The sequence below is a fragment of the Haliotis cracherodii genome, unplaced genomic scaffold, assembly GCF_022045235.1.
Source record: "Haliotis cracherodii isolate W230 unplaced genomic scaffold, xgHalCrac1.p SCAF_17, whole genome shotgun sequence".
Classification (NCBI taxonomy): domain Eukaryota; kingdom Metazoa; phylum Mollusca; class Gastropoda; order Lepetellida; family Haliotidae; genus Haliotis; species Haliotis cracherodii.
This window is the reverse complement of record NW_027266272.1, coordinates 25,872,692-26,010,525: the sequence shown is the minus strand read 5'-3', so window position 1 is coordinate 26,010,525 and position 137,834 is coordinate 25,872,692. Positions and strand designations below refer to the sequence as shown.

The 137,834-nt window shown below is 39.7% G+C and overlaps 4 protein-coding genes across 4 annotated transcripts; all 4 read left to right on the top strand.

Annotated features, from left to right (window-relative positions):
* Nucleotides 1-4,327: 4,327 nt before the first annotated feature.
* LOC139465014 (uncharacterized) lies at nt 4,328-62,533 on the top strand. Its single transcript, XM_071246681.1, has 6 exons — nt 4,328-4,575; nt 9,305-9,951; nt 10,109-10,192; nt 11,788-13,669; nt 13,865-15,665; nt 58,801-62,533. The coding sequence occupies exons 2-6, from the start codon at nt 9,339-9,341 to the stop codon at nt 61,237-61,239; spliced, it is 6,819 nt and encodes a 2,272-aa protein (XP_071102782.1). The 5' UTR covers nt 4,328-4,575; nt 9,305-9,338; the 3' UTR covers nt 61,240-62,533.
* LOC139465015 (homeobox protein Wariai-like) lies at nt 15,663-16,400 on the top strand. The gene has a single exon (XM_071246682.1). It carries the CDS (start codon nt 15,734-15,736, stop codon nt 16,313-16,315), a length of 582 nt encoding a protein of 193 aa, XP_071102783.1. The 5' UTR covers nt 15,663-15,733; the 3' UTR covers nt 16,316-16,400.
* On the top strand, nt 46,983-58,532 carry LOC139465081 (uncharacterized). The gene is made up of 6 exons (XM_071246777.1): nt 46,983-47,072; nt 49,334-49,434; nt 50,326-50,757; nt 55,064-55,147; nt 56,747-58,429; nt 58,522-58,532. The coding sequence occupies exons 2-6, from the start codon at nt 49,368-49,370 to the stop codon at nt 58,530-58,532; spliced, it is 2,277 nt and encodes a 758-aa protein (XP_071102878.1). The 5' UTR covers nt 46,983-47,072; nt 49,334-49,367.
* A 14,976-nt stretch (nt 62,534-77,509) lies between the features above and the next one.
* LOC139465013 (uncharacterized) lies at nt 77,510-136,132 on the top strand. The gene is made up of 9 exons (XM_071246680.1): nt 77,510-77,566; nt 79,805-79,971; nt 80,764-81,129; nt 90,166-90,249; nt 91,849-94,831; nt 105,295-107,116; nt 129,892-133,226; nt 133,491-133,822; nt 134,015-136,132. The coding sequence occupies exons 2-9, from the start codon at nt 79,839-79,841 to the stop codon at nt 134,290-134,292; spliced, it is 9,333 nt and encodes a 3,110-aa protein (XP_071102781.1). The 5' UTR covers nt 77,510-77,566; nt 79,805-79,838; the 3' UTR covers nt 134,293-136,132.
* Nucleotides 136,133-137,834: the final 1,702 nt, after the last annotated feature.

Genomic DNA, 137,834 nt, shown 5'->3' with positions numbered 1-137,834 from the left:
CAAGTCCAACCAGCTCTAGCCAGTTCTACTCCACAAATTCCATATGAAATCAGCACCGGGAATTAATTAATGGCATTAAATTTAGAGGAGAGAATGTATTGTGTGATACAAGATGTCACCGACTACATGTTAGTGTACACTTGAAACAGAATCAGGAAATAATGCGATGATTGAATAATGAAGACAACTGCATATGTGATAATACTGATAAAGTGGAAACAAGCCATTCCGGCGATAAGGAATATTAATTACTTACAGTAATCACAAAAAAATGCAAAGCGAGCTTTTCCAGAAAAATCTATTTCAGAAGCGATAAACATCCTCATTGAATTTTGTTCCCGTGCTAACAATCCGACAGAGAGCCTGGCAATGAATTTGGTCAGTAGCGCTTTAAATACTGCATCTGCACCGGTTTTGTTTTATTTCAGTCCAAGCTGGTAATGAACAATGAAGGAGGCATGCTGCATACGCTACTAAATATAGCCGATCGCTGTCACCTGACTACAGATTCCTACCCCGATTGAAACCTCTAAATCGAAATTCAAAGATAACGTTTTTGCCGCTAGAACATAATAATTATTAACAACAAAACAATATTTACATATATGACAAATTAGAATCATTACATACGTGATGTCTTATCTTAAAATGTATTTCAGGAGATGTTTATAAAGTCGAATTTGCGATATCTAGAAAAGTTAGAAGTTAATTGAACAGGCTTATGCTTTCTGCAAACAGATTTTCAGTGATCCATTCACATCACTGTAACAGCCATTTTGACTTTTACGTCCAATGGAATCGGTTTCGGCCGATAATCGAGACTCGTTATTCTCTGGCGTTGACGTTTTATATTTACTTGAAATACTGACAGCATGTACAATAATGCTACCTGATTAATTTGCACTCAGGGATTCAATAATATTTTTTTAATACAAACACCTAAAATCCACTGAGGAACACTTTTTTGTTTAATGACACGAATATATGGTACAGATCCAAACGCCGATACAGCTTTCGGAAAAGGGGGCGAAGCGTTTTGTAATTTGCCTCGTTCAATAATCTAATTTCATTTCCGAAACTGGTTGTACCCGTTACCAGTTAGTCAATGTGCAGTGTTTGCTAGAAGCTGGGCCCCGTCTCTTCATATCCCCAGTTGACGCGCATAGAGAGCCGGGAACCAATTCAGGTTTGCTAATCTATAATAACAGCCAATGGAATAAATTAGTGATATTCGCTGCGGGACGAAGCTATAAATAGCTTTGGAATTCCCGTTTACGACTTTTCGTTTAAGAACACCGAGCAATTAGTCAGTACACGAACACAAACTCACGAAATACCTTTGAAAAGCAGGAAGAGGAGAGGAATTGATATCATAGGATCATAATGAAGATGGGGCGGCAACTTATTGTTGCTGTAGGTCTGTCAAGGCGCTGAAAGTGAAAGTGAAAGCACGATTACTGAGTGACTACTAGCACAACAAGAGGTGTGAGTCAGGAAGCTGTTTCAAGTATCTGCCCTCAACCACGTTTACTTCTCAACTTGCTAAAGACTTGCAGGGTGTTCCGTAACGTCTTGCGTGGTGAGTGTTTTCAGTAGTATGTATGTAATCACACTCATGTACACAAAAAGGTGCTAAAATAATGGTCATGTGTTTATATTACTTTATATAGCAATGTATGGTCTCTCTGACTTCGTCAAAGAGATATTGAAAAAACAAGCCATGACATCAAACAAAACGTTATTATCCCCCGCCCAACAAAGTTGGCGGGGATATAAAAACGGGCTCAGTCCGTCCGTCCGTCTGTCCGTCACGTTTCGTTTCCGGAGCATAACTCAGAAACCGTTCGATATTTTGTCATCAAATTTGAAGGTCTGTCAAGTACATGCTGAACTGGTGCCTTTTGCTATTTAGAAATTTTAGAAAAAATCTTTTTTTACGTTTCCATGGCAGCTAGATGGTTATAGGTTCTGTGAGGGTAGGGTTCGTTTCCGGAGCATAACTCATAAACAGTTCAATATTTTTTCATGAAACTTTCCAGGTTTGTCAGGTACATGCTGAACTGGTGCCTTTCGCTATTAATGTTTTTAGAATTTTTTATTATTTTACGTTTCCATGGCAGCAAGATGGACTTGGGTTCCAAACTCTTCTTGTTTTTACAATTTCCATGACAAGTTCCACCTGGGTTAAAAAGGTTAGGGTTTGTTTCGATTTAATTATGTCATAAATTTTGCAACAGGGGCAGGGGATATAGCCACGTTAGTGGCAAATTCTTGTTATATTTTCTGTAATTCATTATCGTTGAGAGGGGCACGGTTGGCCCAGTCGTCTAAGGCGCGGCGATTCGCTGTGGAGAGTTGCGCCCCTTGGACACGCCAGAAACCTATGATTGTGGGTTCGAATCCCGTTTCGCCCCGATTATTTTTCTAGGTTTGTCAGCACCATACCCGTGCACGTGGGTTTCAACGAAGTGTTAAACGTCTGAGACCTGCATCACTTCGGGCTTTCCTTCCACATTAAGCTTACAAACCGTGATATAACTAGAAAACTGTTTAAAGCGACGTTAAACCAAATTCACTCACTCACTCATTACCTTTGAGGATAAGACTTGTACGCCAAAAATCTGGTGTTAAATTAGTCAAATTATACCTACACAATCAGGATTAATTCGGGAATATATGGACTTATTTCTCAATTTATATGTTTCAAGGTTACTTTTGTCTTGACGTATGATTTGTGGTCATACCGAAAATGTAAATGGTTTCAATATCGATATTCGTGTTGGAACAGAAAATATAGTGTTGTGATCCATTGCATATTATCACCATGAGAGCTCCGTTTCACACCAGTCATGAGTCTAGCTCTATGACGTACGGAGTTATACCCCTTTCTTCGTGCTGCGTAGAGACTTGTCCTCGCCACTCGAATCAGTCCCGCACCTTGACTGTGGAATATATGTATTTTATGAAAACAAAACCAGTCTAGATTTATATAAAAGCAAGTCCAACCATCTCTCGCCAGCTCTACTCCACATATTCCATATGAAATCAGCATCGGGAATTAATTAATGGCATTAAATTTAGAGGCGAGAATGTATTGTGTGATACAAAATGTCACCGACTACATGTTAGTGTACACTTGAAACAGAATCAGGAAATACCGCGATGATTGAATAATAAAGACAACTGCATGTGTGATCATACTGATAAAGTGGAAATAAGCCATTCCGGCGATAAGGAATATTAATTACTTACAGTAATCACAAAAAAATGCAAAGTGAGCTTTTCCAGAAAAATCTATTTCAGAAGCGATAAACATCCTCATTGAATTTTGTTCCCGTGCTTACAATCCGACAGAGAGCCTGGCAATGAATTTGGTCAGTAGCGCTTTAAATACTGCATGTGCACGGGTTGTGTTTTATTTCAGTCCAAGCTGGTAATGAACAATGATGGAGGCATGCTGCATACGCTACTAAATATAGCCGATCGCTGTCACCTGACTACAGATTCCTACCCTGATTGTAACCTCTAAATCGAAATTCAAAGATAACGTTTTTGCCGCAAGAACATAATAATTATTAACAACAAAACAATATTTACATATATGACAAATTAGAATCATTACATACGTGATGTCTTATCTTAAAATGTATTTTGGGAGATGTTTATAAAGTCGAATTTGCGATATCTAGAAAACTTAGAAGTTTATTGAACATGCTTATGCTTTCCGTGAAAAGATTTTCAGTGATCCTATCACATCACTGTAACCGCTATTTTGACTTTTACGTCCAATGGAATCTGTTTCGGCCGATAATCGAGACTGGTTATTCTCTGGCGTTGACGTTTTATATTTACTTGAAATACTGATAGCATGTACCATAATGCTACCTGATTAATTTGTCCTAAGGGATTCAATGATATGTTTTTAATACAAACACCTAAAATCCATTGAGGAACACTTTTTTGTTAAATGACACGAATATATGGTACAGATCCAAACGCCGATACAGCTTTCGGAAAAGGGGGCGAAGCGTTTTGTAATTTGCCTCGTTCAATAATCTAATTTCATTTTCCATACTGGTTGTACCTGGTACCAGTCAGTCAATGTGCAGTGTTTGCTAGAAGCTGGGCCCCGTCTCTTCATATCCCAAGTTGACGCGCATAGAGAGCCGGGAACCAGTTCAGGTTTGCTAATCTATAATAACAGCCAATGGAATAAATTAGTGATATTCGCTGCGGGACGAAGCTATAAATAGCTTTGGAATTCCCGTTTACGACTTTTCGTTTAAGAACACCGAGCAATTAGTCAGTACAAGAACACAAACTCACGATATACCTTTGAAAAGCAGGAAGAGGAGAGGAATTTAGATTATAGGATCATAATGAAGATGGGTCGGCAACCTATTGTTGCTGTAGGTCTGTCAAGGCGCTGAAAGTGAAAGTGAAAGTACGATTACTGAGTGACTACTAGCACCACAAGAGGTGTCAGTCAAGAAGCTGTTTCAAGTATCTGCCCTCAACCACGTTTACTTCTCAACTTGCTAAAGACTTGCAGGGTGTTCCGTAACGTCTTGCGTGGTGAGTGTGTTCAGTAGTATGTATGTAATCACACAAAAAGGTGCTAAAATAATGGTCATGTGTATATATTACTTTATATAGCAATGTATGGTCTCTCTGACTTCGTCAAAGAGATATTGAAAAAACAAGCCATGACATCAAACAAAACGTTATTATCCCCCGCCCAACAAAGTTGGCGGGGATATAAAAACGGGCTCCATCCGTCCGTCCGTTCGTCCGTCACGTTTTGTTTCCGAAGCATAACTCAGAAACCGTTCGATATTTTGTCATCAAATTTGCAGGTCTGTCAAATACATGCTGAACTGGTGCCTTTTGCTATTTAGAAATTTTAGAAATTTTATTTTTTTACGTTTCCATGGCAACTAGATGGTTATAGGTTCTGTGAGGGGAGGGTTCGTTTCCGGAGCATAACTCATAAACCGTTCAATATTCTTTCATGAAACTTTGCAGGTTTGTCAGGTACATGCTGAACTGGTGCCTTTTGCTATTAATTTGTTTTAGAAATTTTTATTTTTTTACGTTTCCATGGCAGCAAGATGAACTTGGGCTCCAAACTCTTCTTGTTTTCACTATTTCCATGACAAGTTCCACCTGGGTTAAAAAAGGTTAGGGTTTGTTAAGATTTAATTATGTCATAAATTTTGCAACAGGGGCGGGGGATATAGCCACGTTAGTGGCAAATTCCTGTTATATTTTCTGTAGTTCATTATCTTTGAGAGGGGCACGGTTGGCCCAGTCGTCTAAGGCGCGGCGATTCGCTGTGGAGAGTTGGGCCCCTTGGGCAAGCCAGAAACCTATGATTGTGGGTTCGAATCCCGTTTCGCCCCGATTATGTTTCTAGGTTTGTCAGCACCATACCCGTGCACGTGGGTTTCAACGAAGTGGTAAACGTCTGAGACCTGCATCAATTCGGGCTTTCCTTCCACATTAAGCTGACACGCCGTGATAAAACTAGAAAACTGTTTAAAGCGACGTTAAACCAAATTCACTCACTCACACATTACCTTTGAGGATAAGACTTGTACGCCAAAATTATGGTGTTAAATGAGTCAAATTATACCTACGTAATCAGGATTAATTCGGGAATATATGGACTTATTTCTCAGTTTATGTTTCAAGGTTAATTTTGTCTTGACGTTGTATGATTTGTGGTCATACCGAAAATGTAAATGGTTTCAGTATCGATATTTGTGTTGGAACAGAAAATATAGTGTTGTGATCCATAGTATATTATCACCATGAGAGCTCCGTTTCACACCAGTCATGATCTAGCTCTATGACGTACGGAGTTATGCCCCTTTCTTCGTGCTGCGTGGAAACTTGTTCTCGCCACACGAATTAGTCCCGCACCTTGACTGTGGAATATATGTATTTTATGAAAACAAAACCAGTCTAGATTTATATAAAAGCAAGTCCAACCATCTCTAGCCAGCTCTATTCCACATATTCCATATGAAATCAGCATCGGGAATTAATTAATGGCATTAATTGTAGAGGCGAGAATGTATTGTGTGATAAAAGATGTCACAGACTATATGTTAGTCTACACTTGAAACAGAATCACGAAATACCGCGATGATTGAATAATGAAGACAACTGCATGTGTGATAATACTGATAAAATGGAAACAAGCCATTCCGGCGATAAGGAATATTAATTACTTACAGTTATGACAAAAATTGCAAAGTGAGCTTTTCCAGAAAAATCTATTTTAGAAGCGACAAACATCCTCATTGAATTTTGTTCCCGTGCTTACAATCCGACAGAGAGCCTGGCAATGAACTTGGTCAGTAGCGCTTTGAGTACTGCATGTGCATGGGTTGTGTTTTATTTCAGTCCATGCTGGTAATGAACAATGATGGAGGCATGCTGCATACGCTACTAAATATAGCCGATCGCTGTCAGCTGACTACAGATTCCTACCCCGATTGAAGCCTCTAAATCGAAATTCAAAGATAACGTTTTTCCGCTAGCACATAATAATTATTAACAACAAAACAATATTTACAGATATGACAAATTAGAATCATTACATACGTGATGTTTTATCTTAAAATGTATTTTAGGAGATGTTTATAAAGTCGAATTTGCGATATCTAGAAAACTTAGAAGTTAATTGAACAGGCTTATGCTTTGCGCAAACAGATTTTGAGTGATCCATTCACATCACTGTAACCGCCATTTTGACTTTTACGTCCAATGGAATCTGTTTGGGCCGATAATCGAGACTGGTTATTCTCTGGCGTTGACGTTTTATATTTACTGGAAAGACTGACAGCATGTACCATAATGCTACCTTATTAATTTGTCCTTAGGGATTCAATAATATATTTTTTTTAATACAAACGCCTAAAATCCATTGAGGAACACTTTTTTGTTTAATGACACGACTATATGGTACAGATCCAAACGCCGATATAGCGAAGCGTATTGTGATTTGCCTCGTTCAATAATCTAATTTCATTTTCCATACTGGTTGTACCGGGTACCAGTCAATGTGCATTGTGCAGTGTTTGCTAGAAGCTGGGCCCCGTCTCTTCATATCCCAAGTTGACGCGCATAGAGAGCCGGGAACCAGTTCAGGTTTGCTAATTAATAATAACAGCCAATGGAATAAATTATTGATATTCGCTGCGGGACGAAGCTATAAATAGCTTTCGAATTCCCGTTTACGACTTTTCGTTTAAGAACACCGAGCAATTAGTCAGTACACGAACACAAACTCACGAAATACCTTTGAATGACAGGAAGAGGATGAGAATTGATAGGATAGGATCATAATGAAGATGGGGCGGCAACTTATTGTTGCTGTAGGTATGTCAAGGCGCTGAAAGTGAAAGTGAAAGTACGATTACTGAGTGACTACTAGCACAACAAGAGGTGTCAGTCAGGAAGCTGTTTCAAGTATCTGCCCTCAACCACGTTTACTTCTCAACTTGCTAAAGACTTGCAGGCTGCTCCAAAACGTCTTGCGTGGTGAGTGTGTTCAGTGGTATCAGAGACCATTTAATAATCTATTATATGGTATCTGGTGGTATGTTTGTAATAATTTGTTTATATGTTAAATGTCTCTTTTATCTTGTGGTGTAATGTATTTTTTTACCATGGGTGAGACAAAAATAAACAGTTTTTCTTCTTCTTCTTCTGTAATCACCTGGTAATGTGTAGAGTAGGGCTGCAACGAATACACTATGAGGCAAATACGATTCATATCACGAATATAGGGTAACGAATACGAATATTAATTCACAATTACAATAACAAGTCAGCAGTTTATGTATTATTTATTATATTCAGTGAAGCAATAAAATCATAATTTAGTTTACATGGTTTGTTAATTATTGATACATTATACATTTATACACTGCACTAATCCAGGTACTAGTATCTGCTCAAATGCGACAATGACCAGTGAAATCAATACTATCAAATTAAATATTATTAGAGTGTTATCATTGAAAGAAATCTATGCATATAATATGTTGTTATGGAGATTTTTAGGTACAGGGTATGTAAATATACATGATAGCATATTCATAAATATTCAATTCTAGTGGCCATGAATAACGAATTCAATTCATGAATGGTTACGGTTCGATTCACCGAATACGCGAGTGAATTGTAACAGCCCTAGTGTAGAGTGTATTTTGGAATCCGTGGGACGAAGAATAACCAGACAGAAATATACTGAGAGAAACAAATAAGGCAACACATGAAATTACAAGTGTTCCATTCCTCTTTTCCAGGTTTCTTCGCAAGTTTTGTGAGTGACTGAGTGAGTGAGTTAAAATTTTAAGTCACATCGGCAATATTTCAGCCAAATCGTCACTATCAATAGTTAATATAATACATATATTGAAACTTATATAAAACACCTGCCAACGAGGGACAGTAAAATAACTAGACCGTAAGAGTCCAGGGTGATGATTGATCTTTACATGAAAGCTGGTCTTGATTGAACACACTCTTGTGACCTTACATACAGTCTAACTTGCCACTGGAAAATTTGACTCAGTGCCCACACAACTTAGAATATTCCACTATGTTTCTATGACATACTATCACATTCCATGGTATTCAGGAAGTATCACACCAGCATCTGAATATTGTCACTTCCCCCAAACTGCTAACATTAAATAGTACTACATTTCTGACTTATCACTGTCCAATCACAATGCAGTGAGCGTGTATCGAGTCTCAACAGAACAATGGGTAACACAGTTACAATCATTGTTCAACAACAACGGCGGTACTCAGTGAAGCGCTTGACACTAATTAAATAACGGTGATTGTGCTTCCTCCGCGAAAGTAGTTGAAACTTTAAATAAGTCATCCCCTGACAAGGGAGACCCCGATCCGCGCTCCATTGCACGTCGTGAAATTATTCAACTCAAATGCGCAAGATGTAGAAATATTTCAACAGCAGATAGATAAAAGCATATCTTCCATCATGTTCATAAATTCAAATATAGGAAGAAATGGCCTTCATCAGAAGTATTTGGAGTCTATTTGTCATTGAAATATATCTTGAAAGGTATAGGTATTTTTCATTATCTCAAAGGGTATATCTTTCTCTTATGTATCACACAATATTTTGTTCAAGTCTCAGGGACACTGAAAAGGTTACCTACAACCTTGGACCTTCGTGCTTCAGATCCCAAGGCTACATACTGTCATACCAGCTTCACTTATTGTCATAACATGATTAGATTCCTCTCTATTTTCATAGATGCTTCATGGTGATGTGAAGAGCTGAACTTGTAATGGCCAGTACAGACGAGGACAGTGGACACCATCTGGCCATGGCAACATCCGGTGAGCAGTCTGGAGGTCACATGGCCACCTCCGGTGAGCAGTCTGGAGGTCACATGGCCACTTCCAGTGAGCAGTCTGGAGGTCACATGGCCACCTCCGGTGAGCAGTCTGGAAGTCACATGGACACTTCCGGTGAGCAGTCTGGAGGTCACATGGACACTTCCAGTGAGCAGTCTGGAGGTCACATGGCCACCTCCGGTGAGCAGTCTGGAGGTCACATGGACACTTCCAGTGAGCAGTCTGGAGGTCACATGGACACTTTCGGTGAACAGTCTGGAGGTCACATGGCCACTTCCAGTGAGCAGTCTGGAGGTCACATGGCCACCTCCGGTGAGCAGTCTGGAGGTCACATGGACACTTCCAGTGAGCAGTCTGGAAGTCACATGGACACTTCCGGTAAGCAGTCTGGAGGTCACATGGACACTTCCAGTGAGCAGTCTGGAGGTCACATGGCCACCTCCGGTGAGCAGTCTGGAGGTCACATGGACACTTCCGGTGAGCAATCTGGAGGTCACATGGACACTTCTGGTGAGCAGTCTGGAGGTCACATGGACACTTCCGGTGAGCAGTCTGGAGGTCACAGAGAGAGAGAGAGAGAGAGTGAGAGAGAGAGAGAGAGATGTCCCTGTCAAATGAGATTGTGGCTCCGTAAATTCCTATTCAGCGTGAAAATTTGGTTACCATGGTTACGATGATTCCTCATTATTGGTGTTGACAGGTGACCGTCCTTCAGGGGGCTCCCAGGTTGCCAACACTTTGAACATCATCACCGAACAGACCAGACAAGGAACACTTGGGACAGGTGAGCGTTCATGTCTGAAGGGTCAGTTGTCTACTTGATCTTGTGCAAGACTCTTACCATTCTCAGAGTGCAAATGGTGCCTATGTTCAATCTGAATGTTATTTCCCTGGTCCAAAATGTCATCCTTATGTATTGATGGATGATGAAGGAACGAAGAGTATACCGACTCCTAAATATTGACAATGATGTTGTGCAAGACACTTAACAATTCTCAGAGAGCAGATTGGTGCTTATTTCTCAGTCCAAATGATATTTCACGATGATGTGACCCCTAAGAACCTGTTGTCTTCACACGGAGCCGTATCATATCACAGTAAAACATCAGATTTCAAATTGATTGAATTTGTTCAGGGGGCTTGAATCTGGCAATATTGCATACATGGCCTGATTGAAGAAGGATGTTATTTATTATTCTACCATGAATTTGGAATTTACTCGATTCTGATTGGTCAATCAGAGGCTATTAAATCACAATAAACCCCCTCTGATTGAAACAGCTGGTTTCACTGCAGAAGCTAATATTCATAGAATAGTACTATTTCAGTCATTGTCGGTAGGCATATTTAAATAATTATATCTACAATTACAGGTTACAAAATGCACAGATTCAGTTACTAAAATATTCAAAGGATGTGTGGCATACATTTCATGGAGAAAACACGATAGAAATCTACAAAGGGAATGTATTTACGTTTTGGAGACAACAGAGATCTTGGAATTGTGGTGCTTTTCTTTATACCACTGTGACGTCATATATTTTGCGTCACAATGAGCGGTATGACGTCATAATGGTGACATGCGATGTAGAGCGAAAGCCTTGCAAAGCTTGCTTTGTTTTCTTAAGGGATGCCCACCTCATGTTAGCTTACCAAGTTGCCGTGCTTATATGCTTTCAATGCCTGTCATATGTTCGAGTGAAGTATTATGGTGTTAACAAACTGCTTGAGTATATACAGCACCATATTTTGTTCGGTGATTCCGTAATTCAGATTGATAACCCACTCAAAACACTCAACCCATGCCGCTTCACTGAGTATATATTTGCTAACACCAAAGAGTTCGCGTTTTATTTAGTCATGGTAGAATGGAGATAAACACTGTGTTTTCAATGTAGAGCTAGGTTACCTGTAGATTTAACCACGCTAAATTTAACATTTGAAACCTCACGCTGCGCGTTCGGTTCCAAATTCAATTTAGCGCGGATAAATCTACAGGTAACCTAGCTCTACATTGAAAACACAGTATGTTTATCTCCTAAATAAAGTTGTTGTTGTGTACACTAAATCAGGAACAAGTTCGTATGAAAAGATCGTTATCTCTATGCTTGCAATTCAGTGTGTATCAACAACTGATGCCACAATGCCAAGCACTCGTCACTGATCAAAGATGGTGATGTTCAGTGTTCAGTTTAAAGTACTGTGGAGACATAAAAGATTTTTCACTGATAGTTAAAAAATTTCATCATGAGAAAATTCAGATGATCCTTTCTCCTCCTACACAAAAAGATGTTCCACACAGTATGAAAGAGGTATCTATTTTGGTTTCTTATGTTTCATTCCAAGTGTTCATAGCAAAGAGTTTTCATTCCTCCACAGGTACCCTTGATTTGCGTACAGACGAAGCGAAGAAGATTTTTCTTGCAACTGAACCCTTCAAAGACGTGAAACGAAAATTGAAGGAATTTGGACATGTGACCATCTGTGGGGCTTCAGGAGAGGGCAAGACAACGATGGCTCTGGTGTTAGGTTCACAGTACAGAGACAAAGGCTACGAGGTCGTGTTTGTGGACAACATTGAGAAGTTTGACTTAGACCACTGTCTTACTAAACACCCCAGAGTATTCCTCATAGTAGATGACATGTTTGGTACTGTTGGATTATCTGCGAATACATCACAGGTGAAATCCTTTCTAAACAACCTTCTCCTCCATTTAGAACAAAAGCGGAGTGCGGAAAAGCTGCATTCAGAAATGCATGAAAGCTATGATGCTGTTGGTAAATCCAAAAAGAAAGTGCAGAGTCAACCAGAATTTCAAACAAAAGATATTCGTGTGATCTTCACATCAAAGTCATGCAACTTCCATGATGGACTTGCAAAACTGCAGTACGAGGGTTTCAAACTGTTCAAAGGTCAAACTTTAATGGATTTAACCACACAAGATAAATACTGGCTTTCTGACAAAGAGAAAAAGACAATATTTGAACAACATAGGAATGCTCTTGGTGACTGCTCCATGCAACATATACCTGATTACAGTGAGCTGGAAATCTGTTCAAATATCTTTGGATTCCCTCTTATTTGTAAACTTTGTTTTGAATTTTCATCTTTCTACAAAAATGCAAAATCTTTTTTCAAGGAACCTCTGTTTAATCTCAGGCTAGAACTAAAGCATTTGCTTGAAGAGAGAAATGACCGATCAGCCATTCTGGTTCTGATGCTACTGTGTGAAGACAAATTGGACCTGACCAAGTTAGACAGTGAAGGTGAGGATAAGGAAATGGACAGCCTGGTCAAAACTGTTTTACAGCTGATGTCTGACGCTACACGTTCAGGCATGTACAAAACAGTTAAAGGTTTGAGAGGTACATTCTTCACAAGAGGAGACACTGTTGGATTTGCTCATTCTTCAATCTATGATGCTTGTGCGTGTGCCTTGTACAATATCAGTCCGATCTTTGTTTTGAAGCACTGCAGTGATGACTTTCTGTTTGAAAGGGTACAAGGTGACAAGGTTGATGAAACCAAAGTTGATGATCATCTCCATTTGATATATGTCTCAGAGAATTATGATGACCTACTTACCACAAAGTTTGCACAGTCTATCAAACAAGGACAGTTTTCTAAATCAGTGACACATCCAATTCTCAAACAAGACGCCACAGTTTTCAAGCTGCTCAACAAACTTCAGTGTGATCGGACAAAACAGCTTCATCAGCATAATCAAACTGTTTCTGAGGAAGAACCTTGGTTTCACAAGAAAGAGAAAGGACAATGTTTTCTGTACTGGGCAGTTCTTGGACATAATGCACGTCTAGTTACAGATATAGAACACACAACTGGAGAAGAGTTCACTCAAGGAGAAATCAGTGAGGCCATGGAAGGATGTGTACAAAGCAATAACGTGACAGCATTGAAATGGCTGTTCAGCAGGAGTGAGAAACATGACCTTCAGTTGACACTGAACAGACTTTTGTTGGTAGCTGCTGAAAGTGGCAGCTCTGACATACTAGTGTATCTGCTACAGGAAGGCGCTGATATTAACACAAGAGACAAGGGAATGCAAAACATCTTCCATCTTGTCAGTAAATCAGGAATGGAAAACACCATGAAAGTCCTGTTAACCAGGAAACCTGGCAATAATGTTATAAACTCTGTTGATGTGAATGGCAGGACCCCTGTCATGGTTGCAGCACACACGGGATCAGAGGGATGTTTTAAGTTACTGCAGACAACATCAAACTTGAATGTAAAAGACAAATATAGGTACGGAATTATTCATCTTGCCTGCATTGGTGGTACCAAGGCTATAGTACAACATGTTCTGTCTCCTTCTAACATCAACAGTAGAGGGATACAACGATACACACCAGTAATGGTGGCAGCTGTCAGTGGACATGAAAGTGTGTTTGACCTCCTTGTGTCCAACAAAGCTGACCTCACACTGGTGGATACAGATGGTAATAGTTTACTTCATCTTGCCTGTCAGGGTGGAGACACTACTATAGTGCAACATGTTCTGTCTCCTTCTAACATCAACAGTAGAGGGATATATGGATATACACCAGTAATGGTGGCAGCTGTCAGTGGACATGAAAGTGTGTTTGACCTCCTTGTGTCCAACAAAGCTGACCTCACACTGGTGGATACAGATGGTAATAGTTTACTTCATTTTGCCTGTCGTGGTGGAGACACTACTATAGTGCAACATGTTCTGTCTCCTTCTAACATCAACAGTAGAGGGATATATGGATACACACCAGTAATGCTGGTAGCTGTCAATGGACATCAAAGTGTGTTTGACCTCCTTGTGTCCAACCAAGCTGACCTCAAACTGGTGGATGCAAATGGTAATAGTTTACTTCATCTTGCCTGTCTTGGTGGAAACACAGCTATAGTACAACATGTTCTGTTTCCTTCTAACATCAACAGTAGAGGGGAGTATGGATGGACACCAGTAATGGTGGCAGCTGTCAATGGACATCAAAGTGTGTTTGACCTCCTTGTGTCCAACCAAGCTGACCACACACTGGTGGATACAGATGGTAATAGTTTACTTCATCTTGCCTGTCGTGGTGGAAACACTGCTATAGTACAACATGTCCTGTCTCCTTCTAACATCAATAGTAGAGGGATACATGGATACACACCAGTAATGGTGGCAGCTTTCAGTGGACATCAAAGTGTGTTTGACCTCCTTGTGTCCAACCAAGCTGACCTCACACTGGTGGATGCAGATGGTAATAGTTTACTTCATCTTGCCTGTCAGGGTGGAAACACAGCTATAGTACAACATGTTCTGTCTCCTTCTAACATCAACAGTAGAGGGCTACGAGGAAGCACACCAGTAATGGTGGCAGCTGTCAGTGGACATCAAAGTGTGTTTGAGCTCCTTATGTCCAACAAAGCTGACCTCACACTGGTGGATACATCTGGTGACAGTTTACTTCATCTTGCCTGTCGTGGTGGAAACACTGCTATAGTACAACATGTTCTGTCTCCTTGTAACATCAACAGTAGAGGGATACAACGATACACACCAGTAATGGTGGCAGCTGTCAGTGGACATCAAAGTGTGTTTGACCTCCTTGTGTCCAACCAAGCTGACCTCACACTGGTGTCTACATCTGGTGATAGTTTACTTCATCTTGCCTGTCGTGGTGGAAACACTGCTATAGTACAACATGTTCTGTCGCCTTCTAACATCAACAGTAGAGGGATAAATGGATGCACACCAGTAATTGTGGCAGCTGTCAGTGGACATCAAAGTGTGTTTGACCTCCTTGTGTCCAACCAAGCTGACCTCACACTGGTGTCTACATCTGGTGATAGTTTACTTCATCTTGCCTGTCGCGGTGGAAACACTGCTATAGTACAACATGTTCTGTCGCCTTCTAACATCAACAGTAGAGGGATAAATGGATGCACACCAGTAATGGTGGCAGCTGTCAGTGGACATCAAAGTGTGTTTGACCTCCTTGTGTCCAACCAAGCTGACCTCACACTGGTGGATGCAGATGGTGATAGTTTACTTCATCTTGCCTGTCGTGGTGGAAACACAGCTATAGTACAACATGTTCTGTCTCCTTCTAACATCAACAGTAGAGGGCTACGAGGAAGCACACCAGTAATGGTGGCAGCTGTCAGTGGACATCAAAGTGTGTTTGAGCTCCTTATGTCCAACAAAGCTGACCTCACACTGGTGGATACATCTGGTCATAGTTTACTTCATTTTGCCTGTCGTGGTGGAAACACTGCTATAGTACACATGTTCTGTCGCCTTCTAACATCAACAGTAGAGGGATAAATGGATACACACCAGTAATGGTGGCAGCTATCGGTGGACATCAAAGTGTGTTTGACCTCCTTCTGTCCAACCAAGCTGACCTCACACTGGTGAATGCAGATGGTAATAGTTTACTTCATCATGCCTGTCGTGGTGGAAACACTGCTATAGTACAACATGTTCTGTCTCCTTCTAACATCAACAGTAGAGGGATACACGGTTACACACCAGTAATAATGGCAGCTGTCAATGGACATAAAAGTGTGTTTGACCTCCTTCTGTCCAACCAAGCTGACCTCACACTGGTGAATGCAGATGGTAATAGTTTACTTCACCATGCCTGTCGTGGTGGAAACACTGCTATAGTACAACATGTTCTGTCTCCTTCTAACATCAACAGTAGAGGGATACATGGATTCACACCAGCAATGGTGGCAGCTTTCAGTGGACATCAAAGTGTGTTTGAGCTCCTTATGTCCAACCAAGCTGACCTCACACTGGTGGATACATCTGGTCATAGTTTACTTCATTTTGCCTGTCTTGGTGGAAACACTGCTATAATACTACATGTCCTGTCATGGATACACACCAGTTATGAAGGCTGGATTTCATGGACATAAAGATGTGTTCGACCTCCTTGTGCAGCACAAAGCTGACCTCACACTTCTAACAGACAGTAATGAGGACATTGAATGTGTAGCTCAGATGGGTGGACATCCAACACTTACCAGTTATCTTCAAACTGTGAACCATCCACACTGATTAAACTGTCTCCTATCAAACAAATCCACAGGACTGTTCTTTCCCATGGTATACGTGCACCTGCAAGTGCAGATACACCTGTATGGAAAAGGAAAGATGCACAGCCTTTTGAAGAAAGAAATGCTTGCACAGGATTCAGGAAACAAAGTGCATTTGTAAGACAATTACTGAATTGTTATCCATATATAAGACAATAACAATTCACTGAATGATTTGGTTATATGTAATCATGACTGGTATGCCGCAAGAAGTGGGGGGCGCACCCTTGATGAGCAAGATTTTCTGCAGATCAGTTGTTGTATTTGAAGTAGAAACCCAAATATATGGTCTCTTGAAAGATACAAGACTCCACTGCCAGAATATTACATGGTGAGTCACTCAGTTAATAGCCATTATCCGGTGCACGAAATCCCCCATGGTAGTACCTGTCGCTAATTACAGGACACAGGGCATGCTATCTATCTCACAAGCTCTTACATATTCAGTGGGACTGGCCGCCATGTTGTTGATATCGACAGCCCAACATTGTCTTCTGGCTGGTTTCCATGACTGAGTAGCGAAGCAAATCAAACTGGCTAATGAAAATCAAGGCTGGGTAATTTGTGATCACGAGATTGGTGTTTTGGGTACAGAGTTGGTGAAAAACTGCAAGTGACAACAGATCACGTTGTCAATATGGTGAAGCAGAATAGTTTCCGGAAAGTGACATCTCGTGAGTGACTAAAAAAACCACACATCATCATTTTGTATGGTGGGTTTGTAAAACTAGGCAGAATTGAAGTGACCTAATTGATATGACTTTAATGAGATTACCATTATTGATACCGGTATGTTGGCTGTAGGAGCAAAGTTTGTTACATTTCCTATTTAAATTAGGCTCGTCAGTGTGCTGCTTAATATATTTGCTTGGTTTTGAGGTTGACAGATGTTACAGACTTCAAAGCTTTATACCCCTAGGATGTTTTTACATATGATTAGATGACATGAGAGGTTCAAAAAGCCTGTGTACACCATAACTTAAGTATTTATCAATGGAATTTCATGAATCTTAGTATATGTGATCTCTAGCGTTTGGTGACCTCCATATAAGGCCAAGGTCACTGGAGGTCAAATAATAGTGAGTGAGTATGGTTTTACTGTCCTGGGCTGTGGGGGTCACACTTGATTTACCAGATCTGGGAAGGTCATGTGACGTCGTCCAAATAAAGAGGACACGTAAACGAAAACCCTGCACTTTCGTGGACCTTGTGTTCATGTTTAACATTTCATTTTGTCTGTCTTTATCATGTTTATTTAAGGAATTGTACTTTCATTAAAAATGTGTGTTCACAATGTATCTTGAACATTTATATGTAAATATAACTTGACAAGACTTTATAAGCATATCTTGATCGTTCGTGGTTCAGATTGAAGGTCAAGGTTAATAAACCAGATGTGCTTGTTATGTAAGGCAGCTAGAGGCATAGGACTTTCAAGATTTCAAGGTTGTACTGCATTGCATGTGTTTTCCCATAGTAAAGCTACGTTATAAAACAGAAGTGCTTATACCTTGGCTATTACGGTAGAGAGATGCATGGGACTTTCTGTTTCAAAGTTGTACTGTACTGTGCATGTGTGCAGTCAGTGCCTTAACTGATGTCACTATCAAAGTGGCAGGTTATTATGATTTAAAGATCTATAAAGGTATATTTATAAAGGTCTAACAATATCTGTACATCTTGTAACCTTAATGTTGTAGAAAATAAGTATCATTTTATGCTTGTGTGTAAACTTCTTCAATTAAGAAACAAGTATATTCCAAAGAAGTTTACATCTTATCCAAATATCAATTTGTTTTGCCAACACATGTCAACCTCAAATATTACTTTATTACAAAATATTGCATTGTACATACATCATGCATTGTTAGTCAGAGGAAACACGCATACCAGTGCCTTAACTGATGTCACTATCAAAGTGATTTACCATATATGTTTTTGTTGGGAATTCTCTGGGGCTTCATGAAGAGGTTTGCATGTAACGCTAACAGCTTTCTCGTTCAGCATGTATAATCTGCAATATATTCACTTGTAAAATTAGGATGTTTATAATGGTTTAATTTATGCAATTAATATGAACAAGTTTCCTTTCAAGTTGTGTTATGTTTACTTTTTTCAATGCTGGAATATGTGTGTCATGACATGTAAACTATTTCTTGTATGTAAGAGTATTGTATTAATGCTTTTGTTTTCAAAATGCTTTTAGCATCCTGACATTCAATTATATTTAACTCATGTTCACTTCTCAACATCAATAGCATACATCAACATGACCAAATCTAAACTGGGTCAAATCTCTCGGAATCTGTGGTCCAATGACAAGTTATTGAAGCAGGTTGAATCAGAATATGTTGTCCGTGCATCACTGTCAATGTGTGTACATCGTTTAACTGCTTGCATACAGAGGTTGTCATAATAAATACTACTTGGCCATGAATCAGCACTGGTGCTAAGCTAGTTGTCTTTTTATATATTTCTTTCTAAAAACTGCAGGGCAAAAGAAAGCATACACTTTAAAAATGGATTTGACCAATTACAAATGTTATCAAAATGTCCCTTGGCTGAAGACAGTCACCATACCTGCAAACATGAGGTCCAAAACACAACTATAATACCCATATCAAATTATACATCACCATCGAATAACAATTGTTTGTTTCGTATTTGGTCCCCCATCAAACATGGGTTAATACATTCTTTCGCCCAGCAGAATATTAAGAATGTTAAGATGACGTAAAAAATATGTAGCATAAGAATTGTATGATGTATGAAAAAGCTTTTGTTTCTTTTAGTTTCGGTGGAGATGTCAAAAATATAAAATAATACAACTGATGGGATGCCCAAAGTATTATCCTTGAACTTGTGTGTGCAACAATTCACACCTGTGGGTACGAGGAATTTCTATCAACCAAGTCACTGGGCTGACCATCCAACCTATTTAGTCGCTTCTTACAAAAAGAAAACTGGGTACCAATTCTCATCCAGGCTCTCCTGATAGCATCTTCCAAATACATTATTTAACACCTTTATTAGGGGTGGGGTTTCACACATTGTACCCACAAAGGCAGTAACACCTAGCTTACTACATGGTGTATGTTGGGATATAAATTAACTTTACTCCTTTTCTATCAATAAATGTCAGAATGACATGAAACACACAGAGACTTATAAATGTTTAAATACGTCTTTATTTCATGTACAAATAAATAAATATATGCATTGTGGACAGGCAGCATTGGTTTCGTTGAACAGGAAGAAGTGATTGTGTGAGCATCGTCAGTGAGTCAGTCAGACAAGGCATGTTCCAACAATGCGTGCATGAAATAAAATTAAAGATTGGCTACAACCAAATTCTAGATCCATATGAACCAAAATGATCTGATTCTCTTCATGCCTACATAAGTCTTTCAATAAATATTTCCTTTGATGCCTGAAAATCTACCATTACAATTGTTGCAAATGACACTCTAAACAAACATCGCAAGAGAATTATACTATCGCTGATGTAGAATATTTTGCTGGACCTTTTTTATATGCTTTGCAAGAAATGCAAAATTCAAGGCCATTTGCATTGTTAATGTTAATGCCTTAAAAATTAGGCATCCAAATTCAAGGCCTTTTCAAGCTTATAATTATGCACCTTCAATAATTAATCAATGCAAATAAACTGGAAAAGATCATTTTGAATTTAATAGCAAATGATGAATTAAACACAATACAGAAGTCACAATAAATTAATAGATTTTCATCCAGTTTTTCAAATGTACGCTGAGAGGCATTTTTTTGTCTATATATTTCTTTAAACAAACTGTTGGAATATCTGTTGTCATCTGTGATTCACTTCTACAATGGAATACATTTTCAATTCTAAACATCAACAATACATCATTGAATTTTAGGAATTCAAGGTATGGTTGGATTGATCTGAAGACTGTATCATAATGTGCTGTAACCCCCCCCCCCCCCCCCCCCCCCCCTTTAAGTAACATTTTACATGTCCTGTCCCACCTTTCACTGTCATTTTTCAATCCCAACCCCATTAATCTGACCCCCCTCCCCATTAATCTGACCCCCACCCCCTAATAAATGACAAGTCCCTAAACAAGCGTCTCACATACACAGATATAAATGTAGTTCAAATTTACAAATGACCTTTATTTGAAGGTAATAAATATAAGATACTAGTCTTGAATGCTGAACAATATATTAAATCGGTTCTGATCACAATCAGTATACCATAGCCAGCAACATGGTAGCTGTAAGGACTGATAGCTGCTGGTTTAGGACAACCACAGCAACACTTGTGATAATCTCTGCAACCTTCCCCGAAAAGCAAAACAGGAAGATTTGACAAGAACAGTCACTGTAGTAATATTCCAGCTATATGACGGCGGTCTGTAAATAAACGAGTCTGGACCAGACAATCCAGTGATTGACATCATGAGCATCGATCCACGCATTTGGGACCGATGGCATGCATCAACCACGTCAGCGAGCCTGACCACCCGATCCTGTTAGTCGCCTTTTACGACAAGCAGTCGCCTTTTACGGTAAGCATGGTTGCTGAAGACCTATTCTACCCCAGATCTTCACGTGTAGAACTTTACAGCAGTACCAATGATAACTTAAAAGATATGTATTAAGTTAACAAACAATGTAACAGATGATTTGGTTGATTGGTTGGATTGTTGTTTAACACCGCACTCAGCAATATTCCAGCTATGTGACAGTGGTCTGTAAATAATCGAGTCCGGACCAGACAATCCAGTGACTGATATAATGAGCATCGATCCACGCTATTGGATTTATCAGACGAGTGTGTTCCATATAATCCTAAGGAAGATATCCTAACAACAGAATGGTATTTCAATTAACTTTTCTCCCCCAGTGTGTGTGTGTGTGTGTGTGTGTGTGTGTGTGTGTGTATAAAAACAAGAGCAAACATTTTGTTGCAATGTCATATTAGACATATTTCAGTTCAGTCACTGAAGTCACTTTAGAATTTCAGTTCATGGTTTCCCAGCTTAAATATGAGTGAGTGAGTGCATGAGTGAATTGGGTTTCAGCTGCTTTTCATGATATTCCAGCAATATCACAGCTGGGGACACCAGAAATGGGATTCACTTATAGCACCCATGTGGGGAATTGAAACAGAGCCTTTGGGGAGCCAAGTGAACACTCTAACCACTCAGTTACCCTGACAACCCCAAGGTTCTACACACTAGCACTACCTACACAGAAGATTCCTCCAACACTGCTGTAAGTAACATGAAACAAATATTTGCCTGCAAAGACAAAATTGTTCATCTGATTATTTAGTCCTCACATTTATTATTTTAAAGTTCACACAAAAACATTTACCATTGGTATGTCGAAATAATATGGTCTTGTATGTGTTTATTTAGTATAAAGTTACTTGGTATGGTCGGTATGACTGGTTAACATAAATGCTTATTCCGTTAAAAGTAAAGTGTGTTTAATATATTACAGTAATATGGACATGCATCTACTTCTGTCAGGGAAGGAGTGTGCAGTGGCCAGATACTATATAAAACGCATTTGATGAAATACTATTTAAGAGTTATTACATATTTGTAGCATTTCATTTTTCTAATCAAATGTAGAGCAATCAGGGAAAATCAAAATTAATTTAAACTATTTCTATCTTATATTATGATTGATGCTCTTCGCAAAAAAAAAAATGTTGCATAACGTAAAGACATTATATTGATCACTGTTATAAAAATATAGACATCCATATTCATTGAACCTGGGAAAAAAACAAATTTACATGTGAGTAACATCATGATGTGACAAATCGTAGTCCCTTTTTCACCATTCTCTCAACAAGTTCAATAATTTCTGTACATTCAAATACTCTAATATTCTCAGCTATCCAGTGTATTATATCTAGTCTATTGTGATTAATGCTGCTACCTTAGCCTTGTTTGGAACCCATTTTGAACACAAACATATCTGTTCAGTGGAATTAGTCGTCAAATCACCGAGAGAAGTTCAGTACTACGTAAGAGAAATGGAGGTGGTGACGTCGCTTCCGAAACAAAGCCGTGGTGGGAAATGGGTGCAGGGGACATACCATAATAGATCAAATACACTGGATAAATGAGGATGATACTTTATAGACATCATGTGTTTCTAGACTTGTGGTGTTATTGAGTATTCAAAGCCCAGAAATTTCATTAGGAACTGACGCGCAGCAATTGCAGCAGACACTCCCATTCATTTTAGAACTGGGGGCACGGGTGGCCGCGATTCGCTGTGCAGAGTTGTGTCCCTTGGGCATGCCAGAAACCTAGGATTGTGGGTTCGAATTATGTTTCTAGGTTTGTCAGCACCATACCCGTGCTCATGGGTTTCACCGAAGTGGTAAACGTCTAAGGCCTGCATCACATCGGGCTTTCCTCCCACATTAAGCTGACACGCCGTGATATAACTGTAATAATGTTAAATGCGGCGTTAAACCCAACTCACTCACTCATTTTAGAACTCTCACTTCAACTCTGAGATACCTTGTTTCCTTTATCAGGAACACAATAAAATGATACACCTGTTTGTGATATATACAGACCTGAGCTTAACATAAAGTACATAGCTGGCCAGAGAAACATGCTTTTAAAACATCAATTTAGGAGGGCATTCAGCATCACTCTTTTCTTACTTTATACATGTTTATGAAAAGAACAAATTAGAGTGGACTGAAAAAGCAATTTCCTTTCCACTAAAAATCTCTAATTATTTGCTGGGCCTCTATGGGGTTAATTTGCCTTGATTTTGTAAAAGGAGAAACACTTTAATATTATGTTTTAAACTTTCTCTCTGCTTCCAGTCGCCTTTTCAATGCTATATATTCGTGAGTTCACCGAGTTTTCAAAAACTGTAAAAAGAATATTCAAGTTTACCCAGATTTCTTAAGTTATCTCAAAACTGAAGTTGTCCTTGTATTTGCATGTTTAACTTATTTGCTTTAGTCGAGGATATAATAACACAAGATACAAATCACCCAGGCAAAATACGACTATAATTTCAACAGTTCATCATAATGGAAACCTAAGGATGACAGTAGGGCTGGGACGGGTAACTCGGATACTCGGGTCGGGTGGGTACTGAGTGAGTAGGACCCGGGTACCTATAGGACTACCCGGACCCGTGGTTAGTCACGTGATATATTGTTTAAAGACAGAAGTAATCTAGAACTGTTTCTTTAAACTACGAGTCATTAATGTTCGCAGTTCTTTCTGACTACTACGCCCATTCCTTCTGACTTATTTATGTTTGAATAAAAACATAACTTCAGTCGACTTCAGTGTATACACCAAATCGTTTTATACGTGTATCTAAACACATTATGCCAGGGCTACAGTCAAACTTTTCTGAATCAGACAGTTTGAGACCTCTTGAGTCCTAGTAAGACCTACAGCGGGTACCCAGGTATACGGGAGTGGGTACCCGGGTAGTAAAGCCCTAGATGACAGACACAATAAAAGTATGCAAACGATTTTGCTGCACAACCATAAATTGATTATTATCACAGATAATGTTTTCACAACAACTATCACTATGAATGTAAAACAAAATGAGTAAAATTATGTACAAACATCACTTAAAATAACAAATGACAACAAAACACATACATTAATATTTCTGAGGGGCATATTTTTTCTGTATCAGCTAATCAGTAAAGAACGTATTCATGTCAACAGATCAATGTATAAATTGTGTAAATGGAAAATAAATAGTTTCATCTTTTGTTTAACGGTACTTGTGTAAGCTGGAATATACTCAAAGGCAAAAATCAAGCAAATATATAAAAGGAGGATATGGATTATCAGTACCTGATTGATATCAGTACACATCCTGTTGTCAAGACAACAGTCATGTGATGACATTTAAATGAGTGAGTGAGTGAGTTAATATTTAAAGTCACATCGGCACTATTTCAGCCATATCGTGACTTGAACAAGGTAAACATTTATATTATATATATAAACCTGTCGCCGAAGGACAGTACAACAATTAGCAATATATCACAGATTATAATTTTAAAAACTAATTTTAGAGCAATAAAACGATCAAATTAAATCAGACGACACAGTATAAAAACGGGCTGTAGATCGCCAGCAACCAAAGTTAGGCCACCATACTAGGGACCATGGGGACTTACGGTACTTCTGCTACCTACATGGTCCCCAGCAGGATTTACACCATCCCTCGGGCTACTGGCGATGATCAGAAAGATTAGCCAAACAGTTAAAATCAACAAAAATGCTACGATTAAAATCACAGCAAAATGAAAAGATACTTTGAATGATACCGGACTTACGTACCTTCCCAGGGGGACAATTGTTTTACGATACTTCAACCCCCTTTGAAGATACAGCCACTAACAATCCAAATCATGAATTCAATTCACCAAATTAAAATCACTTTCTATAAACTAAACATATTATAATCAAAATTTATCTATTAATTCTATTTCTTTTAAAAAACCGATGAGTAAATGAGCACTGATACTAAAAAGATCCTTGATGGACGAAACTTTGAAATACTTATCCCTTGTAATGGAAAAATCAATACCGTCAAGCAGGACATGCTTGACTGTGATTCTCTCATCACAAGGGATACAAAATGGAGGATCCTCACCTTTTAATAGATATTCGTGTGTATATCTTGAATGGCCAATACGACATCGTCGTAAAATGACCTCTTCAAATCTGGACTGACACCCCAAGTAGGTGTAACCGAGAGTTGGCTTAATTTGATGTAATTTATTGATACCTACTTGGGTGTCCCACTTCATTTGTATAAGATCTCTGATGTAACATCTGATCACAGGTTTATAATCACTGTATGGAATTAGAAGTGGTGTCACAGATTTGTTGAGGGCTGCTTTGGCAGCAGCATCAGCCATTGTGTTGCCTTTTATGCCCACATGACTGGGCAACCAACAAAAGACGATGTCGTATTGGCCAGTTGAAAGATCATTATAAAGTTCTAAAATGTTTAAAATGATTGGATGACTAGAAGAGACTTTTTTTAGTGCCTGAAGACAAGATAAAGAATCAGAAAAGATTATAAATCGTTTATATACAGATTGTTTTTGAATGTATCCCAAGGCTGTAAGGATAGCATTGGCCTCAGCAGTGAATATAGAGCTATTATCTGGTATTCTGGACGATAAATGTTTTGATCCAATGACGGTGGCAGATGCTACTTGGCCACCATCCTTGGATCCATCAGTAAAGATTGAACGGTGAGTGTCGTATTGATTTCTTAACTGTAAATATGCTTGTTGATATACAAGTGGATTGGTCTCAGATTTTATAAAACGTGTGAGGGAAATGTCTACTTCTGGCCTCACCAACTGCCAGGGAGGAGAAGAAAAAAGGCGGTATGGAGAGATGAGCTCTAAATCTATATGGGCAGCAATAACATTTGATTTAATCCGAATTCCAAGTGGGGGAACCAGCTTTGGTTTCCTCAGAAACAGTTCTTCATATTGAGGATGAAAAACGGAGGCATATGCAGGATTAGAAGGGTTAGAGTGTAATTTTGTGATATATTGAAGGGATAATTTAATACGGCGAAGTTTCAAAGAGGGTTCATCAGCCTCGACATAGAGACTGTCAACAGGAGAAGTTCTAAAAGCACCAAGGCACAGTCTAAGTCCCTGATGGTGGATTGAATCTAACTTTTTTAAATTACTCTTGCAAGCTCCAGCATACACAATGGAGCCATAGTCTAATTTAGAGCGGATTAATGATCTATAAAGGTGAAGGAGGGTTGTCTGATCCCCTCCCCACTTAGAATTCGATACGACTTTCAACAAGTCGAGGGCCTTAAGGCATTTAGTCTTTAAATATGTAATATGTGGCAAAAACGTTAAATGGTGGTCGAAAATCAATCCCAGAAATTTGGCCTCTTTTACAACCTTAATTGGAGTACCATCTAAAGAGAGCTCTGGGTCTTTATGAGTTTTATATTTCCGACAGAAATGTATACAATTTGTCTTTGTCTGTGAGAACTTAAATCCATTCTCAAGACACCATTTATGAATTTTATTAAGACACAACTGTAACTGTCTTTCAATTGTACGCATATTTTTACCACGACATGAAATATTAAAATCATCCACAAACAATGACCCATCGATTGAGTCATTTAATACTTTAGATAAACTATTTATTTTGATGCTAAACAAGGTAACAGACAAAATACTGCCTTGTGGAACCCCCTGATCCTGATTATAATGATCAGACAGGGTTGATCCAACACGAACTTGAAATTGTCTGTCCGTTAAAAACTGTGATACAAATTGAGGCAAGCGGCCTCTCAAACCAAAGTCATGTAAATCTTTTAAAATACCATGCTTCCAAGTGGTATCATAAGCTTTTTCAAGATCGAAAAAGATAGATACAGCATGTTGTTTGTTTATAAAAGCATTTTTGATAAATGATTCTAAACGAACCAAATGATCAATTGTACTTCGGTTTTTACGAAAACCGCACTGGATATCACTGATTAAATTGTTGGTTTCTAAAAACCAAACTAAGCGATTATTCACCATGCGCTCCATGGTTTTACAAACACAGCTAGTTACTGAAATAGGTCGGTAATTGGATGGATCTGTATGATCCCTGCCAGGCTTTGGTATGGGTACAACCATGGCATTTCTCCACGAAGGAGGAAAATGTCCTGTCGTCCAAATATCATCGAAAATATTCAAGAGTGTTGTGAGACAAGATTCAGGCAAGTGTTTTAGAAGCTGATAATGGATATCATCAGCACCAGTTGCAGTATCATGAGCTTGTGCTAAAGCAGTGTGTAGCTCATGTAGTGAAAATACTTCGTTATAATCTTCGCCATTGTCAGAAATAAAATTGATTTTTTTCCTTTCTTGCTGTTGTTGAAACTTCTGAAACTTTGGATTATAATTTGACGAAGAAGAATGTTTGGCTAAAGTTTCGCCCAGTTTGTTTGCAATATCTGACTTGTCTGTCAATAAATTATTGTCATCTTTGAGATGATGAATACTTGATTTGGAACCTTTGCCTTTGATTTTTTGGATCATGTTCCACACCTTTGACATAGGCGTGCGAGAATTTATATTGGAAACATAATCCTTCCAGGTGTGTCGTTTATTGAGTTTAAAAGTTCGGCGAGCCTTGGCATAATTAATTTTTACATTATTCAAATTATGGACAGTAGGATGGCGTCGAAAATATTTCTCAGCCTTCTTCCTACGCTTCCTAGCTTGCTTGCATTCATAAGTAAACCATGGTTTACGAATATGTGGATTCACAGAGGACTTAGGAATAGTTTCATCAGCAATACATTTCAGTTGATCGGAAAACAACTGAATCGGGTCAGGAACATCCATAAAAAGGTCGTGTCGCAATTTGTCAGTACATATGTTCTGAAATAACGGCCAATTTGCCTTAGAAAAATTCCATCTTGTTATAGGTGGATCATCAGTGGGGTTTATAGCAGTAAGTACTGTCGGAAAATGATCACTTCCACAAAGGTCATCATGGACTGACCATTCGAATTCATTATATAAGTTAGAATCTATGATTGACAGATCTAATGCAGTGTACGTACCTGTTGCAGGATGTAAATATGTGTTCGAGCCGTCGTTGAGGATGCATAGATTATTGTTAGAAATAAAATCTTCAAGGATTTTCCCTTTATTATTTGTATTGGAACTTCCCCATAGAGGGTTATGCCCATTAAGATCACCCATGATGATACAGGGCTTAGGTAGTTGGTCAAATAAATCCTGAAGGTCAGACTGCTGCAAATTTGAGGATGGAGAAATATATAGGGAACAAAGTGTGAAAGTTATTTGTAGAGTAAGACGGACAGCAACAGCCTGAAGTTAACAATGGAGATGAACAGGACTATGGATGATGCCCTGCCTCACCAAAATGGAAGCACCGCCAGTGGCTTTATCACCTGGAGGTGAAAAAGAATGATAGGAATTGTACTGACGCAATTCAAATTTATCAGTATGCTTAAGATAGGTCTCTTGTAAACTAAAAGCTGATGGTTTGTAGTCTTGTGCTAATAACTGGACTTCATTAAAATTATTCCTAAGTCCTCTGCAATTCCACTGAATTACGTTAGGAGATTGAGTCATGGTGGCTCAATCGGTGAACGCTCACGTACACGTGAGGAGGAAGGACTCCTACTACTGCTCTGTGACGATGGGGTGACATCCATGTCCAGAGCATCAAAAGAGTTATGGATAACTATCTCTGAAGAAGAGGAGTTCCTGTTTGTCTGTTTTTTATTTAGTTTCTTTCTTTCTTTTCTCGTCAAGGTAACAACACCTGATTCAATCACTACAGGCTCTACTGTGGCCTCTGGCTTTTCAGTTGTAGGCACAACATTATCAGAGTTAGCAATCAAGAGTTCAGATTGACTCACAGTTTGAGTCGAGGATGTGTTTGAAGTGATCACAGAAGTAATGCTGATAGGAGAATCTGATGTGACCCATGTCATTTCTGTTTGAATAGAAATAGATACTGTTGGAGGAGTTGGAGGGGTAGAGATAGCAGCAGCAGAGTAGGTTCTGGTAAGTGGAGTGGACGAGGCCTGACTTTCAATAACCTTCTTTGCCTCGAAAAATGAGATATTTTGTTCATGTTTTAGCCTGATGATTTTTGATTGTTTTTGCCACACTGGACATAATTTCGAGGAAGCCAGATGTTTGCCATTACAGTTTGTACATTTAATGTCAGCTGTACATCCAGTGCTGTCATGGCCGTCACCACAGCGCTGGTAGACGACAGAGTGATTACAGGATTTAGACCCATGTCCAAACTTTTGGCACTTGAAACATCGGAGTGGATTGGGGACATACACCTCCACTCCGATGTTTAGATAACCAGCTTTAACAGATTTAGGAAGGGTCGACAGTGCAAAAGTAAGCATATACGTATTTGACGGGATGATGTCACCGTCTCTGGATTTCATTGTGAAACGCTTCACTGCACTTACTCCCTGACTAGTCAATTCATCTGTAATTTCTTGCTCCGACATGTCGGACAGTCAACGAGCTCTGTCACGAACAATGCCTCGGCAAGAATTTAAGGTTTTGTGTACGGATACAGCAACCTCAATATTTGCAAATGTAGATAAAGATAGCAAATTGATAGATTGCTGTCTCCGTGAACATTCAACGAGAAGAGAGCCACTACGAAGACGTGTCACATTTTTGACCTCTCCGCAAATTCCTGAAACTGCTTTTGAAATGGCGAAAGGATTAAGTTTGAGTGGTTGTTTATCAGCTGCCTCGATCACAATAAATCGGGCCCAGGAATCCAATTCACGAGATAATTTTTCAGTTTGATCAGATTCATCTAGATCCACATGTCTACGTTTTGATCGGTTTGAACCAGGGTATTGGTGAGACATGATGAAATAAAGTAATTCAGCACCCCTGCTCCCCACCCACCACGGAGTGCCACAAAGAACGGTGTTATGGTGCACCGGATATCCAAGATGCAAACACCAGGGATACAGAGATGTTATACTCCAGCAAATATGACGCAAATAGCAATATTTGTATACCAAATTAAATGCCAGGCTGGTTCGGCCCATGACAAGAAATTGGATACATACTGAATTTGGAGGTCAACATTACCAGATTGGCCCATGAGCCACCGCCTTCTGGCATAAGACTCTAGGCAAATTGGAACATAAATAGATTGAAAATTCAAGCATGGTATACACGTCCAAGTCTATAGCGAAATAATACATTTTGAAAAATCACGTGAGTGCATACACAATTTTATGCACAGGGCTTGGCGTGACCAGCCGATTGATAGAATCGGGCCCATTCTACCACCCGTCTAGGTGAAGTTAGGGTCAAAGTGGTGTGTTGGGCAAAGGAACACCGGTTCCTGGCTCCAGTGCCCTCAACCACCAGACTCCCTTCCTCCACCGACACAGGGACGCAACCCACGGCAAACAGGTTGCCCATTTCAGTCGCCTCATACGACCAGCAATGGGAGGCTGTGGAAATATTCTGCCCCGGTTCCACACGGGGGGAAGAGCTATTAGCGTTACCCAGCACTCACCACGGGGAGGTTGCTCTTCACGAGTGCCAACATTTAAATGAGTATTGGCATTAAATAGAAAGTCAAATCTCAAATTGTATCTCTTATTTGGAATTAAAGCAAAAAGCCTAAAGGTGCATCTTCAACAAAATTAAACATAAGTTTACTTTAAATTTTCACCGAAAGGAGTATTAGATCACAAAATGATGAACAATCAACATTAATTTGGCCTTTAAGTATATTCTCTACAAGATCCTCAGCAGGAGTGATATATAATCAGCATTAGAGACTAAAGGCTTCATCCAAATCGAAAACTTGAGGAATTTTTAACTGCAGAAACAACACCACTGCCAATCTTGGAATACAGCTCAGCTTGAAGAGCTCTCTGAGCGATTGTATCATTGTCATACTTGTGCCGAACCTCATCTCTCAGCTTCTGCGTTGCCTCAGCTACTGCTCTTGTCTGAAAATGACAGTTATCACTATTATTTTGTATTTTAGATCAATGACAATTATGGAGTTTCCTTTGAACACATGCAAGATCATGCATAACTTGCTTAGATCATGCATACACATGCTTAGATCATGTATAGGCTACACATACTTAGATCATGAATAGGCTACACATGCTTAGATCATGTATAGGCTATACATGCTTAGATCATGCATAAGATGTTTAGCCCATACATACTCATACTTAGATCGTGAATGGGCTACACATACTTAGATAATGAATAGGATACACATGCTTAGATCATGTATACACATGCTTAGATTATGTATAGGCTACACATGCTTAGATCATGTATAGGCTACACATACTTAGATCATGAATAGACTACACATGCTTAGATCATGTATAGGCTACACATGCATAGATCATGCATAAGATGCTTAGCCCCTACATACTCATCCTTAGATCATGAATAGGCTACACATGCTTAGTTCATGAATAGGCTACACATGCTTAGATCATGTATAAGATGCTTAGCCCCTACATACTCATCCTTAGATCATGAATAGGCTACACATACTTAGATCATGAATAGGATACACATGCTTAGATCATGTATAGGCTACACATGCTTAGATCATGTATAGATCATGTATACACATGCTTAGATCATGTATAGGCTACACATGCTTAGATCATGTATAGGCTACACATGCTTAGATTACGTACAGGATACACATGCTTAGATCATGTATAGGCTACACATGCTTAGATCATGTATAGGCTATACATGCTTAAATCATGAATAGGATACACATGCTTAGATCATGTATAGGATACACATGCTTAGATCACGTACAGGATACACATGCTTAGATCATGACTAGGATACACATGCTTAGATCATGAATAGGATACACATGTTTAGATCATGAATAGGATACACATGCTTAGATCATATATAGGCTATACATGCTTAGATCATGTATAGGCTATACATTCTTAGATCATGAATAGGATACACATGCTTAGATCATGAATAGGATACACATGCTGAGATCATGTATAGGCTACACATGCTTAGATCACGTACAGGATATACATGCTTAGATCATGTATAGGATACACATGCTTAGATCATGTATAGGCTGTACATGCTTAGACCATGTATAGTACACATGATTCGTTTATGTATAGGTTAAAGATGCTTAGATCATGTATAGGCTACACATGCTTAGATCATGTATAGGCTACACATGCTTAGATCTTGTATAGGCTACACATGCTTAGATCATGTATAGGCTACACATGCTTAGATCATGTATAGGCTACACATGCTTAGATCATGTATAAGCTATACTTGCTTAGATCATGTATAGGCTACACATGCTTAGATCACGTACAGGATACACATGCTTAGATCATGTATAGGATACACATGCTTAGATCATGTATAGGCTATACATGCTTAGACCATGTATAGTACACATGATTAGATTATGTATAGGTTATAGATGCTTAGATCATTTATAGGCTACACATGCTTAGATCATGTATAGGCTACACATGCTTAGATCATGTATAGGCTACACATGCTTAGATCATGTACAGGCTACATGTATGTATAGTACACATGATTAGATTATGTATAGGCTATAGATGCTTAGATCATGTATAGATCATATATACACAAGCTTAGATCATGTATAGGACATAGTAGATGTAGGAGGAACATCTATGTCAAATTAATGAATGTAGGAGAAAAGCCTAAAGTGACGCAGGTTACAGATTAGCCCCAACAGGAAAAAAATGTCAAACCACCTGCAACACACTAGTGAATGAATGGATGTTGTTTTATGTCCAGTCAGCAATATTCCAGCTATATCAAGACAACCTGCTGTTTGCTTGTTGTTTTACGCTGCAGCCAGCAACATCACAGGAAAGTGATGGTAGCCTGTAATATGTGAGTCTGGACCAGACAAACAAGTGGTTGACATCATGAGCACTGACCCACAGTTTGAAGACATGCTATCAAGTCACCAAATGTGAGATCTTATCCACGTAGTTGTCTCTTTATGACCAGCCTAGGGTGCTGGGAACTTTGGAGATGTTTGTTTGTTTGTTTATTAGTTGTTTAACGCTACATAAAAAATCTGTGGGGACATGGTCTCAGTTAAGAGTAGGCCCCATCTATCCAGTTTGACATTAATTATAAAATACAAATGAATCAGGTCAAGGGCCATAATTGTTTTCTTTGTTGTTTCACTATCAGCTATACGACTGCTGCCTGTAAAGAATCAAGTCAAACCAGACAAACCAGTGATTGATATTATGAGCAACGATCCATGCCATCAGTGTACGTTGACACGTCATGAACACAATCCCCACGAAGTAAGCTTTTACGCATTGGGCACAGGCACCTGTTTTAACCCATCAAGCCAGCAAGCCTTCTATACAGACATTGGGACGTAGATCTACCTGCAAGATGGTGGCATCCTTCTCTTCCTGTAACATCTGGGACTTCTTGTCCTTCAGTTGGATCTCCGACCTCAGACCTTGCTCCCACTACTGGAGCTCCTTATGCACCCTGCAACACACATCTTGTCTCTGAACCACACATACTGGTTATATGACAGTGAATCAAAACATAACTCACATCTTCACTTCTTTAACATGTGATGCAAACATGGAAGTGACAGTGTCTGGGCATATTTTGACTTAGTTGATGCCATCAACCTACCTGCATGCTCTTCCTCAGTTTTTCTCTCTCTTGCTTCTCAACTAGTTGCTGTTCCTGCAAAAAACACGTTTCATCTCATATCAATACATGTCTTATTGATATGGGGCACTGTTTATCTCACTGACACCACGTGTAGGGACATATAGTAGGCTCTATCGGTCAGGGATACGTGATAACGAGTATAGCGTATATCCACCATTGTAGATAGGGGAGCAGGTCAATGTCACCTTCTGCAATGATGTTTAAGCCCACAACCCAGAGACGTCTTTGTGAAGCGAATCCAACATAAAGTTGGAGATGCGCAGAGCCTTCGAAAATGTCAAGTTAGACACTATATTCAACACGTTTTAATACCAACGATTGACATGCCGTTCATTTTCGGAGTAAAATATGACAGAGTTGTTACTTGTTGACTTGAATTTATAAATCCCTTGGAAAGTTTATTTTGTCGAATACAAAATCCGCAGACCTGTGACCTTAAAATAATTAATATTTATCCGACATCCAACTGCTTCCTTTGACTACCATGCATCTTCACGAGGAAAGGGAGTTAACTGACCATAAAAGTCCAGTTTTCTAGAAACCTGACGTTTAAAGTAAGTTACCTCCCTTGCGTCGGAAAGATGACGACTAAGTGGTTCAATGGTGAGCTGTCTTGAATGTGCTTGTACAGTTATTTGGTAACTATTTATAAGCATAATGCCCTCCCTGTAGCTTGTGATAGAGTAGTTTATGAATACAATTAAGAGTGTATATTTAGAACTACCACTGTTAAATTCATCCAATGTAGATTCATCATAGGCTGACAGAACACAGATCAGCCTACTCAGGAATGCCTACGCGAGATCCTTTATCGCGATTTCTTGAACAGTGTACAGGACTGTACAACGTTTGCTAGGGGATAAGCAGATGTGTTATTCGATCTACATATACACTTGACTCATACTACTCAAAAGAAGTTAAAGAATACCCATTTTTTCATATGACTAGTCAATCTGTCACAGCCTTCAAATTGTTGGTGTTCTTAACATTTTTTGAGTATCATATGATGAGAATTAGTTTTGGGTATCATGGAAATATAAAAATATGCCTATACATAATCCTGCTTTCCCTTTGGGGTGACGTAAGATGTAATTTTATTCCACTCTCTTTGTAATAAGTACTAGTATTTCAAGTGGACTGCGGCTGCTCGCGTGGGATGGAAACAAAGGCTTTCCTTTCACACGGATGTAAAATTCCACCTACCTATGTTGTTGTGTATATATAGTGTTCAGTGGGGTCAGTTAATTTTTCCAATGATACAGAAATGCGACAAATGAAACTATCGAGACAATTGTACATTTCATTCCATAACCATTATGGTTATTACAAATCATATTTTTACATACATATTTGTAAATTTACACAACAAATTAAATAATATCAGAGCGGTGTTCGAGATTGTTTTTGCCAACGTGTCATGGCGTTTGCAGCCGGGAACCACGACCGTCGGGACAAGAAACTGAAAGACAGGTTGGTCTTCAAAAACCCAAGCGATTTATATTCTAAAAGGCACAGTTTCACCAAAGTGGTACACACCTTTTGTTTGTTTGTTTGCTTGTTTGTTTGTTGTTTAACACCGCACTCTGCAATATTCCAGCTATATAACGGCGGTCTGTAAATAATCGAGTCTGGACCAGACAATCCAGTGATTGACATCATGAGCATCGATCCACGCATTTGGGACCGATGACATGCATCAGCCAAGTCGGGTACATATCTATGGCCTGCGTCACTTTGGGCTCCCACATGAAGCAGACAAGCTGTGATATAACTTTAATAGTGAGCTTTTATATTCTCCCATGTTTCGGGTTAGAATTGGTCAGAAAGAGGCAATTAACGGGACCGGGTGGTCAATCTCGCTGACTTGGTTGATGAATGTCTTCGTACCTCAGTTGCGTGGGTCGATGCTCATTATGTCAATCACTGGTTATACTCAATTATTAACAGACCACCGTCATATACATGATATAGCTGGAATATTGCTGAGTGCGTCGTTAAACAACACATGCAAACAAAACGTTGGACGGTTCACTCATACATTGTGGTTAAACTCGGTTTCTAAATCTACTCCACTGACAGATTACGTCTTAAACATCCTTTAATTTAAGAATGACATTATGTGATCAAGAGATTATTAGCCCAGTGAGTTTGTCAATACATACACGGAATAAACAAAACATGCATTCCAAACAATGAAGTGGAAGATACCGAAAACCACTTGGCTAATAATCTCTATATGCAAAGTGTCAGATTTTGTTCAGCGTTCAACAACAAACGAACGTGGGTGAGGGGTTAAGTCGGGAGTAATGTCGGGGTAAAGTCGGAAGTAAAGTCGGGGAGTGAAAGTCGGGAGTAAAGTCGGAAGTAAAGTCGGGGTAAAATCGGAAGTAAAGTCGGGGTAAAGTCAGGAGTAATGTCGTGAGTAAAGTCGGAAGTAAAGTCGGGGTAAAGTTGGAAGTAAAGTCGGGGGTTAAGTCGGAAGTAAAGTCGGGGGTTAAGTCGGAAGTAAAGTCGGGGGTTAAGTCGAAAGTAAAGTCGGGGGTAAAGTCGGGAGTAAAGTCGTGGGTAAAGTCCGGAGTAACGTCGGAGGGTAACGTCGGGAGTAAAGCCGGGTGGAAAGTCAGGTGTAAAGTCGGGATTGCTTGCCTTCTTCATCTGTGAAAAATCGTCGTCCAGCGGAATCTCTCGAATCCCGGAAATAGCAAAAGACTTCATGAATGGTAATACAAGGGGACTCGAGGAAAGATAGGTACAGTCCATGTGCAAACACGTGACACCCATGAATTCCATTACACCTGGTTGAAATTATAATTATAAATATTGCAGATGTGTATTATGAATACCCTGTATCTCCTCCGACCAGAGACCGCCTCCGTGGTCTAGTGGTAGAGGGCGGAAGGTCCGGGGTTCGATTCCCGGCCGCGCCATACCAAAAGACGTTAAAAGGGGGTACTTGTTATTACCCTGTCTGGCGCTCAGGTTTAAGGGGCTAAAACAAGGACTGGTCGGCTCGGAGTCAGTATAGTCAATCAATCAATCTTTATTGTATGAAAGGCCATTGGCCCATATACACATACAGGTAAACAATAACATTTACAGCTGTACAGCGCATTATATAATTATTGGCTAACTAATATGATGCTTGACATGTAATAAAGGTATTGTCATAACAGTGGTAATAACCACAGTGGCAGCAGTAGTAGTATAAAATACAAAAGGAATACAAAAGGAACGGAATGGAAATATGAAGTTTTACGTCGCAAAGGCTTTCAGCCATAGCACGACGTTCAATACAAAAGGATCTATCAGTAATATACTCATCATGTCAAGACAATTTGACAATGGAAATGTATATGCATTTCTAGTAGAAACAAACAGACAAAAATGAAATGTAGATACTCCTTATCTAGATGCGAAAGTTTCAAAACAACTAATTATTTCTGGACATATCGGATTTACTAAGTAATTTACTACGCACTCGTAGACTTTGATAGATGTATTGTAATATCTTCCTTAATGTATTGTAATATCTTATGTCTTATCTATGTCAGAGTGTGTGTATTCGTGTTAAACTGCGGCATGGTATCTCAGTGTGCTAGCACTATAAAATATCACCTCACCTCACCTCACCTCACCTCACCTCATTTCACATCACATCACATCACATCACATCACATCACCTCCTCCGGCCAGATGACCTAAAGGGTCAAGTCAAGTTCACATTAAAATAATTTATACACATGAACATAAAGTAAGCAGCGCCTGATTCAAAATCAAATTCCGAAAAATAATGACAGAACCTGATCTGGACCCGTTGAGATTACGCTGGCCTCCTATTGAGAGCTAGAGTGAACTGACACAGGCACTGCACTAGTAATGGCAGAAGATTTCAATGTTGAAACTCAGACGTCTGACCAGCAGCATGGGGAGATGCCTAGCGACTGGAATCAGTGAGAGGTGGACACTCCACATACTGATTGCAGAGACAGTGGTGATTCCTTGGTTGACAATAGTCGTTTCTCACTGCATAATGTGACAGTCCTGACCAGCAGCATGGGGAGATGCCTAGCGACTGGAATCAGTGAGAGGTGGACACTCCACATACTGATTGCAGAGACAGTGGTGATTCCTTTGTTGACAATAGTCGTTTCTCACTGCATAATGTGACAGTCCTGACCAGCAGCATGGGGAGATGCCTAGCGACTGGAATCAGTGAGAGGTGGACACTCCACATACTGATTGCAGAGACAGTGGTGATTCCTTGGTTGACAATAGTCGTTTCTCACTGCATAATGTGACAGTCCGATTTGTGGTGCTGATTTTATACAGCGTTGTTGAAATGGACGTTATCAGACTTCTTTGAATTAGGCTTTAAGCGGTACCGGTTCTTCGTGTCAGCTTCATTATTGGGATGGTAGTGCCACTGGTTCTGTTTGTCAGTTAACTATTCTTTTGTGGTGTTTACAACAATAAATCACACCAGTTATTTTTTAATGTTGCATATATCCGGAAATGTAGGTTGTGCTAAAATAATGGTCATGTGTATATATTACTCAATATAGCAATGTCTGGTCTCTCTGACTTCGTCAAAGAGATATTGAAAAAACAAGCCATGACATCAAACAAAACGTTATTATCCCCCACCCAACAAAGTTGGCGGGGGATATAGAAACGGGCTCCGTCCGTCCGTCCATCCGTCCGCCCGTCCGTCACGTTTCGTTTCCGGAGCATAACTCAGAAACCGTTCAGTATTTTTTCATCAAACTTTGCAGGTCTGTCAACTGGTGCCTTTTGCTATTTAGAAATTTTAGACATTTTTATTTTTTACGTTTCCATGGCATTTAGGTTCTGTGAGGGTAGGGTTCGTTTCTGGAGCATAACTCATTAACCGTTCAAAAAAGGCTCATCAAACTTTGCAGGTATGTCAGGTACATGCTGAACTGGAGCCTTTTGCTATTTAGAATTTTTTAATTTTTAACGTTTCCATGGCAGCAATATGGACTCAGGTCATAAATTCTGCAACAGGGGTGGGGCATATAGTCGCATGGGTGGCAAACTCTTGTTATATTTTCTGTAGTTCATTATCTTTGAGGGGGGCACGGATGGCCCACTCGTCAAAGACGCAGTGTTGCGTCCCTTGGGCACGCCAGAAACCTATGATTGTGGGTTCGAATCCCGTTTATATACCTGGAATACTGTTAAAAGCGGCGTTAAACCCAACTCACTCACTCACTCACTCATTACCTTTGAGGATAAGACTTGAATGCCAAAGTTCTGGCGTTAAATAAGTCAAATTATACCTACGTAATCAGGATTAATTCGGGAATATATGGACTTATTTCTCAGTTTATATGTTTAAAGGTTAATTTTGTCTTGACGTTGTATGATTTGTGGTCATACCGAAAATGTAAATGGTTTCAGTATCGATATTTGTGTTGGAACAGAAAATATAGTGTTGTGATCCATTGCATATTCTCACCATGAGAGCTCCGTTTCACACCCGTCATGATCTAGCTCTATGACGTACGGAGTTATGCCCCTTTCTTCGTGCTGCGTGGAAACTTGCTCTCGCCACTCGAATTAGTCCCGCACCTTGAATGTGGAATATATGTATTTTATTAAAACAAAACCAGTCTAGATTTATATAAAAGCAAGTCCAACCATCTCTAGCCAGCTCTATTCCACATATTCCATATGAAATCAGCATCGGGAATTAATTAATGGCATTAATTGTAGAGGCGAGAATGTATTCTGTGATAAAAGATGTCACAGACTATATGTTAGTCTACACTTGAAACAGAATCACGAAATACAGCGATGATTGAATAATGAAGACAACTGCATGTGTGATAATACTGATAAATGGAAAGAAGCCATTCCGGCGATAAGGAATATTAATTACTTACAGTTATGACAAAAAATGCAAAGTGAGCTTTTCCAGAAAAATCTATTTTAGAAGCAATAAACATCCTCATTGAATTTTGTTCCCGTGCTTACAATCCGACTGAGTGCTTGGCAATGAACTTGGTCAGTAGCGCTTTGAGTACTGCATGTGCACGGGGTGTGTTTTATTTCAGTCCATGCTGGTAATGAACAATGATGGAGGCATGCTGCATACGCTACTAAATATAGCCGATCGCTGTCACCTGACTACAGATTCCTACCCCGATTGAAACCTCTAAATCGAAATTCAAAGATAATGTTCTTGCCGCAAGAACATAATAATTATTAACAACAAAACAATATTTACATATATGACAAATTAGAATCATTACATAAGTGATGTCTTATCTTAAAATGTATTTTGGGAGATGTTTATAAAGTCGAATTTGCGCTATCTAGAAAACTTAGAAGTTAATTGAACAGGCTTATGCCTTGCGCAAACAGATTTTCAGTGATCCATTCACATCACTGTAACCGCCATTTTGACTTTTACGTCCAGTGGAATCTGTTTCGGCCGATAATCGAGACTGGTTATTCTCTGGCGTTGACGTTTTATATTTACTTGAAATACTGACAGCATGTACCATAATGCTACCTTATTAATTTGTCCTCAGGGATTCAATAATATGTTTTTAATACAAACACCTAAAATCCATTGAGGAACACTTTTTTGTTAAATGACACGACTATATGGTACAGATCCAAACGCCGATACAGCTTTCGGAAAAGGGGGCGAAGCTTTTTGTAATTTGCCTTGTTCAATAATCTAATTTCATTTTCCATACTGGTGGTACCCGGTACCAGACAGTCAATGTGCAGTGTTTGCTAGAAGTTGGGCCCCGTCTCTTCATATCCCAAGTTGACGCGCATAGAGAGCCGGGAACCAGTTCATGTTTGCTAATCTATAATAACAGCCAATGGAATAAATTATTGATATTTGCTGCGGGACGAAGCTATAAATAGCTTTGGAATTCCCGTTTTCGACTTTTCGTTTAAGAACACCGAGCAATTAGTCAGTACACGAACACAAACTCACGAAATATCTTTGAATAGCAGGAAGAGGAGGCGAATTGATATGATAGGATCATAATGAAGATGGGTCGGCAACTTATTGTTGCTGTAGGTCTGTCAAGGCACTAAAAGTGAAAGTGAAAGTGCGATTACTAAATGACTACTAGCACCACAAGAGGTGTCAGTCAGGAAGCTGTTTCAAGTATCTGCCCTCAGCCACGTTTACTTCTCAACTTGCTAAAGACTTGCAGGGTGTTCCATAACGTCTTGCGTGGTGAGTGCGTTCAGTAGTCTGTATGTAATCACACACATGTACACAAAAAGGTGCTAAATAATGGTCATGTGTATATATCATTTAATATATAGCAATGTATGGTCTCTCTGACTTCGTCAAAGAGATACTGAAAAAACAAGCCATGACATCAAACAAAACCTTATTATCCCCCGCCCAACAAAGTTGGAGGGGATATAGAAACGGGCTCCGTCCGTCCGTCCGTCTGTCCGTCACGTTTCGTTTCCGGAGCATACATCAGAAACCGTTCGATATTTTGTCATCAAATTTGAAGGTCTGTCAAGTACATGCTGAACTGGTGCCTTTTGCTATTTAGAAATTTTAGAAATTTTATTTTTTTACGTTTCCATGGCAACTAGATGGTTATAGGTTCTGTGAGGGGAGGGTTCGTTTCCGGAGCATAACTCATAAACCGTTCAATATTTTTTCATCAAACTTTGCAGGTTTGTCAGGTACATGCTGAAATGGTGCCTTTTGCTATACATTTTTTTTAGAAATTTTTATTTTTTTACGTTTCCATGGCAGCAAACTTCCAAACTCTTCTTGTTTTTACCATTTCCATGACAAGTTCCACCTGGGTTAAAAAAGGTTAGGGTTTGTTAAGATTTAATTATGTCATAAATTTTGCAACAGGGGCGGGGGATATAGCCACGTTAATGGCAAATTCTTGTTATATTTTCTGTAGTTCATTATATTTGAGAGGGGCATGGTTGGCCAAGTCGTCTAAGGCGCGGCGATTCGCTGTAGAGAGTTAGGCCCCGTGGGCAAGCCAGAAACCTATGATTGAGGGTTCGAATCCCGTTTCGCCCCGATTATGTTTCTAGGTTTGTCAGCACCATAGCCGTGCACGTGGGTTTCAACGAAGTGTTAAACGTCTGAGACCTGCATCACTTCAGGCTTTCCTTCCACATTAAGCTGACACGCGTGATATAACTAGAAAACTGTTTAAAGCGACGTTAAACCAAATTCACTCACTCACTCATTACCTTTGAGGTTAAGACTTGTACGCCAAAATTATCGTGTTAAATGAGTCAAATTATACCTACACAATCAGGTGAATTCGTGAATATATGGACTTATTTCTCAATTTATATGTTTCAAGGTTAATTTTGTTTTGACGTTGTAAGATTTGTGGTCATACCGAAAATGTAAATGGTTTCAGTATCGATATTTGTGTTGGAACAGAAAATATAGCGTTGTGATGCATAGCATTTTCTCACCATGAGAACTCCGTTTCACACCAGTCAAGATCTAGCTCTATGACGTGCAGAGTTATGCCCCTTTCTTCGTGCTGCGTGGAGACTTGTCCTCGCCACTCGAATTAGTCCCGCACCTTGAATGTGGAATATATGTATTTTATGAAAACAAAACCTGTCTAGATTTATATAAAAGCAAGTCCAACCATCTCTCGTCAGCTCTATTCCACATATTCCATATGAAATCAGCATCAGGAATTAATTAATGGCATTAATTGTAGAGGCGAGAATGTATTATGTAATAAAAGATATCACCGACTATATGTTAGTCTACACTTGAAACAGTATCAGGAAATACAGCGATGATTGAATAATGAAGACAACTGCATGTGTGCTAATACTTATAAAGTGAAAACAAGCCAGTCCGGCGATAAGGAATATTAATTACTTACAGTAATGACAGAATTGCAAAGTGAGCTTTTCCAGAAAAATCTATTTTAGGAGCGATAAACATCCTCATTGAATTTCGTTCCCGTGCTTACAATCCGACTGAGAGTCTGGCAATGAACTTGTCAGTAGCGCTTAAAATACTGCATCTGCACTGGTTTTGTTTTATTTCAGTCCATACTGGTAATGAACAATGATGGAGGTATGCTGCATACGCTACTAAATATAGCCAATCGCTGTCACCTGACTACAGATTCCTACCCTGATTGAAGCCTCTAAATCGAAATTCAAAGATAACGTTTTTCCGCTAGCACATAATAATTATTAACAACAAAACAATATTTACAAATATGACAAATTGAAATCATAACATACGTGATGTTTTATCTTAAAATGTGTTTTAGGAGATGTTTATAAAGTCGAATTTGCGATATCTAGAAAACTTAGAAGTTAATTGAACAGGCTTATGCTTTCCGTGAAGAGATTTTCAGTGATCCATTCACATCACTGTAACCGCTATTTTGACTTTTACGTCCAATGGAATCTGTTTCGGCCGATAATCGAGACTGGTTATTCTCTGGCGTTGACGTTTTACATTTACTTGAAATACTGATAGCATGTACCATAATACTACCTTATTAATTTGTCCTTAGGGATTCAATAATATGTTTTTAATACAAACACCTAAAATCCATTGAGGAACACTTTTTTGTTTAATGACACGACTATATGGTACAGATCCAAACGCCGATACAGCTTTCGGGAAAAGGGGCGAAGCGTTTTGTAATTTGCCTTGTTCAATAATCTAATTTCATTTTCCATACTGGTCGTACCCGGTACCAGTCAGTCAATGTGCAGAGTTTGCTAGAAGCTGGGCCCCGTCTCTTCATATCCCAAGTTGACGCGCATAGAGAGCCGGGAACCAGTTCAAGTTTGCTAATCTATGATAACAACCAATGGAATAAATTATTGATATTCGCTGCGGGACGAAGCTATAAATAGCTTTGGAATTCCCGTTTACGACTTTTCGTTTAAGAACACCGAGCAATTAGTCAGTACACGAACACAAACTCACGAAATACCTTTGAAAAGCAGGACGAGGAGAGGAATTTAGTTTATAGGATCATAATGAAGATGGGTCGGCAACCTATTGTTGCTGTAGGCCTGTCAAGGCGCTGAAAGTGAAAGTGAAAGTACGATTACTGAGTGACTACTAGCACCACAAGAGGTGTCAGTCAGGAAGCTGTTTCAAGTATCTGCCCTCAGCCACGTTTACTTCTCAACTTGCTAAAGACTTGCAGGCTGTTCCGTAACGTCTTGCGTGGTGAGTGTGTTCAGTAGTATGTATGTAATCACACACATGTACACAAAAAGGTGCTAAAATAATGGTCATGTGTATATATTACTTTATATAGCAATGTATGGTCTCTCTGACTTCGTCAAAGAGATATTGAAAAAACAAGCCATGACATCAAACAAAACGTTATTATCCCCCGCCCAACAAAGTTGGCGGGGATATAAAAACGGGCTCCGTCCGTCCGTCCGTCTGTCCGTCACGTTTCGTTTCCGGAGCATAACTCAGAAACCGTTCGATATTTTGTCATCAAATTTGAAGGTCTGTCAAGTACATGCTGAACTGGTGCCTTTTGCTATTTAGAAATTTTAGAAAAAAATTTTTTTTACGTTTCCATGGCAGCTAGATGGTTATAGGTTCTGTGAGGGTAGGGTTCGTTTCCGGAGCATAACTCATAAACCGTTCAATATTTTTTCATGAAACTTTGCAGGTTTGTCAGGTACATGCTGAACTGGTGCCTTTTGCTATTAATGTTTTTTAGATTTTTTTATTTTTTTACGTTTCCATGGCAGCTAGATGGTTATAGGTTCTGTGAGGGTAGGGTTCGTTTCCGGAGCATAACTCATAAACCGTTCAATATTTTGTCATGAAACTTTGCAGGTTTGTCAGGTACATGCTGAACTGGTGCCTTTTGCAATTAATGTTTTTTAGAATTTTTTATTTTTTTTACGTTTCCATGGCAGCTAGATGGTTATAAGTTCTGTGAGGGTAGGGTTCGTTTCCGGAGCATAACTCATAAACCGTTCAATATTCTTTCATGAAACTTTGCAGGTTTGTCAGGTACATGCTGAACTGGTGCCTTTTGCAATTAATGTTTTTTAGAATTTTTTATTTTTTTTACGTTTCCATGGCAGCTAGATGGTTATAAGTTCTGTGAGGGTAGGGTTCGTTTCCGGAGCATAACTCATAAACCGTTCAATATTCTTTCATGAAACTTTGCAGGTTTGTCAGGTACATGCTGAACTGGTGCCTTTTGCAATTAATGTTTTTAGATTTTTTTTATTTTTTTACGTTTCCATGGCAGCAAGATGGACTTGGGTTCCAAACTCTTCTTGTTTTTACAATTTCCATGACAAGTTCCACCTGGGTTAAAAAAGGTTAGGGTTTGTTTAGATTTAATTATGTCATAAATGTTGCAACAGGGGCGGGGGATATAGCCACGTTAGTGGCAAATTCTTGTTATATTTTCTGTAATTCATTATCTTTGAGAGGGGCACGGTTGGCCCAGTCGTCTAAGGCGCGGCGATTCGCTGTGGAGAGTTGCGCCCCTTGGACACGCCAGAAACCTATGATTGTGGGTTCGAATCCCGGTTCGCCCCGATTATGTTTCTAGGTTTGTCAGCACCATACCCGTGTTCGTGGGTTTCAACGAAGTGGTAAACGTCTGAGACATGCATCACTTCAGGCTTTCCTTCCACATTAAGCTGACAAACCGTGATATAACTAGAAAACTGTTTAAAGCGACGTTAAACCAAATTCACTCACTCACTCTTTACCTTTGAGGATAAGACTTGTACGCCAAAATTCTGGTGTTAAATGAGTAAAATTATACCTACACAATCAGGATTAATTCGGGAATATATGGACTTATTTCTCAATTTATATGTTTCAAGGTTACTTTTGTTTTGACGTTGTATGATTTGTGGTCATACCGAAAATGTAAATGGTTTCAATATCGATATTCGTGTTGGAACAGAAAATATAGTGTTGTGATCCATAGTATATTATCACCATGAGAGCTCCGTTTCATACCAGTCATGAGTCTAGCTCTATGACGTACGGAGTTATGCCCCTTTCTTCGTGCTGCGTGGAGACTTGTCCTCGACACTCGAATCAGTCCCGCACCTTGACTGTGGAATATATGCATTTTATGAAAACAAAACCAGTCTAGATTTATATAAAAGCAAGTCCAACCATCTCTAGCCAGCTCTATTCCACATATTCCATATGAAATCAGCATCAGGAATTAATTAATGGTATTAATTGTAGACGCGAGAATGTATTATGTAATAAAAGATGTCACAGACTATATGTTAGTCTACACTTGAAACAGAATCACGAAATACCGCGATGATTGAATAATGAAGACAACTGCATGTGTGCTAATAGTGATAAAGTGGAAACAAGCCATTCCGGCGATAAGGAATATTAATTACTTACAGTAGTCACAAAAAATGCAAAGTGAGCTTTTCTAGAAAAATCTATTTTAGAAGCGATAAACATCCTCATTGAATTTTGACTTTTACGTCCAATAGAATCTGTTTCGGCCGATAATCGAGACTGGTTATTCTCTGGCGTTGACGTTTTATATTTACTAGAAATACTGATAGCATGTACCATAATGCTACCTGATTAATTTGCACTCAGGGATTCAATAATATTTTTTTAATACAAACACCTAAAATCCATTGAGGAACACTTTTTTGTTTAATGACACGACTATATGGTACAGATCCAAACGCCGATATATCGAAGCGTTTTGTGATTTGCCTTGTTCAATAATCTAATTTCATTTTCCATACTGGTTGTACCGGGTTCCAGTCAATGTGCAGTGTTTCTAGAAGCTGGGCCCCGTCTCTTCATATCCCAAGTTGTAGCGCATAGAGAGCCGGGAACCAGTTCAGGTTTGCTAATCTATAATAACAACCAGTGGAATAAATTATTGATATTCGCTGCGGGACGAAGCTATAAATAGCTTTGGAATTCCCGTTTACGACTTTTCGTTTAAGAACACCGAGCAATTAGTCAGTACACGAACACAAACTCACGAAATACCTTTGAATGACAGGAAGAGGATGAGAATTGATATGATAGGATCATAATGAAGATGGGGCGGCAACTTATTGTTGCTGTAGGTCTGTCAAGGCGCTGAAAGTGAAAGTGAAAGTACGATTACTGAGTGACTACTAGCACCACAAGAGGTGTCAGTCAAGAAGCTGTTTCAAGTATCTATCCTCAGCCACGTTTACTTCTCAACTTGCTAAAGACTTGCAGGGTGTTCCGTAACGTCTTGCGTGGTGAGTGTGTTCAGTGGTATCAGAGACCATATAATAGATCTATTATATGGTATCTGGTGGTATGTTTGTAATAATTTGTTTATATGTTAAATGTCTCTTTTATCTTGTGGTGTAATGTATTTTTTGACCATGGGTGAGACAAAAATAAACAGTTTTTCTTCTTCTTCTTCTGTAATCACCTGGTAATGTGTAGAGTAGGGCTGCAACGAATACACTATGAGGCAAATACGATTCATATCACGAATATAGGGTAACGAATACGAATATTAATTCACAATTACAATAACAAGTCAGCAGTTTATGTATTATTTATTATATTCAGTGAAGCAATAAAATCATAATTTATTTGACATGGTTTGTTAATTATTGATACATTATACATTTATACACTGCACTAATCCAGGTACTAGTATTTGCTCAAATGCGACAATGACCAGTGAAAACAATACTATCAAATTAACTAGTATTAGAGTGTTGTCATTGAAAGAAATCTATGCATATAATATGTTGTTATGGAGATTTTTAGGTACAGGGTATATAAATATACATGATAGCATATTCATAAATATTCAATTCTAGTGGCCATGAATAACGAATTCAATTCATGAATGGTTATGGTTCGATTCACCGAATACGCGAGTGAATTGTAACAGCCCTAGTGAAGAGTGTATTTTGGAATCCGTGGGACGAAGAATAACCAGACAGAAATATACTGAGAGAAACAAATAAGGGAACACATGAAATTACAAGTGTTCCATTCCTCTTTTCCAGGTTTCTTCGCAAGTTTTGTGAGTGACTGAGTGAGTGAGTTAAAATTTTAAGTCACATCGGCAATATTTCAGCCAAATCGTCACTATCAATAGTTAATATAATACATATATTGAAACTTATATAAAACACCTGCCAACGAGGGACAGTAAAATAACTAGACCGTAAGACTTATCACAGAAATAAATTTAGAACTAGTATGTAATCATAAAATCAATAGCACTATACATAACATTACATTATAAAAACAGGCTATAGATCGCCAGCAACTGAAGGTAGACCACCATACCGCAGGTTTTGTGTTGCACTGTGGGTGAAAATCAGGGAATGAATAAAGGAACATTGTGTGATGTGTCCATTCCCAACTGTAAACAATATGTTAACCCAGAAAACTGTACTTCAAAGAATTTAGTGTGAAACCACCAAACAAACAACAAGTGGTATACAACAAATGTATTACAAAAATAACTAGGTTAACCAATCAATACAAATTACTGCCTAGCAATTACGATACAATGCCAGTACACAATAGAGTGGTAGTACAATATTCAGTGGCGGTATATATGATGGCAGTGGTCAGTATAAAAAAATACAGTTGTGATAGAAAAGGTCTGTGATAATTATATATTTACCCACCAACGACAGTGATCAAGTTTCTGAGATGGCCTCGACATGGAGTCCAGGGTGATGATTGATCTTTACATGAAAGCTGGTCTTGACTGAACACACTCTTGTGACCTTACATACAGTCTAACTTGCCACTGGAAAATTTGACTCAGTGCCCACACAACTGAGAATATTCCACTATGTTTCTATGACATACTATCACATTCCATGGTATTCAGGAAGTATCACACTAGCATCTGAATATTGTCACTTCCCCCAAACTGCTAACATTAAATAGTACTACATTTCAGACTTATCACTGTCCAATCACAATGCAATGAGCGTGTATCGAGTCTCAACAGAACAATGTGTAACACAGTTACAATCATTGTTCAACAACAAAGGAGGTACTCAGTGAAGCGCTTGACACTAATTAAATAACCATGATTGTGCTTCCTCCGCGAAAGTAGTTGAAACTTTACATAAGTCATCCCCTGACAAGGGAGCCCCCAATCCGCGCTCCATTGCACGTCGTGAAATTATGAAACTCAAATGCGCAAGATGTAGAAATATTTCAACAGCAGGAAGATAAAAGCATATCTTCCATCATGTTCATAAATTCAAATATAGGAAGAAATGGCCTTCATCAGAAGTATTTGGAGTCTATTTGTCATTGAAAAATATCTTGAAAGGTATAGGTATTTTTCATTATCTCAAAGGGTATATCTTTCTCTTATGTATCATACAATATTTTGTTCAAGTCTCAGGGACACTGATAAGGTTACCTACCATCTTGGGCCCTCGTGCTTCAGATCCCAAGGCTACATACTGTCATACCAGCTTGACTTATTGTCATAACATGATTAGATTCCTCTCTATTTTCATAGATGCTTCATGGTGATGTGAAGAGCTGAACTTGTAATGGCCAGTACAGACGAGGACAGTGGCCACCACCTGGTCATGGCAACTTCCGGTGAGCAGTCTGGAGGTCACATGGTCACTTCCGGTGAGCAGTCTGAAGGTCACATGGCCACTTCCGGTGAGCAGTCTGGAGGTCACATGGCAACTTCCGGTGAGCAGTCTGAAGGTCACATGGCAACTTCTGGTGAGCAGTGTGGAGGTCACATGGCCACTTCCGGTGAGCAGTCTGAAGGTCACAAGGCAACTTCTGGTGAGCCGTCTGGAATTCACATGGCAACTTCCGGTGAGCAGTCTGGAGGTCACATGGCCACTTCCGGTGAGCAGTCTGGAGGTCACATGGCCACTTCCGGTGAGCAGTATGAAGGTCACATGGCCACTTCCGGTGAGCAGTCTGGAGGTTACATAGTCACTTCCGGTGAGCAGTCTGAAGGTCACATGGCCACTTCCGGTGAGCAGTCTGAAGGTCGCATGGTCACTTCCAGTGAGCAGTCTGAAGGTCACATGGTCACTTCCGGTGAGCAGTCTGGAGGTCACATGGCCACTTCCGGTGAGCAGTCTGAAGGTCACATGGCAACTTCTGGTGAGCAGTGTGGAGGTCACATGGCCACTTCCGGTGAGCAGTCTGAAGGTCACAAGGCAACTTCTGGTGAGCCGTCTGGAATTCACATGGCAACTTCCGGTGAGCAGTCTGGAGGTCACATGGCCACTTCCGGTGAGCAGTCTGAAGGTCACATGGCCACTTCCGGTGAGCAGTCTGAAGGTCACATGGCCACTTCCGGTGAGCAGTCTGGAGGTCACATGGTCACTTCCAGTGAGCAGTCTGAAGGTCACATGGCCACTTCCGGTGAGCAGTCTGGAGGTCACATGGTCACTTCCGGTGAGCAGTCTGGAGGTCACATGGTCACTTCCGGTGAGCAGTCTGAAGGTCACATGGTCACTTCCGGTGAGCAGTCTGGAGGTCACATGGTCACTTCCGGTGAGCAGTCTGGAGGTCACATGGTCACTTCCGGTGAACAGTCTGGAGGTCACATGGCCACTTCCGGTGAGCAGTCTGGAAGTCACATTGCCACTTCCGGTGAGCAGTCTGGAGGTCACATGGCCACTTCCGGTGAGCAGTCTGGAGGTCACATGGCCACTTCCGGTGAGCAGTCTGGAAGTCACATTGCCACTTCCGGTGAGCAGTCTGGAGGTCACATGGCCACTTCCGGTGAGCAGTCTGGAGGTCACATGGCCACTTCCGGTGAGCAGTCTGGAGGTCACATGGACACTTCCGGTGAGCAGTCTGGAGGTCACATGGCCATTCCTGATGTTGACTCTGAAAGTTCAGATGTAGAAAACTTTACAGCAGCGGAGGACGTTGTGGTATCGAACCAGCCAGTCCCCGGATTTGGTAGGTACAGGTGGTTGTCCTTGTTGTCCTTGTTGTCCCCCCATATATGAGAGAGAGAGTGAGTGAGTGAGTGAGTTAATATTTAAAGTCACATCGGCAGTATTTCAGCCATATCGTGACTTGAACAAGTTATGCATTTATATTATAGATTTATATAAAAAACTGTCAACGAAGGACAGTATAACAACCAGCAATATGTCACAGATCAGAAGTGTAAAACTAGTTTTAGAGCAATAAAATGATTTTTTTTACAACAGACGACACATTATAAAAACAGGCTATTAATCACCAACAACTAAAGTGAGGCCACCATACTAGGGACCAAGGGGACTTACAGTACCTTAGCTACCTACAAGGTTCCCTAACAGGATTTACACCATTCCTTTAGTTATTGGCGAATGTGGACGAGATTAGCCGAAAAGTAAAATATACAAATATTCTACGTTTAAAAACAGTGATAGATAAATTACTTTGAATGAAGTGGTCTAACATATCCTCTCAGGGGGACAATAATTTTACACTACTTTAACCCCCTTCGAGGATAAAGCCACTGACAATCTCAGTTAATTATTCGTACTATCAATAGTAAAAGATATTTATTTATTTACAATACATAGTCATCAAAATTTATCTATCAATTCAATTTCCTGTAAAAAAGCAAGTATAAAATGTGGACTTATCTGATTAAAAAGATCTCTAAAGGATGAGACTTTGAAATACTTATCCCTTGTGATGGAAAAATCAATACAGTCAAGCAGGACATGCTTGACCGTGATTCTTTCATCACAAGGGATACAGAACGGAGGATCTTCACCTTTTAAAAGATATTCATGTGTATATCTCATGTGGCCAATACGACATCGCCGTAAAATGACCTCTTCAAATCTGGACTGACAACCCAAGTAGGTGTAGCCAATAGTTGGTTTTATTTCATGCAATTTATTTACACCTGCTTGGGTGTCCCACTTCTTTTGCATAAGGTCCCTGATTTAACATCTAATAACAGGCTTATAATCAGTGTATGGAAGAAGAAGTGGTGTCACAGATTTGTTGAGTGCTGCTTTTGCAGCAGCATCAGCCATTGTATTACCAACAATTCCAACATGGCTTGGCAACCAACAAAAGACGATGTCGTATTGGGCAGTGGCGAGAACATTATTCAATTCTAAAATATCAAGAATGAGTGGATGATCTGAAGAACAATTATGGATGGCCTGAAGGCATGACAAGGAATCAGAAAAGATGATGAACTGTTGAGATGATTGATTTTGAATGTATTCCAATGCTATAAGAATAGCATTGGCTTCAGCTGTAAAAATAGAGCCAGTACCAGGAATTCTCAAAGACACTCTTTTAGATCCAATGACAGTGGCACTTGAAACTTTGCCACCATCCTTTGAACCATCAGTAAAAATAGATCGATGAGAATCATATTTGGACCTTAATTGCGCATATTCTTGTTGATATATCAATGGGTTAGTGTCAGATTTCTTTAGGGTAGTTAGTGTTAGGTCTACCTCTTGTTTAACTAGTTGCCAAGGAGGTGTAGACAGTAGCCGGGAAGGTGAGATAATAGAAAGATCAATATTAGCTGCTGTAATATGTGGCTGAATTCTGATCCCTAGAGGAGGAACAAGTTTTGGTTTAGATTAAAATAATTTGGCATACATGGGATTAAACACACATTCATATGCTGGATTCGAAGGGTTTGAGTACAATTTAGTCACATATTGTAACGAAAGTTTGATTCGACGTTGTTTTAGAGATGGCTCATCGGCCTCTACATATAAGCTATCGACTGGTGATGTTCGAAAGGCTCCAAGACAAAGTCTCAGGCCTTGATGATGTACTGAATCTAATATTTTTAAGTTGCTTTTACAGGCCCCCCCATAAATAATAGAACCATAATCGAGTTTGGAACGGATGAGAGAGGGATATAAATGAAGGAGAGTAGTCTGATCCCCTCCCCATTTTGAATGAGAAACGACTTTCAACAAGTCAATTGCCTTCAGACATTTAGTCTTCAGATATTTTATATGTGGTAAAAATGTGAGATGATTATCAAATATAATACCCAAGAACTTGGCTTCCTTGACAACTTTAATAGGAAAACCAGCCAAAAATAGTTCAGGGTCTTTATGCGGTTTATATTTGCGGCAAAAATGGATACAGTTTGTTTTGACTTTGGAGAACTTAAACCCATTCTCTAGACACCATTTCTGTATTTTATTGAGGCATAATTGTAGCTGTCGCTCAATAGTGTGCATATTTGTACCACGACAAGATATATTAAAATCATCTACGAAAAGTGATCCATCCACTGCATCACTTAAAACCTTGGAAAGACTATTGATTTTAATACTAAATAGAGTAACTGACAAAATACTTCCTTGTGGGACACCCTGCTCCTGATTATAATGGTCAGACAGGGTTGAGTGAGTGAGTGAGTTAAGTTTTAAGTCACATCGGCAATATTTCAGCCATATCGTGACTATCAAAGGTAAAATATTAGAAATACTTGGAAAACGTATAAAAACCTACCAACGATGGGCAGTAAAATAACTAGATTTATCACAGAGAAATATTTAAAACTAGTATGGAATCATAAAATGGATAGTACGATACATAACAATACATTATAAAAACAGGCTATGATCTCCAACAACTGAAGGTAGATCACCATACTGGGGACCATGGGGACTTACAGTACTTTTGCTACCTGCATGGACCCCAGCTGGATTTACATCATCCCTTCAGGTGTTGGCGACGATTAGGGAATTTAGCTGAATTTAAAAGAACATATATGCTACGATTAAAACTATGATAGTAATAACAGACTTCGAATGATATGGACTTACTATGCCCTCTCAGGGGGACAATAATTTTACAGTACTTTAACCCCCGTCAAGGGCACAGCCAATAACAATCTCAGTTCACAATTAGATACTATCAAATTAAGAAACAATTACGTACATCAAAATTTATTTATCAGTTCAATTTCTTTTAAAAATGCAATAATTAAATGAGGACTAATATTGGTAAAAAGATCCTTAAGCGATGATGATTTGAAATATTTATCCCTTGTGATGGAAAAATCAACACAGTCAAGCAGGACATGCTTGACCGTGATTCTCTCATCACAAGGGATGCAGAAAGGAGGATCCTCACCATTAAGTAAATATTCATGAGTATATCTTGAATGGCCAATGCGACATCGTCTTAATATAACCTCATCAAATCTGGACTGACAACCCAAGTAGGTATAACCGGTATTTGCTTTGATTGCATGTAATTTATTTATACCCACTTGGGTGTCCCACTTCTTCTGCATCAGATCTCTGATATAACATCTAATGACAGGTTTATAATCACTGTAAGGTAGAAGAAGTGGTGTCACAGATTTGTTGAGTGCTACCTTAGCAGCAGTATCAGCCAAAGTGTTACCAATGATCCCAACATGGCTGGGCAACCAACAAAAGACGATGTCGTATTGGCCAGTTGCAAGATTATTATGTAATTCAATAATTTCAAGTAAAATTGGATGCTGACACGACATATTTTTTATTGCTTGAAGACAGGAAAGTGAGTCTGAAAAAATGATAAATGCCTTATGTTTGGACTGGCTATTTATATAGTTTAGAGCAGTTAATATGGCATGTGATTCTGCTGTAAAAATTGAGGAGTCATCTGGTAATCTGGTTGATAAAGTTCTGGATCCAATGATGGTTGCGCTGGCAACAGCACCTCCATCCTTGGATCCATCTGTAAATATTGATTTGTAAGTGTTGTATTCACTTCTTAACTGATTATATTCTTGTTGATATTGAAGTTGGTTCGTGTCAGATTTCTTTAGTTTAGATAATGTAACATCCACCTCAGACAGGGTTGAACCCACTCGGACTTGAAATTGCCTGCCGTCTAAAAACTGTGATATAAAATGTGGTAAGCGGCCTCTCAGACCAAACTTGTGTAAATCTTTTAAAATGCCATGCTTCCAGGTAGTGTCGTAAGCTTTCTCAAGATCGAAAAATACTGACACTGCATGTTGTTTGTGGACAAAAACATTTTTGACAAACGATTCCAATCGTACTAAATGATCAATAGTACTACGATTTTTGCGGAAACCACATTGAATATTTGTTAGTAGCTGAGAGAGAGAGAGAGAGAGAGAGAGAGAGAGAGAGGGGTGGGGGGTGGGGGGGAGGATTTCCCTGACAAATGAGGTTGTGGCCCCGTAAGTTCGTATTCAGCATTGAAATTTGGTTACCATGGTTACCGATGATTCCTCATATATTGGTGTTGACAGGTGACCATCCTTCAGGGGGCTCCCAGGTTGCCAACACTTTGAACATCATCACCGAACAGACCAGACAAGGAACGCTTGGGAGAGGTGAGCTTTCATGGCTGAAGGGTCAGTTGTCTACTTGATCTTGTGCAAGACTCTTACCATTCTCAGAGTGCAAATGGTGCTTATGTTCAATCGGAATGTTATTTCCCTGGCCCAACATGTCATCCTTATGTATATATGGGTGATGAAGGAACGAAGAGTATACAGACTCCTAAATATTGACAATGATGTTGTGCAAGACACTTAACAATTCTCAGAGAGCAGATTGGTGCTTATTTCTCAGTCCAAATGATATTTCCCGATGATGTGACCCCTTAGAACGTGTTGTCTTCACACAGAGCCGTATTGTATCAGAGTCAAACATCAGATTTCAATTTGATTGAATTTGTGCAGGGGGCTTGAATCTGGCAATATTGCAAACATGGCCATTATTAACAAGTCTGAATGAAGAAGGATGTTATTTATTATTCTACCATGAATTTGGAATTTACTCGATTAGGATTGGTCAATCAGAGGCTATTAAATCACAATAAACTCCCTCTGATTGAAACAGCTGGTTTCACTGCGAAAGCTAATATTCATAGAATAGTACTATTTTCGGTCATTGTCGGTAGGCATATTTAAATAATTATATCTACAATTACAGGTTACAAAATGCACAGATTCAGTTACTAAAATATTCAAAGGATGTGTGGCAATACATTTCATGCAGAAAACACGATAGAAATCTACAAAGGGAATGTATTTACGTTTTGGAGACAATAGAGAGCTTGGAATTGTGGCGCTTTTCTTTATACCACTGTGACGTCATATCTTTTGCTTCAAAATGAGCGGTATGTCATAATGGTGACATGCGATGTAGAGCGAAAGCCTTGCAAAGCTTGCTTTGTTTTCTTAAGGGATGATCACCAAGTTGCTGTGCTTATATGCTTTCAATGCCTGTCATATGTTCGAGTGAAGTATTATGGTGTAAACAAAGTGCTTGAGTATATACAGCGCCATATTTTGTTCCGTGATTCAAGTAATTCAGATTGATAACCCACTCAAAACACTGAACTCAACCCATGCCGCTTCACTCAGTATATTTGCTAACACCAAAGAGTTCGCGTTTTATTTAGTCATGGTAGAATGGAGATAAACATACTGTGTTTTCTATGTAGAGCTAGGTTACCTGTAGATTTAACCGTGCTAAATTTAACATTTGAAACCTCACGCTGCACGTTCGGTTCCAAATTCAATTTAGCGCGCTTAAATCTACAGGTAACCTAGCTCTACATTAAAAACACAGTATGTTTATCTCCTAAATAAAGTTGTTGTTGTGTACACTAAATCAGGAACAAGTTCTTATGAAAAGAACGTTTTCTCTATGCTTGCAATTCAGTGTGTATCAACAACTGATGCCACAATGCCAAGCACTCGTCACTGATCAAAGATGGTGATGTTCAGTGTTCATTTTAAAGTACTGTGGAGACATAAAAGATTTTTCAGTGAAAGTTGAAATATTTCATCATGAGAAAATTCAGATGATCCTTTCTCCTCCTACACAAAAAGATGTTCCACACAGTATGAAAGAGGTATCTATTTTGGTTTCTTATGTTTCATTCCAAGTGTTCATAGTAAATAGTTTTCATTCCTCCACAGGTACCCTTGATTTGCGTACAGACGAAGCGAAGAAGATTTTTCTTCCAACTGAACCCTTCAAAGACGTGAAACGAAAATTGAAGGAATTTGGACATGTGACCATCTGCGGAGCTTCAGGAGAAGGCAAGACAACGATGGCTCTGGTGTTAGGGTCACAGTACAGAGACAAAGGCTACGAGGTCGTGTTTGTGGACAATATTGAGAAGTTTGACTTAGACCACTGTCTTAATAGGCACCCCAGAGTATTTCTCATAGTAGATGACATGTTTGGTACTGTTGGATTATCTGCGAATACATCACAGGTGAAATCCTTTCTAAACAACCTTCTCCTCCATTTAGAACAAAAGCGGAGTGCGGAAAAGCTGCATTCAGAAATGCATGAAAGCAGTGATGCTGTTGGTAAATCCAGAAAGAAAGTGCAGAGTCAAACAGAATTTCAAACAAAAGATAGTGATGCTGTTGGTAAATCCAGAAAGAAAGTGCAGAGTCAACCAGAATTTCAAACAAAAGATAGTGATGCTGTTCGTAAATCCAGAAAGAAAGTACAGAGTCAACCAGAATGTCAAACAAACTATATTCGTGTGATCTTCACATCAAAGTCATACAACTTCCATGATGGACTTGCAAAACTGCAGTACGAGGGTTTCAAACTGTTCAAAGCTCAAACTGTAATGGATTTAACCACACAAGATAAATACTGGCTTTCTGACAAAGAGAAAAAGACAATATTTGAACAACATAGGAATGCTCTCGGTGACTGCTCCATGCAACATATACCTGATTACAGTGAGCTGGAAATCTGTTCAAATATCTTTGGATTCCCTCTTATTTGTAAACTTTGTTTTGAATTTTCATCTTTCTACAAAAATGCAAAATCTTTTTTCAAAGAACCTCTGTTTTATCTCAGGCTAGAACTAAAGCATTTGCTTGAAGACAGAAATGACCGATCAGCCATTCTGGTTCTGATGCTACTGTGTGAAGACAAATTGGACCTGACCAAGTTAGACAGTGAAGGTGAGGATAAGGAAATCGACAGCCTGGTCAAAACTGTTTTACGGCTGATGTCTGACGCTACACGTTCAGGCATGTACAAAGCAGCTAAAGGTTTGAGAGGTACATTCTTCACAAGAGGAGACACTGTTGGCTTTGCTCATTCTTCAATCTATGATGCTAGTGCCTGTGCCTTGTATAATATCAGTCCAATCTTTGTTTTGAAGCAATGCAGTGATGACTTTCTGTTTGAAAGGGTACAGAGTGAAAAGGTTGAGGAAACCAAAGTTGATGATCATCTCCATTTGATATATGTCTCAGAGAATTATGATGACCTACTTACCACAAGGTTTGCACAGTCTATCAAACAAGGACAGTTTTCTAAATCAGTAACACATCCAATTCTCAAACAAGACGCCACAGTTTTCAAGCTGCTCAACAAACTTCAGTGTGATCGGACAAAACAGCTTCACCAGCATAATCAAACTTATGCTAAGGAAGAACCTTGGTTTCACAAGAAAGAGAAGGGACAATGTTTTCTGTACTGGGCAGTTCTTGGACATAATGCACGTCTAGTTACAGATATAGAACACACAACTGGAGAAGAGTTCACTCAAGGAGAGATCAGTGAGGCCATGGAAGGATGTGCACAAAGCAACAACGTGACAGCATTGAAATGGCTGTTCAGCAGGAGTGAGAAACATGACCATCAGTTGACACTGAACAGACTTTTGTTGGTAGCTGCTGTAAATGGCAACTCTGACATACTAGTGTATCTGCTTCAGGAAGGCGCTGATATTAACACAAGAGACAAGGGACTGCAAACCATCTTCCATCTTGTCTGTAAATCAGGAATGGAAAAAACCCTGAAAGTCCTGTTAACCAGGAAACCTGGGAATAATGTCATAAACTCTGTTGATGTGAATGGCAGAACCCCTGTCATGGTTGCAGCACACACAGGATCAGAGGGATGTTTTGAGTTACTGCAGACAATATCAAACTTGAATGTGAAAGACAAATATAGAAACGGAATTATTCATTTTGCCTGCATTGGTGGTAACAAGGCTATAGTGCAACATGTCCTGTCTCCTTCTAACATCAACAGTAGAGGGATGCAGGGATCCACACCAGTAATGGCGGCAGCTCACAGTGGACATCAAAGTGTGTTTGATCTCCTTGTGTCCAACCAAGCTGACCTCACACTGGTGGATACAGATGGTAATAGTTTACTTCATCATGCCTGTGAGGGTGGGAACACTGCTATAGTACAACATGTCCTGTCTCCTTCTAACATAAACAGTAGAGGGAGGCATGGATGCACACCATTAATGGCAGCAGCTGTCAGTGGACATCAAAGTGTGTTTGAGCTCCTTATGTCCAACCAAGCTGACCTCACACTGGTGGATACAGATGGTAATAGTTTACTTCATCTTGCCTGTCAGGGTGGGAACACAGCTATAGTACAACATGTCCTGTCACCTTCTAACATCAACAGTAGAGGGATATATGGATACACACCAGTAATGGTGGCAGCTGTCAGTGGACATGAAAGTGTGTTTGACCTCCTTGTGTCCAACAAAGCTGACCTCACACTGGTGGATACAGATGGTAATAGTTTACTTCATTTTGCCTGTCGTGGTGGAGACACTACTATAGTGCAACATGTTCTGTCTCCTTCTAACATCAACAGTAGAGGGATATATGGATACACACCAGTAATGGTGGCAGCTGTCAATGGACATCAAAGTGTGTTTGACCTCCTTGTGTCCAACCAAGCTGACCTCAAACTGGTGGATGCAAATGGTAATAGTTTACTTCATCTTGCCTGTCTTGGTGGAAACACAGCTATAGTACAACATGTTCTGTTTCCTTCTAACATCAACAGTAGAGGGGAGAATGGATGGACACCAGTAATGGTGGCAGCTGTCATTGGACATCCAAGTGTGTTTGACCTCCTTGTGTCCAACCAAGCTGACCTCACACTGGTGGATACAGATGGTAAAAGTTTACTTCATCTTGCCTGTCATGGTGGAAACACTGCTATAGTACAACATGTTCTGTCGCCTTCTAACATCAACAGTAGAGGGATACAACGATACACACCAGTAATGGTGGCAGCTGTCAGTGGACATCAAAGTGTGTTTGACCTCCTTGTGTCCAACCAAGCTGACCTCACACTGGTGGATGTAGATGGTGATAGTTTACTTCATCTTGCCTGTCATGGTGGAAACACTGCTATAGTACAACATGTCCTGTCTCCTTCTAACATCAACAGTAGAGGGATACATGGATACACACCAGTAATGGTGGCAGCTGTCCATGGACATGAAAGTGTGTTTGACCTCCTTGTGTCCAACCAAGCTGACCTCACACTGGTGGATACAGATGGTGATAGTTTACTTCATCATGCCTGTCGTGGTGGAAATACTGCTATAGTACAACATGTCCTGAGTCCTTCTAACATCAATAGTAGAGGCTCACATGGATACACACCAGTAATGGTGGCAGCTATCGGTGGACATCAAAGTGTGTTTGATCTCCTTGTGTCCAACAAGGCTGACCTCACACTGGTGGATGTAGATGGTGATAGTTTACTTCATCTTGCCTGTCATGGTGGAAACACTGCTATAGTACAACATGTTCTGTTTCCTTCTAACATCAACAGTAGAGGGATAAATGGATGCACACCAGTAATGGTGGCAGCTGTCCATGGACATCAAAGTGTGTTTGACCTCATTGTGTCCAACCAAGCTGACCTCACACTGGTGTCTACATCTGGTGATAGTTTACTTCATCATGCCTGTCGTGGTGGAAATACTGCTATAGTACAACATGTCCTGAGTCCTTCTAACATCAATAGTAGAGGCTCACATGGATACACACCAGTAATGGTGGCAGCTATCGGTGGACATCAAAGTGTGTTTGACCTCCTTCTGTCCAACCAAGCTGACCTAACACTGGTGAATGCAAATGGTAATAGTTTACTTCATCATGCCTGTCATGGTGGAAACACAGCTATAGTACAACATGTCCTGTCTCCTTCTAACATCAACAGTAGAGGGATACACGGTTACACACCAGTAATAATGGCAGCTGTCAATGGACATAAAAGTGTGTTTGAGCTCCTTGTGTCCAACCAAGCTGACCTCACACTGGTGGATGCAGATGGTTATAGTTTACTTCATCATGCCTGTCATGGTGGAAACACAGCTATAGTACAACATGTCCTGTCTCCTTCTAACATCAACAGTAGAGGGATACATGGATTCACACCAGCAATGGTGGCAGCTTTCAGTGGACATCAAAGTGTGTTTGATCTCCTTGTGTCCAACAAGGCTGACCTCACACTGGTGGATGCAAATGGTAAAAGTTTACTTCATCTTGCCTGTCAGGGTGGGAACACTGCTATAGTACATGCCCTGTCTCCTAACATCAACAGCAGAGGGAGGCAAGGATGCACACCTGTGATGAAGGCTGTATTCCATGGACATAAAGATGTGTAAGACATTAATAAAGACATTGAATGTGTAGCTCAGATGGGTGGACATCCAACACTAACCAGTTATCTTCAAACTGTGAACCATCCACACTGATTAAACTTAGTCCTATCAAACAAATCCACAGGACTGTTCTTTCCCATGCTATACGTGCACCTTCAAGTGCGGATACACCGGTACGGAAAAGGAAAGATGCACAGCCTTTTGAAGAAAGAAATGCTTGCACAGGATTCAGGAAACAAAGTGCATTTGTAAGACAATTACTCAATTGTTATCCTTATTTAAGACAATATCAATTCACTGAATGATTTGGTTATATGTAATCATGACTAGTATGACGCAAGAAGTGGGGGACGCACACTTGATGAGCAGGATTTTCTGCAGATCAGTTGTTGTGAAAAATTTGTACAAACCCTAAAATATGGTCTCTTGAAAGATACGGACTCCACTTCCAGAATATTAAATGGTGAGTCACTCAGTTAATGGCCATAATCCGGTGCACGAAATCTCCCATGGTAGTACCTGTTGCTAATTACAGGACACAGGACATGCTATCTATCTCACAAGCTCTTACATAATCATAATCGACAGCCCAATATTGTCTTATAACTCGCATTCTGGTTGGTTTCCATGACTGAGTAGCAAAGCAAATCAAACTGGCTAATGAAAATCAAGGGCGGGTAATTTGTGATCACGAGTTTGGTGTTTTGGGGACAGAGGTTGTAAAGAAACTGCAAGTGACAACAGATCACGTTGACAATATGGTGAAGCAGAATAGTTTGTTTCCGGAAAGTGACATATCGCAGGTGAATCAAAAACCCACGCATCATCATTTTGTATGGTGGGTTTGTAAAGCTAGACAGAATTGAAGTGACCTGATAGATATGACTTTAATGAGATTACCATTATTAATATGTTGTCTGTAGGAGCAAAGTTTGTAACATTTCCTATTTAAATTATGCCCGTTAGGGGTGCTGCTTAATATAGTTTCTTGGTTTTGAGGTTTAAGTCGCAATTAGCTTTCTTGACCTTTTGACTGTTGACAGGTGTTGCAGACTTCATAGCTTTATCCACCTGGGAATTTGTTTTACATATGATTAGATGACATGAGAGGTTCAAAAAGCTTGTGTACACCATAACTTGAGTATTAATTAATGGAATTTCATGAATCTTAGTATATGGGATCTCTAAGGTAGGGGTCTCGATCACATTAACTTTTGGTGACCTCCATATAAGGTCAAGGTCACCAGAGGTCAAATAATGAAACATGGTTCAAATGTCTTGAATTTTTGTCATGAAAAATCAAAATCAAGGGTTATATAATCAGTTGAGAAGGATTTTAGAACTCAAAACAATAAACTCTCATCATACGCTGCAGCTATGATGCCACTGACGTTGTAGTCAACAATGTTGGTTCATCAAAATGACACCATGAAAAGGCCGTCTGGCTCAAAGGTCTGTCTCACATAGGCGGTTCCTCGCCATTTGGACTTAATTCCTAATCAAGCCTCGTAAAGTGGATGCTGGAGGTCGCCATTGTGAACCTTTGCCAAAGCTGACATACCCGGATGTTGTGGTCATGGGCTGTGGGGGTCACACTTGATTTACAAGATCGAGGAAAGTCACGTGTCATCGTCCAGATAAAGAGTGCACGTAAACGAAAACTCTGCACTTTCGTGGACCTTGTGTTCATGTTTAACATGCAGATCACACACATACATGCTCACATGGTTTGCACGTGGATGAGTTTTGGAGAATTTGCATGTTTGTAGTCTCTATTTTGCCATAAGGCAGCTGTAACAATAGTGTTATGTTTGGACCACCTGTATATTCATGATTCATGTATCACAATGTGTAAAAGTCTGACATTGTAGCAGTTGCTGGTTGAAGTCATTAGCACATTTCATTTTGTCTGTGTCTTTATTAAAAGGAATTGTACTTTCATTAATAATGTGTGTACACAATATTTATCTTGAGCATTTATATGTAAATAGAACTTGACAAGACTTTATAAGCATATCTTGATCGTTCATGATTGAGATTGAATGTCAAGGTTAATAAACCAGATGTGCTTGTTATGTAAGGCAGATAGAGGCCATGGACTTTCAAGGTTTCAAGGTTGTACTGCATTGCATGTGTTTTCCCATAGTGAAGTTATGTTATAAAACAGGAGTGCTTATACCTTGGCTATTACGGTAGAGAGTTGCATGGGACTTTCTGTTTCAAAGTTGTACTGTACTGGGCATGTGTGCAGTCAGTGCCTTAACTGATGTGACTATCAAAGTGGCAGGTTATTATGATTTAAAGATCTATAAAGGTATATTTATAAAGGTCTAACAATATCTGTACATCTTGTAACCTTAATGTTGTAGAAAATAAGTATCATTTTATGCTTGTGTGTAAACTTCTTCAATTAAGAAACAAGTATATTCCAAAGAAGTTTACATCTTATCCAAATATCAATTTGTTTTGCCAACTCATGTCAACCTCAAATATTACTTTATTACAAAATATTGCATTGTACATACATCATGCATTGTTAGTCAGAGGAAACACGCATACCAGTGCCTGAACTGATGTCACTATCAAAGTGATTCACCATATATGTTTTTGTTTGGAATTCTCTGGGGCTTCATGAATAGGTTTGCATGTAACGCTAACAGTTTTCTCGTTCAGCATGCATAATCTGCAATATATTCACTTGTAAAATTAGGATGTTTATAATGGTTTAATTTATGCAACTAATATGAACAAGTTTTTTTTCAAGTTGTGTTATGTTTACTTTTTTCAATGCTGGAATATGTGTGTCATGACATGTAAACTATTTCTTGTTTGTAAGAGTATTGTATTAATGCTTTTTTTTCAAAATGCTTTTAGCATCCTGACATTCAATTATATTTAACTCATGTTCACTTCTCAACATCAATAGCATACATCAACGTGACCAAGAATAACCTGGGTCCAATCTCTCGGAATCTGTGGTCTAATGACAAGTTATTGAAGCAGGTTGAATCAGAATATGTTGTCCGTGCATCACTGTCAATGTGTGTACATCGTTTAACTGCTTGCATACAGAGATTATCATAATAAATACTACTTGGCCATGAATCAGCACTGGTGCTAAGCTAGTTGTCTTTTTATATATTTCTTTCTAAAAACTGCAGGGCAAAAGAAAGCATACACTTTAAAAATGGATTTGACCAATTACAAATGTTATCAAAATGTCCCTTGGCTGAAGACAGTCACCATACCTGCAAACATGAGGTCCAAAACACAACTATAATACCCATATCAAATTATACATCACCATCGAATAACAATTGTTTGTTTCGTATTTGGTCCCCCATCAAACATGGGTTAATACATTCTTTCGCCCAGCAGAATATTAAGAATGTTAAGATGACGTAAAAAATATGTAGCATAAGAATTGTATGATGTATGAAAAAGCTTTTGTTTCTTTTAGTTTCGGTGGAGATGTCAAAAATATAAAATAATACAACTGATGGGATGCCCAAAGTATTATCCTTGAACTTGTGTGTGCAACAATTCACACCTGTGGGTACGAGGAATTTCTATCAACCAAGTCACTGGGCTGACCATCCAACCTATTTAGTCGCTTCTTACAAAAAGAAAACTGGGTACCAATTCTCATCCAGGCTCTCCTGATAGCATCTTCCAAATACATTATTTAACACCTTTATTAGGGGTGGGGTTTCACACATTGTACCCACAAAGGCAGTAACACCTAGCTTACTACATGGTGTATGTTGGGATATAAATTAACTTTACTCCTTTTCTATCAATAAATGTCAGAATGACATGAAACACACAGAGACTTATAAATGTTTAAATACGTCTTTATTTCATGTACAAATAAATAAATATATGCATTGTGGACAGGCAGCATTGGTTTCGTTGAACAGGAAGAAGTGATTGTGTGAGCATCGTCAGTGAGTCAGTCAGACAAGGCATGTTCCAACAATGCGTGCATGAAATAAAATTAAAGATTGGCTACAACCAAATTCTAGATCCATATGAACCAAAATGATCTGATTCTCTTCATGCCTACATAAGTCTTTCAATAAATATTTCCTTTGATGCCTGAAAATCTACCATTACAATTGTTGCAAATGACACTCTAAACAAACATCGCAAGAGAATTATACTATCGCTGATGTAGAATATTTTGCTGGACCTTTTTTATATGCTTTGCAAGAAATGCAAAATTCAAGGCCATTTGCATTGTTAATGTTAATGCCTTAAAAATTAGGCATCCAAATTCAAGGCCTTTTCAAGCTTATAATTATGCACCTTCAATAATTAATCAATGCAAATAAACTGGAAAAGATCATTTTGAATTTAATAGCAACTGATGAATTAAACACAATACAGAAGTCACAATAAATTAATAGATTTTCATCCAGTTTTTCAAATGTACGCTGAGAGGCATTTTTTTTGTCTATATATTTCTTTAAACAAACTGTTGGAATATCTGTTGTCATCTGTGATTCACTTCTACAATGGAATACATTTTCAATTCTAAACATCAACAATACATCATTGAATTTTAGGAATTCAAGGTATGGTTGGATTGATCTGAAGACTGTATCATAATGTGCTGTAACCCCCCCCCCCCCCCCCTTTAAGTAACATTTTACATGTCCTGTCCCACCTTTCACTGTCATTTTTCAATCCCAACCCCATTAATCTGACCCCCCTCCCCATTAATCTGACCCCCACCCCCTAATAAATGACAAGTCCCTAAACAAGCGTCTCACATACACAGATATAAATGTAGTTCAAATTTACAAATGACCTTTATTTGAAGGTAATAAATATAAGATACTAGTCTTGAATGCTGAACAATATATTAAATCGGTTCTGATCACAATCAGTATACCATAGCCAGCAACATGGTAGCTGTAAGGACTGATAGCTGCTAGTTTAGGACAACCACAGCAACACTTGTGATAATCTCTGCAACCTTCCCCGAAAAGCAAAACAGGAAGATTTGACAAGAACAGTCACTGTAGTAATATTCCAGCTATATGACGGCGGTCTGTAAATAAACGAGTCTGGACCAGACAATCCAGTGATTGACATCATGAGCATCGATCCACGCATTTGGGACCGATGGCATGCATCAACCACGTCAGCGAGCCTGACCACCCGATCCTGTTAGTCGCCTTTTACGACAAGCAGTCGCCTTTTACGGTAAGCATGGTTGCTGAAGACCTATTCTACCCCAGATCTTCACGTGTAGAACTTTACAGCAGTAACAATGATAACTTAAAAGATATGTATTAAGTTAACAAACAATGTAACAGATGATTTGGTTGATTGGTTGGATTGTTGTTTAACACCGCACTCAGCAATATTCCAGCTATGTGACAGTGGTCTGTAAATAATCGAGTCCGGACCAGACAATCCAGTGACTGATATAATGAGCATCGATCCACGCTATTGGATTTATCAGACGAGTGTGTTCCATATAATCCTAAGGAAGATATCCTAACAACAGAATGGTATTTCAATTAACTTTTCTCCCCCAGTGTGTGTGTGTGTGTGTGTGTGTGTGTGTGTGTGTGTGTGTGTGTGTGTATAAACAAGAGCAAAAATTTTGTTGCAATGTCATATTAGACATATTTCAGTTCAGTCACTGAAGTCACTTTAGAATTTCAGTTCATGGTTTCCCAGCTTAAATATGAGTGAGTGAGTGCATGAGTGAATTGGGTTTCAGCTGCTTTTCATGATATTCCAGCAATATCACAGCTGGGGACACCAGAAATGGGATTCACTTATAGCACCCATGTGGGGAATTGAAACAGAGCCTTTGGGGAGCCAAGTGAACACTCTAACCACTCAGTTACCCTGACAACCCCAAGGTTCTACACACTAGCACTACCTACACAGAAGATTCCTCCAACACTGCTGTAAGTAACATGAAACAAATATTTGCCTGCAAAGACAAAATTGTTCATCTGATTATTTAGTCCTCACATTTATTATTTTAAAGTTCACACAAAAACATTTACCATTGGTATGTCGAAATAATATGGTCTTGTATGTGTTTATTTAGTATAAAGTTACTTGGTATGGTCGGTATGACTGGTTAACATAAATGCTTATTCCGTTAAAAGTAAAGTGTGTTTAATATATTACAGTAATATGGACATGCATCTACTTCTGTCAGGGAAGGAGTGTGCAGTGGCCAGATACTATATAAAACGCATTTGATGAAATACTATTTAAGAGTTATTACATATTTGTAGCATTTCATTTTTCTAATCAAATGTAGAGCAATCAGGGAAAATCAAAATTAATTTAAACTATTTCTATCTTATATTATGATTGATGCTCTTCGCAAAAAAAAAAATGTTGCATAACGTAAAGACATTATATTGATCACTGTTATAAAAATATAGACATCCATATTCATTGAACCTGGGAAAAAAACAAATTTACATGTGAGTAACATCATGATGTGACAAATCGTAGTCCCTTTTTCACCATTCTCTCAACAAGTTCAATAATTTCTGTACATTCAAATACTCTAATATTCTCAACTATCCAGTGTATTATATCTAGTCTATTGTGATTAATGCTGCTACCTTAGCCTTGTTTGGAACCCATTTTGAACACAAACATATCTGTTCAGTGGAATTAGTCGTCAAATCACCGAGAGAAGTTCAGTACTACGTAAGAGAAATGGAGGTGGTGACGTCGCTTCCGAAACAAAGCCGTGGTGGGAAATGGGTGCAGGGGACATACCATAATAGATCAAATACACTGGATAAATGAGGATGATACTTTATAGACATCATGTGTTTCTAGACTTGTGGTGTTATTGAGTATTCAAAGCCCAGAAATTTCATTTGGAACTGACGCGCAGCAATTGCAGCAGACACTCCCATTCATTTTAGAACTGGGGGCACGGGTGGCCGCGATTCGCTGTGCAGAGTTGTGTCCCTTGGGCATGCCAGAAACCTAGGATTGTGGGTTCGAATTATGTTTCTAGGTTTGTCAGCACCATACCCGTGCTCATGGGTTTCACCGAAGTGGTAAACGTCTAAGGCCTGCATCACATCGGGCTTTCCTCCCACATTAAGCTGACACGCCGTGATATAACTGTAATAATGTTAAATGCGGCGTTAAACCCAACTCACTCACTCATTTTAGAACTCTCACTTCAACTCTGGGATACCTTGTTTCCTTTATCAGGAACACAATAAAATGATACACCTGTTTGTGATATGTACAGACCTGAGCTTAACATAAAGTACATAGCTGGCCAGAGAAACATGCTTTTAAAACATCAATTTAGGAGGGCATTCAGCATCACTCTTTTCTTACTTTATACATGTTTATGAGAAGAACAAATTAGAGTGGACTGAAAAAGCAATTTCCTTTCCACTAAAAATCTCTAATTATTTGCTGGGCCTCTATGGGGTTAATTTGCCTTGATTTTGTAAAAGGAGAAACACTTTAAAATTATGTTTTAAACTTTCTCTCTGCTTCCAGTCGCCTTTTCAATGCTATATATTCGTGAGTTCACCGAGTTTTCAAAAACTGTAAAAAGAATATTCAAGTTTACCCAGATTTCTTAAGTTATCTCAAAACTGAATTTGTCCTTGTATTTGCATGTTTAACTTATTTGCGTTCATTGAGGACATTAGCAACACAAGATACAAATCACCCAGGCAAAATACAACTATTATTTCAACAGTTCATCACAATGGAAACCTAAGGATGACAGTAGGGCTGGGACGGGTAACTCGGATACTCGGGTCGGGTGGGTACTGAGTGAGTAGGACCCGGGTACCGATAGGACTACCCGGACCCGTGGTTAGTCACGTGATATATTGTTTAAAGACAGAAGTAATCTAGAACTGTTTCTTTAAACTACGAGTCACTAATGTTCGCAGTTCTTTCTGACTACTACGCCCATTCCTTCTGACATTTTTATGTTTGAATAAAAACATAACTTCAGTCAACTTCAGTGTATACACCAAATCGTTTTATACGTGTATCTAAACACATTATGCCAGGGCTACAGTCAAACTTTTCTGAATCAGACAGTTTGAGACCTCTTGAGACCTAGTAAGACCTACAGCGGGTACCCAGGTATACGGGGATGGGTACCCGGGTAGTAAAGCCCTATATGACAGACACATTAAAGTATACAAACGATTTTGCTGCACAACCATAAATTGATTTTTATCACAGATAATGTTTTCACAACAACTATCACTATGAATGTAAAACAAAATGAGTATAGATCATGAATAGGCTACACATGCTTAGATCATGTATAGGCTATACATGCTTAGATCATGCATAAGATGCTTAGCCCATACATACTCATACTTAGATCATGAATAGGCTACACATACTTAGATCATGAATAGGATACACATGCTTAGATCATGTATACACATGCTTAGATTATGTATAGGCTACACATGCTTAGATTATGTATAGGCTACACATACTTAGATCATGAATAGGCTACACATGCTTAGATCATGTATAGGCTACACATGCATAGATCATGCATAAGATGCTTAGCCGCTACATACTCATCCTAAGATCATAAATAGGCTACACATGCTTAGATCATGAATAAGCTACACATCCTTAGATCATGAATAGGCTACACATACTTAGATCATGAATAGGCTACACATGCTTAGTTCAGGAATAGGCTACACATGCTTAGATCATGAATAGGCTACACATACTTAGATCATGAATAGGATACACATGCTTAGTTCATGAATAGGCTACACATGCTTAGATCATGTATAGGCTATACATGCTTAGATCATGTATAGGCTACACATGCATAGATCACGTACAGGCTACACATGCTTAGATCACGTACAGGCTATACACGCTTAGATCATGTGTAGGCTACACATGCTTAGATCATGTATAGGCTACACATGCTTAGATCACGTACAGGCTATACATGCTAAGATCATGTATAGGCTACACATGCTTAGATCATGTATAGGCTACACATGCTTAGCTCATGTATAGGCTATACATGCTTAAATCATGAATAGGCTACACATGCTTAGATTATGTATAGATCATGTATATACATGCTTAGATCATGTATAGGACACACATGCTTAGATCATGTATAGGCTACACATGCTTAGATCACGAACAGGATACACATGCTTAGATCATGTATAGGATACACATGCTTAGATCATGAATAGGATACACATGTTTAGATCATGAATAGGATACACATGTTTAGATCATGAACAGGATACACTTGCTTAGATCATGTATAGGCTATACATGCTTAGATCATGTATAGCCTATACATGCTTAGATCATGAATAGGATACACATGCTTAGATCATGAATAGGATACACATGCTTAGATCATGTATAGGCTATACATGCTTAGATTATATATAGGATACACATGCTTAGATCATGTATAGGATACACATGCTTAGATCATGAATAGGATACACATGCTTAGATCATGTATAGGCTATACATGCTTAGATCATGTATAGGCTATACATGCTTAGATTATAAATAGGATACACATGCTTAGATCATGAATAGGATACACATGCTTAGATCATGTATAGGCTATACATGCTTCGACCATGTATAGGCCACACATGCTCAGATCACGTACAGGATACACATGCTTAGATCATGTATAGGATACACATGCTTAGATCATGTATAGGCTATACATGCTTAGATCATGTATAGGATACACATGCTTAGATCATGTATAGGCTATACATGCTTAGATCACGTACAGGCTATACACGCTTAGATCATGTATAGGCTACACATGCTTAGATCATGTATAGGCTACACATGCTAAGATCATGTATAGGCTACACATGCTTAGATCATGTATAGGCTACACATGCTTAGATCATGTATAGGCTACACATGCTTAGATCATGAATAGGCTACACATTCTTAGATCATGTATAGATCATGTATATACATGCTTAGATCATGTATAGGACACACATGCTTAGATCATGTATAGGCTACACATGCTTAGATCACGTACAGGATACACATGCTTAGATCATGTATAGGATACACATGCTTAGATCATGAATAGGATACACATGTTTAGATCATGAATAGGATACACATGTTTAGATCATGAACAGGATACACATGCTTAGATCATGTATAGGCTATACATGCTTAGATAATGTATAGGCTATACATGCTTAGATCATGAATAGGATGCACATGCTTAGATCATGAATAGGATACACATGCTTAGATCATGTATAGGCTATACATGCTTAGATTATGTATAGGATACACATGCTTAGATCATGTATAGGATACACATGCTTAGATCATGAATAGGATACACATGCTTAGATCATGTATAGGCTATACATGCTTAGATCATGTATAGGCTATACATGCTTAGATTATAAATAGGATACACATGCTTAGATCATGAATAGGATACACATGCTTAGATCATGTATAGGCTATACATGCTTCGATCATGTATAGGCCACACATGCTCAGATCACGTACAGGATACACATGCTTAGATCATGTATAGGATACACATGCTTAGATCATGTATAGGCTATACATGCTTAGATCATGTATAGGCTACACATGCTTAGACCATGTATAGTACACATGATTAGATTATGGATAGGCTATAGATGTTTAGATCATGTATAGGCTGCACATGCTTAGATCATGTATAGGCTACACATGCTTAGATCATGTATAGGCTACACATGCTTAGATCATGTATAGGCTACACATGCTTAGATCATGTACAGGCTACACATGCTTAGACCATGTATGGTACACATGATTAGATTATGTATAGGCCATAGATGCTTAGATCATGTATAGATCATATATACACACGCTTAGGTCATGTATAGGACTTAGTAGATGTAGGAGGATCATCTATGTCAAATTAATGAATGTAGGAGAAAAGCCTAAAGCGACGCAGGTCAGAGATATGCTCCAACAGGAAAAAAATGTCAAACCACCTGCAACACACTAGTGAATGAATGGACGTTGTTTTATGTCCAGTCAGCAATATTCCAGCTATATCAAGACACCATGTTGTTTGCTTGTTGTTTTAAGCTGCAGCCAGCAACATCACAGGAAAGTGATGGTAGCCTGTAATATGTGAGTCTGGACCAGACAAACTAGTGGTTGACATCATGAGCACTGACCCACAGTTTCAAGACATGCTATCAAGTCACCAAATGTGAGATCTGATCCACGTAGCTGTCTCTTTATGACCAGCCTGGGGTGCTGGGAACTTTGGAGATGTTTGTTTGTTTGTTTATTAGTTGTTTAACGCTACATCAAAAATATGTGGGGTACATGGTCTCAGTTAAGAGTAGGCCCCATCTATCCAGTTTGACATTAATTATAAAATACAAATGAATCATGTCAAGGGTCATAATTGTTTTCTTTGTTGTTTTACTATCAGCTATACGACCGCTGCCTGTAAAGAATCAAGTCAAACCAGACAAACCAGTGATTGATATTATGAGCAACGATCCATGCCTTTAGTGCACGTTGACACGCCATGAACAAAATCACTGCATCCGACCACCCGATCCACTAATTTGTCTCTTACGACCGGCATTTGTTGGCAAGGACCAATTCTAACCCGGAATCCCCATGGGGTAAGCTTTTACGCATTGGGCACAGGCACCTGTTTTAACCCATCAAGCCAGCAAGCCTTCTATACAGACATTGGGACGTAGATCTACCTGCAAGATGTTGGCATCCTTCTCTTCCTGTAACATCTGGGACTTCTTGTCCTTCAGTTGGATCTCCGACCTCAGACCTTGCTCCCACTTCTGGAGCTCCTTATGCACCCTGCCACACGCATCTTGTCTCTAAACCACACATACTGGTTATATGACAGTGGATCAAAACATGACACAGATAATATACAGGGTAACATCTTTGACTAAAACATATGCCATCCATAACAGTGACAGAAAGGAGATATGATTTTTAATGAAGGCCTCAGACAACTAGAACAACGTTGCATTCATATTACATTATGGTCAGGGCCAGTGAAGATCCGGGGTAGAATAGGTCTTCAGCAACCCATGCTTGCCGTAAAAGGCGACTATGCTTGTCGCAAGAGGCGACTAACGGGATAACGAGTATAGCGTATATCCACCATTGTAGATAGGGGAGCAGGTCAATGTCACCTTCTGCAATGATGTTAAGCCCACAACCCAGAGACGTCTTTGTGAAGCGAATCCAACATAAAGTTGGAGATGCGCAGAGCCTTCGAAAATGTCAAGTTAGACACTATATTCAACACGTTTTAATACCAACGATTGACATGCCGTTCATTTTCGGAGTAAAATATGACAGAGTTGTTACTTGTTGACTTGAATTTATAAATTCCTTGAAAAGTTTATTTTGTCGAATACAAAATACGCAGACCTGTGACCTTAAAATAATTAATATTTATCCGACATCCAACTGCTCCCTTTGACTACCATGCATCTTCACGAGGAAAGGGAGTTAACTGACCATAAAAGTCCAGTTTTCTAGAAACCTGACGTTTATAGTAAGTTACCTCCCTTGAGTCGGAAAGATGACGACCAAGTGGTTCAATGGTGTCTTGAATGTGCTTGTACAGTTATTTGGTAACTATTTATAAGCATAATGCCCTGCCTGTAGCTTGTGATAGAGTAGTTTATGAATACAATTAAGAGTGTATATTTAGAACTACCACTGTTAAATTCATCCAATGTAGATTCATCATAGGCTGACAGAACACAGATCAGCCTACTCAGGAATGCCTACGCGAGATCCTTTATGAAACGTGAATTCTTGACTATAGTGTACAGGACTGTACAACGTTTGTTAGGGGATAAGCAGATGTGTTATTCGATCTACATATACACTTGACTCATACTACTCAAAAGAAGTTAAAGAATACCCATTTTTTCATATGACTAGTCAATCTGTCACAGCCTTCAAGTTGTTGGTGTTCTTAACTTGTTTTGAGTATTATATGAGGAGAATTAGTTTTGGGTATCATGGAATATGCCTATACATAATCCTGCTTTCCCTTTGGGATGACGTAAGATGTAATTTTATTCCACTCTCTTGGTAATAAGTACTAGTATTTCAAGTGGCCTGCGGCTGCTCGCGTGGGATGGAAACAAAGGCTTTCCTTTCACACGGATGTAAAATTCCACCTACCTATGTTGTTGTGTATATACAGTGTTCAGTGGGGTCAGTTATATTTTCGAATGATACAGAAATGCGACAAATGAAACTGTCGAGACAATTGTACATTTCATTCCATAACTATTATGGTTATTACAAATCATATTTTTACATACATACATATTTGGAAATTTAGACAATAAATTAAATAATATCAGAGCAGTGTTCGAGTTTGTTTTCGCCAACGTGTCATGGCGTATGCAGCCGGGAACAACGACCGTCGGGACAAGAGACTGAAAGACAGGTGGGCCTCAGTAACCCAAGTTGTTTATATTCTAAAAGGCACAGTTTCACCAAAGTGGTACACATGTTTTGTTTGTTTGTTTGTTTGTTTGCTTGTTTGTTTGTTGCAATGTTTGTTTGTTTGTACCGCACTCTGCAATATTCCAGCTATATAACAGCGGTCTGTAAATAATCGAGTCTGGACCAGACAATCCAGTGATTGACATTATGAGCATCGATCCACGCATTCGGGAGTAACGTCGGGAGTAACGTCGGAAGGTAACGTCGGGTGTAAATTCGGGAGTAATGTCGGGAGTGGGTTTCAAATAACTTTAATAGTGAGCTTTTATATTCTCCCATGTTTCGGTTAGAATTGGTCAGAAAGAGGCAATTAACGGGACCGGGTGGTCAATCTCGCTGACTTGGTTGATGAATGTCTTCGTACCTCAGTTGCGTGGGTCGATGCTCATTATGTCAATCACTGGTCTGGTCCATACTCAATCATTTACAGACCACCGTCATATACATGATATAGCTGGAGTATTGCTGAGTGCGTCGTAAAACAACAAACAAACAAAACGTTGGACGGTTCACTCATACATTGTAGTTAAACTCGGTTTCTAAATCTACTCCACTTAACATCCTTTAATTTAAGAATGACATTATGTGATACAGAGATTATTAGCCCAGTGAGTTTCCACATTGTCAATATATACACAGAATAAACAAAACATGCATTCCTAACAATGAAGTTGAAGATAACGAAAACCACTTGGCTAATAATCTCTATATGCAAAGTGTCAGATTTTGTTCAGCGTTCAACAACAAACGAACGTGGATGAGGGGTAAAGTCGGGAGTAAAGTCGGGTGAGTAACGTCGAGAGTAACGTCGGGAGTAAAGTCGAGATTGCTGCCCTTCCTCATCTGCAAAAGGTCGTCGTCCAGCGGAATCTTTCGAATCCTAGAAATAGCAAAAGACTTCATGAAAGGTAATACAAGGGGACTCGGGGAAAGACAGGTACAGTCCATGTCCAAACACGTGACACCCATGAATTCCAATACACCTGGTTGAAATTATAATTATAAATATTGCAGATGTGTCTTATGAATACCCTGTATCGCCTCCGACCAGAGACCGACTCCGTGGTCTAGTTGTAGAGGGCGGAAGGTCCGAGGTTCGATTCCCCGGCCGCCTCATACCAAAAGACGTTAAAAGATGGTACTTCTTGTTACCCTGTCTGGCGCTCGGCATTAAGGGACTAAAACAAGGACTGATCGGCCCCGAGTCAGTATAGTGTGTCTGAGTGGGATATTCATGTTAAACTGCGGCATGGTATCTCAGTGTGCTAGCACTATAAAATCGGCATCTCTCCGGACTAGTACATGCAGCCACACACACCCGCGCGCATGCACGTTGCTATTTCAGTGCAAAATCTTGGAGGCGACGTTGAATCCCATCTCACCTCACCTCACCTCACCTCACCTCACCTCACCACACCTTACCTTACTTCACCTCACCTCACTTCACCTCACCTCACCCCACCTCACCCCACCTCACCTCACCTCACCTCCTCCAGCCAGCTGACCTAAAGGGTCAAGTCAAGTTCACATTAAATTATTAACAACAAAACAATATTCACAGATATGAAAAATTAGAATCATAACATACGTGATGTTTTATCTTAAAATGTATTTTATGAGATGGTTATAAAGTCGAATTTGCGATATCTAGATAACTAAGAAGTTTATTGAACAGGTTTATGCTTTCCCCGAACAGATTTTCAGTGATCCATTCACATCACTGTAACCGCCATTTTGACTTTTACGTCCAATGGAATCTGTTTGGGCCGATAATCGAGACTGGTTATTCTCTGGCGTTGACGTTTTATATTTACTTGAAATACTGATGGCATGTACCATAATGCTACCTTATTAATTTGTCCTTAGGGATTCAATAATATTTTTTTAATACAAACACCTAAAATCCACCGAGGAACACTTTTTTGTTTAATGACACGAATATATGGTACAGATCCAAACGCCGATATAGCGAAGCGTTTTGTGATTTGCTTCGTTCAATAATCGCTGTCACCTGACTACAGATTCCTACCCCAATTGAAGCTTCTAAATCGAAATTCAATGATAACGGTTTTCAGCTAGAACATAATTATTATTAACAACAAAACAATATTTACAGATTAGGGCTTCAACGAGTACTCGAGTACTCGGGGCCGGGTCGGTTTTACTGGGACTCGAGTCCGTTATCAAGGACTCGAGTACTCGATAAGGGGAGATCACTCTGTTTCAATGTTTAATTGTTCATCAATATATTGATTAAAGCTTCAAAAAATATTGTTTGAATAATGTATTCTTTGTAGAAAGTAGATGTACATGAGAACAATTGAGAATGTCACATAAAAATAGACGTAATTATTGTTTTTCCTTCCCGACTTTAAGAAATTAAATGTATCAAGGCGATTATTGCTTCTTTGCTCCGACATCAAATGCCAAGTGTATTCCCTTACACAGATTAATAACTGATTAGCTGATATATATGTGTTATTTCAGTGCTTACAAATCAAGCGACAGGTCGACAGTTTGGTACAGTTTGAAAACGTGACCAACTCATGAATGAATGAACTTAGAGTACTACATTTCAATATTTATCGGCCTTAGTCTTGCAGCCCAGCAGCTGTGTATACATGTATATCGTGATGCACATTATCGATTTTCTTCCTGCGAATTATTGTTCGTGCTTGTTGGCAGGTGTCAAGTATCTGCCCTCAGCCACGTTTACTTCTCAACTTGCTAAAGACTTGCAGGCTGTTCTGAAACGTCTTGCGTGGTGAGTGTGTTAAGTAGTATGTATGTAATAATTTGTTTATATGTTAAATGTCTCTCATAACGCTGAATGGGTGGCCATGTTTTATTTTGTGGTGTTATGTATTTTGTGACCATGGGTGAGACAAAAATAAACAATTTTTCTTCTTCTTCTTCTGTAATCACCTGGTAATGTGTAGAGTAGGGCTGCAACGAATACACTATGAGGCAAATACGATTCATATCACGAATATAGGGTAACGAATACGAATATTAATTCACAATAACAATAACAAGTCAGCAGTTTATGTATTATTTATTTTATTCTGTGAACCAATAAAATCATAATTTATTTTACATGGTTTGTTAATTATTGATAAATTATACATTTATGCAAGGCACTTATCCATGTACTAGTATCTGTTCAAAAGCGACAATGACCAGTGAAAACAATACTATCAAATTAAATATTATTAGAGTGTTGTCATTGAAAGAAATCTATGCATATAATATGTTGTTATGGAGATTTTTAGGTACAGGGTATGTTAATATACATGATAGCATATTCATAAATATTCAATTCTAGTGGCCATGAATAACGAATTCAATTCATGAATGGTTACGGTTCGATTCACCGAATACGCGAGTGAATCGTAACAGCCTTAGTGTAGAGTGTATTTTTGGAATCCGTGGGACGAAGAATAACCAGACAGAAATATACTGAGAGAAACAAATAAGGCAACACATGAAAGTACAAGTGTTCCGTTCCTCTTTGCCAGGTTTCTTCGCAAGTTTTGTGAGTGAGTGAGTGAGTTAAAATGTTAAGTCACATCGGCAATATTTCAGCCATATCGTGACTATCAATAGTTAAATATAATACATATATTGAAACTTATATAAAACACCTGCCAACGAGGGACAGTAAAATAACTAGACTTATCACAGAAATAAATTTAAAACTAGTATGTAATCTTAAAATCAATAGCACTATACATAACATTACATTATAAAAACAGGCTATAGATCGCCAGCAACTGAAGGCAGACCACCATACCGCAGGTTTTGTGTTGCACTGTGGGTGAAAATCAGGGAATGAATAAAGGAACATTGTGTGATGTGTCCATTCCCAACTGTAAACAATATTTTAACCCAGAAAACTGTACTTCAAAGAATTTAGTGTGAAACCACCAAACAAACAACAAGTGGTATACAACAAATGTATTACAAAAATAACTAGGTTAACCAATCAATACAAATTACTGCCTAGCAATTACGATACAATGCCAGTACACAGTAGAGTGGTAGTACAATATTCGGTGGCAGTATATATGATGGCAGTGGTCAGTATCAAATACAAAAATACAGTTGTGATAGAAAAGGTCTGTGATAATTACATATTTACCCACCAACGACAGTGATCAAGTTTCTGAGATGGCCTCGACATGGAGTCCAGGGTGATGATTGATCTTTACATGAAAGCTGGTCTTGATTGAACACACTCTTGTGACCTTACATACAGTCTAACTTGCCACTGGAAAATTTTACTCAGTGCCCACACAACTTAGAATATTCCACTATGTTTCTATGACATACTATCACATTCCATGGTATTCAGGAAGTATCACACTAGCATCTGAATATTGTCACTTCCCCCAAACTGCTAACATTAAATAGTACTACATTTCAGACTTATCACTGTCCAATCACAATGCAATGAGCGTGTATCGAGTCTCAACAGAACAATGTGTAACACAGTTACAATCATTGTTCAACAACAAAGGAGGTACTCAGTGAAGCGCTTGACACTAATTAAATAACCATGATTGTGCTTCCTCCGCGAAAGTAGTTGAAACTTTACATAAGTCATCCCCTGACAAGGGAGCCCCCAATCCGCGCTCCATTGCACGTCGTGAAATTATGAAACTCAAATGCGCAAGATGTAGAAATATTTCAACAGCAGGAAGATAAAAGCATATCTTCCATCATGTTCATAAATTCAAATATAGGAAGAAATGTCCTTCATCAGAAGTATCTGGAGTCTATTTGTCATTGAAAAATATCTTGAAAGGTATAGGTATTTTTCATTATCTCAAAGGGTATATCTTTCTCTTATGTATCATACAATATTTTGTTCAAGTCTCAGGGACACTGATAAGGTTACCTACAACCTTGGGCCCTCGTGCTTCAGATCCCAAGGCTACATACTGTCATACCAGCTTGACTTATTGTCATAACATGATTAGATTCCTCTCTATTTTCATAGATGCTTCATGGTGATGTGAAGAGCTGAACTTGTAATGGCCAGTACAGACGAGGACAGTGGCCACCACCTGGTCATGGCAACTTCCGGTGAGCAGTCTGGAGGTCACATGGTCACTTCCGGTGAGCAGTCTGAAGGTCACATGGCCACTTCCGGTGAGCAGTCTGGAGGTCACATGGCAACTTCCGGTGAGCAGTCTGAAGGTCACATAGCAACTTCTGGTGAGCAGTGTGGAGGTCACATGGCCACTTCCGGTGAGCAGTCTGAAGGTCACAAGGCAACTTCTGGTGAGCCGTCTGGAATTCACATGGCAACTTCCGGTGAGCAGTCTGGAGGTCACATGGCCACTTCCGGTGAGCAGTCTGGAGGTCACATGGCCACTTCCGGTGAGCAGTATGAAGGTCACATGGCCACTTCCGGTGAGCAGTCTGGAGGTTACATAGTCACTTCCGGTGAGCAGTCTGGAGGTCACATGGCCACTTCCGGTGAGCAGTCTGAAGGTCGCATGGTCACTTCCAGTGAGCAGTCTGAAGGTCACATGGTCACTTCCGGTGAGCAGTCTGGAGGTCACATGGCAACTTCCGGTGAGCAGTCTGAAGGTCACATGGCAACTTCTGGTGAGCAGTGTGGAGGTCACATGGCCACTTCCGGTGAGCAGTCTGAAGGTCACAAGGCAACTTCTGGTGAGCCGTCTGGAATTCACATGGCAACTTCCGGTGAGCAGTCTGGAGGTCACATGGCCACTTCCGGTGAGCAGTCTGAAGGTCACATGGCCACTTCCGGTGAGCAGTCTGAAGGTCACATGGCCACTTCCGGTGAGCAGTCTGGAGGTCACATGGTCACTTCCGGTGAGCAGTCTGAAGGTCACATGGCCACTTCCGGTGAGCAGTCTGGGGGTCACATGGTCACTTCCGGTGAGCAGTCTGAAGGTCACATGGTCACTTCCGGTGAGCAGTCTGGAGGTCACATGGTCACTTCCGGTGAGCAGTCTGGAGGTCACATGGTCACTTCCGGTGAGCAGTCTGGAGGTCACATGGTCACTTCCGGTGAGCAGTCTGGAGGTCACATGGCCACTTCCGGTGAGCAGTCTGGAAGTCACATTGCCACTTCCGGTGAACCGTCTGGAGGTCACATGGCCACTTCCGGTGAGCAGTCTGGAGGTCACATGGACACTTCCGGTGAGCAGTCTGGAGGTCACATGGACACTTCCGGTGAGCAGTCTGGAGGTCACATGGCCATTCCTGATGTTGACTCTGAAAGTTCAGATGTAGAAAACTTTACAGCAGCGGAGGACGTTGTGGTATTGAACCAGCCAGTCCCCGGATTTGGTAGGTACAGGTGGTTGTCCTTGTTGTCCTTGTTGTCCCCCCATATATGAGAGAGAGAGTGAGTGAGTGAGTGAGTTAATATTTAAAGTCACATCGGCAGTATTTCAGCCATATCGTGACTTGAACAAGTTATGCATTTATATTATAGATTTATGTAAAAAACTGTCAACGAAGGACAGTATAACAACCAGCAATATATCACAGATCAGAAGTGTAAAACTAGTTTTAGAGCAATAAAATGATTTTTTTTACAACAGACGACACATTATAAAAACAGGCTATGAATCACCAACAACTAAAGTGAGGCCACCATACTAGGGACCAAGGGGACTTACAGTACCTTAGCTACCTACAAGGTTCCCTAACAGGATTTACACCATTCCTTTAGTTATTGGCGAATGTGGACGAGATTAGCCGAAAAGTAAAATATACAAATATTCTACGTTTAAAAACAGTGATAGATAAATTACTTTGAATGAAGTGGTCTAACATATCCTCTCAGGGGGACAATAATTTTACACTACTTTAACCCCCTTCGAGGATAAAGCCACTGACAATCTCAGTTAATTATTCGTACTATCAATAGTAAAAGATATTTATTTATTTACAATACATAGTCATCAAAATTTATCTATCAATTCAATTTCCTGTAAAAAAGCAAGTATAAAATGTGGACTTATCTGATTAAAAAGATCTCTAAAGGATGAGACTTTGAGTGAGTGAGTGAGTGAGTTAACATTTAACGTCACATCGGCAGTATTTCAGCCATATCGTGACGAGAAGTACATTAATAATACATAAATGTATACAATATAAAAAGCTGTCAACGATGGACAGTAAAATTACTAGAATATCACAGATTAATATTTAAAACTAGCATACAACTATAAAAGATATATATAACGGTACAATATAAAAAAGGGCTATAGATCGCCAGCAGCTGAAGGTAGATCACCATGCTAGGGTCCATGGGGACTTACAGTACTTTTGCTACCTGCATGGACCCCAGCCGGATTTACATCATCCCTTCCGCTGTTGGCGATTAATGACAAATTTAGCCAGAATAAATGAACATATATACTACGTCTAAAAACGAGCAGAAATAAACATACTTTGAAAGACGTGGTCTTACATACCCTCACAGGGGGACAATAATTTTACACTACTTTAACCCCCTTCGAGGATATAGCCACTAACAATCTCAGTTACTGAATAATTCTACCAATTATAAAAGTTATTTATTTAATTACAAACTATTACAATCAAAATTTATGCAGTAATTCGATTTCCTTTAAAAAACCAATAATTAAATGACTACTTACCTGATAAAAAAGATCCTTGATACATGATACCTTGAAATATTTATCCCTTGTGATGGAAAAATCAATGCAGTCAAGCAGGACATGCTTGACCGTGATTCTTTCATCACAAGGGACACAGAATGGAGGATCCTCACCTTTTAAAATATATTCATGAGTATAACGTGAATGGCCAATACGACATCGTCTTAAAATGACCTCTTCAAATCTGGACTGACAGCCCAAGTAGGTATAACCGATATTCGCTTTTATTGCATGTAATTTATTTATACCCACTTGGGTGTCCCACTTCTTCTGCATTAGATCTCTGATGTAAGATCTAATGACAGGTTTATAATCACTGTATGGTAAAAGAAGTGGTGTCACAGATTTGTTGAGTGCTGCTTTTGCGGCAGCATCAGCCAGTGTGTTACCAACAATCCCAACATGGCTTGGTAACCAACAAAAAACGATGTCATATTGGCCAGTCGCAAGATCATTAAATAACTCAAGAATTTCAATTAAAAATGGATGTTTACATGACATATTTTTAATAGCCTGAAGGCATGAAAGTGAATCTGAAAAAATAATGAAGTCTTTAGATTTTGATTTCTTCTTGATATAGTGTAGTGCTGTTAAAATTGCGTGCGCTTCTGCTGTGAATATTGAACTATTATCGGGTAAACGTGAAGATACTGTTCTGGATCCAATGATGGTGGCACTAGCAACTGCGCCACCATCCTTGGATCCATCTGTAAATATAGATTTATATGTGTCATAAGTGTTTCTTAATTGATTGTATTCTTGTTTGTAAATAAGTGGATTTGTATCAGATTTCTTAAGTTTAGTTAATGTGAGGTCTACAGTTGGTCTTACCATCTGCCAAGGAGGCGATGAAAATAGTTTTGTGGGAGCTATATCCTGAAAGTTAATGTTCGCAGCAGAAATGACTGATTTAATTCTTATTCCTAGGGGTGGAACAAGAGATGTTTTCTTATTGTAAATATCTTCGTACAGAGGATTAAATACGCAATTAAAGGCTGGATTTGACTGATTGGAATATAATTTAGTGATGTACTGTAAAGATAGTTTCAGACGGCGTTGTTTAAGAGAAGGCTCATCCGCCTCAACAGACAGACTTGGAATAGGAGAAGTGCGAAAGGCTCCAAGGCAAAGCCTCAGGCCTTGGTGATGGATAGTATCAAGTTTTTTTAAATTACTTTTACAGGCTCCACCATAGACGATGGAGCCATAATCAAGTTTGGAACGGATCAGTGACCTGTATAAGTGTAGGAGGGTTGTCTGATCCCCTCCCCACTTGGAATTAGATACAACTTTTAATAAATCAAGCGCCTTCAGGCATTTAGCTTTAAGTGATTGAATGTGTGGTAAGAAAGTTAAATGGCTATCAAAGATGAGTCCCAAGAATTTGGCCTCCTTTACAACTTTGATAGGGGTGCCATTCAAAAATAATTCAGGGTCTTTATGCGGCTTATATTTTCTGCAGAAGTGTATACATTTAGTTTTAGACATAGAAAATTTGAACCCGTTTTCGAGAGACCATTTATGAATTTTATTGAGACAGATTTGTAACTGCCTCTCTATGGTATGCATATTTTTACCACAACAAGATGCATTAAAATCATCCACGAACAGTGATCCATCCACTGAATTACTTAAAACCTTGGACAGACTATTAATTTTAATACTAAACAAGGTGACAGACAAGATACTGCCTTGTGGGACACCCTGATCCTGATTATAATGGTCAGACAGGGTTGTACCCACTCGGACTTGAAATTGTCTGTCTGTTAAAAACTGAGATATAAAATGAGGTAAACGACCTCTCAAGCCAAAATCATGTAAATCCTTCAAAATGCCATGCTTCCAGGTAGTATCGTATGCTTTCTCAAGATCAAAGAAAATTGATACTACATGTTGTTTATTAACAATAGCATTTTTAACATAGGATTCTAACCGTACTAAATGATCAATAGTACTTCTATTTTTCCGGAAACCACACTGAATATTTGTGAGAAGGTTATTGGATTCCAGATACCAAACTAATCTATTATTCACGATTCGTTCCATGGTTTTGCAAACACAACTGGTTAACGATATAGGGCGATAATTTGATGGATCTGTATGATCCCGGCCAGGTTTTGGTATGGGGACTACAATGGCATTATGCCACGAAGGAGGAAAATTCCCTGAAGTCCATATTTGGTCAAAAATGTCTAAAAGTGTCTCAAGACATGATTTAGGCAAATGCTTTAATAACTGATAGTGGATATTATCATCACCTGCTGCAGTATCATGAGCTTGCTCAAGAGCGGTATGTAGCTCATGCAATGAAAACACTTCATTGTAATCTTCACCATTGTTTGAGTCAAAATTAACATTTTTCTTTTCCTGATGTTTCTGATATCTCTGAAATTCAGGAACATAATTTGAAGATGAAGAATTTTTGGCAAGAGTTTCGCCAAGTTTATTTGCAATATCAATTTGATCAGTTATACAGCAATCACCGTCTTTAAGATGGTGTACAGACGATTTGTAACCTTTGCCTTTTATTCTTGTAACCATGTTCCATACCTTGGACATGGGTGTCCGTGAATTGATTTTAGAGACATAGTTCCTCCAAGATTGACGCTTATTTTGCTTATAAGCACGTCGTGCTTTGGCACTAGTAATTTTGACATTATTCAAATTATGAACAGTAGGGTGTTTGCGGAAAAACCTTTCCGCTTTCTTCCTACATTTTCTTGCTTGTTTGCAGTCGTTAGTAAACCATGGTTTACGAATATGAGGATTTGCAGAGGACTTAGGAATTGTTTGGTCAGCAATATCATTAAGTTGAGCCGAAAACAATTGAATGGGATCGTGTACATTTCTGAAATTTTCAGGCTTTAATTGTTCAGTACATAATAATTCATACAAAGACCAATTTGCCTTTGTAAAATTCCACCGCGATGAAGGGGGGTCATCATTCGGTTTCACAGCTTTTAGAACAGTAGGGAAATGATCACTTCCACAAAGGTCGTCATGTACGGACCATTCAAATTCATTGTAAATATCTGAATCTGTAAGGGATAGATCAAGTGCAGAATAACTTCCCGTGGCAGGATGTAAATAAGTGCTTGAATCGTCATTAAATATACATAAATTATTATCTGATGCAAAATCTTCAATGATTTTCCCCTTATTGTTGGTATTTGGACTTCCCCATAGAGGGTTATGCCCGTTTAAATCCCCCATGATGATGCAGGGCTTCGGGAGCTGATCATATAGCTTCTGAATATCAGACTGTTGAAGAGCAGACGAAGGTGAAATGTACAAAGAGCACAAAGTAAGTGTTAGGTGCAAAGTTAGTCGGACTGCACAGGCTTGAAGATTAGTATGAAGTGAAACAGGGCTGTGGATCACTCCCTGCCTCACCAAAATCGTAGATCCTCCCGTAGCTTTATTTCCCGGTGGAGAAAATGAATGATATGACGTGTACTGACGCAAATCAAAGTTGTCGGTCTGCTTAAGATATGTCTCTTGGAGACATAGTGCAGATGGTCTAAAATCTTGTACCAACAATTGTACCTCATTAAAATTCTTCCTGAGTCCTCTGCAATTCCACTGAATCAAATTTAGGGAGCCACTCATGGAGGCTCAACTGGGGATCTAGAACGTAAGGAATGGCCACTACCACTTACTGGGTGTGATGGAGTGACGTCCATATCAAGCGGTTCAAACGAATTGTGAACCGTTACAGGGGTTTCTAATAAAGGAGGCACCTCCACATGCTGGAGTGCCCTGATTTTTTTCCTCAACTGTTTCTTTTTCTTATTTGTCATGGGGATTGTCTCAATTTCATGTTCAGATGTTGGGTCAGATGGTGGTTCAGATGGATCTGGTGTTGCATTCTCTGTCTGAGAGGCTGATGTACTCGTCTGTCTATTTTGCGTCTCATCAAGTGTGACCTGTGGATCTGTCACCCAAGATATGTCAGTTTGACATGAAATAGAAGATGTTGTAACCTTGGGAGCATTTGGAACAGGAGCATGAGAAGAAGAAACTGCAGCAGAATATGAATAAGAATGAGGTGAAGATGGAAGAGGGACTAATTTCTTCGCTTCAAAAAAAGAGATATTGTTGGTGTACTTAATTTTGAGGATTTGCGACTGATGTTCAAATTTTGGGCAGGATTTTGATGATGCTAAATGTGGACCATCACAATTGGCACACTTGATTTCATTTGAGCACTCAGGGCTCTCATGAGCACCACTGCAACGAATGCAGACAGTTTTGTGAGTGCAGGTCTTGGCACCATGGCCAAATAGTTGACATTTAAAACATCGGAGTGGGTTGGGTATATATACCTCCACACCGATGTTACAATAGCCTGCTTTAATTGATTTGGGGAGATTAGAGAGTCTGAAAGTAAACAGGTAAGTGTTTGTTTTGATAATATTATTGTCTTGTTTTCTAGTGAAACGTTTCACAGAGGTAACGCCTTGATTTGTCAATGCTGCTGTAATTTCTTCTTCCGTCATGTCAGACAGACACTTTGCACGATCTCTAACAATTCCTCGACAGGAGTTCAGAGACTTGTGCACTGAAACAACAACCTGGGTGTTAACAAACTGCTGGAGACCCAGCAGATTGACAGATTGCTGTCTCCGTGCACATTCCACAAGAAGCGAACCATTTCGGAGACGAGTTACGTTTTTTACTTCTCCACAGGCACTCTGAATGCCCTTGGAGACAGCAAAAGGATTTAGTTTAAGAGGGTTTCCATCAGAAGACGAGATAACTATGAACCTAGGCCAAGAATTAGCAACATCTGGAGAGACATCTTCATCAGACGACAAAGAGTCCACATGGCGACGTTTATTCGTTTTCAAAGAACCAGGAGTTGGGTTGTGAGACATGGTGTGGTAATAGTATTCGGCACCCCTGATCCCCACCCGCCATCGAGTGTCAAAAAGGACGACGCTGCAGTGGAAGCCAGACTACAACACCAGGGCTACAGGGGTGGTATACTCCAGCAAATACAACACGAATAGCTACATTTGTCTACCAAAAAGAAATGTCCAGCTGGTTCGGCCCGTGACAGAACAATGGAGACATATAGAATTCGGAGGTTGACATCACCAGATTGGCCCATGAGCCACCGCCTTCTGGCATAGGACTCTAGGCAATAATTATATTGGCATAAGTTGGAATATCATATTACATCATAAAAATTGTTAAAGATGATATAGATCTAAAGTGGCACTTTTCCATGCACAGGGCATGGCGTGACCAGCCGATTGATAGAATCGGGCCAATTCTACCACCCGTCTAGGTGAAGTAAGGGTCGAAGTGGTGTGTTGGGCAAAAGGAACACCGGTTCCTGGCTCCACTGCCCTCAACCACCAGAATCCCATCCTCCACCGACACAGGGGCGCAACCCACGGCAAACAGGTTGCCCAATTCGGTCGCCTCATACGACCAGCAATGGGGTGCTGTGGACAAATTCTGCCCCGAGTCCACACGGGGGAAGAGCTATTAGCGCTACCCAGCACTCACCACGAGGAGGTTGCTCTTCACGAGTGCCGATGAGACTTTGAAATACTTATCCCTTGTGATGGAAAAATCAATACAGTCAAGCAGGACATGCTTGACCGTGATTCTTTCATCACAAGGGATACAGAACGGAGGATCTTCACCTTTTAAAAGATATTCATGTGTATATCTCATGTGGCCAATACGACATCGCCGTAAAATGACCTCTTCAAATCTGGACTGACAACCCAAGTAGGTGTAGCCAATAGTTGGTTTTATTTCATGCAATTTATTTACACCTGCTTGGGTGTCCCACTTCTTTTGCATAAGGTCCCTGATGTAACATCTAATAACAGGCTTATAATCAGTGTATGGAAGAAGAAGTGGTGTCACAGATTTGTTGAGTGCTGCTTTTGCAGCAGCATCAGCCATTGTATTACCAACAATTCCAACATGGCTTGGCAACCAACAAAAGACGATGTCGTATTGGGCAGTGGCGAGAATATTATTCAATTCTAAAATATCAAGAATGAGTGGATGATCTGAAGAACAATTATGGATGGCCTGAAGGCATGACAAGGAATCAGAAAAGATGATGAACTGTTGAGATGATTGATTTTGAATGTATTCCAATGCTATAAGAATAGCATTGGCTTCAGCTGTAAAAATAGAGCCAGTACCAGGAATTCTCAAAGACACTCTTTTAGATCCAATGACAGTGGCACTTGAAACTTTGCCACCATCCTTTGAACCATCAGTAAAAATAGATCGATGAGAATCATATTTGGACCTTAATTGCGCATATTCTTGTTGATATATCAATGGGTTAGTGTCAGATTTCTTTAGGGTAGTTAGTGTTAGGTCTACCTCTTGTTTAACTAGTTGCCAAGGAGGTGTAGACAGTAGCCGGGAAGGTGAGATAATAGAAAGATCAATATTAGCTGCTGTAATATGTGGCTGAATTCTGATCCCTAGAGGAGGAACAAGTTTTGGTTTAGATTGAAATAACTTGGCATACATGGGATTAAACACACATTCATATGCTGGATTCGAAGGGTTTGAGTACAATTTAGTCACATATTGTAACGAAAGTTTGATTCGACGTTGTTTTAGAGATGGCTCATCGGCCTCTACATATAAGCTATTGACTGGTGATGTTCGAAAGGCTCCAAGACAAAGTCTCAGGCCTTGATGATGTACTGAATCTAATATTTTTAAGTTGCTTTTACAGGCATAATAGAACCATAATCGAGTTTGGAACGGATGAGAGAGGGATATAAATGAAGGAGAGTAGTCTGATCCCCTCCCCATTTTGAATGAGAAACGACTTTCAACAAGTCAATTGCCTTCAGACATTTAGTCTTCAGATATTTTATATGTGGTAAAAATGTGAGATGATTATCAAATATAATACCCAAGAACTTGGCTTCCTTGACAACTTTAATAGGAAAACCAGCCAAAAATAGTTCAGGGTCTTTATGCGGTTTATATTTGCGGCAAAAATGGATACAGTTTGTTTTGACTTTGGAGAACTTAAACCCATTCTCTAGACACCATTTCTGTATTTTATTGAGGCATAATTGTAGCTGTCGCTCAATAGTGTGCATATTTGTACCACGACAAGATATATTAAAATCATCTACGAAAAGTGATCCATCCACTGCATCACTTAAAACCTTGGAAAGACTATTGATTTTAATACTAAATAGAGTAACTGACAAAATACTTCCTTGTGGGACACCCTGCTCCTGATTATAATGGTCAGACAGGGTTGAACCCACTCGGACTTGAAATTGCCTGCCGTCTAAAAACTGTGATATAAAATGTGGTAAGCGGCCTCTCAGACCAAACTTGTGTAAATCTTTTAAAATGCCATGCTTCCAGGTAGTGTCGTAAGCTTTCTCAAGATCGAAAAATACTGACACTGCATGTTGTTTGTGGACAAAAACATTTTTGACAAACGATTCCAATCGTACTAAATGATCAATAGTACTACGATTTTTGCGGAAACCACATTGAATATTTGTTAGTAGCTGAGAGAGAGAGAGAGAGAGAGAGAGAGAGAGAGAGAGAGAGAGGGGTTGGGGGTGGGGGGGAGGATTTCCCTGACAAATGAGGTTGTGGCCCCGTAAGTTCGTATTCAGCATTGAAATTTGGTTACCATGGTTACCGATGATTCCTCATATATTGGTGTTGACAGGTGACCATCCTTCAGGGGGCTCCCAGGTTGCCAACACTTTGAACATCATCACCGAACAGACCAGACAAGGAACGCTTGGGAGAGGTGAGCTTTCATGGCTGAAGGGTCAGTTGTCTACTTGATCTTGTGCAAGACTCTTACCATTCTCAGAGTGCAAATGGTGCTTATGTTCAATCGGAATGTTATTTCCCTGGCCCAACATGTCATCCTTATGTATATATGGGTGATGAAGGAACGAAGAGTATACAGACTCCTAAATATTGACAATGATGTTGTGCAAGACACTTAACAATTCTCAGAGAGCAGATTGGTGCTTATTTCTCAGTCCAAATGATATTTCCCGATGATGTGACCCCTTAGAACGTGTTGTCTTCACACAGAGCCGTATTGTATCAGAGTCAAACATCAGATTTCAATTTGATTGAATTTGTGCAGGGGGCTTGAATCTGGCAATATTGCAAACATGGCCATTATTAACAAGTCTGAATGAAGAAGGATGTTATTTATTATTCTACCATGAATTTGGAATTTACTCGATTAGGATTGGTCAATCAGAGGCTATTAAATCACAATAAACTCCCTCTGATTGAAACAGCTGGTTTCACTGCAAAAGCTAATATTCATAGAATAGTACTATTTTCGGTCATTGTCGGTAGGCATATTTAAATAATTATATCTACAATTACAGGTTACAAAATGCACAGATTCAGTTACTAAAATATTCAAAGGATGTGTGGCAATACATTTCATGCAGAAAACACGATAGAAATCTACAAAGGGAATGTATTTACGTTTTGGAGACAATAGAGAGCTCGGAATTGTGGCGCTTTTCTTTATACCACTGTGACGTCATATCTTTTGCTTCACAATGAGCGGTATGTCATAATGGTGACATGCGATGTAGAGCGAAAGCCTTGCAAAGCTTGCTTTGTTTTCTTAAGGGATGCCCACCAAGTTGCTGTGCTTATATGCTTTCAATGCCTGTCATATGTTCGAGTGAAGTATTATGGTGTAAACAAAGTGCTTGAGTATATACAGCGCCATATTTTGTTCCGCGATTCAAGTAATTCAGATTGATAACCCACTCAAAACACTGAACTCAACCCATGCCGCTTCACTCAGTATATTTGCTAACACCAAAGAGTTCGCGTTTTATTTAGTCATGGTAGAATGGAGATAAACATACTGTGTTTTCTATGTAGAGCTAGGTTACCTGTAGATTTAACCGTGCTAAATTTAACATTTGAAACCTCACGCTGCACGTTCGGTTCCAAATTCAATTTAGCGCGCTTAAATCTACAGGTAACCTAGCTCTACATTAAAAACACAGTATGTTTATCTCCTAAATAAAGTTGTTGTTGTGTACACTAAATCAGGAACAAGTTCTTATGAAAAGAACGTTTTCTCTATGCTTGCAATTCAGTGTGTATCAACAACTGATGCCACAATGCCAAGCACTCGTCACTGATCAAAGATGGTGATGTTCAGTGTTCATTTTAAAGTACTGTGGGGACATAAAAGATTTTTCAGTGAAAGTTGAAATATTTCATCATGAGAAAATTCAGATGATCCTTTCTCCTCCTACACAAAAAGATGTTCCACACAGTATGAAAGAGGTATCTATTTTGGTTTCTTATGTTTCATTCCAAGTGTTCATAGTAAATAGTTTTCATTCCTCCACAGGTACCCTTGATTTGCGTACAGACGAAGCGAAGAAGATTTTTCTTCCAACTGAACCCTTCAAAGATGTGAAACGAAAATTGAAGGAATTTGGACATGTGACCATCTGCGGAGCTTCAGGAGAAGGCAAGACAACGATGGCTCTGGTGTTAGGGTCACAGTACAGAGACAAAGGCTACGAGGTCGTGTTTGTGGACAATATTGAGAAGTTTGACTTAGACCACTGTCTTACTAGACACCCCAGAGTATTTCTCATAGTAGATGACATGTTTGGTACTGTTGGATTATCTGCGAATACATCACAGGTGAAATCCTTTCTAAACAACCTTCTCCTCCATTTAGGACAAAAGCGAAGTGCGGAAAAGCTGCATTCAGAAATGCATGAAAGCAGTGATGCTGTTGGTAAATCCAGAAAGAAAGTGCAGAGTCAAACAGAATTTCAAACAAAAGATAGTGATGCTGTTGGTAAATCCAGAAAGAAAGTGCAGAGTCAACCAGAATTTCAAACAAAAGATAGTGATGCTGTTCGTAAATCCAGAAAGAAAGTACAGAGTCAACCAGAATGTCAAACAAACTATATTCGTGTGATCTTCACATCAAAGTCATACAACTTCCATGATGGACTTGCAAAACTGCAGTACGAGGGTTTCAAACTGTTCAAAGCTCAAACTGTAATGGATTTAACCACACAAGATAAATACTGGCTTTCTGACAAAGAGAAAAAGACAATATTTGAACAACATAGGAATGCTCTTGGTGACTGCTCCATGCAACATATACCTGATTACAGTGAGCTGGAAATCTGTTCAAATATCTTTGGATTCCCTCTTATTTGTAAACTTTGTTTTGAATTTTCATCTTTCTACAAAAATGCAAAATCTTTTTTCAAAGAACCTCTGTTTTATCTCAGGCTAGAACTAAAGCATTTGCTTGAAGACAGAAATGACCGATCAGCCATTCTGGTTCTGATGCTACTGTGTGAAGACAAATTGGACCTGACCAAGTTAGACAGTGAAGGTGAGGATAAGGAAATGGACAGCCTGGTCAAAACTGTTTTACGGCTGATGTCTGACGCTACACGTTCAGGCATGTACAAAGCAGCTAAAGGTTTGAGAGGTACATTCTTCACAAGAGGAGACACTGTTGGCTTTGCTCATCCTTCAATCTATGATGCTAGTGCCTGTGCCTTGTATAATATCAGTCCAATCTTTGTTTTGAAGCACTGCAGTGATGACTTTCTGTTTGAAAGGGTACAGAGTGAAAAGGTTGAGGAAACCAAAGTTGATGATCATCTCCATTTGATATATGTCTCAGAGAATTATGATGACCTACTTACCACAAGGTTTGCACAGTCTATCAAACAAGGACAGTTTTCTAAATCAGTAACACATCCAATTCTCAAACAAGACGCCACAGTTTTCAAGCTGCTCAACAAACTTCAGTGTGATCGGACAAAACAGCTTCACCAGCATAATCAAACTTATGCTAAGGAAGAACCTTGGTTTCACAAGAAAGAGAAGGGACAATGTTTTCTGTACTGGGCAGTTCTTGGACATAATGCACGTCTAGTTACAGATATAGAACACACAACTGGAGAAGAGTTCACTCAAGGAGAGATCAGTGAGGCCATGGAAGGATGTGCACAAAGCAACAACGTGACAGCATTGAAATGGCTGTTCAGCAGGAGTGAGAAACATGACCATCAGTTGACACTGAACAGACTTTTGTTGGTAGCTGCTGTAAATGGCAACTCTGACATACTAGTGTATCTGCTTCAGGAAGGCGCTGATATTAACACAAGAGACAAGGGACTGCAAACCATATTCCATCTTGTCTGTAAATCAGGAATGGAAAAAACCCTGAAAGTCCTGTTAACCAGGAAACCTGGGAATAATGTCATAAACTCTGTTGATGTGAATGGCAGGACCCCTGTCATGGTTGCAGCACACACAGGATCAGAGGGATGTTTTGAGTTACTGCAGACAATATCAAACTTGAATGTGAAAGACAAATATAGCAACGGAATTATTCATTTTGCCAGTTTTGGTGGTAACAAGGCTATAGTGCAACATGTCCTGTCTCCTTCTAACATCAACAGTAGAGGGATGCATGGATATACACCAGTAATGGCGGCAGCTTTCAATGGACATCATACTGTGTTTGATCTCCTTGTGTCCAACCAAGCTGACCTCACACTGGTGGATACAGATGGTAATAGTTTACTTCATCATGCCTGTGAGGGTGGGAACACTGCTATAGTACAACATGTCCTGTCTCCTTCTAACATCAACAGTAGAGGGATGCAGGGATCCACACCAGTAATGGTGGCAGCTCACAGTGGACATCAAAGTGTGTTTGATCTCCTTGTGTCCAACCAAGCTGACCTCACACTGGTGGATGCAGATGGTGATAGTTTACTTCATCATGCCTGTCGTGGTGGAAACACTGCTATAGTACAACATGTCCTGTCTCCTTCTAACATCAACAGTAGAGGGATGCAGGGATCCACACCAGTAATGGTGGCAGCTCACAGTGGACATCAAAGTGTGTTTGATCTCCTTGTGTCCAACCAAGCTGACCTCACACTGGTGGATGCAGATGGTGATAGTTTACTTCATCTTGCCTGTGAGGGTGGGAACACTGCTATAGTACAACATGTCCTGTCTCCATCTAACATCAACAGTAGAGGGATGCAGGGATCCACACCAGTAATGGTGGCAGCTCACAGTGGACATCAAAGTGTGTTTGATCTCCTTGTGTCCAACCAAGCTGACCTCACACTGGTGGATGCAGATGGTGATAGTTTACTTCATATTGCCTGTGAGGGTGGGAACACTGCTATAGTACAACATGTCCTGTCTCCTTCTAACATCAACAGTAGAGGGATGCAGGGATACACACCAGTAATGGTGGCAGCTGTCAGTGGACATCAAATTGTGTTTGATCTCCTTGTGTCCAACCAAGCTGACCTCACACTGGTGAGTGAGTGAGTGAGTGAGTTAACTTTTAAGTCACATCGGCAATATTTCAGCCATATCGTGACTATCAATGGTTAAATATAATACATATATAGAAACGTATATAAAAACCTGCCAACGAGGGACAGTAAAATAACTAGACTTATCACAGAGATAACATTAAAACTAGTATGTGATAATAAAATCAACAGCACTATACATAACAATACATTATAAAAACGGGCTATAGATCGCCAACAACTGAAGGTAGATCACCATGCTAGGGTCCATGGGGACTTACAGTACTTTTGCTACCTGCATGGACCCCAGCCGGATTTACATCATCCCTTCAGGTGTTGGCAATGATTGACAAATTTAGCCAAATTAAAGGAACACATATTCTACGATTAAAACTGCAGTTGGAAAAACATACTTTGAATGATATGGACTTACGATACCCTCTCAGGGGGACAATAATTTTACACTACTTTAACCCCCTTTGAGGATACAGCCACGATCAATCACAGAGATTTATTTATTCCACTGATGCTAAAATTCATTTATTATATACAAAGCTAATTAACAAAATTTACTGAACAACTCTATTTCTTTTAAAAAGCCAATAATTAAATGAGAACTAACAGTGTTAAAAAGATCCTTCATAGAATTAACCTTGAAATAGTTATCCCTTGTGATGGAAAAATCAACACAGTCAAGCAGGACATGCTTGACCGTGATTCTTTCATCACAAGGGACACAAAACGGAGGATCCTCACCTTTCAATAGATATTCATTGGTGTAACGCGAATGGCCGATACGACATCGTCGTAAAATGACCTCTTCAAATCTGGACTGACAACCCAAGTAGGTGTAACCGATATTTGGTTTAATGTCATGTAATTTATTGATACCTACCTGGGTGTCCCACTTCTTTTGCATCAGATCTCGTATATATGATCCAATCACAGGCCTGTAATCAGTGTATGGAACAAGAAGTGGTGTCACAGATTTGTTGAGTGCTGCTTTAGCAGCAGCATCGGCCATTGTGTTACCTTTAATGCCAGCATGGCTTGGTAACCAGGAAAAAACGATGTCGTATTGGCCAGTAGCAAGTTCATTATATAATTCAAGTATTTCGATTAAAAGTGGATGTTTTGTAGATTGATTTGTAATTGCCTGAAGACAGGAAAGAGAGTCGGAGAATATAATAAACTGTTTATGCTTTGATTCTTTACGAATGTATTTTAGTGCTGTTAAGATGGCGTTTGATTCGGCTGTAAAAATGGAACAGTTATCTGGTATTCTAGACGATACTGTCCTGGATCCAATGATGGTGGCGCTGGAAACTGCGTCAGCATCCTTTGATCCATCGGTAAATATAGATTTATAAGTATCATATTTGTGTCTTAACTGAGTATATTCTTGTTGAAAAATTAGTTCATTTGTTTCAGATTTTTTCAATTTAGTTAAGGTTAGATCCACCTCTGGTTTCACTAACTGCCATGGGGGGGAAGTCAAAAGTTGGGTAGGGGCTATATTTTCAAGATTTATTTTAGCAGCCGAAATAGAAGATTGTATTCTTAAGCCAAGCGGAGGAGTGAGTGATGAACTTTTTGTATACAGGTCTTCGTAAAGAGGGTTAAAAACACAGTCATAGGCTGGATTGGATTTCAAAGAACGTAATTTAGTAATATACTGCAAAGATAATTTAACACGACGTTGTTTTAGTGAAGGCTCATCAGCCTCCACATACAGACTATGAATGGGAGATGTTCTAAAGGCTCCAAGGCAAAGCCTCAGGCCCTGATGATGAATTGAATCCAGCTTTTTCAAATTGCTTTTACATGCTCCACCGTAGACGATGGAGCCGTAATCAAGTTTAGAGCGGATGAGGGCTCTGTACAGTTGGAGGAGGGTTTTCTGATCCCCTCCCCATTTTGCGTTTGAAATTACTTTTATGATATCAAGAGCCTTCAGGCATTTAGTTTTTAAATAATTTATGTGTGGCAGAAAGGTCAAGTGATGATCAAAAATAATACCAAGAAACTTGGCCTCTTTGACAACTTTGATAGGAACACCATCCAAAACTAATTCTGGGTCCGTATGCGGCTTATACTTTCTACAAAAATGAATACATTTGGTCTTGGCTTTAGAAAATTTAAAGCCATTTTCAATACACCATTTATGGATTTTGTTTAAACACAATTGCAGTTGCCTTTCAATGGTATGCATATTTTTACCACGACAAGAAACATTAAAATCATCCACAAATAATGATCCATCAAGTGAATCGTTTAAAACCTTCGACAAACTGTTTATCTTTATGCTGAACAATGTTACAGACAAGATACTGCCTTGTGGGACACCCTGATCCTGATTGTAATGGTCAGACAGGGTTGAACTTCCATGAGAGGTAAATCATCCTACGCTGAGGCTATGAAAATATCAAAAAAATCAATTGATTGTCAAACTGACTTGACTTGGGTAACAACAGTCTCACCAGTGAGTGTTAGTGATCTCACCTCTTCATCTTCAACAAGTGCATCTTCCTCAGAGCAAGCGTCTACATCCACAGAAACACAAACTACTTCTTCTCCACTTGAGAAAAAGAAAAATGTGAATGTGGATTACTCTAAGAAACAAAATAAATCTGATCGTATACCGAAGGGACAAAGAGATCCTGTGTCCATATTCAACAGGTTTGGTATTCTAGATGACATGGACGTGTCACCCCATCAGAGCACCCGCTCCAGGAGCCATTCTCCTAAGAAGAAAGGTCGGGAGCGCTCACCAATAACACACCCTAAATGACAAATACGCTAATACAATGGAATTGTCGAGGTATTAGAGCTAATTTTGAAGAGATTAAACTTTTAGCTAAAGATTATAACCCCGTGGCATTTAGTCTTCAGGAAACGTTTTTAAGAGATGATCAACAATTTAATTTCCGCCAATATGCTACCTACAATTCATTTGCAAGGATTACCAATGGTAAGGCCTCTGGGGGCGCCAGTATACTGGTGAAACAGGGTACACTACATAGCCCTATTGCGATAAATACTAACTTACAAGCCGTTGCAGTACGTATAACTTTACATATTGCAATTACACTGTGCTCTTTATATATACCTCCATCATACGCTCTCCAAATCAGGGATCTGGATAATCTGATTGACCAGCTTCCCAAGCCGTTCCTTCTTGTGGGAGACTTGAACGGTCACAATCCCTTATGGGGTTCATCTATATGTAATGCCAAGGGAAAAGTACTTGAAGACATTCTTGATAAGCATAGTCTATGTCTGCTTAATGATGGAAGTAACACCTACCTCCACCCAGGTTCAGGTACATACTCAGCTTTGGATTTGTCCATTTCTGACCCATCACTGTATAATGAGTTTTCATGGTCAGTTCATGGTGATTTGTGCGGTAGTGATCACTTTCCTACCGTGCTTAAAGCTATGTGTCCCTTTGTGGATAGTTCCATTTCCAAATGGATATTTTCCAAGGCTGATTGGCTGTCCTTTAGTTCTTTGTGCGATACTGAATTGAAAGTTGATCATTACCTAGATGATAGTGATCCAATTAAACTGTTTTCTGAAACATTACTCAACATTGCCACTGAAACAATCTCTAAAACCTCGACAGTTCCACGTGTTAGTACACCATGGTACAATGATGATTGCAAAAAAGCTCGAAAGACTAGAAAGAAGGCTGAAAGAGTTTTTAATAAACATCCGACTCAAGATAATTTAAAACACTTAAGGATTACAAGAGCTAAAGCTCGTAGAACCATCAAGCAAAACAGACGAAGCAGCTGGAGACATTTTGTTTCCAAACTGACTTCACGTACTCCACTCAATAAAGTATGGAATATGGTTCGTAGGATTAAAGGTAAAGGTTCTTCTAGCAGTGTTCAACACTTAACAGCTGATAATGAAACATTAACTTCCAAACAGGACATCGCTAATAAGCTGGCGGAAACAATCAGTAAGAATTCATCGTCTGCCAATTATGATCCTAACTTTCAAAGATATCAAAATCAGCAGGAAAAAAAGATTCTTAATTTTAAATCCGATAATTCTGAAGATTATAATGAATCTTTTTCCTTAAGTGAACTGCAAGAGGCTCTACATAAAGCTCATGATACAGCATGTGGGCCAGATGATATCCATTATCAATTATTGAAACATCTACCTGTGTCTTCTCAGTTGACCCTCTTGTACATTTTCAATAATATTTGGGAATCGGGTAATTTTCCGTCTTCTTGGCATGAGGCTACTATCATTCCTGTGCCAAAACCAGGGAAGGATCACTCGAATCCTTCTAATTACCGTCCAATAGCTTTAACAAGTTGCATCTGTAAAACTATGGAACGAATGATCAACAAGCGTCTTGTCTGGTATTTGGAATCTAATAACCTGTTAACTGATATTCAGTCCGGTTTCAGGCACCAGAGGAGCACCATTGATCATTTAGTTAGATTAGAGTCATTTATACGCAATGGTTTTATTAATAAACAACATGTAGTATCAATCTTTTTTGATTTGGAGAAGGCATACGATACAACATGGAAATATGGCATCTTAAAAGATCTGCATATTATGGGTCTTCGAGGTCGTATGCCTGATTTTATTGCACGTTTTTTAGAAGATAGACAATTTAAAGTTCGAGTGGGATCCACATTATCTGAGATATATGATCAAGAAATGGGGGTCCCTCAGGGCAGTATTTTATCAGTGACACTTTTTAGCATAAAAATTAATAGCCTTGCAAAGGTTTTAAATGAAAATATTGATGGTTCGTTATTTGTTGATGATTTCAATGTATCTTGCCGTGGTAGAAATATGAATACCATTGAAAGGCAATTACAACTTTGCCTAAATAGAATACAAAAATGGTCTCTAGAAAATGGTTTTAAGTTCTCTAAAACTAAAACCTGTTGTATTCATTTTTGCAATAAAAGGAAATTACATAAAGATCCAGAATTGACTTTGAATAATATTCCTATAAAAGTGGTCAAAGAAACCAAGTTTTTGGGTCTTACCTTTGATCATAAGTTATCTTTTATACCTCATATAAAAAATCTGAAGGCTAAATGTTTGAAAGCACTTGATATCCTTAAGGTGGTATCAAATGCAAAATGGGGCGGAGACCAACAAACTCTGTTACATCTCTATAGAACATTGATTCGATCTAAACTAGATTATGGTTGTTTCATATATGGCTCAGCCCGACAATCATACATTAAAGAACTTAACACTATTCACCATCAAGGTCTTAGATTGTGTCTGGGTGCATTTCGAACTTCCCCTGTTGAAAGTTTATATGTTGAAGCTAATGAACCTTGTCTCGATATCAGAAGAATCAAACTGGCTCTCCAATACGTTACTAAACTTCATTCTAATCCATCCAATCCAGCTTTAAACATCGTTTTTAATCCTCCTTATCAGACTTTGTATGATAAGAAACCAAGCTCAATTCCTCCACTTGGTATCCGTATTCAACAGCATATTATAGATGCAGATCTAAACATGTCTTCTATTGCAACGTATAAACTACCCGAAGTGCCACCGTGGCAGTCCATACAGCCTACAGTCAATTTTGAGTTAACAAACATGAAAAAGGCTGATACGAACTCGTTGTCATACCAACAAGCCTTCCTAGAACTTAGACATCAATATACAGGGTATACAAGCATATACACTGACGGATCCAAAAATGGTGATCAGGTGTCAGCTGCAGCTGTTTCAAATGATGGCACTCTATCGTTACGATTAACCAATGGAAGTTCAATTTTTACGGCAGAGGCTAAGGCTATACTATTAGCCTTGCAGCTTATTCAACGTTCAAAAGAGTCCAGCTTTATCATTTTTTCTGATAGTTTATCCTGTTTACAAGCAATCAACAACCGTAAAACTGACCATCCCTTTTTAGTTGAAATATTGCAATGTCACTTAAATTTGTCCGTGGCAAATAATGACATCGTATTTTGTTGGCTCCCCAGTCATGTTGGCATCAGTGGAAATACAAAAGCAGATTCTGCAGCTAAAGCTGCTCTTGAGAAATCGTTCTCGACGGGTATTTTCCCGTACACAGACCTCAAACCTGTTATATGCCAATATGTTGGAAGTATGTGGCAACAAAAATGGAATAAACAAACATTGAATAAGCTTCATGCCATCCAGCCCTTGATTGGAAATCATGGCCCTACTGGATTAAGTCGTCAAGATGAAGTTGTTATCAGACGATGTCGCATTGGACACAGTCATTTGACTCATTCTTTTTTATTAAAGGGAGAGGACCCTCCTCAATGTATTCCTTGTAATAGTCCTTTGACTATCAGGCACCTTTTGTTGGAATGTGTGGATTTTGCACTTATTCGGCAACGATTTTATACTGTTCAAACTGTTTCTGAACTTTTCAATACCATTTCTAACCACTTAGTTTTAGCATATTTGAAAGAAATTAAACTGTATGACAAGATGTAGATTTTAGATTTGACTGTCAGTTTTTAACTGTTTACTGTGATAAAGGACTGAAGTTTTAGTGATCTTCGTCATCATTTTTAAATAATGTTGTCTGAAGGTAATTTTGTTTTTCTAGCCGCGAATAGCTGGAATATTGCTGATGCGGCTTAAAGCACCACTTACTCACTCACTCACTCACTCAGACAGGGTTGAACCCACACGAACTTGAAATTGTCTATTTTTTAAAAACTGAGATATAAATAGAGGCAAACGGCCCCTTAAACCAAAATCATGTAGATCTTTTAAAATACCATACTTCCATGTGGTATCATATGCTTTTTCGAGATCGAAAAATATTGATACAGCATGTTGTTTATTTATTATGGAATTTTTAATAAAAGATTCTAAACGTACTAAATGATCGACGGTACTACGATTTTTGCGGAAACCACATTGAATGTCAGAAATGAGATTGTTGGTTTCCAAGTACCAAACTAAACGATTATTTATCATACGTTCCATAGTCTTACAAACGCAGCTAGTAAGGGATATTGGCCGATAATTAGAGGGATCGGTATGATCTCGACCAGGCTTGGGTATAGGAATGACAGTAGCATTTCGCCATGATGATGGAAAGTTACCAGAAGTCCAAATATTGTCAAAAATATTGAGCATTGTTTCTAAACACGATTCAGGTAAATGTTTAAGGAGCTGATAATGAATATTATCAGGCCCCGAAGCACTATCATGAGCTTGCCCAAGGGCGGTTTGGAGCTCATGAATGGAAAATACTTCATTATAATCCTCACCATTATCTGAGTGAAAATTAAGTTTCTTTTTTTCTTGTTGTTCCTTATATTTCTGAAAGTTAGGTACATAATTGGAAGATGAGGAATGTTGAGCTAATGTTTCACCTAACTTATTAGCAATATCAGATTTATCTGTGAGAAAAGTGTCACCCTCCTTGAGATGGCAAACAGTGGATTTGGACCCTTTTCCTTTAATTTTCTGAACCATATTCCAAACCTTTGAAATAGGCGTTCGTGAATTAATTTTAGAAACATATGTTTGCCACGACTGTCGTTTATTTTGTTTAAATGTGCGACGAGCCTTGGCGTTCGAAATTTTAAATTGATTTAAGTTATGGACAGTGGGATGACGACGAAAATATTTTTCTGCCTTCCTCCTCGCCTTTCTAGCTTGTTTGCAGTCCATGGTAAACCATGGTTTACGGATATGAGGAACCGTAGAGGACTTCGGGATACATTCATCAGCAATTATATTTAATTCCTCAGAAAACACTTCAATAGGATCATTATCATTTAGAAAGAATTCAGGCTTTAATCTTTCAGTGCATAATGATTGAAATAAAGTCCAATTGGCCTTTGTTAAGTTCCATCTTGATGATGGTGGGGCATCAGTCGGACTGACAGTTGAAATTACAGTGGGAAAGTGGTCACTTCCACAAAGGTCATTGTGGACTGACCATTCAAATTCATTAAATAGATTTGCATCCACGACAGACAAATCTAGAGAGGAGTATGAACCTGTTGCAGGATGTACATATGTATTAGAGCCATCATTAAAAACACATAAATCATTATTTAAAAGGAAATCCTCCAGTATCTTACCTTTTGTATTGGTGTTATTACTGCCCCAAAGTGGATTATGGCCATTGAAATCTCCCATTATAATGCAGGGTTGGGGAAGTTGGTCATAAAGGGCTTGGAGATCTGACTGACGTAGAGAATATGATGGCGGAATATAGAGTGAACACAAAGTAAAAACAATATGTAGCGTAACACGCACTGCAACTGCCTGAAGAGGGGTATTAAGCGGTACAGGGCTATGAATGGTGCTTTGACGCACAAAAATAGAAGATCCCCCAGTAGCCTTCTCACCAGGAGGAGAGAAACAATGGTAGGAATCATAATGTCTGAAATCAAATTTGTCTGTGGATTTTAGGTAAGTTTCCTGCAAACATAGTGCTGATGGATTGAAATCTTGAGTTAAAAGTTGTAAATCATTAAAATTGTTTCGGAGACCTCTACAGTTCCATTGTATAATGTGTGAAGACATTACCTTTTCGGAAGTTTAATTGGGGATCTACCCCGGCCTTTCTTTGAAGGCGACAAACTATGTGTCCTATGGTGGCTGTTGTCAGACACATCCATATCCTCAAGGGATCCAAACTTGTTATATATTAGGATCTGGTTGTCTGATCCTTTTGAGGGTCTACCACTCTGATACTTTTTTGATGACTCTGTTCTGGGTTTGGGTTTGTTCTTTATGACTTGCTTGACAGTTGTTTCAGACTGATGTTTTTGTGCTGTCTGAGATTGATCCTGAGAAATTGTTTGTGAGCTGGTCGTTTCTAAAACAGATGTTGAATCAACAGAAAGGGAAATTTGTTCAGGTGATTTCTTGTTAATCCATGTATAGTCAGTTTGACAACCCACAGATATGCAAGGAAGAGGTTGTGGAACATGTTGTGGAACATGTTGTGGAGCAGGTTTGGAATTTGGTCGGGAAACAGCTACAGAGTAAGAACTGCGAGAAGACTGTTCTTCATCTCAAACAATCTTCCTCGCATCTTGAAAAGAGATGTTCCGTTCATGTTTGAGTTTAACAATTTTAGACTCACGCTGCCATGTGGGACATTCCTTAGAAGAAGAAACATGTTGTCCACCACAACTCACACATGAGGGATCTTTAGAACACTGAGAACTGTCTGCACAATCGCCGCCACATCTGTAACAAGCACTCTGCTTATCACAAGTTCTTGATCCATGACCATAATGCTGACATTTGTAGCATCTCAGCGGATTAGGTATGTACATATCCACTTTGATGCTACAATATCCTGCTTTGATGGAATCTGGAATTTTGGGAAGACCAAAAGTAAACATGTAAGTATTGGTCTTAATTATCTCACCATTTCTTTTGGAGGAAAAGCGTTTGATAGAAAGCACATTTTGGTTTCTCAGTTCTTCCAAAATGTCATCCTCAGACATATCAGCCAGGAAACGGCCTCTATCTCGCACAATGCCCTTACAGCTGTTAAGGGACCTGTGTGGAGAAACAACAACTGGAACATTTGCAAGTGTTTTTATAGAGAGAAGACTAACGGCTTGTTTGTGTCGCCTACATTTGATTAACAAACATCCACTGCGCAATCTTTTGGCATCTTCAACATCTCCAGCTATGCCTTGAATAGCCTTTTCAACAGCAAATGGATTCAGCTTCAGTGGAGTGTCATCCAAAGAAGAAATGACTAAGAATCTAGGCCAGTTTTCAAAAGTAATTGCAGGCGTCCGCGGACTATCCTCCTCTGTATCAAGCGAATCATGTGATTCATGTGAACGTTTTTTGAGTGGGGGTTCCATGGTGGTAGTAATGTTGATTCATCCTCTTTGGTCCCCACCCACCACGGAGTGTCAACAAGGACAATGTCATATGTCTGTGGGTCTCCGACAGACGACACCAGGGATACCAAGAGGATATACTCAAGCAGAAACATCATAAAAATGTTCCACCAGATTGGCCCATGAGCCACCGCCTTCTGGCACTGGCATCTAGGCAAATTTTGAATTTATCAAGTAGTGTAATAATCAATATACATGTATTTTCAAACATTCCTGTCATAAACTCAAACAATTCAATTATACATATAAATTTTCAAGCCGGAATAGTGAGAAAAGTGAGCAAAAAGTAAGGTGCTCAGGGCTTGGCATGACCAGCCGATTGATAAGACCGGGCCCATCTTACCACCCGTCTAGGCGAAGTAAGGGTCGAAGTGGTGTATTGGGCAAAGGAACGCTGTTCCTGGAACCAGTGCCCTCAACCACCAGAATCCCGTCCTCCGCCGACACAGGGACGCAACCCACGGCAAACGGGCTGCCCACTTTGGTCGCCTCTTACGACCAGCAATGGGGTGCTGTGGAATTATTCTACCCCGGTTCCACACGGGGGAAGAGCTATTAGCGCTACCCAGCACTCACCACGAGGAGGTTGCTCTTCACGAGTGCCCTCACACTGGTGGATGCAGATGGTGATAGTTTACTTCATATTGCCTGTGAGGGTGGGAACACTGCTATAGTACAACATGTCCTGTCTCCTTCTAACATCAACAGTAGAGGGATGCAGGGATCCACACCAGTAATGGTGGCAGCTCACAGTGGACATCAAAGTGTGTTTGATCTCCTTGTGTCCAACCAAGCTGACCTTACACTGGTGGATACAGATGGTAACAGTTTACTTCATCGTGCCTGTCAGGGTGGAAACACAGCTATAGTACAACATGTCCTGTCTCCATCTAACATCAACAGTAGAGGCAGACATGGATACACACCAGTAATGGTGGCAGCTGCCAATGGACATCAAAGTGTGTTTGACCTCCTTGTGTCCAACCAAGCTGACCTTACACTGGTGAATGAAGATGGTGATAGTTTACTTCATCTTGCCTGTCAGGGTGGGAACACTGCTATAGTACAACATGTCCTGTCTCCTTCTAACATCAACATTACAGGCAGACATGGATACACACCAGTAATGATGGCAGCTGTCAGTGGACATCAAAGTGTGTTTGACCTCCTTGTGTCCAACCAAGCTGACCTCACACTGGTGGATACAGATGGTAATAGTTTACTTCATCTTGCCTGTCGTGGTGGAAACACAGCTATTGTACAACATGTTCTGTCTCCTTCTAACATCAACATTACAGGCAGACATGGATACACACCAGTAATGATGGCAGCTGTCAGTGGACATCAAAGTGTGTTTGACCTCCTTGTGTCCAACCAAGCTGACCTCACACTGGTGTCTACATCTGGTGATAGTTTACTTCATCTTGCCTGTGAGGGTGGAAACACTGCTATAGTACAACATGTCCTGTCTCCTTCTAACATCAACATTACAGGCAGACATGGATACACACCAGTAATGATGGCAGCTGTCAGTGGACATCAAAGTGTGTTTGACCTCCTTGTGTCCAACCAAGCTGACCTCACACTGGTAGATACAGATGGTAATAGTTTACTTCATCTTGCCTGTCGTGGTGGAAACACTGCTATAGTACAACATGTCCTGTCTCCATCTAACATCAACAGTAGAGGGAGGCATGGATACACACCAGTAATGGTGGCAGCTTTCAATGGACATCAAAGTGTGTTTGATCTCCTTGTGTCCAACCAAGCTGACCTCACACTGGTGGATACAGATGGTGATAGTTTACTTCATCTTGCCTGTCAGGGTGGGAACACTGCTATAGTACAACATGTCCTGTCTCCTTCTAACATCAACAGTAGAGGAAGGCATGGATACACACCAGTAATGGTGGCAGCTGTCAATGGACATCAAAGTGTGTTTGACCTCCTTGTGTCCAACCAAGCTGACCTCACACTGGTGGACACATATGGTAAGAGTTTACTTCATCTTGCCTGTGAGGGTGGAAACACTGCTATAGTACAACATGTCCTGTCTCCAGCTAACATCAACAGTAGAGGGATGCATGGATGCACACCAGTAATGGTGGCAGCATTGAGTGGACATCAAAGTGTGTTTGACCTCCTTGTGTCCAACCAAGCTGACCTCACACTGACGGATACACATGTTAATAGTTTACTTCATTTTGCCTGTCGTGGTGGAAACACAGCTATAGTACAACATGTCCTGTCTCCTTCTAACATCAACAGTAGAGGGATGCATGGATGCACACCAGTAATGGTGGCAGCTGTCAGAGGACATCAAAGAGTGTTTGAGCTCCTAATGTCCAACAAAGCTGACCTCACACTGGTGGATACATCTGGTCATAGTTTACTTCATCTTGCCTGTCAGGGTGGGAACACTGCTATAATACTACATGTCCTGTCATGGATATACACCAGCCAAGTATCTTCAAACAGTTAAGCATCCTCACTGATTAAACCCTCTCCTATCAAACAAATCAACAGCAGAGGGAGTGAAGGATACACACCTGTGATGAAAGCTGTATTCCATGGACATCAAGATGTGGTTGACCTCCTTGTGCAGCACAAAGCTGACCTCACACTTCCAACAGACAGTAATGAGGACATTGAATGTGTAGCTCAGATGGGTGGACATCCAGCACTAACCAGTTATCTTCAAACTGTGGTTATATGTGGTTATATGTAATCATGACTGGTATGCCGCAAGAAGTGGGGGGGGCACACCCTTGATGAGCAAGATTTTCTGCAGATCAGTTGTGAAAAATTTGAAGTAGAAACCCAAAAATATGGTCTCTTGAAAGATACAAGACTCCACTGCCAGAATATTACATGGTGAGTCACTCAGTTAATAGCCATAATCCGGTGCACGAAATCTCCCATGGTAGTACCTGTTGCTAATTACAGGACACAGGACATGCAGTCTATCTCACAAGCTCTTACATAATCATTGGGACTGGCCGCCATGTTGTTGATATCGACAGCCCAACATTGTCTTGTAACTCGCATTCTGGCTGGTTTCCATGACTGAGTAGCGAAGCAAATCAAACTGGCTAATGAAAATCAATGCCGGGTAATTTGTGATCACGAGTTTGGTGTTTCGGGTACAGAGTTGGTAAAAATCTGCAAGTGACAACAGATCACGTTGACAATATGGTCAAGCAGAATAGTTTCCGGAAAGTGACATCTCGTGAGTGACTAACAAAACCACGCATCATCATTTTGTATGGTGGTAAATCTGGACAGAATTGAAGTGACCTGATAGATATGACTTTAATGAGATTACCATTATTGATATGTTGGCTGTAGGAGCAAAGTTTGTTATATTTCCTATTTAAATTAGGCCCTTCAGGGTGCTGCTCAATATATTTCCTTGGTTTTGAGGTTGACAGATGTTACCTATACCCCTAGGATGTTTTTACATATGATTAGATGACATGAGAGGTTCAAAAAGCCTGTGTACACCATAACTTGAGTATTTATAATTGAATTTCATGAATCTTAGTATATGTGATCTCTTACGTTTGGTGACCTCCATATAAGGTCAAGGTCACTGGAGGTCAAATAACAGTGAGTGAGTGAGTGAGTGAGTGAGTATGGTTTTACTGTCCTGGGCTGTGGGGGTCACACTTGATTTACCAGATCTGGGAAGGTCATGTGACGTCGTCCAAATAAAGAGGACATGTAAAGGAAAACCCTTCACTTTCGTGGACCTTGTGATCATGTTTAACATGCAGATCACACACATACATGGTCACATGGTTTGCACGTGGATGAGTTTTGGAGAATTTGCATGTTTGTAGTCTGTATTTTGCCATAAGGCAGCTGTAACAATAGTGTTATGTTTGGACCACCTGTATATTCATGATTCCTGTATCACAATGTGTAAAAGTCTGACATTGTAGCAGTTGCTGGTTGAAGTCATTTCATTTTGTCTGTCTTTATCATGTTTATTTAAGGAATTGTACTTTCATTAAAAATGTGTGTTCACAATGTATCTTGAACATTTATATGTAAATAGAAATTGACAAGACTTTATAAACATATCTTGATCGTTCGTGGTTCAGATTGAAGGTCAAGGTTAATAAACCAGATGTGCTTGTTATGTAAGGCAGCTAGAGGCATAGGACTTTCAAGATTTCAAGGTTGTACTGCATTGCATGTGTTTTCCCATAGTGAAGTTATGTTATAAAAGAGAAGTGCTTATACCTTGGCTATTACGGTAGAGATCGAGTTGCATGGGACTTTGTGTTTCTAAGTTGTACTGTACTGTGCATGTGTGCAGTCAGTGCCTTAACTGATGTCACTATCAAAGTGGCAGGTTATTATGATTTAAAGATCTATAAAGGTATATTTATAAAGGTCTAACAATATCTGTACATCTTGTAACCTTAATGTTGTAGAAAATAAGTATCATTTTATGCTTGTGTGTAAACTTCTTCAATTAAGAAACAAGTATATTCCAAAGAAGTTTACATCTTATCCAAATATCAATTTGTTTTGCCAACTCATGTCAACCTCAAATATTACTTTTTTACAAAATATTGCATTGTACATACATCATGCATTGTTAGTCAGAGGAAACACGCATACCACTGCCTTAACTGATGTCACTATCAAAGTGATTCACCATATATGTTTTTGTTGGGAATTCTCTGGGGCTTCATGAAGAGGTTTGCATGTAACGCTAACAGCTTTCTCGTTCAGCATGTATTATCTGCAATATATTCACTTGTAAAATTAGGATGTTTATAATGGTTCACTTCTCAACATCATTAGCATACATCAACATGACCAAGAATAAACTAAGTCAAATCTCTCGGAATCTGTGGTCCAATAACAAGTTATTGAAGCAGGTTGAATCAGAATATGTTGTCCGTGCATCACTGGCAATGTGTGTACATCGTTTAACTTCTTGCATACAGAGATTGTCATAATAAATACTACTTGGCCATGAATCAGCACTGGTGCTAAGCTAGTTGTCTGTTTGTATATTTCTTCCTTAAAACTGCAGGGCAAAAGAAAGCATACACTTAAAAAAATGGATTTGACCTATTACAAACGTTAACAAAATGTCCCTTGGCTGAAAACAGTCACCATATCTGCAAACATGAGGTCCAAAACACAACCATGATACCCATATAAAATACATCATCATCGACTAACCATTTATTGTTTGTTTCATTCTTAGTCCCCATCAAACACGGGTGCATACATTCTTTTGCCCGGCAGTTTATTAAGAATATTAAGATGACTTATGAAATATGTAGCATGATAAGAATCGTTCTTGTATCCATTACTTGAATCATGCTATTCTGTTATTTGAGCGATGACTGCAATTAATATGAACAATTTTGAAAATGAATAATAATTTAATCACATTGGCTATATGGCTTTAATAATTATCAACATTTTATATGCCTGCACAAGTCTACATATCAATTTTCTGCTTCCTATTAGGCGTGCCAGAACATGGGTTCGAATCCTGGGTCGCCCTCATTGTGTTTCTAGGTTTGCCAGCACCATATTCATGTTCATAGACTTCACCAAAGTGGTAAATGTCCAAGACCTGCATCACTTCAGGCGTTTCTTCCACATCAAGCTGGCACGTTGGTGTAACCGAAATACTATTCAAAGCGATGTTTACCTACAATCTGGATATTGTTAAGGCATGCATCATGTCTTTCGTCGCTAAACCACACTTAACATGGGATGACATTTCACTCTTAACATTATACAGGGCCATGACGTCACGCAACAAGGTTTCAATTGAGTGACATCAAAGTTTAACGTGAATGTTGCTGTGCAACTCTCATTCAGTTAATCCCAAGCATCTCCTTGTATTCCATGTTGTGGTGCGATTTCTGATACAGACTTCAGAACATATTTTCTTTAATTTCCTACTAAAGTGAAATGCAGTCAAAATGTAGATGTCCCAATAACGAAAGAAAAACATGGATAACTTAATACTTTCATTGGGTCTTGAATTTCGCTTATTATCTTGTATTTTTTTCGTAAATCACAAAGGACCTAACACTTGCATGTCGGTTCAATCCAGCCATTAGAAATTGAATCATTAAATTACCGTGAACAATGTTTAATGTTAAATGTTCAAAACTGTCAAAACCGTCATGCTGTTGATAATAAATGCATCCACGAATTAACTGAGTGAGTGAGTGAGTTTGATTTTTATGCCGCTTATAGCAATATCCCGGCGGGGGACACCAGAAATGGGCTTCACACATTGTACCCATGTCGGGAATCGAACCCGGTACTTCGGCGTGACGAGCGAATGCTGTCACCACTAGGCTACCCGACCGCCCCACGAATTAACTGAACATGAATATAGGGTTTTTTTGGGGTATGCCCATAGTATGCATATACTACAAAAGGTAACTTCGCCCAATCTGTTTCACAAACCCATCAAGGGGCAAATTCTCCACACGTGATGGCGATTGGATACTAAGCATCGTGTACTACTGGAAGAGACATTTGTTATGTGATTATCCTCAATGGTCCATGTACTGCCTGTAACAAGTGCATGTAAGCACATAATGCAACCTGAGGCTGCAGTCAGTATCGACTGCAAAGTTTACTATTCACACGAGGCCATGAAAAAAAGTCGGCCCGTCTCGTTATATCTCTGATAACTTTTATCAGTAGACATTCCATTTACATGTCACTAGCATGTCAGAATACACGTGATTAGACCTCTCCACCACCAGTTGCTGACTACAGTATCTGTTCGCGATGAGTATTTTGTTTATCGTGTTTATTAGATAGACTGTCCAGTGATTAAGTTTTTGTTTCTATGTGTTTTATTCCATCTCATGGATGTGTATCTTTGCAAACATATAATGCTATTTATAATAGGATGGTTCGAAGGAGTAAATGAATACCAAAAACTCGGTCCTTTGAATTGCTGCTAAACAAGATCCTAATAATGGATAAAATCGGTTATGATGGATTAAAGTTGGTTATATTGATGTGAATGATGTATATAAATCTAAAACAATCAGGACTCCAAGCCAATCACATCTCGTATTGTGGTACCTGTCTCTGCAAGCCATGAAGATGACGCAATGCAAATACGGCTACGAACGCTGTACCTCTATATTAACCCAAAACCATATTGAAGTCGATTCTTATAAATAAATATATCAACATTATAAAAGAACATGACCGCATTAGGCTGGGCTCCGCCACCCTGCATGATAGCCGAACTTAAAATTAAGCCACAGATATTTGGTTATTTGGATAAAATGGCGGATGTGGAGGTACTGGTGGACTGCAGAAAATGAGCTCAGCTCATGCTAAGCGAACCCAATAGCAACCGCTGCAGTGCAACAACCGTTGCCAAGCAACCCATGTTGCTTACAAATGGAGAGACCGTTGCCCTGCAACTACCACTGCCAAACAACCCATGTGCAAAGCTTGAAGAGCTAGTATTTGAGAACAACAGGGTGACTGGGTGCTACAAACGGCAGATGAATGCATGAATATCAAATACGTGTTGTGTGACTGAAGGCTGGAGCGCAAATGCCGATGCCACGCCACAAGATGACATAGTGACGGTTACAAGTCTGACATTTCGTTCTGAGCACTAAATGCTAATAATAACTTCACAAACTGCTTTTTTAACCATCAACACACAAAATACTGGACAACTGTATGAAATTGCTGAGTGCGGCATAAAACAACACACAAACTAAAGTCGAAAGTCGTTATGTATGCAAATATGATCTTACATTGTACCTACAGTGAAATGGACTGGTAGCCACGGCAACGATATAACTTGTGTCACCGTGTACTGTGTTGGACTTTGTACACGGTGTGTAAACCCTGGCAAATATCCAGATGTTATCTCACAACTTAAAAATGTCCTCGTTTATAAAGAGGCCCATTATGGTGACGGCAAGTAATTGACAACAGAAACGTGATCAAATCTTTAAGTATTTGGTAATCAGGGACTCGCTTCACACACAAAACAAGATTTACGAAACAATGAAGTACACACAAGTATGTCTCATTCCGTACAGTCAGTTAAGGTTTATTAAGATTCACAACAACCCTGATCAGGCCCCTTTGCTTGTCACGAGGGGGGAAATATATTACATCAGGTGATCAGTCTGTACCTTGATCTCATAGCCCAAGCACACAGGTCAGCGAGAAGAACGTAAGACCTTTCTTGCATTTTTGAAGGTTAAATATTTTGTTAAAGTTCATGTTTATGCGAATTAGATCTTTCTATGTATAGAAAATATTCTATTTGACGAAATCCTGCATGAAGTTTAAAGTAGCTGCTCTAGCTGTTTCAAATTATACGACGTGTGGTGAGTATACTTTGGTGAAGACGGTGTACTTGTGTTAGTTTTGGCAAAACATATGCGATGCATGTAAAGAAGGTATTGAGGGTATTGAGTTTCTTGTACAGTGGATGTTCTGGGAAAGTTTCATGTAAAGTTGGTGTTGAGGGACAGTTTCCTATAATTTGGGTGTTGAGGGACGGTTTCATGTAAATAGGGTGTTGAGGGACGGTTTCCAGTAAATTGGGTATTGAGGGATAGTTTCAAGTAAATTGGGTGTCGAGGGATAGTTTCCTTAAAGTGGATGATGATTGACAGTTTCATGTCAAGTGGGGATTGATGGATAATTCCCCGTAAAGTAGGTGTCGAGGAAGAGTTTCCTGTAAATTTGGTGTTCTGGGACGGTTTCTTGTAAAATGGTCGTTGAAGAACAGTTTCCTATAATTTCGATGTTGAGGGATAGTTTCCTTTATTTTGGATGCTGAGGGACGGTTTCCCATAAATTTGGTGTTCAGGGACAGTTTCCAGTAAATTGGTCCCCATGTTCCCTAGTATGGTGATCTCCCTTTAGTTACTGACGATCCCTAGCCCATTTTTATATTGTGTTGTTGATACTTATGGCTTTTATATATTCTCAACTAGTTTTAAATTGAATCTGTGATATCCTAGTTATGTACTGTCCTTCGTTGACAGCTTTTTATTTAGTCTAAATCTTTGTTTTATTAATGTACTTCTCGTCACGATATGGCTGAAATACTGCCGATGTGACGTTAAATCTTAACTCACTCACTCCAGTAAATTGGGTGTTGGGGGATTGTTTCCTGTTAAGTGGATGTTGATTGTGAAGTTAGTGGTGAGGGGCAGTTTCCTGTAAAATGGGAATTTAGGGTTAGTTTCCTGTTAAGTGGATGTTGATTGCCAGTTTCATGTAAAGTGGGGATTGAGAGTGAGCTCCATGTAAAGTTAGTGTTCAAGGGAGAGTTTCCTGTAAAGTCTGAATTTAGGGGATAGTTTCTTGTAATGTGGATGTTGATTGACAGTTTCATGTAAAGTTAGTTTTAGAAGGTCTTAGAAGTTTACCACTTCGGCAAAACCCGCGAACACGGGTATTGTGCTGACAAACCTAGAAACATAATTGGGGCGAACCGGGATTCGAACCCACAATCATAGGTTTCTGGCGTACCCAAGGGACGCAACTCTGCACAGCGAATCGCTACAAACACCAAACCAGTCCACTTCCTGTGCGCAGTTTCCGGAGTAACGTTCTCCCCAACGTCTGTAGACCCGTGCTCTTCCATCCCCTCGACGGACGTGAAATCTTGATTCATCGCTGGATCAGACATCTCCCCATCGCAGTTGAGGCCATACCCTGTGTTGATGACATCAATGCAGTCGTCGTTGACGATGTTGTCGACTCAATATGACGCGTCGAACAGGCCGTCTTACTCGTAGACCTGCTGCTTGTAAACGGTTTCGTACGGTCTGGTCGGAGATTCTACAAAGTCTTTGGGATGCGGCTGTCGTCCTTTCACGGAGGTGGCTCAGTCGAATGTAACGATCTTGGGCAGTAGTGGTTACTCTTGGTCGTCCTGACCTTGGCCGATCACGTGTTGACCCATACTGTTGAAACTGATCCCATAGCCGTGTGATGGCGCTGGGCGCTACATTGAAAACCCTGGCTACAGCTGATTGGGATGTCCCCTGCCTGTAAACAGCCTATCGCGTTGTTTCTTTACACTTAGGTAAATCTTGGCATGTTGTTGAACTTTCACTGTTTTATTTTGTGTGTATTCGTGCTTGGGAATTCCCAGGGGTTGCCCCAGGAATGTGGATGTAGTCCGTCTGTGTGTACGTCATTTCATGAATTTGGTCTCGTGAAAAACGTATGAACATCAAATTGTGTCATCCATACACTTATGAACGTCAATTTCGGGGTCATGTGACCGACCTCTCGTCCAACAGAAGAGCCGTATGTTGTGTAAACTTCAAACAAAAATTACATATTTATATATGCAAGTTTCAGGGACACTGAAATGATGACCGACATCCTTGACATAAAGCAGGTGAGCTACAGAGCCCATGGCTCACTGCTGTCAAAACCCGTGAAGATCCGGGGTAGAATAGGTCTTCAGCAACCCATACTTCATCTTCCCGAGGCAAGCGAGTTAACTGACTATAACAGTCCAGTTTGCACCCTTGCCGAACTAGGCTGGTATTATGGAGTTACATTTTGGCTGGACTAACGAGTCGATGCAAAGTCCAATCAAAATCTCGCAATGAAATAGAAATCCGGTTCGTAAACTGTCGTCAGATTACGGTCGATTGCAGGATTTGCAAAGCATGTGCAACGGCAACTCTGTGTCAACAGATATTTTCCAAACCTTTTCATGTTTTTAATCAAGGTGCTCGCGTGATGTGATGCACTTCGCGATGTAAGACCCGTTTTAACACAATATATATATAGATCTTGATCAACGATCAGATCGTTTTGACTGGGAGCCGCCATTTTGTTTGAAACGAGTGCAAGTGATGAAATCGGATCACAGGAACTTGTTATTGGTCAGTAAATAAAAATACTAGTATATACCCCCTATATGTAAGTAGAGAAAATGAGCATCACTCGCCATCTTGCCGGTTTGTTTACATTCGATATCCAAGGCTTTTTTTATACATTGTACGCTTATTGACAAGCGCATTTCTGGCCGTAGATTGATCGATAACACATTTCTACACGTGTACAAGTCATCTACATTCGATTGATGTCCCTTACTTACCGAAATATCGACAGTTTATTTCGCAAGGTGGGAAAATGTTACGAACCCCGAGCGCAAGCAGATTTCAAACGCGGGCGGAATCGAGCGAGCCACCTGATTGGCTGACCTACTTATGCCAAGTCAGCGTGAAAACAACGCATTTGCAACCCACGTGGGTTCAAAATGATAGATTTGACTGAAGAACAAGTGTTTGCATGGAATTTGATCAAAGATGAACACAACACTCTGATCATTGGCCAGGCCGGCACAGGAAAAACGGTTCTTAGCAAGGAAATTACGGAGAGTGAATGAGTAAGGCTTTTAGTAATATTCCAGCAATATCACGGCGGGGGACCCAAGAAATGGGCTTTCACACATTGTACCCATGTCGGGAATCGAACCCGGGTCTTCGGCGTGACGAGCGAACGCTTTAACCACTAGGCTACCCGACCGCCCCTACGGAGAGATTGAGGAGAAATGGAAACCTGGTGTCTGTTACTGCTAGAACTGTTATGGCTTCTAAACAGCTTAAGGGAAGAACTCTTCATGATGGGCTGGGCTGAGTGATGGAAGACACAGAAATCCTGACTTATATAAGATTGAGGAGAAGAAACCCTTCAAATGAAAACTATAACTGAAAACGGAAGTTCAACCCTTTTAATAAACCCACAAGATATTTACAACAAGCATGAAATACTCACATCCCCCGCCAATATGACATGTCGGGTGTGTGCAATGCATTAGCTCCTATGAACTATGGGCCTTTTTGTAAATGGCCTAATTGCAGCACTAAAAAAAGTCATTACTGGTGTTGTTTTTCCATCTGCAGTTTATGATAAAATATGTTACTGAATTTGTAAGGAGTAAGGATGAGACATATGGACGAACAACTTCTTTATTACAATTAGGAGCGATGGTTTCAGTGTAGGCTCGAACACCATTATCAAGCAATTGAAGTACAGAGTGTGGTTGACAAGAATATATTTTGTTTATACAATTGAGGTTTAAGTTCAGTTACACTGTTGTATTTGTAATGAGTTGTGTTTCTGTATGAAGTTAGTCAGTGAATGCAACAACTGTGTCCATGACACCTTTGGAGGAACATTCACTCAAGCAATGCAGAACTTAACAACAAGAAAGGAAATGTTTTCAATACTGTGAGATAACATTATGTGCCAAGTTTGATAAAGAAATATGGTACGGTTTTCAAGATCTGCTCAGGAAACGAGGACTACCGCCATTTTCAGTCTAAATCAAAGTTGTTGCCATGGAAACTCGAAAAATAACTTTTTTTAAAATCCCAAACTATCAAAGGCACCAGTTCACCACTAGATCTATCTACGTGCCAAGTATGGTTAAGATATATGGTACGATTTTCAAGATCTGCTCTGGAAACGAAATGTGACTGACGGACGGACGGCACCCATTCCTATATCCCCCTTCCACTTCGTGGCCTGGGATAATAAACCATATCAGCCCCTGCTCCCACGTTCAAGCAGTCACGTGTTACATTCAACTCGCCAAGGAGACATACGAATTCCGCGAAGTAGGTTACGTTCGTTTGATTCCGCGAAGCAGGTGCGTTCGAAAGATGTCTCGGTAACCTGTCCAAGAACACCTTCTGAACATACCCCCCCCCCCTCCTTGGCAGTTTACTGGCAACTATATATCTGTTTACTGGAAAAAGAATACAACTAACTGACTAACTGAATAACTGAAATACATGGCAATGTAAGTATGACCATGGACAATATGCATACTTACCAACACACACTGAAATACATGGCAATGTAAGTATGACCATGGACAATATGCATACTTACCAACATACACTGAAATACATGGCAATGTAAGTATGATCATGGACAATATGCATACTTACCAACACACACTGAAATACATGGCAATGTGAGTATGAGCATGGACAATTTACATACTTACCAACAAAACACTGAAATACATGGCAATTTAAGTATGATCATGGACAAAATACATACTTGCCACCAAAACACTGAAATACATGGCAATGTATGTATGATCATGGACAATTTACATACTTACCAACAAACAAAAGCATAATCCAATAATAGGAATCCATTTCTCATTTCTGTCCAAAATGCAGATTGAGTGCAACTGTCACATCAGTTATATTGTACTGTCACTTTCAGTTCATTGGACTGTCACTTTTTCTTTGTTCACAAATAGTCCATTGTCCACAAAGTATCCAAATTGTCCAGAGACTGTCCACAGGTTGTCCAAAATGTAAGTCAGTCGTTCATCTGATTGTCCACAAATGTCCAAACAATTTCATGAAATGTCCTTGGGAAGGATAGAGATCAAGCGCGAATCAACATCATGCTGTCGCTATGCCGTCCATTTAAGTGGGCATATCTTCGTCACTGGCCGGGTTAAAGTTGAATTGGCGTCTCTGACATCCACCACTCTCACATGTCCTTCCGGTCCTGGGTACACACGCTCTACGATTCCGAGCGGCCATTGTCCTCTTGGTGTTTCTGGCGACACATACTCAACGACGTCGTCGACACGCACATCCTTTGAGGGTCTGTTCCACTTCCTCCTAGTGTTTAGAGCTGGCAACCATTCTCTCATCCATCGACGCCAGAAATGTTTCATCAGCTCTTGTAGCCTTCTCCTGCGCTTTCGAGGATGATAGTCTGTTGTGTCCACTGACTGTGACGAATACTGCTCCAAAATGGTTTGGCGTGAGTGGATTGGCGTTAGTGGATTATCGTCCTGTGGATGACAAGTCTGGTAAGTAAGTGGTCTGGAATTGATCAATGCCTCAGCTCCAGTAAATGACGTTTGAAGTTCTTCATCCGTGACGTCATTCTAGCTCAGAATAGCGAATATTGCTTTCTTTGCAGGCTTTATCAGTATCTCAAATACTCCGCCAAAGTCAGTCCATACTGTCGTCAGTCCATACTGTCATCAAAGTAAGTGGACTTCATGACAGTTTCAGCAGCTTCAGGCAATTCTGCTTCATGTTTCTTTGCATTCTCTTGGCTAACAAATTTGGGCCAGAAATGGAGAGGATGTATTTCCAAAGACCAGTGAGGCGCAGATGGAGGATTAAAATGCCACTTGATTCCTCGGTTTGCTGTAGATCTTTGAATGGCATCTTTATCCAACTTGCCAAGTAGATCCTTGAGCTCCCTCACTGCGCCGACAAAGTTGGTACCAGTCAGAAGGAATCTTAGTTCGAAGTCCTCTTCTGTTGGTCATCCTGAAGAATGCATCTTTGTCCAGACTGTAAGCCATTTCCAAATGTACAGCTCTGGTGCCCAAACAAGTGAAAAAGCACAGAAAACACTTGAGTCTGACCTTTCCTCGGCCTTGAATTGTGGAGAACGTAGTCCACTGCAGTCATACTGAATGCTTGGGACGCAGCTTGGGAGTCGGATCTTCGGTGGATCGTCATCCCAGTCATGTCCAGTCAACCACGGGTTCATTCCCGACATGGGTACAATGTGTGAAGCCCATTTCTGGTGTCCCCCGCCGTGATATTGCTGTAATATTGCTAAAAGCGGCGTAAAATCAAACTCACTGACTCACTCCTCTGCTATGCAAAGGGCTCTCTTGTCACACGGTTAGATAATCTGAGCAGGATTCTTAACTTCCTCAACATCCCAAAAGGATTTCACCAAGTCTGACAATTCTGAATTTGGGCTGTGTGTGTAGTATGTCAGAGCACAATATGATGGCTGTCCATCATCGTGACCTACATTGCCAATACAAGTCCACCCAAGATGAGTCCTGCCACAAACATCTTGGTATAATTGATGCAACTGTAAATAATCTATACCAATCAGAAGATCGACCACTGGATGTCTGGCAATAGTTGGAAACCTGATGCCTCGCAGATGATTCAACTTATTTCTGTGTTTCTGCCAGTATCACTTTCAAATCACCTGTAACCCTGTTTATGGTGAGAGCAGACATCTGGATATTTACTTTCCCATCCAAACTCTCAATACCGAATTCTACAGGCTTTGTTACAAATGTGTCCGTTTTCCCATTTAGTACACTGACAGATACATGTTGTGGTGTTCCTTGCAAGCTGTTGTGGTGTTCATTGATGTATGACCTGCTGCTTGCATCATCAAGTAATGCATTTACACACATACTTCTCTTGCCATATCTAAGAACAACTGGGACTGTTCTGAGGGCTGTTAATGAAGTTTCAGGGACTGGTACTGTAGTATGTGCCCTCTCTTTTGTTACTGATTGAGAACAGGGCTCTGATGAAGCATTTCCTCAAGCCTCAGGGACCAAATCTTAGACGTTTTGCTTTTAAGTTGTGGCCTATTTACCGTGGTGTCATGCAGCAATCCGTTGTGGATCCTTTTACAACAACCGTTAATCCCACATTGCTTTATGAACTTGCACTGTGAGCCCAAGTGAAATTGACCTAAACAAAGTTCAATCTTTCATCACCAGTCAGGCCCTTAAACACTTTGCATGGCCACAGTGCATGTTGGTTTCCACAACAAACGCATCCATTGGTTGTATTACTTACAAGAGATACTGATTTACTTTGCCCAGACTTTTTGCCCAAAAGACCATGGACGGATTACGAGGCCTCTTGAAGAACCCATTCCCTGAGTCTCGACAGACTCCAGCATATCCCTTTCATTAATCCACCTGTTAAACTGTGCAATCAGGGGTTCTGTCATTTTTTTAAGCAATGTTGCATACAACAAACCATTGCCAAGCTCTTCGATACTGTCAGCTTCCTTTACGTTAGATACAGCAATGTCGAGAACGTCAGCTGCAAAGCTACCCAGCGCCTTTTGCCACCATACTTTCGTTCCAGACGTTTTAAAGCAATGTCATATGAAACAGCACGATGACCTAGCTAACCCCTGAATGACCTTTATTGCTGCACCTGATATATATTGCCTGAACTGTACTCTGCAGTTGACGGAGCCTGGTCTACACAAGTGAGAAAGGCAGCTTTCCAGCTTTCATACTGTACCATATCACCTGACAATACTGGTATCGAAACACGCAAAGTTGTTTTAACATATCTGTGCCAATAGCATGAAAATGGGAAATGGAAGGGTTCGACAAGTCTGCCATTTGAACAGGATGTATATTTACAGGTCTACCGTTTGGTGAATGGGCTTCATGTCTATCCACATTTATGGTCTGAAATGGACCCTCAGTTTCAACAAGTTTAACCTCAGTTGGCTTTCTACTAGTTTGTTCAGGACCCTGCTTAAACACCCGAGAGAGTCTAGATAATGTAGAAACATCTGTCCTGCTGTCAAGATATTCCTGTGCATACGCAACGACTTCACTAGATTCATCCTCAATCAGGCACATCTCCTGATCAGTGTGGACTACATTGGCAGCTTGTTTGGACTTTGAATAGGCTAGAGTTAGGTCTGTCATGATACCTATGGTTTTTGCCTGAACTGAGTCAACTTGTGAAATACCATCCCTACCCTACCTACGTGAGGGTTCATCTTTACCATCCATCAAACCATACAACTTTTTCTTTACTTTTGTAAATGTGGACTTAACATTTGTTTTTTGCCGTTTAAGAAGCAAAATCTTTTAAGTCCAATCCACGGGGGCACGGGTGACCCAGTCGTCTAAGGCCCCGAGATTCACTTGGGCACGCCAGAAACCATGATTCTGGGTTCGAATCCCGGTTCGCCCCGATTATGTTTCTGGGTTTGTCAGCACCATACCCGTGCTCGTGGGTTTCACCGAAGTGGTAAACGTCTGGGACCTGTATCACTTCAGGCTTTCCTCCCACATTAAACTGACACGCCACGATATAACTGGAATACTGTTAAAAGCATCGTTAAAACCCAACTCACACACTCACACTATTCCAATCCACCTGTTGGATTGACATCAGGTTCAACGGACTTTACACCACTGCTTTCAGTGGGTTTCTTGACTGGCTCAGCCATTCTTGTTGAGCACGCTTAGTCAAGTACTTAGAAACGGTGTAACATTTACATTTCTATACAAATGCACACAAACACAATTACGAGAAACTAAAAACTAGCAAAACACAACCTCATAGTCATTTCGGCGTTAGGAGTCTATCTTGCATTTTTATGACATGATGCAACTATGGGTGAGCAACCACGCTCTGCTACCATAAAATGAGCAGAAGAAACCCCTCAAATGAAAACTATAATCTACTGGAAACGGAAATTCAACCCTTTTAATAATCCCACAAGATATTTACACTAAACACATTATGTACAAATTGAACTTCCCTGGTATGAAAGTATGCACTTGGAAGTATAACCCTAGTAGGGCTCTGAAAACACGCAAGCAATGAGTAGGAGCATCTCGCGATACGTCCTACTCCTATCATCCATAAATTTCATCTCACCCGTTTAAGCAGTCACGTGTTACGTTCAGCCGCCAAAGAGACATACGAATTCCGCGAAGTAGGTTACGTTCGGTCGATTCCGCGAAGCTGGTGCGTTCGAAAGATGTCCCGGTAACCTGTCCAAGAACACCTTCTGAACAAAGATACTTTTTAGTGATGAAAAGAAGAATGTCAACAGGAGGATTAAGGAGACTGATGTGATGTTCACTGATGAGATAAGCATGTTCAGTTGAAATATATTTGAACAAGTAAATATGACATGTATTATATGTATTAACTCCAAACTTAACCATCTTCACAGTTCCATCACAAATCATAATATTAATAGAGTTTAAAACTAGACATGTAATCCTCAACATACCATAACAAAGGTATTTTTAACATGTTAAAATGTAGGAATTATTCTCATGAATATGGCAAGTCACAATATTAATATACTTATTATAGTAGCTAAGACAATGGTTTTTTCAAGTGTGTCATTGATTTACACAGTTTTTACTTCTACTCAATGTGCTTTTAGATGGAAGGAGACGGCTTCCTCTGTTCACCATGTGTGTAAATGGACAGCGACAAATTCAATATTTGTGTCTTTTCAGATCTCACATTGTGTTTTTGTCCAATCACCAGGTAATCGGTGCCTGGTTGTGATGATATTTGGAAAAGCATTTTTAATATATTTTCCGAAAACACTTTTGATCTGTCACAAAATTTCTGGAAAATCTCTTCAACTGGTATAGTACTTTTGCTATCTTCAACATACTTTTCATGTAACCTGTAAGAATGTATCGATAGTCACGATATGGCTGAAATATTGCCGATGTGACTTAAAACTTAACTCACTCACTCACTCACTGTAAGAATGTATCAAGAACTTTACATAACTGAAAATTATTGTAACATCGCAATATAGCTGCCATTGGTAAAAATTCAGAATTTCATATTGTTATTATAATGGCACATCATGAGATTTGGGCGTGTTTGTATTAGTCATATGATCATGCATGGGCGGATACAGAGAAAAAAATCTTTATTTCTGTATAAATTACCACAAAAGACAATAAATAGATCTTAATTGTGCACCCCCCTTTTCAAAAGAGCTGTATCCGCCCATGTCATGTAATATTGTAATTTACTTATTCTCAAATAGCTTTATTACTTTTGCATTAAGGATAAATATTGACTTGAAATGTTCACTTAATTCATTTTTAATCAGCATGACCAGTATTCATAATGTGATCAGGCAAAGGCAATATGCATGAAAATGTGCCTATTATAATAATATAGTGATGTATTGTTTAAAATTCACCAGCTAATAACAGATTAGCTTAAGATGACAAGTATATGATAAAATGAAAAACATGTTCATAATAAATATTTACCATTTGAAACAATTATCTGATGTCATTATTTAGATGCTGCTGGCACTCCAGATAACTGTCTTCAAATTTAGCGCTAATTTCTTTAATAAGAGCGCACACTCCGGCGCAGTGGGTGGTAACATTTTCCTAGCTCGCCAAGTAAACTGTCGATATTTCGCTAAGTAAGGGACATTAAACGAATGTAGATGACTTTTACATGTGTAGAAATGTGTTATCGATCAATCTACGGCCAGAACTGCGCTTGTCAATAAGCGCATAATGAAAACATCGCCTTGGATATCGAATGTAAACAAACCGGCAAGATGGCGAGTGATGCTCCTTTTCTCTACTTACATATGGGGGGTATATATATTTATTTACTGACCAATAACGAGTTTCTGTGTGGAAACTGGACAAGTCAGTTAACTCTCTTGCCTCGCGAAGATGCCCATGCTTGCCGTCAAAGGTGACTATGCTTGTCGTAAGAGGCGACTAACGAGATCGGGTGGTCAGGCTCCCTGACTTGATTGATAAATGTCATCAATCCAAATTGCTCACGATGTCAGTCACTGGATTGTCTGGTCTAGACTCGATTATTCAGCTGTTATTTACAGACCGCCGTCATATAGCTGGAATATTGCTGAGTGCGGAGTTAAACAAAAAACATACAAACAAACTGCTGTCAGATCATAGTCAGTTGGCCACCAGCGGAAATGAGGCTTAGTTTAGATTTTCGTTCCCACATTTTCCTGTATACCGTAAACCTTTTCTATTGCATAGAGGAGGTATCTGTACACAATTTGCATTGGGTAGTAAGCTTGCAAGTGTGTGCAGGAATTTTCAGGGGGTCAAAATTCCATAAATTGAAGGAAAAATGCATAATTTGACAAAATTGGCTGTTACATTTTTATTAAGTCATTCAACTATCCAAATTATGTATTTGATTACAGGTTATGTGTTCGGTTATCTGAATTTGGCAAACATTTTGTTTCATTTAACTGTAATTCTAATTCTCAGTGGAAACATTGGTAAAAATCATGTTTTTTTTACTTCATTTTCAAATGTTGTGCTGAGATATTGTATACAATGTTACCCCACCCTCCAAAAAACCAATTTTGACGAAAATTGCTTATTGAGATATGGTGGTAGATGATGTTGCTGCAGTGGATGGGTGGGCAACAATGCTTAAAAACACCAAAATAGTAAACTGATGAAGAAAAATGATGATTCAAGTTTTTCTGTGATTATTTATGGTGGCCATCTTGAAGTTCAAGATGGCCGCCATTTTGACCTGTTTTCAAAATCAAGATCTAATATAGTTCTTCAACATGGTCATGTAATATATCATATGAAAGCTTTTTACATAGTTTTTTCAATGATATTATTATTCACTGACTTCTGTGGTAATCTTATCCCCCAATAATAGAACAAATGATATATCGAAAGCTAATTTCTCTAGCAACACCAACCAACCACCAAAGTCGTATTTTAATCTAATGGACATCGTTTCACTCAAAATTGTAGATATACTGCACTTTTGTCTGAGCATTTCACTAGTTTATCGTTTGAGTGAAAAAAAAACATGATTAACTTACACTGACTATACTTGTTGGACTGTGTGTGTAGAATCAAACCATGATTCATGATTAACATGTTTTGATCACCAACAATATTGTTATTGACAGGGTAAGTTTTAGAATCAAAAGAATGCAAAAGACCAATACAGCCAAAACTTCAGAATAATATACTCTTTAGCACGGTAATTATGTTAAATGAAGTTATTCAGTGTGGAAAGAAAACATCTGATCAATTCAAATGTTGGTTACCATGGTTACCAATGATTCCTCATTATTGGTGTTGACAGGTGACCGTCCTTCAGGGGGCTCCCAGGTGGCCAACACTCTGAACATCATCACCGATGTGATCTACAACCTTGGGCACTTGTGCTTCAGATCCCAAGGCTACCTACTGTCATACAAGCTTGACTTATTGTCATAACATGATTAGATTCCCTTCTATTTTCATAGATGCTTCATGGCGATGTGAAGAGCTGAACTTGTAATGGCCAGTACAGGCGAGGACAGTGGCCACCATCTGGCCATGGCATCTTCCGGTGAGCAGTCTGGAGGTCAAATGGCAACTTCCAGTGAGCAGTCTGGAGGTCACATGGCCACTTCCGGTGAGCAGTCTGGAGGTCACATGGCAACTTCCGGTGGGCAGTCTGGAGGTCACATGGCAACTTCCAGTGAGCAGTCTGAAGGTCACATGGCAACTTCCAGTGAGCAGTCTGGAGGTCACATGGCCACTTCCGGTGAGCAGTCTGGAGGTCACATGGCAACTTCCAGTGAGCAGTCTGAAGGTCACATGGCAACTTCCAGTGAGCAGTCTGGAGGTCACATGGCCACTTCCGGTGAGCAGTCTGGAGGTCACATGGCAACTTCCGGTGGGCAGTCTGGAGGTCACATGGCAACTTCCGGTGAGCAGTCTGGAGGTCACATGGCCATTCCTGATGTGTGTGTGAGAGAGAGAGAGAGAGAGAGAGAGAGAGAGAGAGCTTGAAAATTTGGTTACCATGGTTACGATGATTCCTCATTATTGGTGTTGACAGGTGACCGTCCTTCAGGGGGCTCCCAGGTTGCCAACACTCTGAACATCATCACCGAACAGACCAGACAAGGAACACTTGGGAGAGGTGAGCTTTCATGGCTGAAGGGTCAGTTGTCTACTAGATTTTGTGCAAGACTCTTACCATTCTCAGAGTGCAAATGGTGCCTATGTTCAATCGGAATGTTATTTCCCTGGTCCAACATGCCATCCTTATGTATATATGGGTGACGAAGAAACAAAGAGTATACAGACTCCTAAATATTGACAATGATGTTGTGCAAGACACTTAACAATTCTCAGAGAGCAGATTGGTGCATATTTCTCAGTCCAAATAATATTTCCCGATGATGTGACCCCTAAGAATGTGTTGTCTTCACATGGAGCCTTTCATATCAGAGTAAAACATCAGATTTCAATTTGATTGAATTTGTTCAGGGGGCTTGAATCTGGCAATATTACATACATGGCCATTATGAACAAGTCTGAATAAAGAAGGATGTTATTTATTATTCTACCATTAATTTAGAATTTACTCGATTAGGATTGGTCAATCAGAGGCTATTAAATCACAATAAACCCCCTCTGATTGAAACAGGTGGTTTCACTGCGGAAGCTCATATTCATAGAATAGTACTATTTTCAGTCATTGTTGGTAGGCATATTTAAATAATTATATCTACAATTACAGGTTACAAAATGCACAGATTCAGATACTAAAATATTCAAAGGATGTGTGGCAATACATTTCATGCAGAAAACACGATAGAAATCTACAAAGGGAATGTATTTACGTTTTGGAGACAACAGAGAGCTTGGAATTGTGGCGCTTTTCTTTATACCACTGTGACGTCATATCTTTTGCGTCACAATGAGCGGTATGACGTCACAATGGTGACACGCGATGTAGAGCGAAAGCCTTGCAAAGCTTGCTTTGTTTTCTTTAGGGATGCCCACCTCATGTTAGCTTACCAAGTTACCGTGCTTATTGGCTTTCAATGTCTGTCATATGTTTCAGTGAGTTTTATGGTGTAAACAAACTGCTTCAGTATATACAGCGCCATATTTTGTTCGGTGATTCCGTAATTCAGATTGATAACCCACTCAAAACATTGAACTCATCCCATGCCGCTTCACTCAGTATATTTGCTAACACCAAAGAGTTCGCGTTTTATTTAGTCATGGTAGAATGGAGATAAACATACTGTGTTTCCTATGTAGAGCTAGGTTACCTGTAGATTTAACCTCGCTAAATTTAACATTTGAAACCTCACGCTGCGTGTTCGGTTCCAAATTCAATTTAGCCATGCTAAATTTAACATATGAAACCTCACGCTGCACGTTCGGTTCCAAATTCAATTTAGCGCGGTTAAATCTACAGGTAACCTAGCTCTACATTGAAAACACAGTATGTTTATCTCCTAAATAAAGTTGTTGTTGTGTACACTAAATCAGGAACAAGTTCGTATGAAAAGATCGTTTTCTCTATGCTTGCAATTCAGTGTGTATCAACAACTGATGCCACAATGCCAAGCACTCGTCACTGATCAAAGATGGTGATGTTCAGTGTTCATTTTAAAGTACTGTGGAGACATAAAAGATTCTTCAGTGAAAGTTGGGTTGAAATATTTCATCATGAGAAAATTCAGATGATCCTTTCTCCACCAACACAAAACGATGTTCCACACAGTATGAAATAGGTATCTATGTTGGTTTCTTATGTTTCATTCCAAGTGTTCATAGTAAATAGTTTTCATTCCTCCACAGGTACCCTTGATTTGTGTACAGATGAAGCGAGGAAGATTTTTCTTCCAACTGAACCCTTCAAAGACGTGAAACGAAAACTGAAGGAATTTGGACATGTGACCATCTGCGGAGCTCCAGGAGAAGGCAAGACAACGATGGCTCTGGTGTTAGGTTCACAGTACAGAGACAAAGGTTACGAGGTCGTGTTTGTGGTCAACATTGAGAAGTTTGACTTAGACCACTGTCTTACAAGACACCCCAGAGTATTCCTCATAGTAGATGACATGTTCGGTACTGTTGGATTATCTGCGAATACATCACAGGTGAAATCCTTTTTAAACAACCTTCTCCTCCATTTAAAACAAAAGCGAAGTGCGGAAAAGCTGCAGTCAGAAATGCATGAAAGCTATGATGCTGTTGGTAAATCCAGAAAGAAAGTGCAGAGTCAACCAGAATTTCAAACAAAAGATTGTGATGCTGTTGGTAAATCCAGAAAGAAAGTGCAGAGTCAACCAGAATGTCAAACAAAGGATATTCGTGTGATCTTCACATCAAAGTCATACAACTTCCATGATGGACTTGCAAAACTGCAGTACGAGGGTTTCAAACTGTTCAACGGTCAAACTGTAATGGATTTAACCACACAAGATAAATACTGGCTTTCTGACAAAGAGAAAAAGACAATATTTGAACAACATAGGAATGCTCTTGGTGACTGCTCCATGCAACATATACCTGATTACAGTGAGCTGGAAATCTGTTCAAATGTCTTTGGATTCCCTCTTATTTGTAAACTTTGTTTTGAATTTTCAGCTTTCTACAAAACTGCAAAGTCATTTTTCAAGGAACCTCTGTTTTTTCTTAGGTTAGAACTAAACCATTTGCTTGAAGAGAGAAATGACCGATCAGCCATTCTGGTTCTGATGCTACTGTGTGAAGACAAATTGGACCTCAGCAAGTTAGACGGTGAAGGTGAGGATAAGGAAATGGACAGCCTGGTCAAAACTGTTTTACGGCTGATGTCTGACGCTACACGTTCAGGCATGTACAAAGCAGCTAAAGGTTTGAGAGGTACATTCTTCACAAGAGGAGACACTGTTGGCTTTGCTCATTCTTCAATCTATGATGCTTGTGCCTGTGCCTTGTACAATATCAGTCCAATCTTTGTTTTGAAGCACTGCAGTGATGAATTTCTGTTTGAAAGGGTACAAGGTGATAAGGTTGAAGAAACCAAAGTTGATGATCATCTCCATTTGATATATATCTCAGAGAATTATGATGGCCTACTTACCACAAGGTTTGCACAGTCTATCAAACAAGGACAGTTTTCTAAATCAGTGACACATCCAATTCTAAAACTAGACGCCACAGTTTTCAAGCTGCTCAACAAACTTCAGCGTGATCGGACAAAACAGCTTCATCAGCATAATCAAACTAATTCTAAGGAAGAACCTTGGTTTCACAAGAAAGATAAGGGACAATGCTTTCTCTATTGGGCAGTTCTTGGACATAATGCACGTCTAGTTACAGATATAGAACACACAACTGGAGAAGAGTTCACTCAAGGAGAGATCTGTGAGGCCATGGAAGGATGTGCACAAAGCAACAACGTGACAGCACTGAAATGGCTGTTCAGCAGGAGTGAGAAACATGACCATCAGTTGACACTGAACAGACTTTTGTTGGTAGCTGCTGAAAGTGGCAGCTCTGACATACTAGTGTATCTGCTGCAGGAAGGCGCTGATATTAACACAAGTGACAAAAACATGCAAAACATCTTCCATCTTGTCTGTAAATCAGGAATGGAAAAACCCCTGAAAGTCCTGTTAACCAGGAAACCTGGCAATAATGTTATAAACTCTGTTGATGTGAATGGCAGGACCCCTGTCATGGTTGCAGCACACACAGGATCAGAGGGATGTTTTAAGTTACTGCAGACAATAACAAACTTGAATGTGAATGACAAATATAGCTACGGAATTATTCATCTTGCCTGCATTGGTGGTACCAAGGCTATAGTACAACATGTCCTGTCTCCTTCTAACATAAACAGTAGAGGGACGCATGGATGGACAGCAGCAATGCAGGCAGCTGTCAGTGGACATCAAAGTGTGTTTGATCTCCTTGTGTCCAACCAAGCTGACCTCAACCTGGTGGATACAGATGGTAATAGTTTACTTCATCTTGCCTGTGGTGGTGGGAACACTGCTATAGTACAACATGTCCTGTCACCTTCTAACATCAACAGTAGAGGGAAGCATGGACGCACACCAGTAATGGTGGCAGCTGTCAGTGGACATCAAAGTGTGTTTGACCTCCTTGTGTCCAACCAAGCTGACCTCACACTGGTGGATGCAGATGGTGACAGTTTACTTCATCTTGCCTGTGAGGGTGGAAACACAGCTATAGTACAACATGTCCTGTCACCTTCTAACATCAACAGTAGAGGGAAGCATGGATGCACACCAGTAATGGTGGCAGCTGTCAGTGGACATCAAAGTGTGTTTGATCTCCTTGTGTCCAACCAAGCTGACCTCACACTGGTGGATACAAATGGTAATAGTTTACTTCATCTTGCCTGTCTTGGTGGAAACACTGCTATTGTACAACATGTTCTGTCTCCTTCCAACATCAACAGTAGGGGGATACTTGGATTCACACCAGTAATGGTGGTAGCTGACAGTGGACGTCAAAGTGTGTTTGACCTCCTTGTGTCCAACCAAGCTGACCTCACACTGGTGGATGCAGATGGTGATAGTTTACTTCATCTTGCCTGTGAGGGTGGAAACACAGCTATAGTACAACATGTCCTGTCACCTTCTAACATCAACAGTAGAGAGACACATGGATACACACCAGTAATGGTGGCAGCTGCCACTGGACATCAAAATGTGTTTGATCTCCTTGTGTCCAACCAAGCTGACCTCACACTGGTGGATACAAATGGTAATAGTTTACTTCATCTTGCCTGTCACGGTGGAAACACTGCTATAGTACAACATGTCCTGTCACCTTCTAACATCAACAGTAGAGGTACACATGGATGCACACCAGTAATGGTGGCAGCTGACAGTGGACATCAAAGTGTGTTTGACCTCCTTGTGTCCAACCAAGCTGACCTCACACTGGTGAATACAGATAGTAATAGTTTACTTCATCTTGCCTGTGGTGGTGGAAACACTGCTATAGTACAACATGTCCTGTCTCCTTCTAACATCAACAGTAGAGGGATACATGGATACACACCAGTAATGGTGGCAGCTGCCAGGGGACATCAAATTGTGTTTGACCTCCTTGTATCAAACCAAGCTGACCTCACACTGGTGGATACAGATGGTGATAGTTTACTTCATCTTGCCTGTCAGGGTGGGAACACTGCTATAGTACAACATGTCCTGTCACCTTCTAACATCAACAGTAGAGGGAGGCATGGATACACACCAGTAATGGTGGCAGCTGTCAGTGGACATGAAAGTGTGTTTGATCTCCTTGTGTCCAACCAAGCTGACCTCACACTGGTGGATGCAGATGGTGATAGTTTACTTCATCTTGCCTGTCAGGGTGGGAACACTGCTATAGTACAACATGTCCTGTCTCCTTCTAACATCAACAGTAGAGGGATACATGGATGGACAGCAGCAATGGTGGCAGCTGTCAGAGGACATCAAAGTGTGTTTGATCTCCTTGTGTCCAACCAAGCTGACCTCAACCTGGTGGATACAGATGGTAATAGTTTACTTCATCTTGCCTGTGGTGGTGGGAACACTGCTATAGTACAACATGTCCTGTCTCCTTCTAACATCAACAGTAGAGGGAAGCATGGATGCACACCAGTAATGGTGGCAGCTGACAGTGGACATCAAAGTGTGTTTGACCTCCTTGTATCAAACCAAGCTGACCTCACACTGGTGGAATCAGATGGTGATAGTTTACTTCATCTTGCCTGTCACGGTGGAAACACAGCTATAGTACAACATGTCCTGTCACCTTCTAACATCAACAGTAGAGAGATACATGGATTCACACCAGTAATGGTGGCAGCTGTCAGTGGACATGAAAGTGTGTTTGACCTCCTTGTGTCCAACCAAGCTGACCTCACACTGGTGGATACATCTGGTGACAGTTTACTTCATCATGCCTGTCGTGGTGGGAACACTGCTATAGTACAATATATCCTGTCTCCATCTAACACCAACAGCAGAGGGGAGTATGGATGGACAGCAGTGATGCAGGCAGCTGTCAGTGGACATGAAAGTGTGTTTGACCTCCTTGTGTCCAACCAAGCTGACCTCACACTGGTGGATACATCTGGTAACAGTTTACTTCATCTTTCCTGTCAGGGTGGAAACACTGCTATAGTACAACATGTCCTGTCTCCTTCTAACATAAACAGTAGAGGGATACATGGATGCACACCAGTAATGGTAGCAGCTCTCTGTGGACATAAAAGTGTGTTTGATCTCCTTGTGTCCAACCAAGCTGACCTCACACTGATGGATACAAATGGTAAAAGTTTACTTCATCTTGCCTGTCGTGGTGGAAACACCGCTATAGTACAACATGTCCTGTCTCCTTCTAACATCAACAGTAGAGGGATACATGGATGCACACCAGTAATGATGGCAGCTCTCTGTGGACATAAAAGTGTGTTTGATCTCCTTGTGTCCAACCAAGCTGACCTCACACTGAAGGATACATGTGGTAAAAGTTTACTTCATTTTGCCTGTCAGGGTGGGAACACCGCTATAGTACAACATGTCCTGTCTCCTTCTAACATCAACAGTAGAGGGATACATGGATACACACCAGTAATGGTGGCAGCTGTCAGTGGACATCAAAGTGTGTTTGACCTCCTTGTGTCCAACCAAGCTGACCTCACACTGGTGGATACATCTGGTAACAGTTTACTTCATCTTTCCTGTCAGGGTGGAAACACTGCTATAGTACAACATGTCCTGTCTCCTTCTAACATCAACAGTAGAGGGATACATGGATGCACACCAGTAATGGTGGCAGCTGTCAGTGGACATCAAAGTGTGTTTGATCTCCTTGTGTCCAACCAAGCTGACCTCACACTGGTGGATACAGATGGTAATAGTTTACTTCATCTTGCCTGTCACGGTGGAAACACTGCTATAGTACAACATGTCCTGTCTCCTTCTAACATCAACAGTAGAGGGAGGCATGGATACACACCAGTAATGGTGGCAGCTGTCAGTGGACATCAAAGTGTGTTTGACCTCCTTGTGTCCAACCAAGCTGACCTCACACTGGTGGATACATCTGGTTATAGTTTACTTCATCTTGCTTGTCGTGGTGGAAACACTGCTATAGTACTATATGTCCTGTCATGGATATACACCAGAAATGAAGGCTGTGTTTCATGGACATAAAGATGTGTTTGATCCCATTGTGTCCAACCAAGTGTCACACTGGTGTCTACATCTGGTGATCTTTTGTTGGTAGCTGCTGAAAGTGGCAGCTCTGACATACTAGTGTATCTGCTGCAGGAAGGCGTTGATATTAACACAAGTGACAAAAACATGCAAAACATCTTCCATCTTGTCAGTAAATCAGGAATGGAAAAAACCCTGAAAGTCCTGTTAACCAGGAAACCTGGCAATAATGTTATAAACTCTGTTGATGTGAATGGCAGGACCCCTGTCATGGTTGCAGCACACACAGGATCAGAGGGATGTTTTAAGTTACTGCAGACAATATCAAACTTGAATGTGAAAGACAAATATAGCTACGGAATTATTCATCTTGCCTGCATTGGTGGTACCAAGGCTATAGTACAACATGTTCTGTCTCCTTCTAACATCAACAGTAGAGGCAGACATGGATGGACAGCAGCAATGCAGGCAGCTGTCAGTGGACATCAAAGTATGTTTGACCTTCTTGTGTCAAACCAAGCTGACCTCACACTGGTGGATACATCTGGTGATAGGGGGCGGTCGGGTAGCATAGTGGTTTAAGCGTTCGCTCGTCACGCCGAAGACCCTGGTTCGATTCCCGACATGGGTACAATGTGTGAAGCCCTTTTCTGGTGTCCACCGCCGTGATATTGCTGGAATATTGCCAAAAGCGGCGTAAAACCACACTCACTCACTCACTCACTCACTCACTCATCAGGTGATAGTTTTCTTCACCTTGCCTGTCGTGGTGGGAACACCGCTTTAGTACAACATGTCCTGTCTCCTTCTAACATCAACAGCAGAGGGAGTGAAGGATACACACCTGTGATGAAGGCTGTATTCCATGGACATAAAGATGTGGTCGACCTCCTTGTGCAGCACAAAGCTGACCTCACACTTCTAACAGACAGTAATGAGGACATTGAATCTGTAGCTCAGATGGGTGGACATCCAACACTTACCAGTTATCTTCAAACTGTGAACCATCCACACTGATTAAACTGTCTCCTATCAAACAAATCAACAGGACTGTTCTTTCCCCTGCTATACGTGCACCTTCAAGTTCGGATACAACTGTACGGAAAAGGAAAGATGCACAGCCTTTTGAAGACAGAAATGCTTGCACGGGATTCAGGAAACAAAGTGCATTTGTAAGACAATTACTCAATTGTTATCCATATATAAGACAATAACAATTCACTGAATGATTTGGTTATATGTAATTATGACTGGTATGCCGCAAGAAGTGGGGGGCGCACCCTTGATGAGCAAGATTTTCTGCAGATCAGTTGTTGTGAAAAAATTGAAGTAGAAACCCAAAAATATGGTCTCTTGAAAGATACAAGACTCCACTGCCAGAATATTACATGGTGAGTCACTCAGTTAATAGCCATAATCCGGTGCACGAAATCCGGTATGGTAGTACCTGTTGCTAATTACAGGACACAGGACATGCAGTCTATCTCACAAGCTCTTACATAATCTGTGGGCCAGGCCGCCATATTGTTGATATCGACAGCCCAACATTGTCTTGTAACTCGCATTCTGGTTGGTTTCCATGACTGAGTAGCGAAGCAAATCAAACTGGCTAATGAATATCAAGGGGGGGTAATTTGTGATCACGAGTTTGGGTACAGAGTTGGTAAAAAATGTGTGTACACAATATTTATCTTGAGCATTTATATGTAAATAGAACTTGACAAGACTTTATAAGCATATCTTGATCGTTCGTGGTTGAGATTGAATGTCAAGGTAACTAAACCAGATGTGCTTGTTATGTAAGGCAGCTCGAGGCCATGGTCTTTGAAGATTTCAAGGTTGTACTGCATTGCATGTGTTCTCCCATAGTGAAGCTATGTTATAAAACAGAAGTGCTTATACCTTGGCTATTACGGTAGAGATCGAGTTGCATGGGACTTTGTGTTTCTAAGTTGTACTGTACTGGGCATGTGTGCAGTCAGTGCCTTAACTGATGTGACTATCAAAGTGGCAGGTTATTATGATTTAAAGATCTATAAAGGTATATTTATAAAGGTCTAACAATATCTGTACATCTTGTAACCTTAATGTTGTAGAAAATAAGTATCATTTTATGCTTGTGTGTAAACTTCTTCAATTAAGAAACAAGTATATTCCAAAGAAGTTTACATCTTACCTCAAATATTACTTCATTACAAAATATTGCATTGTACATACATCATGCATTGTTAGTCAGAGGAAACACGCATACCCTGTAAATACGTGGAACTATGGGCCTATGGTCTTTCAGTTTGCAATGAAAAAACATTTGAATGTGTGCAGTCAGTGCCTTAACTGAAGTCACTATCAAGTGATTCACCATATATGTTTTTGTTGGTAAAGCTCTGGGGCTTCATGAAGAGGTTTTGGTGTAATGCTAACACCTTTCTCGTTCAGCATGTATAATCTGCAATCTATTCACTTGTAAAATTAGGATGTTTATAATTGTTTAATTTGTGCAATTAATATGAACAAGTTTCCTTTCAAGATGTGTTATGTTTACTTTTTTCAATGCTGGAATATGTGTGTCATGACATGTAAACTATTTCTTGTGTGTAAGAGGATTGTATTAATGCTTTTGTTTTCAAAATGCTTTTAGCATCCTGACATTAAATTATTTAACTCATGTTCACTTCTCAACATCAAAAGCATACATCAACATGACCAAGAATAACCTGGGTCAAATCTCTCGGCATCTGTGATCAAACAACAAGTTATTGAAGCAGGTTGAATCAGAATATGTTGTCTGTGCATCACTGTCAATGAGTGTACATCGTTTAATTGTTTGCATACAGACATTGTCATAATAAATACTACTTGGCCATGAATCAGCACTGGTGCTACGTTTGTTGTCTGTTTGTATATTTCTTTCTAAAATACGTAGAGCAAAGGAAAGTATACACTTTAAAAAATGGATTTGACCCAAAAATGACAAACGTTATCAAAATGTCCCTTGGCTGATAACAGTCACAAAGTCTTCAAAGTTAAGGTCAAAAACACAACTATGATCCCCATAACAAATACATCACCATCTAATAACAATTGTTTGTTTTGTTTTTGGTCCCCCATCAAAGATGGGTGTATACTTTCTTTTGCCCGGCAGAATATTAAGAATGTTAAGATGACTTATAAAAGATGTAGCATAAGAATCGTATAATGTATGAAAAAGAAGAAGCTTTTGTTTCTTTTAGTTTCGGCAGAGATGTCAAAAATGTAAAATTGTTCAACTGATGGGATGCCCAAAGTATTATCCTTGAACTTGTGTGTGCAACAATTCACCCCTGTGGGTACGAGGAATTTCTATCAACCAAGTCACTGGGCTGACCATCCAACCTATTAAGTCGCTTCTTACAAAAAGAAAACTGGGTACCAATTCTCACCCAGGCTCTCCTGATAGCATCTTCCAAATACATTATTTAACACTTATATTAGGGGTCGGGTTTCACACATTGTACCCACAAAGGCAGTAACGCCTAGCTTACTACATGGTGTATGTCGGGACATAAATTAACTTTACTCCTTTTCTATCAATAAATGTCAGAATGACATGAAACACACAGAGACTTTCAAATGTTTAAATACTTCTTTATTTCATGTTCAAATAAATAAATATATGCATTGTGGACAGGCAGCATTGGTTTCGTTGAACAGGAAGAAGTGATTGTGTGAGCATCGTCAGTCAGACAAGGCATGTTCCAACAATGCATGCATGAAATACAGTTAAAGATTGGCTACAACCAAATTCTAGATCCATATGAACCAAAATGATCTGATTCTCTTCATGCCTACATAAGTCATTCCATAAATATTTCCTTTGATGCCTGAAAATCTACCATTACAATTGTTGCAAATGACACTCTAAACAAACATTGCAAGAGCATTATACTATCGCTGATGTAGAATATTTTGCTGGAACTTTTTTATATGCTTTGCGAGAAATGCAAAATTCAAGGCCATTTGCATTGTTAATGTTAATGCCTTAAAAATTAGGCATCCAAACTCAAGGCCTTTTCAAGCTTATAATTATGCACCTTCAATAATTAATCAATGCAAATAAACTGGAAAAGGTCATTATAAATGCTTATTCTGTTAAAAGTAAAGTGTGTTTAGTATATTACATTAATATGGAAGTGCATCTACTTGTCAGGGAAGGAGTGTGCAGCGGCCAGATACTATATGAAACACATTGGATGAAATACTATTTAAGAGTTATTACATATTTGTAGCATTTCATTTTTCTAATCAAATGTCAAAATTAATTTAAACTATTTCTATCTTATATTATGATTGATGCTCTTCGCAAAAAAATAAATAAATGTTGCATTACGTAAATACATATATATTGATCACTGTTATAAAAATATATAGACATCCATATTCATTGAACCTGCAAAAAAACAAATTTACATGTGAGTAACATCATGATGTGACAAATCGTAGTCACTTTTTCACCATATATCTCTCCACAAGTTCAATCAATTTTGTACATTCAAATACTCTAATATTCTCGACTATCCAGT

Excerpts from the sequence above, each read along its gene's own strand:
- LOC139465013 (XM_071246680.1), top strand. The coding sequence starts at position 79,839 with ATGGCCAGTACAGACGAGGACAGTGGCCACCACCTGGTCATGGCAACT. Across the intron at positions 90,250-91,848 it reads ACAAGGAACGCTTGGGAGAG|GTACCCTTGATTTGCGTACA; the intron begins GTGAGCTTTCAT and ends ATTCCTCCACAG. Across the intron at positions 107,117-129,891 it reads CCTGTCAGGGTGGGAACACT|GCTATAGTACAACATGTCCT; the intron begins GCTATAATACTA and ends GGTGGTACCAAG.
- LOC139465014 (XM_071246681.1), top strand. The coding sequence starts at position 9,339 with ATGGCCAGTACAGACGAGGACAGTGGACACCATCTGGCCATGGCAACA. Across the intron at positions 10,193-11,787 it reads ACAAGGAACACTTGGGACAG|GTACCCTTGATTTGCGTACA; the intron begins GTGAGCGTTCAT and ends ATTCCTCCACAG. Across the intron at positions 15,666-58,800 it reads CCTGTCGTGGTGGAAACACT|GCTATAGTGCAACATGTCCT; the intron begins GCTATAGTACAC and ends GGTGGTAACAAG.
- LOC139465081 (XM_071246777.1), top strand. The coding sequence starts at position 49,368 with ATGGCCAGTACAGACGAGGACAGTGGCCACCACCTGGTCATGGCAACT. Across the intron at positions 49,435-50,325 it reads TTCCGGTGAGCAGTCTGGAG|GTCACATGGTCACTTCCGGT; the intron begins GTCACATGGTCA and ends AGCAGTCTGGAG. Across the intron at positions 50,758-55,063 it reads CCAGCCAGTCCCCGGATTTG|GTGACCATCCTTCAGGGGGC; the intron begins GTAGGTACAGGT and ends TGGTGTTGACAG.
- LOC139465015 (XM_071246682.1), top strand. The coding sequence starts at position 15,734 with ATGGTGGCAGCTATCGGTGGACATCAAAGTGTGTTTGACCTCCTTCTG.